The following is a 102,289-nucleotide window of genomic DNA, read 5'->3' as shown; positions in this document are numbered from 1 at the left end:
TGGCCATCTATGCAGGTACTTTAACTTTTCTTCCTGATTCTACCCACTCCCCCCTCCCACTACCTCCCCTCCCCTCATCCCTGGAAACCTGATATTTCAAAGAACTTAATGAGTCTATGGTCAGAAATCTGGCAAAATTGGAAGCTAAAGATTCACACCTTGTTGGAAATTTTTTAAAAGCCTCCTCCCCTAAACAGAAATAAAACCACGTGCCCAGAGGGAAAGAAGCACATTAGGAATGATGTATGTGGGCGGGTAGACCAACCTATGGTGCCACATAAGTTCAAACACAACTCTTTGGGGTATTGAGAGCAACTGTCCCCATCTTACAAATACTTTGGGAAACCGGAAATGCAGCTCTAGAAGCAGGTCAGCGCCCACCTGTCTCTGCCTCTGACTCCTAAGGCTGAAGGAAGAAGAAGGAAATGAGCATTTTTTAAAAGCACAAGCGGATGCTCTGGCTCCGAGACTCCTTGCCAAGGACACACACAAGTCTTAGCTGTCTCAGTCAGAAACGTAATAAGAAAAGGCCTCAGCCATCTGACTCATACACTTAACTTATAAATCAGTGGGGGGTGCCTTCTTTTACTCACTCATGGCTGAAATTTTAAAAACAAAACTATCAGGTGTCTGTTTGCATCTGTCTGTGTCGTGTATGCCGTGTGGCAGTTTCTACCCTAGATAATATTGCTAATTTGGAAAAGTCTGTTTAATTGGCTGAAAGAAATTAAGTACTTACATAAAATTTCTCAAAAATATAATAGAAACTAATCCAAATGCTTCCTCAGAACCAAGGGCTCTGGAGCATATTTTGTAGGAGAGCTGGCTTCAGTTTGGTTTGGTTACATCGGCAGATCCTTAGGGTTGTATGTAACCCTTTCATCTACCTGGGCTTACTAGTCAGCGAGTTCTCGCCAGGCCAGGATAAGTCCCTGCTATCTCTGTTGCAAAATCTGTCAGCAAGAAAAACAACTTGGTATAAAAAATGTTCTTAAGTAACCTAAACATTATTACTGAGAGTAGTAAAATTAAAGTTTTAAGTGAAGTTTTCAGCAATACTTATGCTTTGTGGTATGTTTACTTAAATAGTTTATCAAGATCTTTTGGGCCCGGCTGGTGTAGCTCAGAGGTTCAGCACTGAGCCAGGAACCCAGAGGCTGCGGGTTCAATTCCTGGTCAGGCCCATGCCCAGCTCTTGGGCTCAATCCCCTGGGGGCGGGGAGGGGGGGCATGCAGGAGGCAGCAGATTGATGATGTTTCTCTCTCATCGATGTTTCTATCTCTCTATCCTTCTACCTTCCTCTCCCTCTAAAAATTCAATAAAAAGTATATATTTAAAAAAAATCTTTTAGTAACTTGTATCCAGAGTTTTGCCAAGTTAAGTTAAATGATGAGTTAGGTTAAATTCATTGAATATCTACATCATTTAAAAAAAAAACAAAATACTAAAACGTCAATTGTTAAACAAGTCTAAGTTTATCTACTTTTGACTTCTTATTACAGATAAACTAAAACATAAATTTGGATCTGTTAATGAACATGTTTCATACTTGAAGAAGCATATGTATCTAAAAATTATGAAATATAGGCCTGGCCAGTGTGGCTCAGTTGGTTGGAGCATTGTGGGTACACCAAAAGGTGGTGGTTTGATCCCTGGTCAGGGTGCGTGTGGGAGACAGCCCATCAGTGTTTCTGATATGGGTCTTTCTCTCTCTGTGTCTCCCTCCCTCCCTCTTCCTAAAAATCAATTTTTTTTAAAAACCTAAAAATTATGAAATATATTTGCCAGTAAAAGAAACTATGTTTCTAGAGGTTACGAAATATATTCATAAATTTGCCAATCTAAAGTGTGCTAATTGCTTACTTTTCAGTTGTCATTAGAAATTAAAATTTCTAAGGGTTAAGAATTCAAATTAATATGAGGTCAATGGGGGGTGAAAGGGGATATATATAATACTTTCAACAATAAAGTTTTTTTTTAAAGAAAATAAAAGGATTCTAATGAATATGGAGGGAAATAATATGTGTTTTCAGGAAAAGAAGACATAAGGTATGGAAATGCACTTGGTTCCTTAAACCTCTCCCAAGGATATTTTTCCCATTGATTTTTAAAAGAGAGTGGAAGGGTGGGAGGGGGGAGGGAAGAAGGGAGGGAGGAGAGAAAGAGAGAAACGTTGATCACATCAATTGGTTGCCTCCTGCACACACCCCAACTGCCCAGGATGGAACCTGTAACCCAGGTACGTGCCCTTGACCTGGAATCAAAGAGAGACCCTTGGGTCCGAGGGCCAAAGTTCTAACCAATGAGAAAACCAGCCAGGGCTGGAAATGCATTTTTGAGAAAATTAAAAGAAAATGGCTTGGGAGAACCAAGATGGCAGCGTAAGGTACAGACCTGTGCGTGCTGCCTCCAACAACAACATCGAGACTACCAACTACAAGACAAACAGCTATCATTCAGAACCATGGGAAAGCTGGCCCAGTGGAAGCTCTACAACTGGAAGGAAAGAAAGAAGAGCATTGAGACTGAGTAGGTTGTGCAGAGGCTCCAAGAATGGAGGTACGGAGTTGCGCGCCAGGCTGGCTGCAACCGGATGAGCGGTTTTTTTCAACTGGAAGAGGTTGCAGACTCTCGAGTCCACTGAGCTGGTTTGGGGCAGAATTCTGAGGTCCCAGATCCCTACGGGGAGAGGCGGGATGGCCTTGCAATGGGCCAGAGAGCGAGAGTGGCTGTCTCGCAGAGCTGCTCGCCGGCACTTGGGGACGGGAGATGTGGAGTCTCAGAGAGGCAAGGAGTCGAGGAGGAGACGCCACTGCCCCTTGCTCCACCCTGGTGATTCCCAGGGACCCCACCCTACTCATTTATATCCCCACCCAAGCTGTGCTAGTGGCACAAAGAGAACCACTGGCGCTTTTGCAGCCCAGCCCAGCAGAATGCAGATTTCAACTCCTCGCATACATAGGGGCACACTCAAGAAGCAGAATCAGGTTCGGAGGAAGCTGGAGCCGGAGCCAGACCCGGCGGGCCAGCGACGTGGAACCACTGTACCAGCAAACACACAGGCAGGTCCACCAGATCCAGTCACACATGGGATGCTGGGAGACGGCAGACAGGCAGTCTGTGCACTTGGTAGAAAACGAAATCCAAGCAAGCATACCAGATATTCAGCCACCAGGAATGCCTGGAGATTTTGTCCTGCAAGGAGCCGCCCAACAAAGGACAGAATGCCAAACTTCGTGTTGCTGAGACGGCCCCCGTGAGGCCGAGGCAGCCCCCATGGGGCCGAGGCGGCCCCCGTGGGGCAGAGGCCGCCCCCGAGAGACTGGGACAGCGCCCATGAGGCTGAGACGGCCCCGGTGAGGCTGGGACGGCCCCGGTGGGGGTGGGACAGCCCCAGTGGGGTTGAGACGGCCCCGGTGAGGTTGAAACAGCCCCGGTGAGGCTGAAACGGCCCTGGTGAGGCTGGGACGGCCCCGGTGAGGCTGAGATGCCCCTGGTGAGGTTGAGACGGCCCCAGTGAGATTGAGACGGCCACAGTGGGGTTGCAATGGCCCCAGTGAGGTTGAAACGGCCCCGGTGAGGTCGAGACGGCTCCGGTGAGCTTGCAATGGCCCCTGTGAAGTTGAGGCGGCCCCTGTGAGGCTGAGACGGCCCTTGTGAGGCTGGGATGGCCCCTGTGAGACTGAGACGGTCCCTGGGAAGCTGAGAAAAATACCACATGAACTCACTCATTTATGGATAATAAGAACCATTATAGACTGATGAACAAAAATGGATACAGAGGCAGAGCAGCATTGAGCAGAATGTCAAACTACAGTGGGAACCCTGGGGAGGGGTGGGGGGGGGGGGGTTAGGAGATCAACCGAAGGACTTGTATGCATGCATATGAGAATAACCAATGGACACAAGACACTGGGGGGTGGAGGAAGCTGGGGGAATGTCAAGAGGGGAAAAAAAGGAGACATGTGTAATACTCTTTGTAATACTTTAAGAAATTTAAAAAAAAATAAAAGAAAGAAAAGAAAATGGCTTGTCCTAAAATAAGTTGGTTAGCCCTAGCCAGTTTGGCTCGGTGGATAGAATGTTGGCCTGCAGACTGAGGGTCCCGGTTCAATTCTGATCAAGGGCACATGCCTGGTTGAGGGCTCAATCCACAGTTGGGGGCGTGAAGGAGAGAGCTGATCAATGATGTTTCTATCTCTCTTTCCCTCTCCCTTCCTTTCTAAAATCAGTAAGAATATATTTTTTAAAAAGTTTAAAAAGTAAAACAAGTTAGTTATTTCTGAATGAGTGAGAAGAGACAAATTAAGAGGGACAGGAAAGTTGTGAAAGGTTTGTGAAAAAGGAATCTTGAGAAAAGAATTTTATGTGTGGTCAAGCTAAATAAGATTAAAATTAGGGCCCTAGCTGGTTTGGCTCAGTGGATAGAGCATCGGCCTGCAGATAGAGCATCGGCCTTCCTGAGCACCTTCCCGCCGCCGGAAAGCGGGTGACTCACACGGAAGGGGGGCCGTCGGATGCCCGCCCCGCGGAAGTGTGTCCCAGGAGAAATCGGCTCTCATTCCCCCGGACACTAACAGCGGGGAAGCAGCACCGGTGTGTGAGGAGTGTGGGGAGGCCTTCGATCACCTGTCCCACCTAAAGGTGCACCGGACACTGCACCCCGAAAAGGCGCTACACGTGCAGCGACTGTGGCAAGGCCTTCAGCCGCGAAGACACGCTGGCCCAGCACCAGAGGTTTCACCCCGGGAGCGGCCCTAGGACTGCAGCGAGTGCGGGAGGCCTGCAGCGGGAGCTCCCCCTGCTCCAGCTCCAGCACCAGCGCGCGCACACCCACACCGGAGAGGCCGGACCAGTGCGGCGAGTGCGGGAGGCCTGCAGCGGGAGCTCCCCCTGCTCCAGCTCCAGCACCAGCGCGTGCACACCCACACCGGAGAGGCCCGACCAGTGCGGCGAGTGCGGGGAGGCCTGCAGCGGGAGTTCCCAGGTGGCTCGGCACCAGAAGGTTCACGCTGGAGCGAGGCCTCATGACGCGGCAGTTTCGGGGCCCTTTGGCTGCGCCTGAGACTGGTTTAGCCCCAGGAGGCTCACACTCAGGAAGGGCCTGTGACTCGGGGTATGAGCCTCTCCGTGTTCGTCCTCAGCCTCACACCGGAGGGGGTTCTGTGAGCACGGCCGGCGGGCGAGCCTCGTACAGGCGTGCGCCCGCCCGGGACACTCCCCGTGAATGCATGAGCTGGGAGTCTTCATGAGCGACGCTGCACTTTCCGAGCTGCCTAGAGCTCTTGACGGTTTTGTCAGTGCCAGTGCCTTTGGCAGAAGCCATCGCTGCCTCCAGCTGTGGGTCCCCCTGCGTGTCAATCACTCCAGTAGCTCAGGGAAGGCAGACCCTGCACACGGGCCATTCCCTGGTGGGGATCCCTGCGCTCCGAGCCACGGAAGGTCCTCACTTCCCCTGACGGGTTCTGAGAGGACCTGGTCGACCTCTGGCCACAGGATCTGAGCAGGAGTCTGCTGGGCATTCCCACACAGGCTTCCCTTCAAGCAGCCTGGACTCTAAGTCATTGGTCCTCTTCCAGCCCCCGCCCCCCCCCCCCCACCGCCCCCCACCCCCCACCCCAACTGCTGCCCCGAAGCTCCGGTCCGCTGTGGTGCAGGCCTGCAGGGCGTCATGGCAGCTCCGGGAGGGCCTGCTCCCTGTGGGAGGGACATCGATTGAGAGGAGCCTGGGTTCTGCCAACACGAAGGGAGGAACACCTTCGTTGGCACCAACTTCATGCGCCTGAGAAGGGACAGCAGGAGGGCAGAGGACAGACCTCAGTCCAGTTGGGCCTGGTCTGCATTCCTGTCCGAGGCTTGCGGGGAAACGATTGAGACGTGGTGTGCCTGGTCCTGCGGCCTGGACACCCGGGCTCTCTGGAGGCCAGAGTTCATGCTGAGAAGCCTCCAGCGCTTCTGGAAGCGCAGTGAGCCGGGTCCCTTTTTCGTAGGAGACGTCCCATCCTCCCCAGCACGTGTGGGGGCTTTCTGTCCCCTGGATCTATGGGAGCCAGTCCCTGGTGTCCAGGATCCGTGGGCAGGTGTCAGCGCCTGGAAGGCCTGCAGGGCAAGGTGCGAGTCATGCTTTGTGTAGCAATACTTAGACCACTGCGCGGGGCTGACTGGAAATGAGAGGTTCTGTGTCTGTTACAAAGGGGTCGTCTACAAACGCCCGTGTCGGAGGAGAGGGTACAGAAGTTCTCGGGACCCTCAGACGTCTGCATCTCCTGTGGCCACGGCCGCTGTCGGAGTAGAGGTTCGTGGGTTCCTCCTCCCGGGCTGCTGAAGGCATGGCCATCACTGCACCAGCGCTGACGAGAGAAGCCCCGGGAGAGGGCACAGGATGCCTGTGTGTGACGTGGAAATGAATGGACTTCATTCCTCGCTTCAGGGCTCCCCCTTTAAGTCATGGGGCGAGGGATATGGTAGCACCAGAATAGCTGGCAGATGTGACCTGGCAAGAGGAGGGCGAATACGTGTGTTTTCTATCGATGTGTGATTGACATGAAAAGACTGCACATACCAGGAGTATGACATGTTCGGCACATGTACACGCCTGAGGAGCCATGACCGGAATCAAGACAGGGAACGTGTCCAGCAAAGCACAAGGGGCTTCTTTAGGGCCCTTTCCTCCCAGTCCTTTCAAACCCCTTTCCCACGATTTGCAAACAACAGCTAGCATTTTCTAGATTATTATGCTTCCTGGGGAGTGGGGCCCTGGCTTTTTCATTAATCACAATTGTTTTCAGATTAACCCATCTTGTTACATGTACCAACAGCTTATTCATTTGTATTGTTGGGTGCTGTTCCATTGTACGGAGATACTGCAGTTGCTTTCTGTCCACTCAGCTGTTAGTGGATATTTGGGTTGCTTCAGTTTTGGGCTATTACCAATAAAGCTGCTGTGAATAAAAAATAAAATAAAATAAAAAATAAAAATCAATGGAAAAATATCCTCGGGTGAGGATTAACAACAACAAAAAAAGAGTTTAATTAAGTAAATAAATGTAAGTATCAAAAATTAGAATTTAGTTTTCTCTGTTAAAAGGAAAAAGTTTTCAATTCACAATAGCTAAGATTTGGAAACAGCCTAAGTGCCCATCAGCAGATGAGTGGATTAAAAAACTGTGATACATCTATACAATGGAATACTATGCTGCTGTAAAAAAGGAGTTCTTACCATTTGCAACAGCATGGATGGAACTGGAGAGCATTATGCTAAGTGAAATAAGCCAGTCAGAGAAAGATAAATATCACATGATCTCACTCATTTATGCAATATAATGAACAACATACACTGATGAGCAAAAACAGATCCAGAGACAGAGAAACAACTATCAGACCATCAAACCTCAGAGGGAAGGTAGGAGGGTGGGGGTAAGGGGGAGAGATCAACCAAAGGACTTATATGCATGCATATAGGCCTAACCAATGGACACAGACAACAGGGGGATGAGGGCATGAGTGGGGGTGGGAGGGGGGGGGGTAATGTGAGGATAAGAACATATATGTAATAATTTAATCAAATAAAGAAATTTTAAAAATGAAAAAAAGGATCAAGTTTTTCTATACTATTGGTATACTCTTTCTTAAATTTTCTTTTTATTGATTCAGAGAGGAAGGGTGAGGGAGAGAGACAGAAACATCAATGATGAGAGAGAATCATTGATTGGCTGTCTTCTGCATGCCATGCCCCCCACAACCTGGGTATGTGCCCTGACTGGAACTGAACCGTGACCTCCTGGTTCATGGGCTGATGCTCAACCACTGAGCTACATCAGTCAAGATAATAAATTGTCGTTCTGCTATGCTCACCAGCCAATCAGGAGAGTATGCAAATTAACCCAACAAAGATGGCGGTTAATTTGAATACGTAGGCATAGGCGGAGAGGGAGCTTCGAAGACTGAAGGCTCCGGTGGAGCAAAGGCCTGGGTCCCTGGTGCCGGCAGCCAGGGGAAGGGAAGGCCTATTGCATGAATCTCTTCGTGCAATGGGCCTCTAGTAAATTATAAAGAGAAAGCAAATATCCTGTGTTTTATTAAAATTATTTTATGTTCTCTGTACCATTAGGTCTTTAATTGCTTAAGTAAATAGTCTTCTTAATATTAAAAGAGCTAAGTTTTGTTTACAAATATTTAACTTTCTGCATTTGCCTGTGAAGTCTTTAATCGGCACAATGATTAAACGTAACCACGTATTGCTTGACAGGGACCTATGATCCTATTTGACCATTATGTTTATTATTTATTTATTACTTTTAAAGAATCATTTTAATATTTTTGTAGTTTTACATTAACAACCAAAGCTGTGATAGATGGGCATGTGACGACTAGCTAGTGTTGCTCAGCACAGAGGCAGCTGTGGGCTGGCCAGCCTGCGGCTTTCCTGCGGGAACAGCTCCTTCGGGGCTTTGCACACAATGACAACAGGTCCCGGCCCCCCAGTGAGGGCCACACGGCCGGAGACCTGGGGTGCAAACCAAAGGCCTCTTGGGGAACAAACAGCAGGGACAAGACACGCAGCGCGGACACGGTCGGGCTCATCCCAGGGGTTGCACACCCGGGAGCCCGAGCCCGGGACAGGCGGTGGCCCCGCGGCAGGGGCTTCCCTCCGCCGCTGGGCCAGGAGGGGTGAGGGCGCCGGTTGGGGCTCTCCCTCTCCTGCCACCACCGCCTCCCCTGGGCCGGCGCCATGGCCCAAGCGGAGCGCAGCGCGGGGCCCAGGACACCTCACGGTTTGGGCAAAGGCGCCGCTGCAGTGACCTGAGGGGTCGGCACCGGCCCCGCCAGAGCCGCCCCGGCCGGCCGGCTGTCTGTCTGTCTGTCTGTCTGTCTGTTGGGCGGAGACGTGTCCCTCTGCCTCCAGCCTCGGCCCTCCCGGGGAGCCCCGAGTCCCACGGCGGCCAACACCAGCGGTGAGCGGGACCCCTCAGAAAGCTGACCAGTTACTTTTAAACTTTTGAAATGTTTGACAAACTTCCCAAAATTAAAAAATTGGAGCCCTTTCTTTCCTAACCTAAAGATAACTTTTGAGATTTTTAAGAAGAATCCATGACGCATTTTAAAGGATGCTCCTTCTCTCTCTATAGGAGGAGGAAAACAGCCGGCCGGGTGGCTCAGTGCTGAGTGTCACCCAGGAGCCAGGAGGTCAGGGTGCGGTTCCCAGCAGGGTGCTCGCCCAGGGTGGGGGCTCAATCCCCAGTGGGGGCCTGCAGGAGGCAGCAGGTCAATGATTCTCATCTTTGATGTTTCTCTCTCCCTTCTTCTCTCTGAAGTCAATAAAAATATATTTAAAAACAAAAAAAGGAGGAAAATAAACTAGTTAGGTCTATTTGAGTTGCTAAAATTACATGGGAAGCATTGTCAAATAAGAAACAATAATTGTGTTATACTTGTATGCAATATCATTATTAAAATAAATGTTCTAGAAATTGTATTAAAATTCTAGGAATCTACAATATCCTGATATAATGTTTTCATGTAATTATAATGTATAATGTAATTCTACTTATCTCAAAATGTTGTGTGTTGCAGAGAAAAGCAAATTTCTTTGTCAATTGCATTGTGATCAGATCTTTAACCACATCATTCTCACCGTCATTTACGGAGTCACTCTTATTCTGATTTTTTTTGCAAATGTTTCATCTTCAGAGACACTCATGTTGAGGACTCTGACACTTACTCTAAAATACATATTTCTGTTTAACTGTTAGATTATACCTTAGGACTGGATGAGGATTTGCAGAACTCTAAAGAAAAACTGGAGCTCTAGCCAATTTGGCTCAATGGACAGAGCGTCAGCCTGCAGACTGAAGGGTCCCGGGTTCGATTCCGTCAAGGGCACATACCTGGGATTCAGGCTCGGTCCCCAGTGCGGGGCCTGCAGGAGGCAGCTGATCAATGATTCTCCATCATCATTGATGTTTCTATCTCTCTCTCCCTCTCCCTTCCTCTCTGAAATCAATAAAAATATTTTTTTAAAGAAAAACTGGATTCCTCAAAGTTAACAAAAAGAGCAAAACCAGCAAGAATTAATACCCTAGGACTGAATGAATTGATGAGGATGATTACAATTTTTATGACTTCTTATTTGAAATATTGCTGCTTCTTTACTTTTTTTTTTTTCCTAGACAAATATTTTTTCTTTAGCAACCTGTGAATTAGAGCAATTATACCTTTGTAAGCAGAATTGAAACATTGACTTTTTTCTACCTACTTGATTCCTCCAGGATTCAGAAATCACAGTAAGTATTCTTATTTTCATGGCAACATTGCTATTTGCGTACATGAATAAGAACCTGTTCTCCTTGTCAGAGGACACATTTGGAAAGTGGTTATGGTACCGAGGCTTTCAGTGGAATGTCCTACTTGAGGGAGATGTGCATAGATTCAGATAGGAGCAGACAGCTCCAAGGGATTAGGAGTGGCTTACGGAAGCTAAGGAAACCGTTGGCACCGCCGGCCAGCCCCTGCTTGCAGCGTCTGGGAAGCCTTACCAGATGAGTGAAGAGGCCACTTCCTGCAGGTGCAGGGCCCTCAGTTCCTCGGGGAACCTCGAGAAGAGAGGAACTCACCACGTCTATGGTACTGCAGGCGGTGTCTGATGGTGAGTCCCTGCCGTGGCTGTTCTGGCCGCAGGGGCCTTTAAAGTTCCTTATGAAGATTCCTTATGACAAATTCCAGCAAAGAAGATTGTTTTTTAAAATTTTTTTTATTGATTTTAGAGAGAAAGAGAGAGGGAGAGAGAGATGGAAACATCAATGATTAGAGAGAATCACTGACTGGCTGCCTCCTGCACGGCCCCCATGGGAATCAAGCCCACAACCAGAAATTGAACTGTGACCACTGAGGCACACCAGCCGGGTCAAGCAGATTTTTAAAAGCCTATACGGTTACTTACCATTCTTGCTGTTCCTATGTAAATAACAAGCCAACTTTATTGAAACTAGATTTATTTCACAAACAAATTGGTCTTGGCTATATTTGGTAACAATGAGGGTTATTTTAGAGAGCAAAATTGTTTAACACACCTTTCTGGATATTAGATTCTAGTGCTGTTCATTATTATTATTATTATTATTTTGTCATTACTGTTAATCGTCACCTGTGCCTTTGACCGCTATCGACCCTGGACCCTTCAGTCTTCAGGCCAACGCTGTCACCACTGAGTTAAACCGGTTCTTTGGAGGTTTTGTTCATACAGGTAAACTGGACCAGATCTTGAATTCTTCTAGTTTCTTCTAACATCTGGCTATGCATCTCCAAACTGACACTTCCATTCTTTCTCGAATCCTTTGATTTGTAATCCTTGAGAACTAAAACTGCCCTTTCCCAAGTCACACACGCTAAAGGGACGACTTGACATAAGCGTCAGAGAAATCCCAGCAGCTCACCCACTGACGGGCTTTGTGCCTGCAGAAGCAAGATCCCCAGAGACATTCAAGCTGCAGAGCAGGGCAACCGTCAGCCTGCGCCGCTCCCGCCATCGGAAGGCGACGAGCAGACATCTAGAACCCTTCTGGACTGGCTGCCTCCAGAGCTCAGGGAGGGCTGATGGGCAGCTCCAGTCTTACACACTGTTTTCTTTTGTTTCCATGGAGAGGCGCGTTATTTGCACCAGAGGCCTACCAGTCATTTTGGGAGCCACCGCATCACGGCCTCCTAAAATGAGACAACTGCTTCACTGAACTGACCTAGTCCCTGGAACCGGTACATGTGAGTAATATCTCAACTGGTCCTTTCCTAATGCTTCAACCTAAAACTCGGCACAAATACTGAGCTGACTGTAAACTCATAGGCAAGCGTGTCTCTAGCCCATGTGCCCACTCTGAGGGCCACGCCAGGTCCAAGGAAGGCACTGCCACCTTGACATCCAGGGACTTTAAAATGTTTTGTTTGATCTACGATGTTGTCTAAGAGAAAAAATCCTGATCAAAAGGGGAAATGAGTAGTAGAGTGAAGAAATGAACTACAGGCAACAGCGGGCAGGGGAAACCATGCGGTGTGCCGCAGGGCGGGTGACCCACTGGGGTGACCTAGATAGGGCCTTGGGTCCCCCTCCGCCTCCCCCGCTGGGGCTGAAAGTCAGTCATGGGGTGAGAGGACTGCTGTTACTCACCCCAGGCCCCCCACACTGGCCCACTCCGGGAAGGGGCCTGAAGTGTGATAGAGAGGTGAGAACTTTCCATCCCCGGAAGGTGGCATCATCTTTTCCTCCTCTCCTCCTCACGTTCTCCATGGCGTCCCAGACACCATCCCAGGCCGTCTCTCTCTCTCTCTCACCCGCCCAGCTCTCTCCGGCCTCCTCCCTGCAGCCCAGGAGCGAATGGGCTGGGGCAGTCCTGCCGGGCCTCTCCGGCTGCTCCCCGGCAATGGCTGCTCCTCGGCACCAGCTGCTGCCCAGCACCCACAAGGCTGCTTCCCGGCACCGGCTGCTCCCCGGCAATGGCTGCTCCCCGGCAATGGCTGCTCCCCGGCAGTGGCTGCTCCCCGGCACCGGCTGCTCCCCGGCAGTGGCTGCTCCCCGGCACCGGCTGCTCCCCGGCAGTGGCTGCTTCCCGGCACCGGCTGCTCCCCGGCAATGGCTGCTCCTCGGCACCGGCAGGGCTGCTCCTGCGGCTGGGCCTTTCTGAGCGGCGCTCGCCTTTTCCAGCAATGCCCCCTCACTGCCGGAGGGGGGTGCGGGGGGGTGCTGCGGCTCTGAGAATCAGGTGCTTGGAGATGCTTTGGGGTTTGAGGAGCTCCCCTTCCCTCTACCCTCCAACCGGCCAATGCTGGCGCCAGGCCGTTCAGGCGGAGACGGGGACCGGCCGCGTGGAGTCCTGCCTGGCGGCGAGCGCCCAGGGAAGCGCAGAGGCTGCCTAACCGCCGCCCCGACCAGACACGTGGCTCAGCCTCGCGGGCGCGTTCTTTATTGTCGGCTCACAGCAGCGGCCCCGCGCCCGGGTCCCCCCACCCCCGGCCGCGAAGCCCGTCCCCGCGGGCGGCGTCAGCCCACCATCACGGCCCCGAAGAAGGTCTTCCCGCGGCGGGAGTCCACCAGGGCGGGGTGGCTGATGTTGACGAACACGCGCTCGCCGCGCCGCAGCCGCGCCAGGCCGCCGAAGCCCACGCTCGCGTACCACAGCCTCCCGGGCGCGTCCAGCGCGGGGCGCACGGTCTCCGCGCCCTCCAGCAGCAGCTCGGGGGCCCCGCGGCCGTAGGCGCCGCCCGCCCGGTACAGCCGGCTCTGCAGCGTGAGCCCGCGGGCCAGGGGGTCGCGGTCGGCGGGGGGCGCCCGGCCGCGGTAGCCCACGTGGCAGTAGAGGTAGTAGAGGCCGTCCCGCGGCAGCGCCAGCCCCGCGGCGCCGAAGTGCGCGCCGCTCCGCAGGAACGCCTCCTCCTTGGCCGCCTCCCAGCCCAGCCCGCCGCCCGGCGTCCAGGCGCCTGCGGAGAGAGGGCGGCTCTCGGGTCCCGTCCCCGTCCCAGGGAGCGCCGTCGGGGGCGCGGGCGCGGGGCCGGCGGAAGGGGGCTCCGAGGGGCGAGGGCGCAGAGCCCGTGGGAACTGGCGCACCGCCCGGCGGAGCACAGGGCTCTCCCCGCCGGCGAGCAGCTGCCCGGGCTGGGCAGGTCTCCGAGGTCCTTACCTATGAGGTGGGCAGCTGGGAGCCCGGGGCTGGGATCGCTTTCTGCGTCCTGCTCCGGCAGCTCCTGGGGCCCTGGAAGGGGCGAGAGCCCAGGATTGGGGCAGGGCGGCCACCACGCCCCGACCCCCTGAGAGGGCAGGGCGCCAGGGCCCAGGGATTCCCGGAGGAAGAGCAGAGTATCTGGGGCTGCAGATGGATGGGGCGAGGAGTCCCGGGGGGCTGGAGCGGGAGGGGGACAGCCTGCTCTTACCGAGTCGCGGCTGGGCCCGTGCTTGCGCCCCGGGGTCAGTGGTCTCTGCTACCTGGACGGGGAGGAGGGTCACGGTGCCCAGAGTTCAGCCGTAGCTGATGCCAACCCCACCCCTGCCAATGGAGACCCAACCTCCCAGCCCAACACCCATCTCCCTGGAAGGGAGAGCAAGCCAGGCAGATACACTGGGCAGAGCGACAGGAGCCCGAGCATGTCTTGGGAAGAGGAAGAAGACAGACAGACAACCAGGAAGGGGCTTGGAGATATCAGGAGGCAACAGCATCACAGGAACATGGGAAAGAACCAACCAAGAGGCGACCAGACAGGCCAGCTGAGCAGGTGACACAGGGCCCCCTGGACGTAGCAGAGGTGAGCGAGCATGAGCAGCACCAAGCCCCCTGGGCACCGACTGCAGCCACTCACCAGCCCTTGCTTCTGGGGCGCCACCACCAGCACAGCCAGGACAGTGAGCGGCACAGCCAGCAGCAGGGTCACCAGGGAGGTGGTTCCTGCCACAGCCAGCAGGAGGCAGCCCTTCCCCTGGGGCCTCCTCCCCCAGCCCTCCAGCTCCAGTGCCCCCATGGAGACTGAGCCAGGGCCAGGGCAGGGGGGCTTTCATATCTCAGGGGTGGGGCCACCCCCTCCCCATAGACCCACACACCTGGCTGGGACTTTCCACACACCCCTGCTCCCCTCACCCAGCTTCCTGTTTACCCAGAGCTGGGGTGGGGCAGCTGGATGCCTGGGTTCCTTGAACTGGGGAAGGAGTGGAGGCGAGGAGGCAGGCTTTCAGGGTAGATCTGGAGGGTGTCTTAGCGATCTCCTGGCTCAGTGGGGGGGTGGGGGGGAGATGCGCCCCAGCAGGGCAGGTGGCTTGCAGAAAGCCTGGCAGCAAAGCTGCAATGAGAACACAAAACTCCCGATACCCAGCACAGCCTGCAGCCCTCTGCCCCCCAGATGCGGGTGCTGCACAGAGGGCTGCACCCCAGCCCTGAGGTCCAGAACGGGGGTCTTGAGTGATAGATGTCCCTGAGAAGAGCTATCCCTGCACTGGACTGACCTCCATTCCCATGCTCCCCCCTCTCCCCCCCAGCCCCCAGAACTGGCTGCACAGCGATGGCAGCTGCGGGGGGCCTGCCTCGCTGAGGAGGATGGGGGAGCATCACCTCCCTGGCTCCGGAGTGCACAGAAGAGCCATACGGCACCCCCCCAAAGAGCTTGGCACCCAGAAGAGTCCCAGCCATTGAGTAGCTGCTGACTGAATGTTAAGAAGAAATGACCAACGAATGAGCAAGCCAAACCAAGCAGCACTGACCCGATGAAGGCCGTGGTGGACAGTGCGGTGGGGGCTGAGGGGAAGGCCGGCCCGAGGACGTTAGAGGTGGTTGCACATCATCTCCCCTTCTCAAGGGCATGTGTTTGGATAATAACAATAATATAGCTAATAGGGCCCTAGCTGATTTGGCTCAGTGGATATAGCATCAGCCTGCGGATGGAAGGGTCCCAGGTTCAATTCCGGTCAAGGGCACATGTCTGGGTTGCAGGCTTGATCCAACGTGCAGGAGGCAGCCAATCAATGATTCCCTCTCATCATTGATGTTTCTACCTCTCTCTTCCTCTCTGAAATCAATTAAAAAATATTATATATATATATAGATAGATAGATAGATAGATATAGATATAGATATATAGATATGGCTAATCAGCAAATAGCACTTAGCATATGCCTGCCACAGATCTACACACTTTATAATAATTATTTTAATCCTGACAAAAATCCTGTAAGAGACACAAAGAGGTTAAGGAACTTGTGGAAGGTCACACAGTAATGGTAGAATCAGGATTTGAAACCCAGGCAGTCTGGCTTCAGAGCCTTGACCACGAGACAGTTGAAAAGCTAAGTGCTGGCTTCAGATTTGTGTACGTGGCTGCATGCGAGCGTCGCCTCCCTCGGCCCTCCGAGAAAGAAATGGAGAAGCAGACACTGAACTCGTCAATGATAAACATGGCCAAGAGGTTAGAGATGGAATGGACTGGTGTTTACAACTTTGAAAGGTATGCAATAATGAGATGAACAATAAGTGATAAAACAAATGTAGAAAAACGCTCATTGTAGACTCTAGGTGGTAGGGATATGTGCACTGTTCAATTCTTTCCATTTTTCTCTATTTAAACTTTTTAATAATAAATCTTTTTTAATATATATTTTATTGATTTTTTACAAAGAGGAAGGGAGAGAGATAGAGTTATAAACATCGATGAGAGAGAAACATCGATCAGCCGCCTCCTGCACACCTCCCACTGGGGATGTGCTTGCAACCCATGTACGTGTCCTTGACCGGAATCGAACCTGGGACCCTTCAGTCCGCAGGCTGACGCTCTATCCGCTGAGCCAAACCGGTTACGGCAAATCTTTTTTTTTTTAATGAACTGAATATTGTCCTCCTGTCCTGCAGTAGGGAGCACTGTGGAGGGAGAGAGGGAGGAAGTAGCAGAAAGTTTCTGAATTTGGAGAAGAAAATGCAAATGCACGTGGACTCAGGCACCACATCTCCTGAGCCCTGGCCTACACATGAGCTCCCCAGTCTCCGCCTCCTCAGGAACCGGCTGCAGTCCTCCAGCCTTCCTCCAGCCTCTGCCCAGAGGGCCTCAGACCACTGCCCTTGCTTACCTTTGTGCCTAACCTGAGAATGCTGCCTCCGGCAGGAAGTCCACCTGGACGGCCATCCCTCCTTTCCGAACACTAACCAGTCACCAACCCTAGATCTAAGAGCAGTGCCCATTAGACTTAGTCCGGCTGCCTTTGACTTTGTGGTTTGTAAATCAGCAACCATGCACTGAGAGAGAGAGAGAGAGAGACAGACAGACAGACTCCCAGACACCAGGTGGTGCAGGAGCCAGGTGTGTGTCCACCATACACCGAGTCACGAGCTTCAGCGGAGCAGTGTGGGAAGTCATGGGAAAGTCAGTCAGGGAAGCCCCCTGAGGAGGCGAAGTCACCGGCTCCCTCAGGGTCAGTAGGACTGCTGAAACCCAGAGGGTGCTCCATCCCAGGGGTCTGAAAGGAAGGATGCCCTAACCCTCACCCTCGAAGCCCAACTTCCTCTCTAACGGTGCTGTGCCGGGAGACACCAAGGCTGAGGGAGAGGCTGAAGCCAGAGGGGGTGGAGTGCCTTGGTGAGCACTTGCTTCCCCAGGCAGCTCTGCTGTGCTGTCCTCTAGAGTCGCCCTCCGCCTCCCACCCCCCACCCCGCCTGCAGGCCACAGCTGGGAGAGAGCAGGGATCCTTGGCAGGGAGAGCCAACAGACACCCAGACTGAGATGAGGCTATGAGGGGCGGGAGAGCATGGCTTTGAGGCTCCCTGGGCCCCAGAGGAGACCTGCCCAGCCTCCGTCTCGGATCCCTCCAAAGTGAAAAGCAGCCCACTCCTGCCCTCCTCCCCTAGTGGCCGCCTGGAGCCTCCTGCCACCTGGGCTGCTGCCCCCCTTCCCCCGCACCCCCACACCCCCACACCCCCACACAGCAGTTCCTCTCGGGCCCAGGAGGCTGTTTCCACGCCCTGGTCAGTGCATCCGGCTCTGGGGCAAAGTCCGAGGCCTCCTTCCTGCCCGCAAACAGGAACAAGCGGTTGCTGGGCAGGAAGCCTGAAGGGAAGTTAGGGGCCCCAGAGGCTCCTGCCCTCGCCAGCAGGATCTGCCCGCCCTGCCGAGCTGCCAGGGGGCTGGACACTGCCCACCTGCCTTTCCACCGTCCCCACTCGCACCCACACCCTGCTCCTCCCCCGCCATCGCTCTTCCGGAACAGAACCCAGAGCAGAACCCAGAACTGTTCGGGGCTGGAGAGGCCCAGGCGCCGCTGTCAGCCCAGCGGGCGGAGGGAAGGGGGCGGGTCCCCACGGGGAGATGGCACCACAGCCCCTATGCCCAGCCATGAGCGGGGTGACGGGAAGTGCCAGGGCAGGACAGGGCAGGAGCGAGGCTGCTGGGCCTGGGAAGATTGAGACAGAGGCCGGCTTTACCGATGAGGAACTCGAGGCACGTGACTCGCCCCAGGCCACTTTGGCCGCTGGGCAGGGGCCAGGCTTGCTCTCTGGGACCAGTCTCCCGAGCCCAGCCCAATGACAGCTTGTGGTGCTACCCCATCAGGTGAGGTGGCCTCGCCCGGCCCAGGCACAGCGGGTGCAGAGTTGGGGGGGGGGGGGAGCGGGCCAGGGACTGGGCGGTGGGGGGAGCAGTGGGGTGGCAGGGGGAGCCTCCGAGGGGTGAGAGGGCTCAGGGGTCAGTGATTAAACGATGGTGGGCGGGGCCTCTGCTGGGAGGCCAGGTGACAGGACGGTGAGGGATTCCTGAGGGCTGCTGTTCTGCCTCTGAAACTCCTAGAGAGGCACCGGGAGGGCGGGGTCAGTGGAGAGGGCGAGGGGCCCTCTGACACTCACCGCTTTTCCCCACAGACTGCAAATGGCCTTTCCTCTATGCGAGCTGGGGGCTGGGGGGCCTCCTGGCTGTGGTTGTGGCTGTTCTGTCCGCCTGTCTGTGTCGGCTCCATCGGAGAGGTGAGCCTGCCCTGACCCCCTCATCGCCCGCAGCAATGCCCCACCCGCATCCTTCCTACTGCTCTCCCAGGGCGCCTGCAGCCCGACACACCCTGGGAGGAAGGGGAGAAGCTGGGGAGAGGGAGGGGAGACTGTCCAAGTGGAGAGGCCAGGCTTTGGCTGTGGGAACCACAGGAGAGTCAGCAGCGAGGAGCCACCGCTGGTGGTGGGGGGGCGGGGGGGTCAGGGGGCCGGGCTGGGCCACCAGAGCTGGTCACGCTGAGCTGCTTCCTTTCTTCCAGTGAGGAAGCTGGAGAGGAGCTGGGTGAGTCCGGGGCCAGGGATGGGGGTGAGGGGCAGCAGGAGGGCCTGAGACAGAGATGGGGGCGAGGGAAGAGAGAGCAAGCAGGGGTGTGAGTCGGTGAGAAAATAAGAGGCAAAAGGAGAGAAATAAGAGAATGAGTAGAAAAGAGGAAAGAAATGGTACAGATATAGGAAGAGGAAATAAGACAGAAAAGAGAAAGAGAGAGAGGCCCAAATGAGAGAGACAAAGAGTGAAAGAGAAAGTCAGAGAGAAGGAAGGAGACACTGGGAAAAGGAAACAGACACCAGGACAGAGTAAGAGGGGGAGAGAGTGAGACACACGTGAGGAAGGGCAATGAGGGGAAGGACCCAGACTGAGGAGGGAGGGGAGGGAGAGCAGGGAGGGAAAGGAGGGAGAGGGAGGGGAGGGAGGGAGAGGAGGAGGGAGGGAGAGGGAGAGGGAGAGGAAGGAAGAGGAGCAGGGAGGAGGGGGGAGGGAAGGGGAGGAGGAGGGAGGGGGAGGGAGGGGGAGGGGAGGGGGAGGGGAGGGGGAGGAGGAGGGAGGGTGGGGGAGGGGAGGAAGGGATAGGGAGGGAGGGAGGGAGGGAGGGAGAGGGAGAGGGAGGGAGGGAGAGGGGACTGAGGAAGTAATGAAGAAAGTGGGGTGGGGTGGGGTGGGGTGGGGCGGAAGCTCACAGGGAAGGATGGGAGAGGCCCTGTGACCCCTGCCAGCCTGTGTGCCCGCCCGGCCCAGGCCCAGGCCCAGCTCCCGGAGCAGGAGCAGGAGCAGGAGCAGGAGCTCCACTACGCATCTCTGCAGCGGCTGCCCTGCAGGGAGCCGCCTGGCCATGGCCACCAGGAAAGGGAAGACTCCTTGCAGGACCCCGGCACCGACTACACCTGCGTTGCTGACAAGAAGCCCACCTGAGCACCTGCCCCCAGCCCTAGTGCATCCTGTGGCTCACCCAGTAAACACCTTGGTCTCAAACTTCCTGTGTCTCAGAGTTCTCAATCCATCTCAAGCCCCTCAGCACTACCACCATCAAACCCCTTCCCACCCACTCTGGGGTCAAGTAAGTGATTTCTTGGCTAAAGAAGGGTGTCTAGGGACCCAAGCTCCCCTGAAGGCTCGAAAAGAATACAGTGGTCCCCCCTTACCCACGGTTTCACTTTGAAACAGTGGAAACACTGGTCCAGTTACCCCTAGTCAGAAAATAGTAAACGGAAAATTCCAGAAATAAACAATTCCTAAGTTTTAAATTGCGCACCATTCTGAGCAGTGTGATGAAATCTCTGTCCCGCTCCATCCTGCCCGGGGCCTGGCTTCTCTTTGTCCAGCGAACCCGCCCTGGACATGCTACTGGCCTAGTCACTTAGTAGCCAGCCAGGTTGCAAGGGCGGCCGTCGAGGTGTCACTGCGCTTGTGTTCACGTCACCCTATGGCAGGCCAGTGCCCATGTCATTCACCTCACTTCGTCCATCACACAGGCAGGCACTGTATCCTCTCATGTCACAGGAAGCAGGGTGAGTATAGGAAAATAAGTTATCTTGAGAGAGAGAGAAACAACAGTCACATCATTTATATTATAGTACTAGAGACTTGGTGCATGAAATTCGTGCACAGGTGTGGTCCCTAGGCCTGGCTGGCAATCGAAGCCTGAGTGTCTGGTGTGGAAGGGCAGGTCCCAGCTGACCTCAGGGCCCTGGGCAGCACCTGAGCCCCCAGGGCCCTGAGCACCCCCCTCTGCCTGAGTCATCGGGCCCCTGCCCGACTCTCTCAGCACTTGGGAGCCAGGCAGCGGCCTCACCACCACCACCGCTGGTCGCCATCTACAGGGCGATGGGGCCCCACTCACACCCACCTTGGCCTGGCGCCACCCACTCACCTGCTCCACCATCCTGCTGTGTCCCGCTGTTGTCTGGGCTCATTAGGGCCAGCAGCACCTCCACTGCCGCCCGCTGCCCGCCATGTTCCACGCCGTTCCCTGGTGGTCAGCACATGTCATAGCAAGCAGTAGAACTCCTGGTGCAACGCCCGGTCAAGGGGACAATTTGCATATTAGGCTTTTATTATATAGGATATTGTTATAATGGTCCTATTTTATCATCGTTGTTAATCTCTTACCATGCCTAATTTATAAATTAAACTTCATCATAGGCATGTACAGGAAAAAACCACAGTATATAGAGGGCTCAGTTCCGTCCATGGTCTCAGGCATCCATGAGGAGTCTTGGAAGATACCCTCCATGGGGGGAGACTATTGTCTTTGTCTGTGGGCAGTTGACAATTGGACCAATCAGATTTGATATCCCTCATTCTCCTCCTCCTGGGCTGGGAGAGCTGGGTCACTTCCTGTTGAGCCCCAGGCTGAGGGGAGGGGGTTCCTCCAGGCACAATTGCAGGGAAGCTCCCTCCTTGGACATTCCTAGGCCAGGCATAGCAGAAGGGAGAACCCAGAGAGGGGCACACTGGGGTGTTGGGGGACGGGGAAGGAAACACAGAGGCTCACTGGAAGTTCGTGGTAGGGCCGATTTATTGGGGTCTCCTGAAGAATGCTGGGGTCACTGGGGTCTGGAATCACTCATCAGAGGCATCCAAGAGGCGGCAGTGGCCTGGCAGGGAGGTGGCCGAGTCCCTGGTGCTGCGAGGCTCCTCTCGCCTTGGCCTCTGTCTCCCCCCTCCAGCACGCTCGCTGCTCCACCTTCTCTTAGGCCATTGTCATGGCTCCATGACGCACACTTGCCTTGGTAATAGATGGTGCTGCCCATGGCCACGGAGAGAAAGCTGAAGGCATAGAATCCAGCCCGAAGGAGGAGGGCCGCGAGGGGCCCTGGCCCAGGAGGTCCTGCATGTGGGTGGTGGAGAAGGGCTTGGTCAGGGGGCTGGGAAAGAGGTGTGTGCCGCGGGAGGGACAGCAGCGGGCGCCTCGGGGAAGGACTCTCAACTTCAGGGAGAGTGGAGCCTCCAGCCAAGAGGGGGCCTCACCTTTCTCCACCACCAGCAGAGTCCCGTTCCCTGTCCCGACACCCAGGCCCAGCACCTCCACCTGGCACACGTAGACGCCGGCGTCTGGGCCTCGGGTATCCCAGATGTGCAGCTCCGCCTGGTGGTCACAGAGGAAGCGGGAAGAGGCAAGAGGGGCCAGGCGGCCCCTGAACTCTGGGGTCCCATTCCTCACTTCCTTCCCCGGGGCCACCATGTCCCGATACCATGTGACAGAGCCAATGGCCAGTGTCCCTTGGCTGGCATTGAAGGAGCAGGGCACGAGGGCAGCGGCACCCTCCTGGGCATGAACCTCAGGGGGCTGGGTCACCCAGAGAGCACAGGATCCTAGGGGCAGAGAGAAGACCCAGGTAAACACCTCCCCCGATAACCCACCCGAGGAGAAAAGACAAGAGAGCTCAGCGTGGACTGTCCCAGCTTGTGGGTGCCTCGTTAACCCCTTTCCTCCTTACCAATCTAATAGCTAATACTGCTTATTAAACCCTTTTCTAATTCTTTCCTATACCAACCCTCACCCTGCCTCTCATTGTGTTCCAGCTGCACTCATCAGCAGCGTCTTGCTGAAGCTTACCCTGCAACAGTGACGTGGGAGCTCACTGGCGAATGGGCTGCCAGTTAACTGGTGTCATTGATCACATCTCTCCAGGCACTGTGCCCGCCGGTGGGTCCGCAGCCACCACCTTGCTGCTTTGTGTTTTGTTAAAGAGCATCAAGTACTTAAATCTCCAGGTGAAGACCTGGCTGCCATTGATTGAGATCTCACTTAACTGATCGAAATTGATGAATTAAACCCATTCTTGAAATCCCTGATTAAATTCTCGAGTTAGTGAAATTTACCAGGCATTCTTCTATTTCAGTGGTTCTCAAACTTGGGAACTCATGGATAGCACCTAGCGTCTTTGTTGAACAGGTCCCTGGGCCCCACCCCGGAGACTTTTATTCGGTGAGTCTGGAGGGGGTCTGGCTGATCTGAAGCTACAGGTCTGAGTCCAGGAATATGTCTGACAGGGAAGGTCTCTCAGTGAATTAAAGTCAGTTCCACTAGGAAACTTAGATTTAATTAGGTCTCCCAAACTCCTAATTCTATCTACACCAAGATATAAACTCATCAAATTAAAACTGACCCCTTTAAAGAAAGTGACCACTTCAAGCCAATTTTGCTGGTTCTTTCAACTTTATCTTATTAGGAAGGTGGCTGGGAAGAAAGGCGCTCTGGGTGGAAGCTGGGCGTGACCGTGACCGTGACCGTGCCAGCAGGCAGCACGGAGGGAACCAAGCGGGGAGTTCCGGATGTCATCTCCCGTCAGGGCTCCCATCAGCCCCCACCAAGCCTGCTCTCCAGACATCTCTATCGAACCTCCCCCGGCCCCCCCTCCTGGCCCACACCCCTCAGGGTCCTGGGAGGAAGCCCGTCACCTGGATGGAGTACGATGAAGACGAGCAGCAGCGTCCGGGCCATGTGCGAGGGCATTCCAGCTGACGAGGGGACCTGAGCAGCCAGGCTGGCCCAGGAGGAACGACCCTCGCTGAGCAGGCCTTGGTCCCCAAATGCCGGTGGACTTTCTAGGACACACAGGACTCACACGTCACCTGCTAGGGACCTCCGCCTCCTGGCACCTTGGGCATGGAAGGCATGGCTGAGGACAGAGGCTTCTGCGGACGGTGAGATCTGGGTCACAGGAGGTGGCTTAAGTGTTAGAGGGGGAGTGGAGGCCTAGGTGTCTGCAAAGCCAGGGTAGGTGGGTGAGACCAGGATGTGGTTCCCCCAGCTTCCGATGTTCAAGAAGACCAGCCCTTAACCCGGAATACCTCCGGGAGCCCTCCTGGGCCCAGAGTGAACCTGCTTTCCCACCTGTTGGCTCCCCAGTGCCCAGGCCCACCCATCCATTTCTTTCCCTGGAATCCGACCCTCCCAGGGGCAGCTCTAGAGATTCTATAATTGAGGGGATTAGAAGAAGCGAGCTGATTAGTGGTGGTGACAAGGTTTGCTCGGGGCTTGCTTCCTGTTTAACTTAGACCTGCGAGGTTTGGCGGGGTGAGTGCAGCTGATGGAGAAGTTGGAACCCTTCATATTCAAGTCTCCATGGAAGGAGTCCGGCTCGCTGGGGTCCGCTTTACCCACCACGTTCTGTGTGGCCCGCCCACCACTGGTACATTCACTCCTTTATTGCCGCGCTCGTTATTTAACCAGCATCCGCTGAGAACGCAGAGGCCATTACAGGGAATGTGTTCGTACAGACACAAATGAGAGACACATCGTGTGCATGTAGCTCACGGCTGTAGAGGGGTTAATACGAGAATATGGCACACACGTGCATGGCAGAGCCGCCTGAGGAGCACAGCACGGGCACAAGAGGGTGACCTGTAATGTGCCTGGTGAAACAGGGCCAGCCTCACCAACACTTCTCTCTGGCTCCTTCGATGTTATGTATTTATCTTATTTATTTTATTTTTAAAATCCTCACCTGAGGATATGTTTATTGACTTGAGAGAGAGGAAGGAGGGGGGCGGGGGGGGAGACAGAGAGAGAGAGAAATACCAGTGCACAGGACAATGCTCCAACCAACTGAGCACCCCGCCGGGCTCTCTGTACGCTTTTAGATGAATGCGTTGTTTTCCTTGGTGCCTGTGTTTCTAGCTCTGTTCACAATACAGGGTAGATAGCTAGCGCCACCGCCACCCCCCCCCCCCCCCGCCCCCATCCCGGGGTGATCTGAAGCTTTTCGTTGTTTTGGAGAAGCAGTAATCTCATGGTTAAGCCCGCCGGCGTGGAGTCTGACTGTGTGCAAATGCCAGCTCCCCGCAATCTATAAGCCCCAACAAACGTGGCTTCTCAGAACCGCCTCGACAAGCAGGCGCGCCACAGCCCGGGAGGACGGCCTCCGCCCTTCCCCAGCCGCGGACGCTGCGTCGGGGCCACCCAGCCCGCGGCGGGACGGAGCTGCCAGGCTGTGCGAGGTCTGCCCCCTGCTGGTCCTGGAGCGTGAGGCAGCCGGGGGCCCAGAGAGGTGGCTTTACCCACCTGGCCTCCGCCCTGCCCTGCCCTTGCCTGGTCCTATGGACACCTATCACCACCCAAAGAGTCAGCGTCGAGAAAAAGGTGTCTGCTCCGCAGCTGGGAGAAGCCCCGGGTTTGGAGAGGGCCGGGAGGTCACCTCTCAGTGGCCTGGGGGCGGGTGGATGGGCCGCCTGCTGAGTGCACACAGCACAGCGCGCTGCTCCGCGCCCAGGGCCACGCGGCCTGGAAGGCAGCCTCATGGGAGTCCTGGTTCCACCACTGACGCATCTGCAAAGTGGGAGTCGCATCTGTTACTGCCAGACCCTGCTGTGCTGTGCCCTAGCGCCTCCCAGTCCCGGGCTAGGCTGGCCGATGTCACAGCTGGGCCTGAACTGAATGAAGGGTGTCTTGCTCTCTTCCTCTTTCCTCTACCTATGATTTTCAATATCCAAAACTTGTAGATTCCAAAGACAACACTTAGATGTAATCCGTCTGGAATAACCCTGGGACGTGTGTGGCCTTTTTCAGTAACGCTGAGACGCCTGGGGAACTTCACCCTGCGGGATGGGAACTGCCCTGCAAATTAACTCAGTGGACACAAGGATGGAATCTTCCAAGAGAACAGTTCACCGGGGACCCCGGACTCAATGAACAGAAAAAGCTGTGAAGCTGCCTGGCCAGCGTGGTTAGTGGCTGAGCGTCGACTTATGAACAAGGTTCGATCCTGAGGTCCCAGTTCAATTCCCTGTAGGGCACATGCCTGGGTTGTGGGCTTCATCCCGGGGGGGGGGGGGGGGGGGGGATGCAGGAGGCAGCCAATCAATGATTCTCTCATTCTCATCATTGATGTTTGCATCTTTCTCTCCCTCTCCCTTCCTCTCTGAAATCAAGAAAAATATTTTTTAAAAGAAAAGCTGTAAAGTGATGCACACACCTGTCTAACTCCTGTAACACCCAGCTGTGTGCTGACCAGAGTGCGGTCAGGACCAGTAAATGCCCAACACAGAGCTCAGGGCAGGTGACGAGGTGACACCCCGAAGGGACCCTGGGACCCTGCACAGGTGATCCCACCTCAGCGGGTGTCCCCTCCTCTAAGTGTTGGCAGGGGTGAGATGTGGGCGACTTCTCTGATCAAGTCCTTACAAACGTTTTCAAACTAATTAATGGTTCCAGTTTATACTTTCAACCTCTGACCACGACGTCTCCTTTGAGGTTCATAGCATTGGACCCTGTCACCTTCGTTCTTTCTGTGTCATTGTCCAACTTCCCTCACATTCACCAAGAGCTGGCATCTGCCTCTCCAGTTTCCTTTCTGTTTCAACCTCTGTCATCAAGACCTAATGGCCAGGTAGATGACATTTATATAAATACTAGAGGCCCGATGCACGCAATTCATGCAAGGGGATCAGCCCTCGCAGCCTTGGTGGCTTGCCTCGGCCCTCACAGCCCTGGCTTTGTCTGGCAGGTCGTCCAGAAGGATGTACGGAAGGTAGTTCGGCTGTCTGGTCTAATTAGCATATTATGCTTTTATTTTATATATATATACTAGTGGCCCGGTGCACAAAAATGTGTGCACTCGGGGGGCATCCCTCAGCCCATCCTGCCCCCTCTAACAGTCTGGGAGCCCTCACAGGATGTCCTACTGATGGCCCTGTGGGGAGTGGGCCTTAGCCACAGTCTGGCCTCCCTCTGTGGAAGGCAACTGACCCATCAGGTATATAGATACTTTCTGAAGGCAGCACAGACTCCTTCCTTATTTCTTTCCTCTGTGGTTGGAGAATAGGGGACTAAAAGGTGGAGACAGAACTGTGGCCGGGCCTGGGGCTCTTGTAGGCAGCAGAAAGAAGGAAAGGGCTGGGGAAAGTCTAGACATGGTTTGCTTCAGTTTTCCTCCCTTCCTCCAGGCCCCTCACTCTGTTCTTTCCTTGTCATGGACGCTTGGGACTCGGACTGACAGGAGCCCAGCGATGGTGGAGTTCAGCCCTCTCACTTCTCAGCTGAACATATAAACGCCTCACATTCCAAGTGGAGCTGTTTTCAAGTGGCTAAAGTGCTGGCAATTCATGCCTCCTGGCCTTTCCTCTCTGGGGCTTCCACCATGGGTCAGTTGCAAACTTCACCGAGACACCGAAGCAACTCTGCCCTGGTAGTTCTGCACCGGCCCCTGCACTCTTCCTTGAGGTCTCTGGGTCCACAGTCTGAGCTCAGGGAGGTCACCCAGAGCCCGTTGCCCCGGACAGGTGGGGCAGGGGGGCTAGCTTGAAGAGCTGGAGGAAGATGGCAGAGTAAGAGTGGTATGAACCAGCGCCTGCTTAGCCAGACTTCCTAAGCTCCCCATCGGGCTCAGGCCGGGCCCCTTCCCCACACCAGGAGGATCCCAGTTGAGGTCCCCTCCCTGCACCCAGCGCTCTCCTCCCTGTTCTACCACTGGGGGAAGGGAGCAGCTCAGCTGCTCTGGACCCTGCCAACCTGGCAGGCTGAGGCACAGGAGGTGCAGCCTAGGGTGCTGGTGGCTGCGAGCCTTCTCCCCCACCCTGAAACGTGGTGTGGGGTTGCAGCAGCTCACAGCCATCCCTGGGCACCATGCATGGAGAAACCGCTCTCCACTGGGCCACCATCCACCGATCTGAAGGCAGCCCACGTTGTGCCAGCCCCTTGTGCCGGTCAATCAGGGAGGGATGCTGGATGCAAAATTCCACTTCTCTCTCTCTCTCTCTCTCTCTCTCTCTCTCTCTCTCAGAGTGGGCCCCGTGTCTCCAGTGGGCGGGTGAGGGCTCTGGCGAGGCAATCTGCACCGCTTGCATTCCCCCAGCCCCTGCCCACCCCCTGATCGCATTGGGACATGTCTCCTGCTGCATTCCCAAACCCCTGGGTGCCCCTGCCCAGCACTGCTCTCAGGCCTGGGGTGGGGGTGAGGGACGTGGAGCACCGTCCTGAGGGCAGCCCTTACTGGCTTGGAATCACAGTGGTCAATCAGGGAGGGATGCGGGATGCAGATCGCCTAGTCTGAGCCCTCGCATGCCCGCCAGAGACGTGTCCCAATGCGATCCGGGGGCGGGCGGGGGCTGGGGCAATGCAATTGGTGCCCATTGCCTCGCCGGAGCCCTTGCCCACCCACCGGAGACACGTGCCAATGCGCGTGGGCTGGGGCAAAGGCAAGCGGTGCGGATCGCCACGCCCAAGCCTTCACCTGCCCACCAGAGACATGTCCCAATGCGATCCCGGGGCTGGCGGGGGCTGGGGCAATGCAATTGGTGCAGATGCCTCACTGGAGCCCTCACTTGCCCACTGAAACATCCCAATGCGATCTGGGGGCGGGCGGGGGCTGGGGCAAGGCAAGCTGTGCCCATTGCCTCGCCGGAGCCCTTGCCCGCCCACCGGTGGGCAAGCAAGCGCTCTGGCGAGGCATCTGCACCAATTGCATTGCCCCAGCCCCCGCCCGCCCCCGGATCGCATTGGGACGTGTCTCTAGTGGGCAGGTGAGGGCTTGGGCGTGGCGATCCTCACCGCTTGCTTTTGCCCCTGCCCATGCGCATTGGCACGTGTCTCCGGTGGGCGGGCAAGGGCTCTGGCGAGGCAATGGGCACCGCTTGCCTTGCCCCAGCGCCCGCCCGCCCCCAGATCACATTGGGATGTGTTTCCAGTGGGCAGGCGAGGGTTCCGGGGAGGCATCTGCACAGATTGCATTGCCTCAGCCCCCGCCTGCCCCTCGGATGGCATTGGGACATGTCTGCAGTGGGCAGGCAGGGCTCCGGCAAGGCGATCAGCTTGCCTTTGCCCCAGCCCCCGCCGGCCCCCGTGTTGTGTCTTGTCTCTGGTAGGCGGGCTAAGGGATTGGCACCACTTGCCTTGGCCCCAGCCCCCGCCCGCAAATGGCACACGGGAGTGGGCCCTGTCTCTGGTAGGTGGGCGAAGCAATCAGCACCCGCTTGCCTTGGCCCCAGCCCCCACCTGACCCAGATCGCACACGGGGGAGGGCTCTGGTGCAGTGATCAGCACCACTTGCCTTGGCCCCAACCCCCCCGCAGACCCCATGGCAAACGGGGGGCCTGGATGGTGGCTTTCGCTGTCCTACCCTGCCTTCAATATGCAAATTAGCCACCATCTTTGTTGGCGGTTAACCGCCAACTTGGCTGGCAGTTAATTTGCATATCACCCTGATTAGCCAATGGGAAGGGTAGCGGTTGTATGCTAATTACCATGTTTCTCTTTTATTAGATTAGATAATTATATATAATTATATATATAATTTATTTCAGAGAGGAAGGGAGAGGGAGAGAGAGACAGAAACATCAATGATAAGAGAGAATCATTGATCGACTGCCTCCTGCACGCCCCACTCTGGGGGTTGAGCCCGCAACCTGGGCATATGCCCTTGACCAGAATCAAAACCCAGGAACTTTCAGTCCACAGGCCAATGCTCTGTCCACTGAGCCAAGCCGGCTAGGGCAGGATACATGACATTTTAAATACTTAGATACATTATATACAGTAACATTCACAGATATTAAGCATACAGTTTGATGAACTCTGGCAAATATATGTCAACAATGCTGCCACTGACATGTAGATTATTCCCATCACCCCAGAACTTTCCTCATGTTCATTTTTGGTCAACCCTTCCCCACTCCCAGAAGCAACCACTGATTCTTGCCCCTACAGATTAGTTTAATTTATTTTTGAATCTCATGTAAATGGAATCCTATGCTATGCACTCTTGTACCTGGCTTCTTTCCTTCTACATAATGTCTGTGACGTTGATCTATGTTGTTGCCATATCAGTAGCTTGCCCCTTCATTGCTGAGTAGTATTAGATTATACTAGTTGGTTTACTTGTTCACTTCATTATGTACAATCGGATTGTTTCTTATTTTTGGCTATTATAAACCAATCTCCTATGAACATTCTTGTACACATCTTGCATATGACTTTTCAATACACGATTTCTTTTTAAAAAATATTTTTATTGATTTCAGAGAGGAAGGGAAAGGGAGAGATAGAAACATCAACGATGAGAGAGAATCATTGATCGACCGCCTCCTCCACGCCCCTTACTGGGGATTGATCCCACAACCCAGCATGTGCCCTGACCAGGAATCTAACCACGACCTCCTGGTTCATGGGTGGATGCTCAACCACTGAGCCACAAGGGCCGGGCTCAATACTTGGTTTCCCAGTTGCTTCACCTTGTCCACTCCAACCATAACCTTGATTCTACATGACCCACACCTTGGATCTTATCACCGTGGACGCTGTTCCACTCTAGAGTCTTACCTCCTCTTCACAGAAACGTAAGGGCTTTACTGTCATAGCCACGGTTTTTTTTGTTTTGTTTTTGTAAAATGTATTTTTATTGTTGAAAGTAATACAGATGTCTCCCTTTTCCCCCATTGACATCTCCCTGGCCACTCCCACCCCTCAGCACATGCCCTACAGTCTATGTCATTAGTTATGCTTACATGCATGCATACAAGTCCTTTGGTTAATCTCTTACCTACCCCCACAATCCTCCCCAGCCTTCCCGCTGTAGTTTGACAGTCTGTTCAATGCTGCTCTGCCTCTGTATCTATTTTTGTTCATCAGTTTATAATGGTCTTTATTATCCATAAATGAGTGAGATCATGTGGTATTTTTCTTTCACTGCCTGGCTTATTTCACTTAGCATAATGCTCTCCAGTTCCATCCATGCTGTTGCAAATGGTAGGAGTTCCTTCCTTTTTAAGCAGCATAGTATTCCATCGTGTAGATGTACCACAGTTTTCTAATCCATTCATCTGCTGATGGGCACTTAGGCTGTTTCCAGATCTTAACTATGGTAAATTGTGCTGCTATGAACATAGGGGTGCATATATCCTTTCTGATTGGTGTTTTTGATTTCTTGGGATATATTCCTAGAAGTGGGATTACTGGGTTAAATGGCAGCTCCATTATTAATTTTTTGAGGAAACTCCATACTGTTTTCCATAGTGGCTGCACCAGTCTGCATTCCCACCAGCAGTGCACGAGGGTTCCTTTTTCTCCACATCCTCGCAAGCACTTGTTGTTTGTTAATCTGTTGATGATAGCCATTCTGACAGGTGTGAGAGGGTACCTCACTGTTGTTTTGATTTGCATCTCTCTAATGATTGAGCTTTTTTCATATGTCTCCTGGCTTTCTGTATGTCCACTTTCAAAAAATGTCTATTTAGGTCCTTTGCCCATTTTTTATTGGATTGTTTATCTTCCTTTTGTTAAGTTGTATGAGTTCCCTATAAATTTTGGAGATTAAACCCTTATCGGATGTAACATTGGCAAATATGTTCTCCCATGCAGTGGGCTTTCTTGTTTTGTTGATGGTTTCTATTGCTGTGCAGAAGCCTTTTATTTTGATGTAGTCCCATTTGTTTATTTTCTCCTTAGTTTCCATTGCCCTAGGATAGGGGTGGGCAACCCCTGGCATGCGTGCCAAACATGGCACGCTGGTAACTTGTGCTGGCACGCAAAACCCTCTCTTATAATCTTCCATTTACAATTTTTTTCTTAATATCGACTTTTTTATTTTTCAGATAAATTCAGTGTAGGTGCATCTTAGATAAATAAATAATTTTACATAACAAGTTATCTTAAAGACCATAGACATGGATTGACGAGAGAGAGAAAGAGCAATTTCAATAATGTCGAAAACGAACTATTGAGGACTTGGAATGCCATTCCAGAAATTTTTTTCTGTTTAAAAAGCTTTGCAACAGCGTTACTCTCCATGTTTTCATCCACATACGCTTGTGAATCTTTGTTCTCAGTGATGAATTTTGTTAAGTCTCGTAATAGGAGTAGTCTGACAGATGAAAGTAGTAGCTCGTGCATATCTCTGAAGGTCACAAAATATAAACCTGATGTAAAATCTCCGTTATCAGTGATGCAGCAGCAAAAGTCCCCCTGATAATATCAAACGGAGTCATAAAGTTTTCTGTCGGACTATCAGTGTACATGTATACATTAAAAAAATGTATTTTTCATCATCATATACTGTGTTTTTTGTCACTCAAATGAATTTTATTATTTCTTCAAGGTCGTTCACATACGTACACCTTAAGAGATATCAAGTAGATGTAACATGTTCTCAAAAAATTAGGGTTGGCACGCAGAAGAATTCTGAGTCAGAGATTTTGCAGGTTTTGGCACGCACTCACAAAAAGGTTGCCCACCCCTGCCCTAGGAACTGTATCAGTAAAAATATTGCTACAACATATGTCTGCTATTTGCTGCCTATGGATTCTTCTAAGATTTTTATGGCTTCCCATCTTACGTTTAAGTCTTTTATCCATTTTGAGTTTATTTTTGTGTATGGTGTAAGTTGGTGGTCTAGTTTCATTTTCTTGCATGTATCTGTCCAATTTTCCCAGTACCATTTATTGAAGAGACTGTCATGACTCTATTGTATGCTCTTGCCTCCTTTGTCAAATATCAATTGAGCATAATGGCTTGGGTCAATTTCTGGGTTCTCTGTTCTGTTCCATTGGTCTATATGTCTGTTCTTGTGTCAGTACCAGGCAGTTTTGAGAACAGTGGCTTTGTAATACAGCTTGATATCTGGTACTGTGATCCCTCCAACTTTTCTTCTTTCTCAGGATTGCTGGGGCTATTCGGGGTCTATTTTTTAATATTTTCATTTTTATTTTTTTAAATATATTTTATTGCCCTAACCGGGTTTGGCTCAGTGGATAAAGTGTCGGCCTGCGGACTCAAGGGTCCCAGGTTCCATTCTGCTCAAGGGCATGTACCATGGCTGCGGGCACATCCCCAGTAGGGGGCGTGCAGGAGGCAGCTGATTGATGTTTCTCTCTCATTAATGTTTCTAACTCTCTATCCCTCTCCCTTCCTCTCTGTAAAAAAAAATCAATAAAAAAATATTTTTAAAAAATCGAACGTGGGACCCTTGAATCCGCAGGCCGACGCTCTATCCACTGAGCCAAACCGGTTCGGCTTTATTTCTTTGTTTAATTCTTTATTGTTTAATGATTTCTTTCTTAATCTCATTGGTAACCCATTCATTGTTTAATAACATGCTAGTTAGGCTCCATGTGTTTGAATGTTTTGGGGTGTTTTTACTTAGTTGATTTCTAATTTCATTCCACCAAGCCAGCATTACAAGAAATGCTAAAGGGATTGCTGTAAGGGATTGCTGAGAAGAAGAAACAGAGAGAGAAACCTAGCCATACAGAATTAAAATGGCTATAAATAAATACCTCTCAATAATAACCCTAAATGTCAATGGATTAAATGCTCCAATCAAAAGGTGTAGGGTAGCTGAATGGATTCAAAAAACATGACCCAACTATATGCTGTCTACAAGAGACCCATCTCAAAACAAAAGACACACACAGGATGAGAGTGAAGGGATGGAAAAAAATTTTCCATGCAAATGGAAAAAGAAGAAAAAGCTGGAGTAGCAATACTTATATCTGACAAAATAGACATCAAAATGAAGGCCATCACAAGAGACAACAAAGGTCACTACATAATACTATCCAACAAGAGAATATCTAACCCTGGTAAACATATATGCACCCAATATAGGTGCACCTAAATATTTATTTATTTATCTATCTATCTATTTATTTATTTATTTATTTATTTTTAAGTGAGTTGGACCTGGCCAATAGATCCAGGGTGGGAGTGGTTTTTTTTTTTCTTTCTTTCTTTTTAAAAAAATATATTTTATTGATTTTTTACAGAGAGAAAGGGGTAGGGATAGCGAGTTAGAAACATCGATGAGAGAGAAACATCGATCAGCTGCCTCCTGCACACTCCGTGCTGGGGATGTGCCCGCAACCAAGGTACATGCCCTTGACCAGAATCGAACCTGGGACCTTTCAGTCTGCAGGCTGACGCTCTATCCACTGAGCCAAACCGATTAGGGAACACCTAAATATTAAAAAAAACAAACAACTTCTAGAGGACTTTAATGGAGAGATTGACAACAATACAGTCATAGTAGGAGACTTTAACACCCCTCTGACTTCCCTGGACAGATCTTCCAGACAAAAACTTAACAAGGAAACAGAGACTCTAAAGGACACACAGGATCAGATGGATTTAATAGACATTTATAGACCATTTCACCCCAACGCAGCAGAATATACATTCTCAAGTGCACGTGGACCATTCACAAAAGTATGGAGTTTCCTCAAAAAATTTAAAATGGAACTCCCATTTGACCCAGTGATCCCACTTCTAGAAATATATCCCAAGAAATCAGAAGCATCAATCAGAAAGGACATATGTTCATAGCAGCACAATTCACCATAGCTAAGATCTGGAAACAGCCTAAGTGCCCATCAGTAGATGAGTGGATTAGAAAACAGTGGTACATCTACACATTGGAATACTACGCTGCTATAAAAAAGAAGGAACTCTTACCATTTGCATCAGCATGAATGGACCTGGAGAGCATTATGCTAAGCGAAATAAGCCAGTCGGAGAAAGATAAATATCACATGATTTCACTCATTTGTGGAATATAATGAACAACATAAACTGATAAACAAAAATAGAGCCAGAGGGGGGGGAAATATTCTAGAATATAATAGAAGTAATCCTGTTATTTGCTGATTTTTAATATTTCCTACAACTTTTGTGATACCATACTATGTTAGCACAGTTTTGGTAATATTATTATATTTAAAATCCTTTTATTCTTGAAATATTAAAGTTTATTGCATGTAATATTTTTACATGTAAGATCGTTTTTCTTGAAATTAAAAAAAAAAACCTGAATAAAATAAAAACTAAAACTACAGCCCAGCCTGGCCTGCATGGCTCAGTGGTTGAGCATCGACCTAGGAACCAGGAGGTCACAGTTCCATTCGCGGTCAGGGCACAGGCCCAGGCTGCTGCTGGACCCCAGTGTGGGGCGTGCAGGAAGCAGCTGATCAATGATTCTCTCTTGTCACTGATGTTTCTATATCTCTCTCCTTCTCCCTTCTTCTCTGAAATCAATAAAAATATTTTTTTAAAAATAAAATTGCAGGGGAGAGGGGACAGAGCTGGGGGGACTGCAGCCCAGGGAGGGGCTGGGGCGGACAGAGGGGGAAAGGGGCCCAATGGTGACAGGAGAATGGACTTGGAGTGTGAGCACACAATGTTGTCCTGTAAAGGTGTATACCTGAAACATGTTATTAACCAGTTACCCCAGGAAATTTAATATAAAAGCACACACACTGCAGTCCACCACAGCACTTCCTGTCTCCCTCCTTTACTTTTTCTCCATGGGCACCTACTGCCTTCAATATATTTGTTTATTTTTTTTAAATATATTTTATTGATTTTTTACAGAGAGGAAGGGAGAGGGATAGAGAATTAGAAACATCGATGAGAGAGAAACATTGATCAGCTGCCTCCTGCACACCTCCCACCGGGGATGTGCCCGCAACCAACGTACATGCCCCTGACTGGAATCGAACCCAGGACCCCTCAGTCCACAGGCCGATGCTCCATCCACTGAGCCAAACCGGCTAGGGCTATTTGTTTATTTTTATTGTCTCTCTTACTCAATTAGACTGTCCCTGAAGACTTTACATTTGTTTGGTTCAGTGGGCTAAGAAGCATGCCTGGCATATAGTAAGTATTCAGTAAATATTGTGAATGAATGTATGAATGACGAAATGAATTCTCCCCCCCAGGCAATGAGACCATTGGAAGTGCAGGGTTGCAGCTTTCTTCCAAGGAGAGAGGCAGCTGCAATGAAGGGAAGTCAGGAAGTCAGAGTCCCTCCAGATCTCCCGCCTGCGGGGTCAGGAGCGGATGAGAAGCGAGAACTCCCAGCAGCAGAAGGGGACAGGTGAGGGGAGGAGGGGGAAAGGTGTCTTCGGTGCTGGGGCCCCGGACATGGAGTCTGGGTAGGGAGTCTGGACAAAAGGGTCTCAGTGAGGGGGACAGACTGTCCCCCCCCCCCCCATCCCCTAGCAGTGACCAGCAAAACAGGGCAGCAAGGGAGATGAAGGGTTTGCTGAGAGAGGGCATTTATCAGGGCTACTCATCCTCTGTTGAACCCATGGCAGCGACCAGCACAGACACACACACACACACACACACACACACACACACACACAGACACACACCCCTAATGTCTGCCTCTCACCCTGGCTCGTGTCCACAAATGCTGTCTCTCTCAACACCACTTTCAGTTCCTCCAAAGAATCTACTCAAATTCCTGAGTTCTGTAGATTTTACTAAAACATGCAAAGGGGATAAGATGAGGTTACATCGTACATTCTAAAGCAAACACGTTAAAATGCCTTTGTTAGACATTTCTGTATTTCCAAGGGCCTCTCGAGCTGCTGAGCTGGGAATGAAGTTTTGCTGCCTTTCCAGACCCTGCACCCATGTGGCCACCCTCCCGGCCCTCCCACAGCGCAGACAGATCCAGCCGGCACCCCCCTCCCCCCCCCCCGCTCCCGTGGCTCCCTATGTGAGACCCTGAAACCCACCTGAGGCCGGCCTCAGTCACCTGAACCTCCGACCGGGTTTAAAGACCACCTGTCCCTGACAAAGATGTCCCAGGGGTCTTCCTGCTTCCCCCACACCCCGCGGGCTTTCAAGATACTCCTTTCACGCACACGCAGGGCTCTCCTTACGAGGAATTTGAAAGAATGTCGTGTTCTCATTTCCAATCTACACTCAGCTCCCCTTCCTCCTGGAGAGCCAGTGGAAGGAATTCTAAGGACAAAATAGGCAGGTTTAGGGAATAAAGAGGGTCCATGGGGGAGGAATACGTATGTGAAGGACGAGGTAACTCTGGCCTGAACAGCTTGGAGATGCCAAATTCTTATCTTACTTGTACAAAGGACAGAAAAAGGCCACAGGATAAGGGGAGGAGGAAGACATACATTCACAGAGGATAAAGAAAAGTCACAGGATAATGGAAAGAAGGAAACATTGTCACAGAGAATAGAGGAATGTTGCAAGATAAGGGGAGAGAAAGAAGGGTCACCACCACTGGGCTTTGGCCTTTGAAACTGATACTATGCAACAAAATAACCAAGAGGAAAGCATGGGGGTCCTAAACTAATGAACGGTCCAATTAGAAGGGGTCAGGTTCAAATGAAGAACTGCACCATGCATAAACCGGAGGGAAAGGGGCAGGAGGCGAGATTGTTTTTATTTTTCCCATTAGACAGAGAGCAGGCTTTTCCCATTTGGGGGCCCCTCCTCAGGGGGTCTCTTTTGGGGACACCTCTGCCCAGATGGAGTTTATATATTAGTGGTTCTCAACCATCCTAATGCCGCGGCCCTTTAATACAGTTCCTCACGTTGTGATGACCCTCAACCATAAAATTATTTTCGTTGCTACTTCATAACTGTAATTTTGCTACTGTTATGAATCAATGTAAATATCTGATATGCAGGATGTATTTTCATTGTTACAAATTAAACATAATTAAAGCATAGTGATTAATCACAAACACAATATGTAATTATATATGTGTTTTCCGATGGTCTTAGGCGACCCCTGTGAAAGGGTCGTTCGACCCCCAAAGGGGTCGTGACCAACAGGTTGAGAACTGCTGTTATATATGCTTCCAATAAGCTTCTACATTTTTTAAAATATATTTCTTTATTGATTTCAAAGAGGAAGGGAGAAGGAGAGAGATAGAAACATCAATGATGAGAGAGAATCATTGATTGGCTGCCTCCTGCACACCCCACACTGGGATGGAGCCCGCAACCCAGGCATGTGCCCTTGGCCGGAATCGAACCTGGGACCCTTCAGTCCGAAGGCTGATGCTCTATCCACTGAGCCAAGCCGGCTAGAGCAACTTCTACATTTTTTTTTTCATTTTTTTTTTTTTATATTTTATTGATTTTTTACAGAGAGGAAGGGAGAGAGATAGAGAGTTAGAAATATCGATGAGAGAGAAACATCGATCAGCCGCCTCCTGCACACCTCCCACTGGGGATGTGCCCACAACCCAGGTACATGCCCTTGACCGGAATTGAACCTGGGACCCTTCAGTCCGCAGGCCGACGCTCTATCCACTGAGCCAAACCGGTTTCGGCATCTTCTACATTTTTATTGAAGAAATCTGTTAGGCCACGAATTTATTCTTCATCTTCATCAGACAGGAACCCATGAGAAGAAATCTGTACCCCGAACCCCATGTTTCACTAGTGTCAGCACAAGCTGATGAGGAAGTAAGGCCTGGAACTGGAGGAGGAGGAAATGAGGGAAAGGGGAAGTTTGGGGGGGCAGCCTCCCAGGAGGCCGTGGGAGAGGAGAGCCACCAGAGACACAGCCAGCTTGTCTGTCTCCACCAGCATCTGCTGAGCCATGAACCAAGCCCGGGATTTACAGGGTAGGCAGGTGGGATAGGCAGAAGCCTCAAAAGTGAGCAGGAGCGCCCTGCTGGCCTGGCTCAGTGGCTGAGCGTCGACCTATGAACCAGGAGGTCACGGGTTCGATTCCAGTCAGGGCACATGCCTGGGTTGCGGGCTTGATCCTCATTGAGGGGGGGAGGGGGAAGGGGAGGGGGGAAGGGGGAGGGGGAGGGGGAGGAGGCAGCCAATCAATGATTCTCTCTCATCATTGATGTTTCTATCTCTCCCTCTCCTTAACCCTCTGAAATCAATTTTTTTTAAAAATATTTTTTCACGTGAGCAAGAGTGACAGACGTGGGCCCAGGGGCCAGCAGGGCAGTTACATAACTGCGATGCCTGGGGCTGGTGGGCCGTGGCGGGTACGTTAACTTTTGTGCCCCCTCAGGAGGAAAGGCCTTTGGGCTGCTGAAGGCCCAGCAGGAAGAGAGACTGGATGAAATCAATAAGGTAAAAGGGGGAACTAAGGGGGAAGGGCTGGGGCTGGGGCTGGGGGAGGGGCCGGACAGAGGGCCTACCCCGGCTCTGGCTTTTCCCACAGCAATTCCTGGATGACCCCAAATACAACAGTGATGAGGATCTGCTCTCCAAATTGGAAGCTTTCAAGAGTGAGGGGAAAACTGTAGGGGTGTGTGGGAGGCGAGGGGGCAGGAGTTCCCCAGAAACAGCGCGGGGAGAGCAGACACAGTACTGTGTGGTTGGAAGAAGGAAGACTGCCTCCGTTGCCCCTTCCCTGGTCGCATCCCTTCCCTGGTCAGCCCCTCGCAGCAGCCCCTCTCAGTTCAGGATGCCTTAACAGGGCACTTCAACCCAACCCCTGCTTCCTCTGCCTGCCCCTCCTTCTCCCACGCCTCCCCTACCTAGCACTCGTAGCAACCCGCTTCTCAGTGCTCTGCCCTGCCCCTGTCCCTGCCCTTCCAGCCAGAGCTTACCTCTGCTTTCTCCCCTCACCCAGAGAAATACATGGAGTTTGACCTGAATGGAAACGGAGATATCGGTGAGAAAAGGGGGTTGGGGGTGTGCAGACCCAGGGAGAGGTCTCTCCTACTGTGCTCCATCAGATGGGGATAAGATGGTTTGGGAAAGAGTCCAGCCACCAGGATTAGAGGAAGGGACTGGGAATGTGGCGGCACAGGAGAGAGAGAGAGAAATCCCCTCTTCTCACCCCCATCCTTTATCTCCAGATATCATGTCCCTGAAGCGAATGTTGGAGAAACTTGGGGTACCCAAGACTCACCTGGAGCTAAAGAAATTGATCAGGGAGGTTTCCAAGAGCTCTGGGGAGACTTTCGACTACTCCGACTTCCTCAGGATGATGTTGGGCAAGAGATCTGCCATCCTCAAAATGTGAGGGACTGCCAGAGCCGGGGTGGCCCTCGGTCCAGTTCCAGCCGCCCCTGTCCTGACGGGTTTCCTCCCCACCCTGCTCCAGTCCCTAGGCTCCCCTTACACACACTCAGCACCCACTCCTTCTGCCCTTTGAGGAACCCTTCCAAGGCCTTATCCCCATCCATGGTTCTGGTCCCACAGCCCCCAGCACTCCCACCCCCGTCCTCCTTCCTCCTCCCACCTCGAAACCCTCATCTTCTTCTGGACTTTCATAGCCGCCTCAGATTTATTCTCTTGAGAGGATTGTTCCCTGACCCCTATGTCTCTTCCCATCTCAACCAGGATCCTGATGTACGAAGAGAAAGCAAGAGAGCAGGAGAAGCCAACATGTCCTCCAGCCAAGAAAGCTATCTCTGAGTTGCCCTGATTTGTGGTGGGATTAAAGGGGCTTCTAATGACTCCAACACAAAAAAAGAAGACAAAATTGTGAGCCAGAGTCGAACTAAAATAAATTCTCCTCCTTCTCTAGATGAAGTCATGTGGTCTCTGTTTGGGGATTTTCCCGGGGTTGGAAAGAAGTGAAGTATGGGCAGCAAGGATTTGCTGAAATGAGCAGTGTAACTACTACAGCAGATAGTTTTTTGTTTTGTTTTGTTTGAATCCTCACCAAAGGATATGTTTATTGATTTTTAATTATTTTTTAGAGATAGACAGAAACATCGATGTGAGAAAGAAACAGCAATCAGTTGCCTCTCCTATGCACCCGACTGGGATTGAACCTGAAACTTTTTAGTGCATGGGATGACACTCAACCGGCCAGGGCTACAGCAAATGGTTGTGTATGCAAGGGAGATTCCAGATGTATAAGATAGCCTTGACCTCAAGGAAGTTAGGGGGTATGAAAAGACAGGTACAGACAAGAAAGGAAGGAAGGAAGGAAGGAAGGAAGGAAGGAAGGAAGGAAGGAAGGAAGGAAGGAAGGAAGGGAGAGAGGGAGGGAGGGAGGGACCCAGGCCTATCGTGAAGAGCAAGGATTATCTTGAACCAACATTCTCCATCACTATAAGCTTTATGACCTTAACAAATCACTCAGCCTCTCTGAGTCTTTCACCTGAAAAGAAAGATAAACATGTTCCACCCTGCAGTGCCTGACATATCATTAGCCTTCAATAATCTTTAAAATTGAGTGGTTGGCCCTAGCCAGTTTGGCTCAGTGGATAGAGCATCGGCCTGTGGACCAAAAGGTCCCAGGTTTGTTTCTGGTCAAGGGCACGTACCTTGGTTGCAGGTTTCTCCCTGGTCGGGGTACGTGCAGGATGCAACCAATTGATGTTTCTCTCTGTCTTTCCCTCTCTCTTCCACGCTCCCTAAAAATCAAAGGAAAAATGTCCTCAGGTGAGGATTAACAACCACAACAAACTGAATGGATGGATGGACAGATGGATGGATGAAAGAACTGGTGTAATTGAATGAAGTAAAGGATCCACAGCACTATAAGCCCTGACAATTTAAGTCTTAAACGAGTCTTTGAGGTTCTTTTGGGGACAAGCTATAAAACTGAAGCTATCTAATGAAGGGGGAGGGGGCTTGGCTTCGGAGGACGCTGAGGGCAGATGCTAGGGATTCAGGGTCCCTGGACGGCAGAAAGGGTTAGACAGCCAACCCCCTGGGAAGGTAGAAGCCAAAGAGCTCAGTGAGACTATCCCTGAACCTTTCCTCCAGGGGGTCCAGGTGAGCTGACCAGCAACCCCCAGTCACTAGCCACTATTTCAGCTTTCCTGACTCCCTGCAAAGAGGGAACCCAATTGCCTAGCTTGCTTCCTGTACTGAGGACACACTGGGCCCCTGAGGCCACCCATGCTGGCCCTCGAAATGGGAAGCCAGGCTGGCATCCTGAAGAATGAATGCTGCAGCGACTTCCTAGCACTTCAGATGAGGATGAGATCATGAGCCTCTATTAAGCACCTACCTGTGAGTGTGAAAACAAGAAAAAAAGGCCTCCCTTTCTCTTTGCTGTGGCCTTCCACGACTTATGAGAAGCTCCTCTGATTCAAACAGCCCCTCTGTTCAAACTGCAAGACAAGATAAGCTACTCTCAGGGCTACGTTCTTGCATACATACCCCTCCTCGCTGCTGTTTTTTACAAATCAGGGATAATTAGTAGGAAGTTCCCTTCTCCCCTCTTCTTCAAACAAAGCCTCTTTTGAACTCTTCATAACTTTTACTTTTTTTTCTTTATTGATTAAGGTATTACATATGTGTCCTTATCCCCCCATTGCCCCTCCACCTCCACCCCCCACCCCCACTCATGCCCTCACCCCCCTGGTGTCTGTGTCCATTGGTTATGCTTACATGCATGCAGACAAGTCCTTTGGTTGATCTCTCCCATAACTTTTACTCTTTGCATGTTTTACATACAGGTTTGGGTGAAGATGCTGATAAAGACACCTCCCTAGGACATCTGCCCAGACTAAAAAACAAACAGACTTTCCAAAGACAACCCCCCATGTATGCTCAACTCCAGCCCCCAAGCCCCCCTCCCTTCCTCGTCACCTAGCAACAGCAGCCAAAGCTTTAAAGGGGAGCAGCCTTTTGTTCTTGGCCCTTGTATTGGTTAGCGTGCACCAGGCCCTTTCCCTTTGGGGAGACTAAAAATAATAAAACTTTCTCTCTGCATCTATCTCTTCCTTTAGTTGTGAATGCTTTCACAGCCCGAGTCACAGCCAAAAACCCTAACACCACTATATACTAGATACCATGCTAATGCTTTCTGAAGCCAGCCAATGAGTCTGCTTAGGTGAACGTTCTGCAGAAACTTATACAAAGCTGGCATAGTAAAGCCATATTACAAGACTTAAAGACATTGAAGTCAACAAGATCCCTGAGAATGACTTATAAGAAAAAATTTTTAAACATATTTTTATTGATTTCAGATAGGAAGGGAGAGGGAGAGAGAGATAGAAACATCAATGATGAGATAGAATCATTGATCAGCTGCCTCCTGAACACCTCACACTGGGGGTCGAGCCTGCAAGCAGGCATGTGCCCTGACCTGGAATAGAACCATGACCTCCTGGTTCATAGGTCGATTCTCAACCACTGAGCCACGCCAGCTGGGCCCATATGACCTTTTTCTAGGACTATGGCAAAGGGTCTCAGGCACACGATGTCACCGAGGAGTACTTCCAAACGAGAAATGACCAAATGAAGTTGGCTTTTGTTTCTAAAAAAAAAAAAAAAAAAATGCTTTCTGTGTATTAATTCACTCAATCTTCACAACAACACTGGTGACACCAAAAACAAAGAAAAGAGCCCAGCCGGCATGGCTCAGTGGTTCAGTGTCGACCTATGAACCAGGAGGTCACGGTTTGATTCTCGGTCAGGGCACGTGCCCGGGCTGTGGGCTCAATCCTCTATCCCCAGTAAGGGACATGCAGGAGGCAGCCGATCAATGAGTCTCTCTTATCATTGATGTTTCTATCTCTCTCTCCCACTCCTTTCTTCTCTGAAATCAATAAAAATGTTGGTGTTTGTGTGTTTTTTTTAAAGAAAAAATATCTGGGAATCTTAAATTGTTCATTCAGGATAAGTAAATTGGTTTATATTCACACAATAGATTATTATTATACAACAATAGGAATGAACAAACTATAATTACATGCAACAACATGGGTGAAATTCATTAATATGTTGAGCAGAAGAAGACAGACACAAAGAGCCCTCACTGGTCCTGGCCAGTGTTCTCAGTTGTTAGAGCGTCGCTGGCACACTGAAGGGTCTCACATTCAATTCCCCATCAAGGGCATGTATCTGGGTTGAAAGTTTGATCCTGGCCCTGGTCGGGGCGTGTGCGGGAGGCCACCAATCAATGTGTCTCTCTCACATTGATGTTTCTCTCTCCCTCTCCTTCCCTACCACTCTCTCTAAAAATCAATGGAAAAAATAATCCTCCAGTGAAGATTAACAACAACAAAAAAGAGCCCTTACTGTACAATTCCATTTTTATAAAGAACAAAGACAGGTAAAACTAATATATGTTGTTAGAAGTCAGGATAGTAGTTAGCCTTAGGGAAGGCTCAGAAGAGACCGACTGGGCAGAGGGGAAAGGAGCAGAAGGGCCCAAGGGGAGCCATGCCTGTGTAAGCGAAGAGAGTAATAAAAATCAGCCCTGGCCGGTTTGGCTCAGTGGGTAGAGTGACAGCCTGTGGACTGAAGGGTCCCGGGTTTGATTCGGTCAAGGGCACATGCCTAGGTTGTGGGCTTGATCCCCAGTAGGGGTCATGCAGGAGGTAGCCAATCAATGATTCTCATCATTGATATTTTTCTCTCTCCCGCTCCCTTCCTCTCTGAAATCAATAAAAATATATATTTTTTAAAAAGAGAGAGTAATAAAATCAGAGACATAAAAGAGGCCAACTCATCTAGGGTCTCATAACTCACTGTAAAAACTTTAGCCCTTATTCTGAGAAAAACAGAGACAGCTTTGAGCAAAGGTGTCCTTTGAGGCCTCCTTCAAAAAAAGGCTGCAGTGTAGAAAATACAATAACTGTAGGAGCAGGTGTAGACTCAGACCAGTTAGGAGGCTGTTGCTGTAATGCAGGTGAGAGATGAGGATGGTTCAGATCAAAGTAAAAGAAGTGGAGCCCTGACCAGTTTGGCTCAGTGGCTAGAGCAGCCGTGGGCAAACTACGGCCCACGGGCCGGATCTGGCCGTTTGAAATGAGTAAAACTAAAAAAAAAAAAAGACCGTACCCTTTTATGTAATGATGTTTACACTGAATTTATATTAGTTCACACAAACACTCCATCCATGCTTTTGTTCCGGCCCTCCGGTCCAGTTTAAGAACCCATTGTGGCCCTCGAGTCAAAAAGTTTGCCCACCCCTGGGCTAGAGCGTCTGCCTGTGGACTGAAGAGTCCCAGGTTTGATTCCAGTCAAGGGCATGTACGTTGGTTGTGGGCACATCCCCAGTAGGGGGTGTGCAGGAGGCAGCTGATGGATGTTTCTCTCTCATCGATGTTTCTAACTCTCTATCCCTCTCCCTTCCTCTCTGTAAAAAATCAATAAAAATATTTAAAAAAAAAAATAAGTGGAAGTGAAGAGGTTGGATTCTAGATATTTTCTCAGGATAAGATTTCCTGTCTGATTGAAAGTGGGGAGTGAGATAAAATTGCCATCAGTTGAGATGGTGAAGGCTGTGCATAGAGCAGGTTTTGAGGGGCTAAAGATCAAATGTTCAGTTTTGAACACACTGAATTTGAAATGAACTATTAATACCCAAGAGAGGAGATGTCAAGTACATAGTTGTGTATACAAGTCGGTGAAGATATACATTTGGGAGTCATCAGCACATAAATGCTATTTCAAACCATGAGACTGTTGTCTTTGACACCCAGTTTGGGTAAAGGTTAGGAGTGAATGCTTGACTGGAGTGGGTTTAAGAAAGAATGAGAGGAGCCAGCTGGCCTGGCTCAGTGGCCAGGAGGTCAGGGCATGCGCCTCAGTTGCAGGCTCCACCCCCAGTGTAGGGCTGTGCAGGAGGCAGCCAATCAATGATTCTCTCTCATCATTGATGTTTCTATCTCTCTCTCTCCCTCTCACTTCCTCTCTGGGGAAAAAAAATAAAAGAAGAAGAATGAGAGGAGAGATATTGGAGAGTATGAATGGCTCTTCCAAGAAATTTTACTGTTGTAGCTGACAAGGGAGAGGGGAGAGGAGAATCACTAAGAAAGTTTGAGGACATAAGTCATCTCAGCTATCTTAATGAGCCTCAAGATAGTATTTTTATCCGATTCTTGCTAATTTTTCTGCTCTCATTTTCCATAATGGTAGTCCCTTAATTTAGCCACACCAGCTTAGGCACAGGTCCCCAAACCATGTCTCCACTCATCAGTTCACTGGGCCTGAGATGTGCACCCTGGCCAGTCTTATTTCTCAAACCTGGCTAAATCTTATTTCTTTGTATCTCTTAGTAAGAGTCACGTTTTTCTAGAAGCATTTCAGAACCCTCCCCCCCCCCTCCCGCCCCAGGCAAGGTCTGATTTTATTCCCCTGCTTCTAAAATATTCTGTACATATCTCTGGCGCCTTCAAAACATAGTTTTAGAATGATCTGGTGAAGGGGTAGTAGGTCTGATTGGTACACAGTAATAAATAAGACAGTAAAAGGATACAAAGGAGGGAAAAGCATTGCATTTTGTAGAATGAAATCCATTGTGAAGAGAAAGCAAATTACCAACAATATCAGATATACAAACATCTTGAAAATTAAAGGTTATAAAACTAAATGTCCGTCTTGTCACTGATTGCCAATATTTTGATGAATAGGTCATTCCTAGCCTATCTTTGTTCAAATGATTTGCATATATTATGCAAATAAACAGAACTACCTAAAGATTGCCCGTGAGGCGCCAGGCAGCTGATACACTCCCCAGGACCCTTCGATTGGCCTGTCTACCCATCTCATTTGCATTACATGATTTAATAAATGAAAGGGCCCGCCCCTCTGACTCTTTCACGTCTCGCGAAAGAATGCGTGAGTTGAAACTCTTCCCGGGTTACGTATGCTCCGCCCTCAGCAGCTGATCCCCTCCGCCCGTCCTCCCGCTCCTCTCCTCTGCTGGAAGCACGAGGGGCTTGCATCTTTTCCTTCCACGGTCGGCGTCCCTACGTCTCTCCGCTCCCATCTTTCCACGAACACACGACGCACGGACCGCCTCTTCCTCCCCCCGTGCAAATTCTGAGCCCCAACCGCCGGGGCCACATCCCCGCCCCACGTCTCAACGGCCGACGCAGTCCGCCTCTTCAGCCAATCGGTGTCCAAGCGCCTGTAAGTCCCTCCTTTTTATGCAAATAACTTCGCCTGTTCCTCACGCCCCGCCTTTTTTTTTTTTTAATAAGAGCAGCCCTGGAAGTAATGAGGGATAGAGTAGAACGCGCTCCGCCCCTTATGCAAATTAAGAGGCGTGTCTAGGCGCGGAAGGAGGCGGGAGTGGGGGGGCGCTCCCGGGGGCGGCGGTTGCCCGGATGGGCCGTTAGTCGGAGCCCTGCCGCGGAGGGAGCGAGGGAGACGGGAGGAGCCGTACCCGGCGCCATCCGCCGCCATCCGCCCCCGCCCCACCGCCATCCCACCCCGGGGAGCCCCTGGGCTCCGGTCCCGGATCCCCGCGCACCCGGCCAGGTGAGTCTGGGCGAGCTCAGTGCTGACGCCCTTTTCCAGCGCGGGAGCGGTGGGGGCAGTGGCAGCGGCGGCGGTGGCGGGCCTGGGGGAGGGGGGAGGACAAGCTGCCATTAGCCGCCGCCATTTTGTCCTCCTACAGCCGGGACCTGCCTTGCCCCTCCCCCTCCGATACCACCTCCTTGGGACCGGCACTTCCAGCCCCTCGCTCAGGGCTATAGCCTGCCCCTACCACCCGCCTTCTTGACTTAATGGGGCGACCCCCCCCCTCCTGGACCGGTAACTCCCCACCCTCCGCCGTGCGGCTCTCACCCCTCTCGGTCCCCTTCGCCGCCGCTCCGAGGTGGGCCACGCCCGGCGTCCTGTTGGAGAGTCTCCTTCCCGTGCCATCGCCCAGCGCTGGGGCCGCCGCCGTGACGCCCCTCTTGGCGTCGAGTCGCTCCCGCTCTGCAGCCGGCTCCGCTCCCGTTCCCGTCTCCCCTCCGTTTCCATTCCCGGCCCCATCTGCTCCCCAACACCCCTTCGCCCTGCTCTCGACACGGCCCCCGAAACCTGGCCCTGCACCTTTCCCTGCCGCTGCTGCTTACGTGTTAGTTCCCGCCTGCTTTCATGTGCATGCTTCCATTTCGGTCTTAGTCTCGCCACGATTCTTCTATCCCCTTTTCCTCCATGGCTTCATTCTCAGAGATGGGCCTCCTCAGACACCTACACAGCAGTCCCCATCCTCTCCCCTAACCTGCCCTGACTCCCGTCCAGCTCCCGTGCGCACCGCCCGCCCCACCTCCGTCTCTGCCCTTTCCGCCGTCCCCGGTAAACGGGCTGCTCCCTCCGCACGCCCGGCCTGCGGGGCTCGGCCTGCTGGGAGCGGGGCGCCAGGGAGAGACATGGCTGCTGGCGGCCTGTCGCACTGAGGGAGGAGTGCAGTTAGCTCTGGCCGCGGCCTCGTGGTCACAGGGTGTTGGTGAAGTGGCTCCGTAACGCTGGGTTTTTCTCACGGCCTCTCCTCGCCGGTCAGCCAGGACGCCCGCGGGCACCTGCGGACGGACGGGCCTTCTCGCGGCTGGGCCTGTGCCTTTGTGGTGTGTGGAGCCCCGTCCCTCGGGAATTCTCTGGCGCTGGCCTCCGTCCGGCAGAGCCAGCGCCTGGAGTCCTCAGACTCCTGGCAGACCTTGCTGCTCGCCTCCCCAGGTGGGGGTGAGGTGCTGGGAAGCAGTTGGGGTGCTGACTAAGTCGGGCTCTAAAGCTCTGTCCTTGCATGATGGAGCCGGACGCCTCTGGATTTCTCTGGGGCTTGGACATGCCCTGTTTTATTTCAGGTCTTAGAAATTCTTTTGGTGAAGAGATTATTGCTCGTGGGGGTTGTGAAGAGGCTGCTACCCTTTATAGACTGGCACAGGAGGGAGAGTTTATCCTAGGAGGCTACTAGACTTTTACTTGGATTTTCTTGGCAGGAGGTGAGAGGGAACATGGTGTTTGGGCTCTGTGGTTGCCTTGAAGGGACTGGAGAGTTTGAATAGGCTGAAGGAAGAGGCACCAGAGGGCCACGGACCTGGGCTCCTAGTGAGAAGGAAAGAGCTACTGAAGTCTGTAAAGGGAGCAAAAAATGAAACACTTGGTGTTTGGCCCACAGGCTCCGGCACGTTTTGGGGGAGGTGCCTGTAGGACCCATCGTACTCAATGAGCTTCCAGCGCAATGTCCGATCGCTCGGGGCCGACTGCCAAGGGGAAGGATGGAAAGAAGTATTCCTCGCTCAACCTGTTTGATACGTACAAGGGCAAGTCCTTAGAGATCCAGAAACCCGCTGGTGAGGGTCCTGCAAAAATGCTTCTAATTATTGGAGGCTGGGCATGAATGGGCACGCACTTTAGAGCACTTGGAAGGGAAATGGTTACAATACAATTTGTCAAAAAACTAGAGGAACACTAGAGACTCCCCAACTTCATCTTGGATTCCATAGAGGACATTGGGCTTGGAGTAAACACCAATCACCCTCCTACAAAGGCGTGTCTGTGGTTCCCTGTCTTTGGACACGTAAGAACTGGAGGCAAAGCAATGTGGACTTGGAGAAGTCTGGAGCCAGCTTGCTCCCTGCAGGCTCAAGATCAACTGTCCCACATAGAGCCTTGGATGGAATGCCTCTCGGCCTGCCCATAGGATTTCAGAGATTGCTGAGGGCACAGGAAGGGGTGGTTTCTAAGAGAAGTTTGGTAGTAAGGCATGGAGGATATCTTAGTGGTACACAGAGTAGGACACCGTCAGGTCTCCCATGTGAAGCATTCTTCACCCTCTCTCCTTTTCTCCAGTTGCCCCTCGCCATGGCCTGCAGAGTCTTGGGAAAGTTGCCATTGCCCGGCGTATGCCACCCCCAGCCAACCTTCCAAGCCTGAAAGCTGAGAATAAAGGCAATGACCCCAATGTCTCACTAGTGCCGAAAGACGGAACAGGATGGGCAAGCAAACAGGAGCAGTCCGACCCCAAGAGGTAGAGAGAGGCTTGGGAGACCTAGAGTGATAAGTATTTTTACGTTGAACTTCGGGATGAACTGGGCTTGGTCTAGCCCAGCCACATAGCCAGAGTCAAAGAGGGAAGCCCCTCTCCTGCCTCTTTCCCGGGACTCCTGTTCGATGCCTAAGGAATGGGACTTTAGCTTTCTGTCCGAGGGAAACAACAAGCAGAAACGGTGACAGCCTGTGTGGGTGCCATGGTTCTAGTATTTTGTCCTAATATGTGCAACTAATAGCAGAGGGACCTGCATCCCATTCCTTTCCTCCTCCAGCGGGAGGAGTAAGGAAGGCACCTCAGGCTCTGGGTAACCTTCCCTCCTTCCATCCCCTCAGTTCCGATGCGTCAACCGCTCAGCCGCCGGAATCGCAGCCACTGCCGGCTTCACAGACGCCTGCCTCGAACCAGCCGAAACGACCCCCAGCAGCCCCCGAGGTATCTGAAGCACCGCATGTTATTGAAGGGGTAGGAGCAAGAATGGCTTGTAGCTCCCCACCTACGTCACCGTTTCTTTTCTCTGCTTCTCCAGAACACTCCTTCGGTTCCAAGCGGGGTAAAGTCCTGGGCACAAACCAGCGTCACCCATGGAGCACATGGAGATGGTGAGTGCGGGCAGTTGGGGAGCTGGCTCTGGGCACTGGTAGGCAGGAGCCCTGCCCGCACCTTCAGTGCAGTGTCCTCGCTCCTGTTTGGCTCCATGTGGGGCCCGCCCTCAGTTCCATGGCGCACATGAGCAAGTTGTGTCAGCCTTGTATGAGGGTGAGGAGGGCACCCAAGAACTGACCGTGTTTCTTAGGGAATAGGCACCTAATGCAGAGGGTGGGCTGGAAGGCAGGAAGCTGGTGACCTGGTACCTATCGGAACCTTCCCCTTTAGTGGGGCATCTTCAGTAAATGTACTTCTGTATCCTGTTCTGCTGTCCAACCTCAACAGGTGGAAGGGCATCAAGCCTACTGTCACGATTCTCTCGAGAGGAATTTCCGACCCTGCAGGCGGCTGGCGACCAGGACAAGGCTGCCAAGGAAAGGGAGTCTGCCGAACAGTCGTCTGGGCCCGGACCAAGCCTCCGCCCCCAGAGTGAGTGGCTGCCATTTGGGAGGGGGCTGTGGGTACATGAGGGCTTACCTTTGGGCTGGGATAGCCTTATTCTATCTCGGAGCTAGTGCGTCTCGTCATTTTCAGCCCTGTTTGCTCTCTGCCTTTTCCAAAATCCAGATTCTACAACTTGGAGGGACGGAGGTGGGCGTGGCCCTGATGAGCTGGAGGGCCTGGACTCCAAACTTCATCACGGCCATGATCCCCGGGGGGGACTGCAGCCTTCCGGCCCACCCCAGTTCCCTCCCTACCGAGGAGTGATGCCGCCCTTCGTGAGTTGGGATGTCTTGTTTGGAGTGGTTGCACAGGAAGATAGAAGTTGGGATTTACTCTCTGGAGGGTACAGCTGGAAAGCAGGGGCCTATGATATAGAGTGGGAATGGGGAGAAGGTAGGTTTAGGGAGCTGGTAGGCTCTTTGACCATCCCTCTGAGCAGTTGCTTTTGGGCCCTTTTGCAGATGTATCCCCCGTATCTCCCATTCCCTCCACCCTATGGACCCCAGGGGCCTTACCGATACCCCACCCCTGACGGGCCCAGGTGAGTAATGGCAGATCAGGTCTGGGTTTGTGATTGGGGACGGGGGAGCCTGTTGGTGGAGTGATGATTTTCTAGCCAGGAGGCTGTCTTGTATACACTGGGCTATCTTTTACCTTCTCTTCCATTTGCTTTTTCATACACAGCCGTTTTCCCCGTGTGGTAGGCCCCCGGGGCTCAGGGCCGCCAATGCGCCTTATGGAGCCTATGGGTCGGCCCTCCATTCTTAAAGAGGATAATCTCAAAGAGTTTGACCAACTGGACCAGGAGAACGATGATGGTTGGGCAGGCAAGTTAATTGTGTGTGTGTGTGTGTGTGAATCCTCACCCGAGGATATTTTCTTTTCCATTGCTTTTCAGAGAGAGGAAGGGAGAGAGAGAAGGAGGGGTGGAAAGAGAGACATCTATGTGAGAGAGACATTGACTGGTTGCCTCCCCACTCACCCAACTCGGGGGTGGGGAGTAAACCTGCAACTGGGGTATGTGCCTTTGGGAATCGAAACCAGGATCCTTCAGTGTGCGGGTCAACACTCTGACCATTGAGCACACTGGCCAGGGTCAGGTAAATGAATATTAAGGATCAAGAATTTTGGTCTTAAAAGGCAAAATCTGATAAGGAAAAAATACACTGATGGGTAGGGGAGATAATGTGCAGGAAAGCCAAGTCCTGGAGATGAACTGCAAGGATTGAGAAGGACAAGACTCCAGTGGGTCCAGACTTCAGAGAGAGGGGTGGCATTGGTGGTGCAAGTCATCGTATAGCTCCAGACCACTGCCTCTGTCCCAGAAGCTCCCTGAGATGCGAAAGCAGACTAGTGGTTACTGCTCTTCACATTTCCCCCCAGGGGCTCACGAGGAGGTTGACTACACTGAAAAGCTCAAGTTCAGTGATGAGGAGGACGGACGAGACTCCGATGAGGAGGGAGCTGAGGGCCAGTGAGTTAAAGCCCTCTGGGGAAGGGAGGGGTGGGGTGGGGCTCCGTTTCTCAGGCTAGTACACCCTCAAAGGAGCTGGGTCGCAGCTGATTTTAAATCCACTGTTGGTCTGCTCACAGCAAAGAGTCCCAGGCAACTGCTGGGGAGGAACGGCCCCCGGAAGCAGATGGCAGAAAGGGCAACTCCGCTGGCAGTGAGCCGCCCCCTCCCAAGACGGCCTGGGCAGAGACCACTCGGCCTCCAGAGACAGAGTCGGGGCCTCCTGCCCCGAAGCCTCCCCCACCCCCCCCACCGCACCGGGGCCCCACTGGGAACTGGGGCCCTCCTGGCGATTACCCAGTGAGTGTCTGCAATGAGCGTTTGAGAGGGTCAGTTGTGGCTAATAGTGTCAGCTGCATGATTGAAGGAGCAGTAATTGAGGAAGCTGGAGGGCGGGTCAAAATGGGCTGCAGGAAGTGGAGAGCTTGGGAGAATCTCTGACAAGATTCGGAGCTTCCTTGTGTTGGAATCTGGGTGAATTGGGGGGCTAGAGAGTAAGAATCAGGAGGCCTGGGTGTGTGTATGGACCTCTGAAAGGAGAAAAGAAACAAAAAGATTAGGATGGTGAGTTTGTCCCTACTCAGAGGACATCAACCAAGGCCTGGTCCTGGCACCTACAGCTATAGACAGTGGGTCAGTCTGCAGAAGAGACCATAAGAAACATAATGACTGACACCTCTGGCCCTGCTGGGTCTGTCCATTGACAGGATCGTGGGGGCCCGCCCTGCAAGCCCCCAGCACCTGAGGATGAGGATGAGGCATGGCGGCAGCGGCGAAAGCAGTCTTCATCTGAGATCTCCCTGGCCGTGGAGCGAGCCCGGCGGCGGCGAGAAGAGGAGGAGCGCCGCATGCAGGAGGAACGTCGGGCAGCCTGTGCGGAGAAGCTCAAGCGACTTGATGAGAAGTTTGGGGCACCTGACAAGCGGCTCAAAGCAGAGCCTGCTGCCCCACCTGCCGCCCCTCCTGCCCCAGCGCCACCACCTGCTGTCCCCAAAGAACTCCCCACACCTTCAGCTCCTTCACCAGCACCAGCCCCAACACCAGAAAAAGCACTGGAAGAGCCGGCACAGGCTCCTCCTGCCCAGGCCACCCCCACTCCAGGTGTGGCTCCATCTCCTGTCCTGGTGAGTGGTGGTGGCAGTACCAGTAGCACCAGCAGTGGCAGCTTCGAAGCCAGCCCAGGTATGGAGATGGGGATAGGTGCTACCAGGTGGCAGATCTCTCCTCTGCTTGGGTCAAAGCTGTGTGTAGGGAGGAAGTGAAATAGAAGACAGTTGTTTGGGCTTATTGGATTGTCTGGGTTAGGGGGAGGTTTTGCTACCTGAATTCCTTAACAGTAGAAAGACTCTACCGCCTTAGTTTGTTGGTTTCACGGGATAGTAATCCCACCAGACCATTGGCTCTGGGGAGGTCATGTTATACATGGGAAGGACTTGCCTTGAGAGAGGGAGGGAACTAGAGGTGAGAGCTGAGGTTGTGGGTGTGTTCGTGGAATGTCTGTGATGGGCTAGACCACTCTGATCAGTGTTTTTTCACCAATGCAGTGGAACCCCAACTGCCCTCAAAAGAGGGTCCTGAACCACCAGAAGAGGTTCCTTCTCCTTCCACACCTCCAGCCCCAAAGGTGGAACCCAAGGGTGATGGGGTTGGTCCCACCCGGCAGCCCCCCAGTCAGGGCTTGGGCTACCCCAAATATCAGAAGTCGTTACCTCCTCGTTTCCAGCGACAGCAGCAGGTGAGATCAAGTTACTTCTTCTCTTAAGGGCTGATTTTCTGTCTAGCTCCAATGTGTACACTACCTTTTAGTTCCCTCTGGGTCCCTCTACCAGTTCTGGTCCAGGTATATGTCACATTTGTTTTTATACCACTTCATTTTCTGTCTGGGCGAGAGCCTTGATGCCTCTCTTGTCCTCTCCAGGAGCAGCTCTTAAAGCAGCAACAACAGCAGTGGCAGCAGCATCAACAGGGCTCCACCCCCCCTGCCCCAGTACCCCCATCACCACCACAGCCTGTGGCCATAGGGGCTGTGCCAGCTCCACAGGCTCCACCTCCCAAGGCCCTGTACCCAGGTGCTCTGGGTCGGCCCCCACCCATGCCTCCAATGAACTTTGATCCCCGCTGGATGATGATTCCTCCTTATGTGGACCCCCGGCTCCTCCAGGGCCGACCCCCTCTGGACTTCTACCCTCCTGGTGTGCATCCCTCTGGTAAGAGGCCTTCAGTCCTGGGATGTGGGTACCGCATCTTGCTGTGGGGTAAAGGCCCCCAGTGAAGAGGGCAGACATGGTCTTAGCACTGCTGAGGGAGCCCTTTGGGACAAGGATGGGCTTGGGGAAGTAAGAAACAGTGGTGTTTCCTTGGCCAGGATTTACTGTGACTGATTGATGGATTTACAGGGAAGCTGAGTGGGTGCCCTGCTTCAGGAGAGCAGGCCAGGCCCAGTCTTCCTGGGAGTGGGCAGTCGAGGAGCTGATGTGGACGGGGGAGATGCCTTTTGGGCTGGAGAGCCTGTCACATGAGAAAGGGTTTTCGTTTCCTCAGGCCTCGTTCCCCGGGAGCGCTCAGACAGTGGAGGCTCAAGCTCAGAGCCATTTGAGCGCCATGCAGGCCCCCTCTTACGGGATCGGGGCACCCCACCAGTGGATGCAAAGTTGGCCTGGGTAGGAGATGTCTTCACCACCACACCTGCTGACCCTCGCCCGCTTACCTCACCGCTGCGACAGGCTGCCGATGAGGACGACAAGGGGATGAGGTGAGTGAGCAGTGAGTGTAATGGGTGAGTTCCTGGTGGAAGGACTAGGCTAGGAGGAAAGGTGCTGGGGATAAACATGGCAGGAGTGTCTGGGTTCAGATGAAGTGTTCTGTTTCCCCACCCAGTTCCAGTTGTCTTCATCCTGAGATGTTCTTTTCTGTCTCCCTCTTCAGGAGTGAAACCCCTCCAGTGCCTCCCCCGCCACCCTATCTGGCCAGTTATCCCGGGTTTCCTGAGAATGGAGCCCCTGGGCCCCCCCTCCCTCGATTCCCTCCGGAGGAGCCAACTGCCCCAGGGCCCCGCCCACTCCCCTGGCCCCCAGGCAATGACGAGGCAGCCAAGATACAAGCTTCACCACCCAAGAAGGAGACCCCCAAGGAGGAAACTCCACAGCTAACAGGGCCAGAAGCCAACCGAAAGCCGCCCCGAGGAGTTGGAGGCCAAGGCCCCCCACCAACTCGCAGAGAGAGCCGCACTGAGACCCGCTGGGGCCCGCGCCCAGGCAGCAGTAGGCGTGGAGGCCCTCCAGAGGAGCCAGGGGCCCCTCCCCGCCGCGCTGGGCCGATAAAGAAACCCCCACCACCTACAAAAGTCCAGGAGCTGCCTCCCAAGCCCCCCGAACAGGGGGATGAAACCCTCAAGGTCCCAAAGCCAGACCCACTCAAGATAGCAAAGGGGAAGATGGGGGGCCCCAAGGAGACTCCACCTCCTAGTGGGAACCTTTCCCCAGCGCCGAGGCTCCGAAGGGACTATTCCTATGAAAGAGTGGGTCCTACCTCCTGCCGTGGGCGGGGCCGAGGCGAGTATTTTGCCAGAGGGAGAGGTTTCCGGGGGACATACGGGGGTCGAGGACGGGGTGGCCGGAGCCGAGAGTTCCGCAGTTACCGAGAGTTTCGTGGGGATGACGGGCGTGCAGGTGGGGCAGGGGGACCCAGTCACCCACCTGCTCCCCGAGGCCGCACTGCCAGTGAGACACGAAGTGAGGGCTCCGAGTATGAAGAGATCCCCAAGCGGCGCCGGCAGCGGGGCTCAGAAACAGGCAGCGAGACGCACGAGAGTGATCTGGCCCCGTCGGACAAGGAGGCCCCCCCACCCAAGGAAGGTGTACTCACCCAGGTCCCTCTTGCTCCCCCACCGTCAGGAGCTCCTTCACCAGCCCCAGCCCGTTTTTCTACTGCCCGAGGCGGGCGCGTCTTCACTCCCAGAGGGGTGCCATCACGCCGAGGCCGAGGGGGCGGGCGGCCCCCTCCACCCATTTGCCCAAGCTGGACCCCTCCAGCCAAGTCTCTGGCCCCCAAGAAGCCTCCAGCTGGTCCTTTGCCAAGTAAGGAGCCTTTGAAAGAGAAGCTCATTCCAGGGCCTCTGTCCCCCATGGCCCGAGGAGGCAGCGGTGCAGGCAGCAACCTGAGCATGGCTGTGGAAGATGGGGAGCGGCCCCGAAGGAGGCGGCATGGGAGGGCTCAGCAGCAGGACAAGCCACCTCGCTTTCGGAGGCTGAAACAGGAGCGGGAGAGTGCCGCCAGAGGGGCCGAGGGCAGGCGCTCCTCCCCGGCCCTTCCATCCTCCACACCCGGACCGGAGGAGGCCCTCTCAACAGTGGCGGTTCCCCCGCCACCTCGCCGGGCAGCTGCCAAGTCTCCTGATCTGTCAAACCAGAACTCGGACCAGGCCAATGAGGAGTGGGAGACTGCATCTGAGAGCAGCGACTTTGCCAGTGAGCGCCGAGGGGACAAGGAGGCTCCTCCACCAGCACTGCTGACCCCCAAAATGGTGGGAACTCCTGGGGGCGGGGGCAGCGGAGCCGGACCAGGCATTACCACCATGTCGCGTGGAGACCTGAGCCAGAGAGCCAAGGATCTGAGCAAGCGGAGCTTCTCAAGTCAGCGGCCAGGCATGGAGAGGCAGAACCGGCGCCCAGGCCCCAGCAGCAAGGCAGGCAGCGGCGGAGGAGGAGCTGGAGGGGGTCCTGGAGGCAGGACCGGCCCAGGGCGAGGGGACAAGAGGAGTTGGCCCTCTCCCAAGAACCGAAGGTGGGTAGGGACAGGCTAAATGTGTTCTTAAGCTTAAGAAATGGAGGGAGGGGAGGAGACCTGAGGGAAGTAAGGGTGGATGTGGTGGAGTTTGGAGACTTGGGGCTGTCAGAAAGGCACCAGGATGTCCTCTGCCTGAAGGAGCTGGGGCGCAGTGGGTAGGGTCAGGAACACCCCCCCAGCCCCATTCTCGTCCACCCTGTACATCTGTACACAGAATTCCTTAGAAATGCCTGAAAACGCCTGCATTTGCACAGGGAAGAGAGGCTGGAAGAGGGTACTGGAGGGAAAGGGTAACTGTTTGGAGAATGCTGGAGCTGGTCTGTTTTCTTCAGCCGCCCTCCGGAGGAGCGCCCTGCAGGGCTTCCTCTGCCTCCCCCACCCCCGAGCAGTTCTGCTGTCTTCCGCCTGGACCGGGTGATCCACAGCAACCCTGCTGGCATCCAACAGGCCCTGGCCCAGCTCAGCAGCCGCCAGGGGAGTGCAGCTGCACCAGGGGGGCACCCAAGGCCCAAGCCTGGGCCTCCCCTAACTCCTCAAGGCCCCTCCCCTCGGCCCCCAACCCTCTATGACCCTCAGAGGGACAACGACAATGGCATTGGCATCGGTTCGGGTAAGCTGGAGGTGCTACGGGTGGGACTGTCTACTTCCCCAGAGGCAGGCGTCGAAGGGGGAAGGGTCTGGCTTGGGGACCTGATGCTGGTGTGTGCACTGAGGCGTGGGAGGATTGGGATGGAGGAAAGTAGGGGCAGTGACAGTGAGGCTGGTGCTGACAGATCTCCCCTTTTCCCCAGACCTCCACTTCGAGGAGCCGGGGCCGATGGTGAGGGGGCTGGGCGGGACTCCCCAGGATGCTGCCGGGGTTAATCCTTTCCCCCCCAAACGGCGGGAGCGGCCTCCCAGAAAACCGGAGCTGCTGCAGGAGGTAAGGGATGGGGCTTGAGATTGTGCTTCACTGTTCGCTCCAAGGGCTCTCTGGCGTTTTCTTCATTCTTTCCTGTTCTCGCCCCCAAATTCTCAGCTTCGGTCACTGCATGCCTCCTGTCCCTGTCCCTCTCACCAACACCTCACTGTCCCAGTCCTTTGCATTCCCCAGTTCCCAGCTCATTCTTGTTTTGCCTCTGGCCTTTCTCACCTTTAGGAATCTTTGCCACCTCATAGCTCTGGATTCTTGGGCCCCAAACCCGAGGGCCCAGGCCCTCACAGAGAGTCTAGAGATGCAGGGACAGAGGCCCTGAGCCCTCACATCTGGAATCGTTTACATACTGGTGAGTAAACGGTAACACTGAGCGGCAGGAAGGGCCGTGAGAGCCAGACGGGCCACAGCAGTGTCCTCACCGCCTCTCCTGTTGGTGCTCTTCCCAGCCACTAGTCGGAAGAGTTACCAGCCTGGCCCCATGGAGCCCTGGATGGAGCCCCTGAGTCCTTTTGAAGACGTGGCTGCCACGGAGGTGAGTGGGGCCAGGAGGGAGTGTCTGAGTGGGTTTCTCCAGCGCTGGCCGTGCGTCCCCGCCTGCTCTGGGTTGGGTCTGGGGTTGTTCCCTCACATCGTTTCTCCTTTCCTCAGTGTGTGTGTGTGTGGCACCAGTCAGGGATGGGGATGCTTCCTGCCCTACTTAACTAACTCCTTCTCCACTCCTCTCAGATGAGTCAGTCTGACAGTGGGGTGGACCTGAGTGGGGATTCTCAGGTATCGTCAGGTCCCTGCAGCCAGCGAAGTTCCCCTGATGGAGGACTCAAGGGGGCAGCAGAGGGGCCCCCCAAGCGGCCTGGAGGCCCCTCACCCCTGAATGCTGTTCCTGGTGAGGGTCCACCTGGCTCTGAACCCTCTGAACCTCCTAGGAGACGGCCACTTGCCCCCCCTGATGGGGACAGAAAGGTAAAAGGCCAAAAATGGGTAAGAGGAGTGTTTCTGGGACTCCGGCTGTAGCTACCTTTGTCTCCCCCTTCTGTGTGTCCTGGGGATTCCCGTATTTGGGCTTCTGTTTCCTTCCCCCAACCCCACTTTACTGTGTTCCCCAACCCAGGAGCTGCCCCGGGAGCAGCCTCTGCCCCCTGGTCCCATTGGCACAGAACGACTGCAGCGTGCAGACCGAGGCCCGGAGCCTGGCTCCCTGCGGCCATCCCGTCGACCCGGTCCCCCGGGCCAGTTTGGCGCCAGTGACAAGGTCTGCATGGGCCAGATCTGGGGCTCTTGGGCTGGGTGGAGAGAAGGGAAGGACTGGCGTTGGGGCATGGAGGACACCTGAATCGTGGGACAACCTTCCCTGCCTCATGATCACAGGACTCAGACTTGTGCCTAGTGGTGGGAGACAGTTTAAAAGCAGAGAAAGAGCTAACGGCATCAGTCACTGAGGTACGCGGGGAGAGTGGGTGGAAAGGTCTTACATTTCTGGAGAAGACGGCCCAGAGAGCCCTCTCGACAAGTCTGCTCCTCCCCAGGCCGTTCCTGTATCCCGAGACTGGGAGCTGCTCCCTAGTGCTTCTGCCTCCACTGAGCCACAACCACAACCCAGGAGCCTGGGTCCTGGGCACTGTGGCCCAGAGCCCAGCTCCGCAGGCCAGCGCTTGTACCCTGAGATCTTCTATGGCAGCCCTGGGCCTCCCAGCTCACAGGTAGGCCTGCCTGCCTGTCCTGCGACCCGTTACAGTAAAGCCTTTCCAGTGTGCACAGTTGTAAACTTGTTTTGCTGTTTCGTTTTTCTCCTTGCTTTTACTGTAGGTGGTGGGGTGGGTGAGCTTTTCTTGACCAGAGAAAATGGAGCTAGTCCAGCTTTGCTCTTCTGTAGGTCTCAGGGGGAGCCATAGACTCTCAGTTACATCCCAACAGTGGAGGCTTCCGCTCTGGGACAGCAGTGCACCCTTACAGGTAAGACTAGATGCCTGTGGGTGTCAGAAGGAAATGGAGCCATATTTCAGGGGAGAGGGAAGTGGGGAGACATTTCTAGGTACCAAAGGCTAGTGGACTTCAGGAGGTGTTCAGACTAAAGGAGTAAATGTTTCTGGCTCCCTGACACCTTTCTTCCCTGTCGTCCCAATGTCTTTGCAGGTCACAGCCCCTGTACCTCCCCCCGGGCCCAGCACCCCCCTCGGCACTGCTCTCAGGGGTGGCTGTCAAGGGCCAGTTTCTGGATTTCTCAGCACTGCAAGCAGCGGAGCTGGGGAAGTTGCCGGCTGGAGTTCTCTACCCTCCACCTTCCTTCCTCTACTCTCCAGCCTTCTGCCCCAGCCCTCTTCCTGACCCACCCTTGCTTCAGGTAAGAGGTGGGCAGGTGCTGGGCTTAGGGAGCTAGGGGTGGAGGAAAGTGCTTTGGGGGAGTTGACATACTTCTTCCCATTGCCCAACAGGTGCGCCAGGATCTACCATCCCCCTCAGATTTCTACTCTACTCCTCTGCAGCCTGGTGGCCAGAGTGGCTTCCTCCCCTCGGGGGCTGCCCAGCAGGTACTTTTTTATCTGTCCTCTTCCCCTTCGGTCTCTTTCTGTCTAGCCTCTGGCTTTTTTAAATGGTTTTGACTCTAGCTCAGGTTTTCTGACATTTCTTTCTGCCCCCAACACAGACCCATATTTCTTGTTACAGATGCTTCTACCCATGATGGACTCCCAGCTGCCTGTGGTGAACTTTGGTTCCCTGCCACCAGTGCCGCCTCCTGCCCCACCCCCCCTTTCTCTGTTACCTGTGGGCCCTGCTCTGCAGCCCCCCAGTTTGGCTGTGCGGCCCCCACCTGCTCCTCGGGTGCTGCCTTCACCTGCCAGGCCCTTCCCCCCTAGCTTGGGGCGAGCAGAGGTAAGGTACAGGAACTGTAGTGCTAGGCAACTCCAAGAGTTAGGGGTAGGGGTTCATTATCTGAAGATGAATGGGTTGAGAAACAGGAGGCTCATGAGTTTTTTTCCTTCAGCTTCACCCAGTAGAACTGAAGCCGTTCCAAGATTATCGAAAACTGAGCAGCAACCTTGGGGGACCTGGGTCATCATGCACTCTCCCAGCTGGAAGGCAAGAGAAGGGACTGGGAATACAGACTGCCCAGCCCCAAGGCCTTCGGCTCTCTCTAAACACTGTTCCTCCTTTAGGTCTTTCTCTGGCCTCAGTTCCCGTCTCAAAGCCACACCCTCCACCTATAGCGGTGTCTTCCGCACCCAGCACATTGACCTTCACCAGCAGGTGAGGGAGAAGCCCCCATATCCCCGAGTCTGAATTCTCGTGTTACCACCCAAAGCTGCCCTTCCATTCCTGACCTCCCAGTACGAATGGAGCCCTACTTCCTCTTCCACATGTGCCTGCCCCCCAGGCCTCCCCGCCTGACGCCCTACGCTGGATGCCGAAGCCTTGGGAGCGGACAGGGCCACCTTCCCGAGAAGGGTCTTCCCGACGGGCAGAAGAGCCTGGGTCCCGAGGGGACAAGGAGCCTAGGTTGCCTCCACCCCGCTGAGGGAGTTCCCCTTGCCCCTACCCCCCCCAGGCCTTGTATATAGATTATAAATATATAAGGGGAAAGGGGTGGGTGGGAGGGGTTGTGGGGCTGGGGCCTCGCTTCCCCTCCTCCCTGCTCTCCTGGTCCCCTATCCCTGGGGCCATTTGTTAAAAAAATAATAATAATAAAAGAATTTAAAAAATATTTCCAAAATGATTGGGGGGGGCGGGGGAACAGGTTGGTTGCTTGTGATCTTGTGTCCTATGCAGCATAGTGCCTGCCAAGTAATCTGTAGAGTGGATTCAGTCAGGGAACTATCTGTTTGTTACTCCCTCCCATCGTCATCATTTTATTGTATCTTCAGGTTTTGGAGCTGGGCTCAGCCAGGCAAATCTTGTGCCAACCAGGGGAGTCGGCTGCTTACCAGTCTGCAGCTCATAGCTGGGCTGGTCCCATAGAGCTTCCCTCATGCATCTGGGGCCTTGGTGGGGCATTTGGACTTGTCACGTGACTCCTCCAGCTAGATGTTCTAGGAGTCATCGGATTTCTTAGGCCCTTGAGCCAGTGTTTCAGACCCTGGTGGGATATGCAAAGCTTATGGCCTGGTCTCTGCCATTGAGTGTCTCTGCCATTTCCTACTGGCCTAGCACTAAGCTAAAGTAGGGGAGGGGACAGCAACTACATCTCAAAGGCAGAAACAAAGAATTTGTAGCCGTGTCTATCACTTTGATCCCACCTACAAACAGTGCCTCTATAGCTGTCATGGGCTATGTCAACCACATGAGCAGTGGGCTCCTTGAACTGGGTAGACAAATTCTAGCACTGGTCAGTCTTGGTTGAGCTGACTGGCTGCTGCTGCTTGAGAAATGGGTTTTTACTGGACAGTTTAAAAGTCCTATGCTAGCATGCACCTAGAATATGTTTCTTCCATCTCATAACTCAGGTATTTACATGCAAAAGTATTTTGCATGAAAAATTGAAAGCAGGCTGTCCAAGACAGGCCTGTACATTTAAGTGTGCTACGTGAACAGTAAAACGTGTACATCTGCTCACGGCAACATGTTCAAAGCTATCTGGAATAGCGGGTTCCTAGGGATTATTCCATTTTAAAAAGTCAACTTCAGAGATTTAAGGGGCCCAGACTACGTAATGAACACAATTTACAGACAAAAGGGCCAGGAAAATCTGACTTTTATTTCTTAAATACTGTGAAGGAAGAGGGGGGGAAATGGTCCCCTGGTGAGGGAGGGGCAAAGAGCTAGGGATCCTCAGCAAAGGCCCGGTGGGCACTAGGGAAGCGCTGGGGGCTATAGTTGGGGTCTTCCTGCAGTCGCTTCTGTATATCAGCCCGGAGCTAGAAAGAGAACAAGCAGGTTGGAGGGCTTGGCCAAGGCCCTAGGATCCCAACAAACACGCAAGGCCATCCCTCAAGAGCTAACACTTCCCCACCAGCTAACACTGTCAGTAGCCCAATAAGGATCACTGAGCCTTCCCAGATGCCACTAGGGGAAAAGATCTTAAAAACATCAAGTAGTAGCCACAGACCAGTTCATCTCTGAAGGGATGTGGGGAAGAGGGACCCTAGCCCAACCCCTCCCACTAGACCATCCCTATTCTGCTTCAAGGTGGGGGCACCTGCTGCCTGTAGCTCTCCTGAACCTCTGGTGCCTCCAGGTCCCGGCTCAGGCTCTCAGGGCTCGTCAGGGGCCGAGCTCCGGCTGCCTTAGCTGCCCGGCTCACGGCCTCTGAGAGAAGCAGCTGGGGGCCCTCACCCTGCATCGTCTGGGGGACGGGGTTGGGAGGGAAAAGAGGATCAACGTCAGATCCAGTACCACCACCCAGCTCACCCTTTCCATGAGTCAACCAGTATCCACGCCAGGAGAAAGAAGGGAAATAGTCCCATGTGTTTAACAGCAGAAGTGCTGCCTTAATATTGTTTGGCTCTGGCCAAAACAGCATTTGAATGGGTTGGACTCACTCTTCAAAGCTATCTGGTCCATCAGAGGAAACCCACGGTAAGGAAACTGGGCCTTAGTCAGGGATTAGGGAGTTTCGGGTGACAGGGCTGCTGGCAAAAAGACTAATGGGGCAGCCACGAGCAAGTCTGAGTCTACAAAGGTTTCCTCATCAATTAAATGAGGGGGCTAAACTACAACTCCCTCCTTCCAGCTCAGTTTGTTTGATTCTAAGCATGACGGGAATTTGGATAAAGAGGGATCCTCAGGGAAGAGGCAAACCCACCTTGCGTCTCTTGGCGGGCATACCACTGAGGTAGGCATCGCTCAGGGGAGGCTGGGGTTTCACCTTCCGCTGGCTCTGAATGTCCTGCTGGATAATAGGGACCCACTCCTGGGGAAGAAAAAGATTAGGAAGTCATTGCCACAACTTTCAGCTGCCTCGGCCCACCGATCACCTGACACTTACTGGGGGGACTGCAGCTGCCCAAGGTTCTGTCTCAGCTGAAGCTCCATCCTGTTCCTCTTGAGAGCTCCCTTCAGGGGCAGGAGGTGGGCCTCGGGACATTGCCTCTTCCGCTGTTGTTCCCGGGGCTGGGGAAGCATTCTCCCTCTGCGGGTCAGACAGCAGGAAGAGTCAGAGTTCTCAACCCCCACACCCCACCCCCATCCTTCCATTCAGACATCTGGTCCCTCAACCTCTCTCTGGTACCTGAGGCTCAGGGGATGTTCTCTCTGATCCCTGAACTTCCATTGGCTCCTCAGAAAGTGGCTGTGAAATTGGACAGAGGAGAAGACAAAAGGCCCTCTTAAGTCTCTCCAGCTCCCTGCAGTCCCCGGATCCCACAGCCCACATCAGGGCCTTTACCTGTGGGGGATCACCAATCCTGCGGACATATCTGAGGATGGCATCTGGGCCCACAGGCATATGCTCCAGCACTACCTGAAGCCTCAGTCCCATCATAGTGGTCAGCCAGCTCACCAAGGACGGGTTCACCCCACGAGACATGCGACGCTGAGGGGCAGAAAGCAGACTCAAACACAAAACCCTCAACCAGCTTTTGAAAGGTATTAAAGGGTAAAGGATGGCAGTTTGGAGAAGAAAAATGAAACTGCAGGATACCAAAGAGAATGGAAACCTGAGGAAACAAAAGGCTGGGGGATCTGGGCGGGGTGCTCACAATTCGGCCATTGATGACAGCAGCTAACTCCATCTGCTGTCCCCCCAAGCAGTGCAGGTTCAGAGCCAGGCACTCAAACAGGCCCTGGTTACACAACTCCAGCAAACGGGCCCCAAATCCACTGTCTGTGGGCAAGACAAGGAGGGCGTGCTGGCTCTGCAGCCCTGCACACCACCACACCCTACTCCCCCGACCCAGCTGGCCTGACCTGTGCAGTGCAGAACGTGAGCAGCAATGCTATTGAACTGCTCCTGCAGAAATTCCAGATTCGTCCGGATGATGTCCACACCTGGCTGAACCTGCACCAAAGACTGAGAGACAAAACAGAGAACCAAAAATCAGGAACCCCAAGACACTAGGAGGCAGGAGGAACAGAAGCTATCCTACCAGACTCAGGAGAGGATGGGATGGGGACGGGTTACTCACAAAACTCTCCCGGACATATTCTTCTAGCCCAGTGATCAATGTGTGAGTTGCCATCTATGGGGGGGAGGGGGACACACACAGCACAGATTTAGATTCAAGTCCCAGTCCTCAAGACACTTCCTCCTCCACCCCCAAGACCAGGACTGCTTGGGCTGGGATAGTCACAGTTTAGGTGACAGATACACTGAGTCAGGAATTAGGTACTGAAGGTGAGGAGGAGGCGGCGGAGGAGGAGAGCTCTGGGACCCAGGCCTTCATTTACCCGGATGTTACCAGGTGTGGGCTCCTGGCCACCCAGGTAGTGCTGGTGAAAGAAGGATCGCAGCTGGGGCTGGAGCCGCTGCAGTGGCTGGAAATGCCCATGGAGAAGCATCACCACATCCACCATGGAGAAGTTCTGGCACAAGAGAGAGAGCAGGGCCCCAAAGAACCCTGTGGACAGTGGCAGAAGTTAGCAATGTCTTTATCACCAACCTACCCACCCACCCCAGTCCATCACCCTCATTCCACCTTAGCAATACCCCTAAAGACAGGTCATCTACCTTCCCCTGGCTGCCCTTTCCCGGAGAAGGCCAAGGCACGCCCCCCCCCCCCCCCCCCCCCGCCCACGCTCACCAAGAGCCCCATCAGCCCCAGGCTCAAAGATGTTGCTGGAACCACTGAGGCGCTGTATGAACGCGGCGATACTTTCACTGCTGCCGGCCCGAGCCCCTAGGGAGCCCAGCAGGGAGCTCAGCACTCCCTGCACCACCGAGGTAAAAAACTCTGGGGACAGGCTTTCAGGACCCAGGCCTCCAGGACTCCCTGCACCACCAGAAGGGGACCCTGGTGGGGGCATGGTCTGCTGCTCCGGGGCCAGAGGTGGAGGTGGGGGCGGTGGAGGGGGTGGAGGGGCCGTCTGTGTTGCCTGACAACAGAGAAGACATAAAGAACAGAAGATGAGGTGAGAATGGGTACAAGGACATAAAATGGCATCAGGAGGGTACAAACCAGAGAGGTTTGGAAAATGGGGAGCTCTACTCTGGTCTCGACCCCTTACAGCAGAACATGCATGGGCAGTACTGAGCAGCAGCAGGAGGCCAAGCAGCGCCTCTCCCCCTCTGAATGAGTTAGGTCAGAAAGCAGTGACACGAACGCTCCAAGCCCATTTTCCTCATCTCCAAAATGGGGGACTCAGCGTTAGTGGATCGCCAGGGTTCCCTCCCAGTGGTGACATAATGGCAACAAGACACCAGTGCCTGGCTGGGCAAAGAGAGGAAGAGCAAAGAGCAAGCCAGCCACTCACCTGCAAGAAGTCAGTCATGCCCTGGAGAAAGGCAGGGACACCAGGCATCGCCACGGTGATGGTGGGAGAAGCCATGCCAGGCCCTCCAGCACCTGGCCCTGCAGGCCCCAGCAGGTTCCCCAGGAGCTGAGAAAACTGCACATCTGTGGTGGAGGGCTGAGTGGGTGGGGGCTGGGTGGGGCCCCCTGGGGCAGGGCCAGCTGTGGTGGCCGTGTTCGTGGTGCCAGCACTGGCTGACGCAGTGGCAGGGGCTGGAGGTGGAGCCATTCCTGGGGTCCCCTGAGCTGTAGGGACCAAAAGCAGCAAGGTGAGATCTAAACAGAAACAAGGCCCACAGCACCTCCACTCCAGTCCTCTAGCAGGAAGGTAGGAATAAGCAACCCCGGCAAGAACTGGGAAACACCAGTGAGGAGGTCAGGGAGGGAGGGTCGCCACGGAAATCTCTGAAGTTTGAGGGAAGAACGAGGACTCACCCACAAGGACAGGCTGCATAAGAAGCTGCCCTACAAGGCCGCTCACCATCTGGGCCAAAGAGGCGTTGGTACCCAGACCAGCACCCTGCTGAGAGAGAGGGGCTTTTGGCCCTGCCCTTTCCATGCCCCACCACAGGACTTCACCCCCAGGCACCCCTAACGAAACTCTCCCACCCTTACTCACCAGAGTCCCCGAAACGGGGGGCCCCCCAGGATGGGAAGGCCGAGCCTGTGGAGGTGTGGGCCGGGCAATCACCACCCGGGTCGGGGCTGCCGGGAAACCTGGCCCCTGCTGTCCTGTGCGTGGCACAGGGGAGAGACCAAAGAGGGCTGAGGGCCGGGCCCATGCTCGCCAGCCAACAACACCCGCCACCATGGACCATGGCCCTCCTCCCAGGCCTCCCTTTCCAGGTCATTACCTGTGGCCGCGGAGGCAACAGCTGCCACCATGGCCTGATGAGTGATCTGGTGGGCGACGGCGTGCATGAACTCAGGGGGCAGGGAGGGCAGCTGGATGAGGGTGGAGCCTGGGGGGCGGGTCTGATGTAACCTTGAACCTGGACCCCTTCAACCCACCCAATTGGCCCTACCCCTTCTCTACCCAGAGCTCAGCCTGCTCTGATGCCCTCACTCTTACCCAAGGTCTGTCCATGACCAGGGGGTCCCAGGGGTCCAGTGGGAGCACTCGGAACTCCACCAGGTTGTGTGCCAGAATCTGGGAAGGGAGACAGAGAGAGTGGTCCTGAGACAAGTGGGGCCAAGGCCTGACTGTACCCTCCTGAGATGGGAGTCCTTCAGGCCCCCATTCCCTGCCTAGAATACCTGCCTGCCTTTCCCACCATCTAGACGGGGAGGAGGTGCTCTCTCTCCATGTAAACAAATTTCCAAGGACAAGCAGTCCCTGCTCCTCCCTACCCTCACCACACACACACACCTGCTCTGACCCCTCTGCTACCACCAGCAGCCCTGGCCTCCCCCTTCCTCACCCTCACACCCTCGCACCAACCCTAATTCACCTTGAATGTTCATGTGCATCATGACCACGGGTTCCACGCTCTGGTGGGAAATCCGGATGACCCTCGGGTGGCTGGCGGTTGGGGGAGGAGCCGGCCCTGGGGGAGGCGCCCCCTCAGTTGACTCGACAGTGGCAGAAGAGGGAGCCAGGGGTGAGGCCTGCCCTGGACCAGGGGGAGATGCCTCCGTACTGGGAGTCGGAGGGGGCCGAGTCCCATTCCCCGTCATGGTCACAGTGGTCCCCACGTTGATCTGGAGCAGACAGACAAGTGGGACAGAAGTGAGAAAAATACAAGAGGTTAACCCAGAGCACTACCCCATGACGTATTTCTAAAATCTCCCTTATCCTTCCTCATCTGTTTCCAAAGCCTCCTCTCCTCCTAACCTCCTTCAAGTCCAATAGCTATCCCGGGTCATTCCACCAATAGCCCTCCATTCTCCCTCGGGCCAGGCTGGCCCAACTCACCTGGATGGGGATGGCTGCCTGCTGGAGCACCATGGGGGTGGTGTAGTGAGACATAGGCCGGACCACATGCAGGTGTCGAGGGGGTGCACAGGCCAGATTGCAGCGCAGGTCAGACAGTGCCACAAAGGTGTTGCCCAGCAGCCGCAGGCTCTCCCCTACCAGGTTGATTAAGCGCTGGTCTTCCTCCCGGCCCTCTTGCTGTAGCCCCGGCCAAAGGCAAGAGGGAAAAGAAAAACACAAAAGGCAGAAAACATCAGGCTGGAATCCACCTTACTAACCAAAGCAACACCTGAGAATATCACACCCTCTAAACCAGCGGCTCTCAACCTGTGGGTTGCGACCCCTTTGGTGGTCAAACAACCCTTTCACAGGGGTCGCCTAAGACCATCCTGCATATCAGATATCTACATTATGATTCATAACAATAGCAACATTACAGTTATGAAGCAGCAACAAAAATAATTTTATGGGCCGAACCGGTTTGGCTCAGTGGATAGAGCGTCGGCCTGCAGACTCAAGGGTCCCGGGTTCGATTCCGGTCAAGGGCATGTACCCTGGTTGCGGGCACATCCCCAGTGGGGGGCCTGCAGGAGGCAGCTGATCGATCTCTCTCATCGATGTTTCTAACTCTCTATCTCTCTCCCTTCCTCTCTGTAAAAAATCAATAAAATATATTTAAAAAAACAAACAAACAAAAAAAAACTATGAACAAATTCCTATGCACAATGCACATATCTTATTTAAAAAAAAAAAAAGAAAAAGAAAATAATTTTATGGTTGGGTCACAACATGAGGAACTGTATTTAAAGGGCCAGAAGGTTGAGAACCACTGCTAAACCTTTAGGTGTAGCCTTGGAAGCTTCTGCAGTTACCAAATCTTTGAAGAATTCTATTGTATACACATAGTTTCCTATTAAAACAGACTTTACAGTGAATCAATGTCATCATCTACTAATCTCCCTTATTTTATAAACTTCCTAGCCCTAGCCAGTTTGGCTCAGTGGATAGAGCATCAGCCTGTGGACTGAAGGGTCCCGGGTTCAATTCTGGTCAAGGGCACATACTTTGCTTGCAGGCTCCTCCCCAGCCTGGGTCCTGGTCGGGGCTTGTGCAGGAGGCAACCAATTGATGTGTTTCTCTCACATCAATGTTTCTCAGTCTTTCCCTCTCTCTTCCACTCTCTCTAAAAATCAATGGAAATATAGCCTCGGGCCCTGGCCAGTTTGGCTCAGTGGATGGAGCATCGGCCTTCGGACAGAAGCATCCCGGGTTTGATTCTGGTCAAGGGCACATGCCTGGGTTTCAGGCTCGATCCCCAGTGGGGTGTGTGCGGGAGGAAGCTCAACGGTGGTTCTCTCTCATCACTGATGTTTCTATCTCTCTCTCCCTTTCCCTTCCTCTCTGAAATCAATAAAAATATATTTAAAAAAAGAAAAAGAAAAATATCCTCAGGTGAGCATTAAAAACAAATAAATAATAAAACAACTCAGGGGACAGAGAGAGTGGGTCCTGCAAAGATGATCACCTATCCTGAAAGGGAGGGGAAGGTCACTTACAAATCTAGGGAGAAATCATCATCTTGCAGATAATGTCCTTGTGGGGAGAGGGAGCTGTGTGTCAGCAGGCTCCACCTGGGGAGAGCTGGGGTGAGGGGGAGGGGGCGGGCGGGCTCACATTGTTGTTGTAGTCCGTGCTGGCAGCAGCACCCAGAACCTCATAGTAGCGCTGCAGGAAGGGATGAAGGCGGCTCTCAAGTCGCTGGAGCTCCTGGAGCACCTCGATGTACTCCGCAGGGGAAGGATGGCTGTGGGCAACCCCAAGAGGCAGTGAGCCAAGGCTTTCCTCCGTTCCCCCGTCACGGCTGACAGGGACCACATGTGCTGTCTCTCCTGGCCTCCCAGAACCCTGGCCCAACCCCTCCCTGGCCTAGCAGAGCCTGTTCTTTATCCCCGCCCATGGGAAGATGGGGAGGAAGATAAACTGTCTCCACCCTCCCCACTGCACAGCCTGCACCCACAATGGCAAGATGCTGACTCTAATAAAAGATGGGGCCCCTGTGAACACAGGGGAGAGAACCGTGATCAGGAAGCAGCACTTGGCTTTCCTTGCCCCAAGGAGAACAGTGCAGGTCAGCTGCCCAGTCCTACTCTACTCCAGAGCCCTCCTCAACCACAACCACCTCCACTTAGACCTCCAAGAAATCCTTCCTTCCCCATCACACCTCTCCTGTTCCTCATCCTCCACTCAGGACCCCAACCCCCTCCCAAAGTGCCCTCCATCTCTCACTTGGGTGCACTGGTCTCTGGGACAGGTGTTGGGCCCGCTGGGGCTGGGCCAGGAGTCAGCTCGGGGCTCTGGGCTGGGGCACGCTCCTCCACTTCTGCCTCCATGGGCTCCCGAGAAGGCGCTTCGCTTTCACTCGGATCTGATGGCTGAGAGCTCAAGGCTCCTGGTTCCGGGGCCACAGTCGGTGTCTGTGCAGGCGGCTGACTGGGCTGTGCTTGGGGCCCCCCTCGACACTGAAGGTGGGGGAGAGTCAGGGTACCAAAGGCAGGATGAGCCTGCTGCAGGGGACTGCTAGGTCAAAGGAGCCTGAGTGGACAAAGTGCTCTGGAGGCAAGGCTTTGCATGTGTATATCGGATTCCCTAGCAATCACTCTAAGACTTAGACAAGTCAGAGGCCTAATACCTGAAATTCTTGCAAATGAATTACTAACAAAAAGTAGAGATTATGGTTTGCTAACCTCCACAAGAAGAGAAGAAAAAGCCACAGGTTGCAGACACAGCAAAAACTAATGAAATTTGGACATTTCAGTATCAAATATCATAATTAAGAAATTAAAGGTCCTCCCTTGGCCAGTGTAGCTCAGTTGGTTGAGCATCGACCCACACCCAGAGGTCCCTGGTTGATTCCCGGGTTGCGGGCTCAATCCCCAGTAGGGGGCATGCAGGAGGCAGCCGACTGATGGTTCCCTCTCATTTTCTCCCTCCGTCTCTCTAAAGTCAACAAAAACATGGTTTAAAAAAGTAAGTAATTAAAGGCCCTGGCCGGATATTTCAGTTGGTTAGAGAAACCTCCCAATACATCAAGGCTATGGGTTCGATCCCCAGTCAGGGTACATACATATAAGAATCAACCAACCGCCGAAACCGGTTTGGCTCAGTGGATAGAGCGTCGGCCTGCGGACTGAAAGGTCCCAGGTTCGATTCCGGTCAAGGGCATGTACCTGGGTTGCGGGCACATCCCCAGTGGGAGATGTGCAGGAGGCAGCTGATTGATGTTTCTTTCTCATCGATGTTTCTAACTCTCTATCTCTCTCCCTTCCTCTCTGTAAAAAAATCAATAAATTATATTTTTTTAAAAAAACCGTGGTAAAATATACATAATGAAATTTACCATTTTAAAAAAAAAAAGAATCAACCAACAAATGTATAACTAAGTGGACCAACAAAATGATGTTTTTCTCTCTCTCTCCCCTTTCCTCTCTCTAAAATCAATAAATAAAAGTTTTAAAAAATTATAAAATATGAAATCCTTTTTTAATTGAAAAAAAAAATGCCAGGAGAGTTATCTGACAAGTGTAAAACAAACTTCCCAGACACCAGTCACCAACAGGATTGGCAGGAACAAGATAGCCTCACATAGATACTTTTTTCTGCCCAAAGAAAGAAGACTGCAGAGAAGAGACCAGATTAGAAAGGAAACGGCCAAAAAAAAGAAAAGGAAAAAAACAAAAAAATGAAAGGAACCAGGCAGTCATGCTTTCACTCCCAGGCTGAGACAAGGGGTAGGGAGGATGGGGAGAGAGTGACAGACCACTTACCTCCATCCGGGATAGTAAGGTCTGTATATCCCTGATCATGTGCTGAGCCATCACCAGTCGTACCCGGGGTTCACTCTATGGCGAGAGAGGGAGAGTCAGGGCAAGTCTGAAATACAGCCACGAGCTCCAGAGCCCACTGAACCAGGTCCCAGCATCTCCTCAGCCAAGTCCAATCCCACCTCATGGCCTCCTTCTCCCAGATCCCCTTCCCTGACCCTCCCAGGCCCCGTAATACCTGCACTGGGGCCTGCTCCATGTTGATGTGAACATCCACAGCAGAGCCGTCACTCTGGGGAAAGGGTAAGGGAAGTTGCTCTGGGAGAAGCCAAATACTAAGACTCCCACATTTCCAATTCATTCTCCGGAAACACATCCCTTTTCTCACGTCTGAGGCCATTCGGAGACCACAGGGCCCTCCAAACCCAATCTAAATACTGAGCTCTTGGCTGCTACCACAACCAAAACGATCCTTCGCCACAAAAACCACCCCAGGTGGAACACAAGCTTACAGGAAGATTGAAGGTTCCAACCATGACATAGCTGTTGGCATTCCGGTCATGAACAGAGGCCCCAGGCCCCCGAGTACCAAGTGGGGGTGCCCCACCATGGGTGGCTGAGGCAGACCCTGTCCCAGAAGATGCCCCAGAAGGGAGCTGAGTCTGAGGAGGTGCACGTTCTACCAGGTGGATAACCTTGCCCCCAACATCTGCAAAAGAGAAAGGAAAAAAAAAAAATATATATATATATATATATCTCAGGTAAACCCATGGCTTCAGCTCACCCCTCTTCACAGCTGCCTCAAACTCCGAACTGCTTCCCCCACCCCCTTACTGTATTCCTGGAGCTTCTTATCATCCTGCAGAACGCGTCCCTGATAGATGAGCCGCTGTTTCTCAGAGGGGATGCTGACAGAGGCAGCAATGTGCTCCTTAAATTCCTTTACATTCATCTGCACAGAAGGGACAAACAGGTGTCAGGGAATGGAGGGAGAGGAAGGACAGAGGAGGGACAACTGACTCGTAGGGGTGAGGGGTAAAAACACCTCATTATAAAATCACTACCCATTTCTCTTAATTGTGAGATAATGATGTGCAAAACCCCAAACTAAGACAACTCCCTGTCAAAATACTGACAATAAACTGCATCTTCTAGGCCTAGGAGAAAATTACATGGCTGAGAAACAGAAAAGCCAAGTGATAATCTGTTCACTCCTCTGCCTGGCTCACAAGGGAATGTGTGTCTAAAGATACGGCTCCCCAAACACAAAATGATACAACTCTAGGCTCAAAGATAAAAGCGATGACGAAGAAGATGGGGTGGACAATCAGGTTAAGGAAGGAAGACTCAACCAAGAAGGAGAGAAGGGAGCAAAAAGAAGGCTATTTTTCCTAACCAGACAACTTCCTCTTGGGAAGATTCAAGTGTTTACACACATCTAATCACAAAAGCCTATATGGTTTTCTGAAATACATGTATTGTCATGTTTTAAAAACCATGGGCCAACCCCTCACAATTTTGTCTCCCAGTATTACAGGCGCAATGACATTGATAGTTGTGCCAATGCTGTTAAACCCAAATGATTAAAATTATACCACACATATTAGTAACTCCACTCAACACTCTATTAGGCCTCTACCTGCATTCTCACCTTTAAAAACAAAGTATAGACCTAACCAATTTCTGTTTTCAAGACACACTTGCGTTTGGAGTCTGTGTGTTCTATTTTCCTTCCCAAAGGCCGGAGCCATGTCTATCCCTCTGAGCTGCAGTTCACTCCTGATGATGGCATACAGACTCCTCCTTCCTCCACATTTCCCTCTGCACTGAGTTTTATTGAGGTGGAGGAAGGCAGCAAAACCTAGCTTGTTCAATAGAAACCATAGCTTCTTACTCAACAAGACACATCAAAAAATGTTCTGTCTAGAATATGAACAAAGAAAGCAATGGAAGAGAAGTTGAGGACCGGAAAATCAGGCTGTTCTCTCAGGTTAAAGGGCCTACAAGAGGAAAAGTTAATGGATGTCTTCCAGAAGTACCGGGGTCTCACCTGGGCCCCCACAATGAAGGTCCGGGTCTGAGAGTCCAGGGTCTTCACCAGCACCTCCAGGCTGTCAGGCTCCTCCATGGTGGTACTGGTACTGTTATTGGGCTCCATGGCCTACAGCTCTCTACGGAAGAACAGAGGAGAGGCCCGCTGTCGCCCAGAGCGGATTTTATATACCCAGAAGCCTCCCCGGCCCGAGTCTCCGCCCCAGTGCCTACATTTCTCCCACACTAGCACACACTCACACCCACCCCATCCCCCTTCTGATTCCGGGGCAGAGGGAAAGAAATGCAAAGGGTAGGAGACGACGCCAAAGGAAGCTGGAGGACGGGAGGTGGGAGGGGCCCCACGATGCCAATCCCAAGAGTGGGCCACTCGGGCTAGGGAGCAGGGAAGCAAGGAAGCAGGATTCCAGTGTCATCACCGGTTGCGAAGGGCCCAGAAACGCTGGGACAACGCGAGAAAGAGGGGGGGAGGGTCGCATTACACTCTGCGAAGAAAGTGGTTTCGCGCAGGCGCGCCACGCCCACGGAGCCCGCCTAACTCACGACAGACCCAAAATGACGGACACTCACGGGGGGCCAGACCGGTTAGCTGACTGCCCCCCTCTTCCGCCTTCTTTCGGAGTTCCAGCAGAGCGTCGCAACCAACACACATCAAATACACACACCACCTCGCGGACCCACCCCCGACTTCCCCACGGTGCCGTCACTTCCGGTCACCTCCAACCTGCCACCGACGGCCACTTCCGTTTCCCCGATAATATTTGGAGATCGCGAGGCGGAACTTCCGGCTCCCCTCAGGTCCCCAGGCTTCACTTTCGTGGGGCACGACAAGAAAGTCCACGGCCCCAAACAGTGAGTTCCTGAGGGCGAGACGGGCCGGGGCCGGCCTAGATGGGAGGGAGCCGAGCACCCCGAGGAGCCGCCGCCGTCGCCCGGGGGACCGTACTACGTCTGCGTGCGTCGCATTACGCATGCGTACACACAGGCACCGCCCCACCCTCGCTGGCGCCGTTCCTTTCTTCCGTGCGCGCGCTGGAGCTATAGGAGATTGAGGTGGCCACTGTAAATGCCTGGAAAAGAATTTCCAGATGAGACTCTATGACTGCCTCGAGAAGCTCTGGACGGAGATATAGGTGTTGGGGTTTGGGGACTAGAGATTGTGCCTCATTAATCTGTGTTAAGGTCTTGGCCGGCAGAGACTTTGAGGCGGCACTGTCCTGGCCACCTAAAATCCCGTCCCCGTCTTCGCCCGCGCCGCGCCACTCCTGCAGCGGCTCCGGAAGTCACCCTGTGCTGGGCGGTTGGGGCTGGCTCGCGAGCTGTCTTCCGTCCGGTCGTGTCGTTGGGCCTAATTTCGGTTCCGTCCGGTGGGCGTTTTGCGGAGTGCGGGTGCCGTGTTTCTTACCGGCGGTGCGCGGCCGAGGGAACACGTTTTTCAGAAGCTAAGCGTTTCCTACCTCTCAGGACTTCTGTCCCCCAAAAACGGCATCTCCGAGGTTGGGAGTTGAGAGCAAACGAAGTCCGACCGGACCGAAACACCAGATTCCGGCCGTGGGGACTTGAAGGGGCCGCCACAGGGTTTCTGCAGGCCGAGGTCCGGGGTTACTGCTCCGCCGCCTTCGCCCCCCGCCCGGCCCTTCCGGGGTTCTTGGTTTATACCCGGGTCCCACTACTGTCAGTCCAGGGTTTCACGTACTGTCACGTTTATAAGTCATTCAACAGGAGATGGTTATTACATCCCCTTATACAGTGAGTACAGCTAGGGAACTGACAGATGCAGGCCTACCGGACTCCCTGGGTCAAGCACCGCGTTACTGCCCCAGTACATTTTTTAGTTTTTTTAAATAAAAAATGTCAAACATTACCCCAAAAGAAAATAGCATACTGAGCCTTCAGATACCCCAAATCTTAAGCCTCACCTCTCAGGACAAACCTTTTTTTTTTTTTTTTTTTTGGCAGTCTATAAGTTATAATTAAGTAAGTCCCACATTTCATTCCATTAACTGCTCAACCCTCTTGGTACTATTATTTGGGACTGTATTACCCACCAGAAACTAATAATCACTTTACAAGCATCATTTCAGCGAATATTTACTTTGGACTTGCCAGGTATAGGCTTTTGCAAAGGGCTTTATATGCATTATCTCTTAATCCACTGAGATTGATGATTTGCTCATTTTAAAGATGAAAAAGCAGGCATAGAGATTAATAAATAGAGTTGGGGCTTGAACCCACTCTGCCCAGCACCAGTGTCTATCTGTCCCCCTTAACCACTAGATTATGTAGTTTCTTATAGTAATAAACATGGAATGAACTGTGTCAGTGAGCTTTTCTGGATGGTGTACATATTATTTCCCCAATTATAAACCAGAGAAAAAGCCACCCATCAGGCATGCCTCAGAACCTGGTTCATATCTGTCCGAAAGCACTTATCAGGTTGTGTTACAATGATTTGTTTACACAGCTAGTTCTCCTTAGACTGACTTCTTCAGGGCCAGAGACTATGGCTTATTCATTTTTATGTCCCCAGGGCTTAGCCAATTCCTGGCAAACAGCTGAGACTTAATAAAAAGTTTGCTAAGTGAATGAATGAATCCACCTCTCCAATGCTGCACAACACAACAGATACCCAGCTCAGATAAAGACCACCATCTCTGCCTGCAGGGCTCAGCTCTTCTGATAATTCCCAAAAGACCCTGGACATGCCAGGGTGTGTTGTAGAGTGGCTGCATCTAGAAGAGGGGGAGGAAGGGCCAAACACTGTAAGTAATCAATGTTTGGAAAACAAGGTTGAAGTTACTCATTAGCAGGAAAAGGGTCAAGGGTCAAGGCAAAGGGGCTGGAAGCAGAGTGGACTGACCAAACAGTGGGGAAGAGAATAGTTAAGGCACCAGCCACTCCACGAGGAACATACCAGCTCCCTGTTGCCTGAAGATGTTCCACCAAATTTGGGCAGCTCTGCTTTACCTCTATGGCATTCTCCTTAATTCCATCTACCAGTGCCCTGAGCTGAGTCAACTGACAACTCAGGAAGTGGATGGGAAAGAGGTATGGACTGAAAATGGGGGGGGGCGAAACTTACAGTGGGGGCTCTGAGGGACTTGAGTGGGTGGCCTAGAGTGACGAGAAGCTACATTGTGAAAGGAAGGGAGGAAGAAGGTGTGAATATTGTGAGGATAAAAACAAGGAGAAGTAAAAATATATTAGTACTTCGGCCATCAATGTGGAGACATGGTAGCATTTGGGGTTGGAGGGGTACTCGGGTTGTTGAGGGCAGGAAAAGAGGAAAAGTCATTTAATGACTCCCTGTCGTGGATCCAAGTCTAGTTGGAAAAAGGCAGCCGGTACCTCCACACGAAGTCTTGCTGTCCTGACAGGTTGGATGGATCCTGCAGTGGGACACACCCTCTCTTGCTCCCCTTGTTGTCTCCCCAGTTTCCAGAGCCCCACCTGGGCCAGTGGCATTTTATTGCAGGGGCAGCTCCCACCAAGGAGGAGTTGGCAACTTTTGACCCTGTGGACAACATTGTCTTCAACATGGCTGCGGGCTCTGCCCCCACGCAGCTCCAGCTTCGTGCTACCATTCGCACGTAAGTGGTGAGGAGGCAGAGGTACCAATAGGTACAGTCTCTGCCCAAAGTGTGAGCACCTACCCACAAAGAGTTGGGCTCATTGGCATATCCACTGTTCTTGGCCCACTGAGTTCGACGGTTCTGTTAGTTTTCATCTGGAGAGATGGGCCTAACCCTTGGTAGCTTGAAACCCAAGGTGACTCAGGCTTCAAGAAGGAATAAAAGGGAATAAATAAAGGTTGGTACTGTGTGGTTGGGGTGTCATTCAATCTTTCTTTCTCGCCACCACCACCTCTGCAGGAAAACTGGGTCCTGTGTGCCCCGGGAATGGATCTACCACCTGACTGAAGGGAGCACAGATCTCAGAACTGAAGGTTGGTTCTCTCCAGCCCTCCCTCTCTCCAAGTCCCCTGGCTGGCTTGTTTTGCATCTCTGTCCTAACACTTCCCCCCAACCCATCCTGACAGGCCGCCCCGACATGAAGACCGAGCTCTTCTCCAGCTCATGCCCAGGTGGAATCATGCTGAAGGAGACGGGCCAGGGCTACCAGCGCTTCCTGCTCTACAGTGAGTGAGGTGGCGAGGCAGCATGGGCTGGAAGGAAACCGGGAGGGGCAGGAGAGCCCCTCACTCTGGACCCTGTGATGTCATCCCAGGAAGGGCTGGGTGCTTCCAGGTCCTCCCCAGGGGTCTTGCTAAGTAGAGGTGCTGATTGGCCTGGCCCTGCTGTGCCCTTTCAGACCGCTCGCCATACCCTCCTGAGAAGTGCGTGGAGGAATTCCAGTCCCTGACCTCCTGCCTGGACTCCAAGGCCTTCTTACTGACTCCCAGGAAACAAGGTAAGGGGACAAAGTCCCACAGAAGAGAACTAGGACTCACCAAGTCTGCTGCAGGTGCTGGAGGAAAGGGACTCAAGTGATGTCACCAGAGGGCAGGACCAAAGGCTGATACTATCAGGGTGGCTGTGTTCATATCCTCCATTTGTGTTACAGGTTGTGATGGCACCAGAGGAAGCCTGGATAGGCTGTGGGCTACTCAAGAGAGGTTTCTGAGTTTGCAGTAGATGCAGGGGGGAGAGTCAGACACAGAGGGAAATAGGCCGCAGAGGCCTCTTCTTTGACAGGGGAGGAATGAGGGAATGCGTTCTCCCCCACCCGTTACCAGCAAGCTTGCATCTCTTCCTGGGTTTCCTTCCTTCCCATCCTCTTCTTTCTCCCTCCTCCCACCAGAGGCCTGCAAGCAGTCCAGTGACTGACCTGTGGCTTCATCTGTGCCCCCAGATGTATTTGTGGGACTAAGATTGTGGTGAAGAGAAGCCGGAGGTGCCCTTCTAAGAGTAATAAAGACGATTTTTCAATCCTCATCACATGTTGGGGTTTTTCTCCAGACATCAATCCCACTCCCATTTCAAAACTCCCCCTGAACTTCCTACCACCTGAACCCCTAGCTGGGCGGCATCAGGAAGGACACTGCATGGCAGTTAACTCATTTTAGTGGTATATTTAGGATTCGGTGTGACAGTGATTTATTGCTGAGTGAGCAACCCTTAATCCCTGCACGGGCCGCCCGCCCCTGACCCACCCCTCCGGCCAGTACCACCTACACCATCCCCACTCCCTCTGACTCCCAGAAACACCCACTTCATCCCTGCAGGCTCCCTGTTGCCTGTGCGCCCCATCCAGTCCCCAAATCCACCCACCTAGCAGCCCCATTCTACCCTAGATGTCCCAAGATCCAAGGGACCCCTTGGGTCTCCCAACCACCCTCTTACCCCAGCCAGAGTTCTGTCTGTCCCTGGGGAGTCTTGAAAGGTAGAGAGGACCATTTAGTCTTTATTCTCCACCTCCACATTAAAAAAAAATATTTGTTGGCTTTTAAAACGTGAAGATGAGGAAAAAACTTGAAGGTAGGAGAAATATAAAATCAAAAAGTAACAACAGCTGGTGAATTCAAGGGCTATGCCCCCACTGTCCATAAACCCAGATGCCCTGAACAGCTGTTCTCTCCCTAGGTGGGTGGGTACCCTCATACTCTGGGGTTTCTTCCCCATCCCTGAGGTCCCTGTGCTTACAATCTGGGTCATCCCCCCTACTCTCCTAAAGGCCACACTGTCTTCACCCTTGCTCCCACCCCACTGAGGCGGGGGGGGGGGGGGGGGGGGGGGGGCCTGGTCACACCCACTCAGGTCATAGCCCCTTTCCTGGGTCTCCCCTCTGCTCCTCCCCCTCCCTCCCCAACTTATTACCCTCCAAGTCAGTGGCCTCCTCATCCCCACTTGGCTCCCGGAGGCTGACAGCCAGCACCAGAGCCTGTAGGAGACCAAAGAGGCAGGCGAAGTGCAGGGGGTGAGCAGTAAGTAGGCTCAGCACGGCATGGAGCCCGTGCAGGGCAGCCAGGAAGGACAGCAGCCCGTGCAGCCAGAGGCCCAGAGGCCCGCTCAGGCCCAGCATGTCCAGGGCTGCCCGCAGGGGCCGTGAACACAGTCCCAGCAGGGCCGAGGCCAGCAGCTCCAGCAAGTGCAGGGTCAGGTTGGTGGAGATCTGCAGACACTCCTCTGGGCCCCCCAAGTACTGCGAGGGAGCCCCTGCTCCCCCACCTGGTTCCCCCCGCAGCCAGCCCAGCAGCTTCTGACGGCGGCCAGGCTTCTCGGCTGGCGCTTCAGGCCCAGGGGGGCTCAGTCCCCCTTCAGGAGACACTTCAGATCTCCTGGTGCCACCTGAGTCCACAGGGTCCCATCCCACATGGGGAATGGCCTCTGCTGCCTCCAGTCTCCCAGACTCTTGAATGCCAGCACCAGTCTTGTCCCCCTTGAGGGAATCCATCCTTTTGCTCCCCGGTTGCTCAACTTGGGGCTCCCTGCTTGGTTGGGGAGCAGTCCCACAACTACTCCGGGCCCCTGAGTCCTTCCTCTGGGAAGGCCCCGCATCGCCCACGGTTTCTGGGGCGCTGTCCCAGTCGCTCCCTGAGTTTTCAGAGGAGCTATCCAGCCGTCTGGGTTCTGGGGTGGGCGGGTCAGGCCTGGGTTTCCGGCGGCTCCAAGGGCCAGGTAGCCAGCCACCAAGCCGTCGCAGGAACATGGTTGGAATGTGCAATGAACCCCAAATCCTGAGGCCGCGTCCTGGCACTGTTGAGGCTCAGCAGCACAGGTATCTGCTTGGTGAGTGCGTTCACCGCCCCACACACAAGATTCCAAGTCTCAGGATCCGACCAGGCCTCCGTCACCTGACTGCGTCCTCCCTGTTTCCGGGTTTCTTCCCAGCAAACAGCACACCCAGTTTCACTCACCAAGGCCACCCAAGGTGCCCCCAAAACTGGAGAGGCGGCGCTCCATCCAAGAGGGAAGGAAGGCGCTCCGGCGTAGGGTCCTAACTGCCGACTTGGGGAGCTCAGCGCTGGGAAGTCCCCTGTGGGAGGGCGGGGCAGGTGTCGGCGAACCTCGCCAGCAGGTTCATCCCTTGGATTCCAGGGCTGTGAGTCCCACCGGGCGGCGGGCGGGCCCCAAGCGCGCAGCTGAGACGCGGCCTCGGGAAGGTCAGGCCAAGACGTCCTCGGAGACCGCAGTCGCGAGCCCACGAGCGGGCCTGTCGGGGACCCAGGCGTCCGGGTGCTGTGGGCGGCGGCCCCTCCCGGGCACAGCGTTCGGGCCGCGGCCTCCCGGAGGCGCCCGGAGCCGCCGAGCCGGAAGCAGCTGCAAGGGCGCCGGAGGGCCGGGCGGGGCGGAGCCGCCACTCGCGGGGAGGACCCTGCGGATGGCCCGCCCCCGCGACGTCGGTGCGCAGCCCGCGGGCGTCACCGCCGTCAGGGCCCGTGAACTAGCCCCGGCCCCCGTTTTCGTCGCCCGGAGGCCCCGGCGCCCGTGCTCCCCAGAACGCGCCTGCCCTCTAGCCCCTGCCTTGGGTTCTCCCCCCACAACCCGTTTTTGTGTCCGTGACTTCAAAGCCATGAGGAGTCCTGGGACTGAAGTTGTTCCCTGTCCCTCCCAGCAGATTCCACCGCCGGGCACCTGGTATAAGCAGCACAAGGCAAAGGGGAGGATGGGGAAGACAAGTGTAGACGAACAGCATACGCTTCCGCCTTCCTATTAGGACGTTCCAGGTAGAGAAACACCGTGGCCTCAAGTTGAGATTTGAGAGGCCAGAGTACTGGTGCCAGTCAGCTAACAGAGTACAGGCTGCACCATCTGAGGGCTGCCCACCACACTGGCCTCTTCCTACAAGCCCCTACCCACTCTCATCACCCTAATGGGGTGCTCTAGGGCTGGCAGGGAGGTGACCCTATCATGCCACCTGGAGGGGCTGCCCTTTCTGGCTCAGGTGGGACTTGCATGTGGCCCCCAGACTCTGTGGCTTCTCCATAACAGCTTCCAGAAAAGTGAATAAAACACACCAGTGGTGCTCATGGTTGAGCATCCCCCATACACCAGATCACTGGTTTGATTCCCAGTCAGGGCACATGCTCTGATTGCTGGCTCGATCCCCCGTAGGGGGCATCAGGAAATCAATGTTTCTCTCATCACTGTTTTTCTATCTCTCCCCCTCTACCTTCCTCTTTGAAATCAATAAATACATATTTTTAAAATAAAACACAAAACAAGTGAGATGATTGATTTATTTCTCAACTCTCAGCCCCTCTCTCAAAAGTAGGGCCTGTGGACCAAAATCTGAGTGTCTGGGACTTGAGCAGACACCAGGAGTGTAACAAAGTGCCCAGGTCAGATGCACAAGCTCAGACTTCAACAGAGTCCAGTGTCAGACTCGGCAAGGTCAGAACTCAAGGTTCATGTATGTCCTCAGATCCCGCTCCCAGGCTCTGTCCTTGTCTCTCTGCCTTCTCTCCTCCCTTCTGCTCAGTGTGGCTGCCTGAGGGGCTCTCTCCCTCCCAGCCACTGCCCGGGTATCCTGAGCCAGGAAGTGTGTGACTCGGGGTTGGGATGCTGATCCGTATCCTAACCCTTCCTGATCTCTCTTGAGGACAGTAGGGATGGGGTTGACATGGCCCTTGCCCCAGGGTCCCAGACCCTTTCCAGGCTCCCAGCCTGCCCTCAGCAGCAGCTTGAAGCCTGGGCTGGAAGTAGGCATCCCAAAGTGCAGACTGGGGTTCCGGAGGTCGCGGGACAGTGACAGCAGGTGAGCAGTAGATGTGCAGTGGTTGGAGTCTTGGAAGTAGGCATCACACGTCTCACAGTACTGGGTGGACGGGGATTGGGAACTGCAGAAGAAGAGAAAGGACTGAGGGCAGAGAAAGGGTGGAGGTGGGGAAGGGGGGGGATGACAAGGTCCTTCCAGTCTTTCTAAGGAACAAATTGCCTTCCTCCCCACTTAGCAATGAAAGACCAGAGGGGGAAAGCTGGGTAAAGAGATGGTAACCAGAACTCGCAAGGGATACAATAGCTATAGTTAATATTTACACAGTGCTTACTATGTGGAAAGCTCTGTGCTAACACTTGACATATACTAACCCATTTAATCCTAACAAACCTATGAGAAAGGTGCTCTTATTACCACCATTTCTCAGACAAGGAAACTGAGGCACCTAGACATTAGGTTGCTTGCCCAAGTTAAGCAGAGTTAGCATTTAAACCCAGAGCTCGTGCTCATGATGGTCCTAGTACACTGCCTTATCTACCTACACTGGGAGGTGGGGAAGAGAACCCGTCCGCTCTTTGCTGGTGTGGAGTGGCTAGGAGGGCAGAACACACGGAAGATGGGCATGGGCGAAGGCTTCCCCTTACCGGTTCCCTGGACTCCTCGTCTCTCCATGGCTCTCTCTGACCATGCGGGCCACCTCAGGGAAGCCTGCTTCTTCAGCCAGCTGAGCAGCATCCCTGCCACCCAGCTCGCAAACTCCAACCCAGGCAGCTCCCCGGCCCAGGAGATAGCGCACAGCAGCCCCCTGGCCTGCTCGGGCAGCACACATCAGGGGGGTCCACCAGAAGGCATCCCGAGCATTGATATCCCCCCCAGCTCCCCCTGCCTCCTGGGGATCCAACAGCCTTCTTAGTTCTGCCAAGTCCCCCTCCTGGGCTGCCCTCAGTATCCGATGAGTCATCTTGTCCTCAGCCTCAAGGGATCTCCTTTGACCATGTCCTCCTGATGCTTCTGTTGCAGCCTCTCTCATCATTCTTCTCTTCTTCCTCTTTCTCTCACCGGCAGGTTCAGGTTGTGATCTCTGAGGTTCAGGGGTGCTGCTCTCATCTCCAATCAAGGCCTCATAGAAAGCCCGGGCCGCAGCCCCATCCAAGGTAGGCTCCAGCTCTTCAGCCTGTGACTGCTGCTGCCCATCTTTCCAGAAGTCACTGGGGTCAGTGGCTGGGGTGAAGGTGATGAGGGAGGGTCTGGACATGGCTTGGGAGAGCTTCAAAAATGAGACTAGGCAAGGGGAAGATGAGACCAGCAAGCCACTCCAGAGACCTGCTGGGATGAAGGAAAGCAGCCTTAGAGTAAAAAAACCTTTCCCGCCCCAAAAGTGATGCCACAACCTAGATCCCTACTGGGCCTGAGGCAATAGATCACGTGGGAGAACAGGGAACCCTGTAGTAACAGGCCATGCCCAAGAGTAAAGGTGAGCAAAGACTCCATGAGGCAGTTGCTCAGAGGCCCTGCTTTCCACCCCCACTCCCAGCTTCATCAACAATAAGTAGTGATTGCCTCTCTCTGGAACTACTTCATCATCTCTAAGACAAACGAATAAGAAAAGCAATCAGCCTGGCTCTTCAATCTTCCTCCATCCTATTTTGAGTGTCTATTTCGAGTGCTGTCTTCTCAGACAAAAACACCTGACACTTCTCCAAAAGCAGGAAGCAGATTTGGGGAGAGGCTGCAGTCTGCATCCCTACTGCAAAATGGCGCTATTCTAAGCAAAGGAGTTCACGTAATCAAATAGCCAGACTATTCGAAGACGCAAGCGGCTGGGAAAAAACCCACCAAGATTACTTGAGGACGCAGGCGTGCAGAAAGCGCCTGGTTTCCCGCCCTGGAGCCTTTCCAACAGAACTCACGCAGAGCGCCACGTGCCTAGGGAGCGCGAGGACAGGGGAGGATCTGTCAGTTGGGGTCTTGCTTTTACCTAACGCCCCACAATGCCCTTCGCCTCCCTCAACGTGGCCCCCTGCTCTGAGCTCATTTTCTGGAGCTGGGAAACCACTCTCTGGGTTAAGAAAGGCCCTGGGAAGGCGGAGGGAAACCTATGGAATGCCCCGGACTCGGAAATAAAATAACGTCACGCTGCCCCTCACCATTACTGCAACCAGGGTTCGAAGGTCGCACTTAGCGCCCGCAGCAGAAGGCCCCATTCAAGCCCTAAGAAGTACAAAGAGACGAACAACAGAATGGCTGGCACCGCCTCAGGTTAGCGCACTAGGCCGCCCGGTTCTCTCACCGCCCAGCGCAGCCCAGCGCATCCCACCCAAGTCCCTCAGCAAAATATGGGCCCCGTCGGGGGTCCCCAGAGCGCGCCCGGCGCGGGCAAAGGGTGGGCCAGGCAACTGGACGCGGCGGGTTGGCTGGGATGAGCGCAGTCCCCTGCGCAGGGCGCGTGGAGGCCGGAGGCCAGCCTCGTCCCTTTCCCCACCGCCTGCCGCCCCCGGATCCCGGGATCACACAACTATATTTCCCATACTTCCCGGCCCAGGAGGTTACCGGGCTTCCGCTTCCGGTGGCGCCTCGCTGCGTCCCGCCCCCAGCGTCTTCCTCAGGGGCCTCGCGACACCAAGGTCGTGCGCGAGTCACCTTGGAAGTCGTAGTTCGCTTTGCCCTGGTTTCGCCAGTTTCTCCCTCTCGGGAACTCTATCTCCCGGCGTCCACCGCGGCGCCTGACCCTTGGCGCTTGCGCGTTGCCCTCTTCCCCGCACTCCCGTTTACACCCCTCCACTCCGCCTGCCGCGATCGGGTCCGCGGCCTGCGCTGTAGCCGTCGCCGCCGTTCCTTGGAAGTAGCGACTCCCCTCCCCCACCCTGGTCCCGGCCCCCGTCCTGACGGTGAGTCTTATAAGGCTGTCGCCGCGCCGAGTACCCTGACCCTGGCGCGGCACATGGGGGTCTCCGCGCCTCGCTATGCGGGTGGGGAAGGAAGTGAAGAGGGCCGGCACCGAGAGAGGAAGGAAAGGGTGGCTTGAGGGGCAGAGGCGGGATGTGAGGAGACCCGCGAAAGGGAACTTGGGGCCACCCCCAGGCCTTGAGAAAAGGAGGGGCCCAGCTCTCGCTTGGAAAGGATAAACTTGAAACCTTTGGGAAAGGCGCTGGGACCTACAGAGACCTGCGGGGGTAGGAGCCGAGCCGGGGCCGGCCTCCGGGGGCGTCGGGATGTGGATGGGTCGGGTAGGTCAAGGCCTGGCGGTTTCCGGTGGGACCCCAAAGAGTCCTGATCTCAGAGAAAGGGGCTGAGGTGTCGATAAGAGGAGGTGAAGAGAGGTGCTCCAGAACCTGGACCCTTAAGGAACGGCGGCCCCGCGCTCTTTCTTCCCTGGTGGAGGCAGCGGGAGGAGGGAGGTGGCGGAGCAGCGGAGCTTGGGTCCCACTGACTCTCTCTGCAGCTGACGTGAAGATGAGCAGCTCAGAGGAGGTGTCCTGGATCTCCTGGTTCTGTGGGCTCCGTGGCAATGAGTTCTTCTGTGAAGTGAGTTCTCCTGCCCTTCCTCCTGGGTCCGACACAGCCTGCCCAGATACTCCCCAGCCCGCTCACATGCCTCCATGGAAACTTGTTCCTGTGGAGGAGGAGTCCCCTCAGTGGCCCAGGCCGCTCCCGGCCCTGCCCCTCCAGCAGTGTAAGGTGGGACAAGTGAAGCTGTGTCTTTTTGGTTAGTGGAAAAAGCCAAGACGGTAGTGCCTCTCCAGCGACAGCGGTGTGCCTCAGTTGGTTGAGTGCAGTCCCGTGCACGGGAAGGTCACCGGTGCCATCCCTGGTCAGGGCCCACGCCGGGTGCTGGCTCCATCCCTGGTCAGGGTGTGTGCAGGAGGCCACCATCCGTGTTTCCTTCTCCCTCCCTTCCCTCTCCCTCTCCCTAAAATCAATAAAAACCTATTTAGGCCCTGGCCAGGTAGCTGGTTAGAGCATCGTCCTGATATGCCAAGGTTGAGGGTTCGATCCCCAGTCAGGGCACATACAAGAAGCAAGCAGTAAGTGCATAAATAGGTGGAACAAGAAATTGGTGTTTTACTCTCCCTTTCTCTTTCTCTCCCTCTCAAATCAACAAATAAAAACTTTTTAAAAGTTAAAAAAAACATTAAGTAAATAAATACATCTCGTCTTGGGGTTTTTTAAGCCAAGGCTTTTATGGGAGGGGGTGTGTGAACTGAGGATAGAGATTCAAGTACCTGTGCTGAGTTGGGAGGGGAATAGAGCAATTGTCCTGAGGATAAGCGACTTGTCAGGTCAAAGCCAAGAATTCTGTTATGAGTTCCCTCTTCACCTCCCCATCCTGACAGGTGGATGAAGACTACATCCAGGACAAATTCAATCTCACTGGGCTCAACGAGCAGGTGCCTCACTATCGACAAGCTCTAGACATGATCTTGGACCTGGAGCCTGGTGAGGCCCCCTCAGGGCTGTTTTGTGTGTGATGCTTTTTTTTTTTTAATCTTCAAATCCCTGTTCATCTGCTTCTTGTTTTTCTAATTTTCCTTTTGGTTTCTGACTCCCTTAACCCCAGATCCCATACTTCATTTTGATCTCTCACCTGACTTTTGCCTAGTTTAGTGACTTATACCACTTGTACTCATACTCTGATTCTATAATTCAGCTCTATTCCATAATGCCAGTTTCCTCAGGGGTCTCCTTTTTGCTTCTTTCTCCTGCCTTGCACCTTCCGGGCTAGAGTTCCATCTTCCCTACTGATGTTTTTGCATTTATGTCTTGAGGGAGTTGGGAGGAGGAGAAGAAGGCAGAGGCTGGAGAGGTATGGAGAGAAGGTAGAGCTGCCTTGGGTTGGTGGAAGGGTCAGAGGCCCAGGTTTCTGGGTCAGAGGCCCACATGATGGGTGGGGTGAGGCTCAGAGGTGGGTGTTGAGTAGCCAGCAGCTCCTGGGGATGGGCAGGGCACCTAAGAAAGCGGTAAGACAAGTGGTTGCCGTGTTTCAGATGAAGAGCTGGAAGACAACCCCAACCAGAGTGACCTGATTGAGCAGGCAGCTGAGATGCTGTATGGATTGATCCACGCCCGCTATATCCTCACCAACCGTGGCATCGCCCAGATGGTGAGGCCTCTCTGCTTGCACTTGACTCCTCTGAGGCAGTAAGGGAAACAGGTTCCTGCAGCAGGGAGTCCAGCTGAGGAGCGCCTCAGAACCCGGGCCTGGGAACTCGGTCCTGATTGGGAATTGTGCTGAAGGGGGTGTTTTCAGGAAGGGAGGTGTGACCTTGGGCTGGAAGTGGTTAGAGACTCTCCCTCAGAATGAACAGTGAATGGCTCTGATGGTCTGAGGGCCTGCCAGGCCAGCGAAAGGCAGGAGGGATGGGGGACAGAGTGATATGGGTTGGGCAGAGGAAGGGATTCCCCCTTCTCTTCACACCCCCCCGCCACCCCAACGCTTGCCATTTTATTCACCTCAGTTGGAAAAATACCAGCAGGGAGACTTTGGCTACTGTCCACGTGTGTACTGTGAGAACCAGCCAATGCTTCCCATCGGTGAGTGTTGGAAAGGAAGGAGGACAACATATGGCAGGTCCTCTGGGAAGGAGTTGGGGCTCAGCAAGTTGGACCCTGTGTTTGGGAGTGAGTTTGGGCACGGTCAGGGGAGCCCGCACGCTGAGCCTGACTGTCTCCCAGGCCTTTCGGACATCCCAGGGGAGGCCATGGTGAAGCTCTACTGTCCCAAGTGCATGGACGTGTACACACCCAAGTCCTCGAGGCACCACCACACGGACGGCGCGTACTTCGGCACTGGTTTCCCTCACATGCTCTTCATGGTGCACCCCGAGTACCGGCCCAAGCGGCCTGCCAACCAGTTTGTGCCCAGGTAGGGAGCAGGGACAGTCACCAAGGGTCAAAGGAAAGGCCCGGGACCCCTAGAGAGAAGGGAGGACTGGGCATGGTCCTTTTTTGAGGTCTGCTTCTCCCAAAGCTAGGGCTCTCCTTGCTGAGGGTGAGGGACCTTAGAAGTGTTCTTTGATTGCCTGTGTCTCAGTTCCCTTGTCCATAGTGGGATGCTGATGGTACCTGCCTGGCAGGGTATTCTTAAATATGTGAAGCGTTTAGAATAGTGTTTGGCACTTAGAGCACCATTTAAACAACAGCTGTTCTTGCCATCACCTGGGATGTTCTGCCTTTGCGAGGAGATCCTCAGACCACAGTTCAAGTGTCGTTTATCTTCCTAAGCATCATCTTTACTGGGGGGGGGGGAGGCTCAGTTTTACGGTGAAGCAAGTAGTGATACAGACATAGCCTAGAATTTGAGTTTTAATGGGTATTTAAGATACAGACCCAAATACTCGTGTAGGGAGGAGGTTGGGAACCGCTGCCCTTAAGCACTGAGCAGGCCCGTGGAGGAGCTGGGTGGGGAGATCGGAATGTAGGCTGCTGGCAGGGCTGCATGTGGCTCACCTGCTGTCTCTGACCTGTTCCCTGGCCCAGGCTCTATGGTTTCAAGATCCATCCGATGGCCTACCAGCTGCAGCTCCAAGCCGCTAGCAACTTCAAGAGCCCAGTCAAGACGATCCGCTGATTCCTCACCCCCGTCCCCATTCCTTTGCTGCCACCCTGTCAGCAACCCTCTATGGTTTTTAGTTTAAATTAAAGGAGTCATTATTGTGGTGGGAATATGAAATAAAGTGGAAGAAAAGGCCATGAGCTGGTCTGCTGGTGCTTGGGGTTAGGGAAGGGAGGGTAGTGTGCTGGATGCCAGGGGCCCTCATGGCCCGGCTCACCCTCCCCCCGTTGAAAGCTGGCACGGATATGTGCCCGGTGGATTGGTGGTTTTTAGTAGCAGAGCAGAATCCTAGGACTGGATGTGGGGGTGTGCAAAGTCCCAAGGAAAAGACCCAGAGAAAGGTCAGACTTCAAAGACTAGAGAAATGTTTGCTTTGGTCGGGAGGACACCTCTGGCTGTTTACACTGTAAGGGTCATAACACTCTCAGTTTTGGTTTTACAGGGAAAGTGGTTTGAAAATAAGGGGTGGAGAGAAGAGGGAAAAGGCCCAGAATTGCTGCCGGTGTGGTCCTGTGTGCCCCCCGCTGGGGAAGCGGGGACATGCTCATCTCAAAAGGAAGGGGAGGCCGAGTCCCTGGCCAGAGTTTCAGCACAATGGGGACTGGCTCTGATGTGAGGGAGGGCGGCATGTGGAGCTGGACACAAGCTAATTCATGGACCCTGAGGGGCAGGAATAGGTGTTTGGGAAGCACACTGGATACAGGCCCAGGTCCTGCCCGTCTCGGCCACTGCGCCCACATTCAGAGAGCAGGCCTCGTGGGTGAGGACACACTGTTCGTCCTGCCAGGTTAATCACTTCCTCACCCAGCCCAGGTCCTGCCCCAGGCAGGAATATAGCTCTGCCCACGGCAGCTCCTGCCCAGACTCAAAACCCCCCTGCAGCTCAGGACCCAGGAGCATGGTCCTGGGAAGGTGGAGTTGCAGGGCGCCCCTCAGGCACTGTCCCTCTCCCCAGAACGCCGTAATGAAGGCACATATGCTTGTCGGTGTGCTGGTCGCGGGAGGCTTCGCAGTGGGAAAAGGTGAGTGGGGCCCAGGGGCAGGAAGGAAGGAGGTGGGGCAGGGACCTTGGAGGGAGCTCTGCTCCCATCCCTCTGTCTTCCTCAGTTCTTGTTCCTGAACTCCGGACCTGCCACCTCTGCCTCTTAGAAGACCCCTCTGCAGGATGCATTTCTGGCTCAGAGAAATGCACCATCAGTAGTTCATCCCCATGCATGGTGATCACCATCTATTACAGTGAGTTCAAGACTCAGGAAGGGGCTGCTGGTGAGACGGCCCATTGCTTGGTCTGGTAGATGAGGGCTGCTTGGGGCACAAGAAGGAGAGAGGAGGATCCCGGAAGGTGGGGTCAGGAGTTGCGGTGGGGGGGGGGCGTCGGGTAACGAAACTAAATTTCTGAAGCTGTCTGGGGTGGAAGTTGGGTCTGGTGAGGGATGGGGAGAGTTCTTGGTAGGGGTGCCAAGTTTGGAGACTACGGGAGGCAACGGCTTATGAGCTGTTCTCTTCCTCCAGATACCAGGGTTCGCTTCCTCATCCGAGGCTGTGGACAGCACAATTCTTACCGCTGCCAAGAAAAACGCAACACCTACTTCTCAGAGTACTGGTACCAGGCCCAGTGCTGCCAATATGATTACTGCAACTCGTGGTCCAGCCCTCAGCTCCAGAGCTCCCAGCCTGAGCCCCCTGGTGGGGCCCTGGGCCTGCCTCTGTCCAAGTCCCAGATCCAATGGTTCTACCAGGCCCTGAACCTCTCACTGCCCCTCCCCAGCTCCCATGATGGGAAGGAGCCTAAAGGCCTGGACCCCCTGGCTGCCCTGCCCTTGAACCTGGGCTTGTCTGTTGCCGACCTGCGCCGCATATACTTGTTCCTCAACAACTCGGGGCTTTTGGCTCTTCCCTGGGCAGGGCCCTGACCCCTTACACTTCTTGAATTGCAGCCTGTTCAGCATCTCTCCCGACACCCAGCCCCCTACTCTGGCCTCTCAGAACTCACCTTCTCTGCTCTGCTCTTTCAGACCTTCCCTTTGTCCTCCAAGTCTTTATGGCTTTGGTTCCATTCCCTCCTCAGAAACCCATCATGCCCAGTGCTCTCCTTCCTCCTGGAGAATAATCTCAAGTGCAGATTCTGCTAGGCTGGCCTGGGGAAGGCAGCAGCTCCCTTGTCCTTTTCCCACCTGAGTGTGCCGTCACCCCATCTTCCTCGTCCCCTCTGGTCTGGTCACCTGCCACCTCCATTTAGTTCTGGCTGTCTCCCATCCTGTGCCTGTCTCAGACGCAGGCCAGGCTGGATTTGTAGCAAGGAGGATGCAGATTCCTGACTGGGCATCCTGGTGTCCCTCCCTCACTGTCTACCACCCCACTCCCACCCGGGTCTCCTGCTGCCTTTCTCAGCTCTTGTTCTGGTCTCTGTCCTCCTCAGCCTCACTGCATGTCACTGAGTCCTGATACCCACTTCCATAGGTGCCCAAGGGAGGGGAGAGGGTCTGTCCTGCTCTTCTCCGTGTCCCCCGATTTCCCTCCACAATAAACAGACAGGGTTAAGTCTGAGTCACATTGTTTATGGGGTTAGGCTCAGGTGTGGGCAGGTGTAGACAGGTGAAAAAGTTAATTGGGTGTGGGGTTCAAATGGTTGCAGAGCCCTGCCCACTCCACCTGGTTTTGTGGCTTCTGGCCTGCCCCAAAGGCCACGTCCATCCCACCCTCTGCTCAGCGAGAGATCAAAGCCTTAAACGTACCCTACAAAACCTAGGAAGTTCAGTCCAGGTGATGTCAGATTTTTCCACCTGAAAGAGGAGGAAAAACTTCAGGAAAACTCAGGAGCAAACCTAAGGGCCCAAGTCTGCGCCTCTCACCTCGTGCGAGGGACCTGTTTCCTGCCTGTCTTCTTTTAATTTTGTATGTGTGTTTTTCCAGTTGATTTCTTTAGAGAAACACTGATGGTTTTAACTGCCTCCTGCATGCCCTCTACTGGGGATTGAGCCAGAAACCGGAGTGTGCCCTGTCCTGGAACCCTAGGGTGACCTGGTGCACGGGGCGACACCTGGCCAACTGCACCACACCGGCCGCATCTGCCTGCCCATTCTTTTTAGGTTCCTGGTATCCAGGACCCCTTAGCTGGGGGCCTTTTATTTTATTTTTGAAAATGGCAAATATCCTGAAAGCAATAATGAATAGTCGTAACTCCTTTTCCTTACATTCAACAAACTACACGCGCCCGCTCTGTGCAGGGCCCAGTGTTGAGCACCAGGACTCAGAAGGGACAGCCAGGTCTGCCCTCCAAATCTCAACCCACTGCTGGGGTGGTCAACCCAATTCTGAGAAGTAGTGCAGCCTTGAGGCCAGGAGCCTGATCTCAGCTCCTCCACATGGGTAAGCTGGTCTCTCCTCGGGGCCATGGCGAGTGCATGTGCGCGTACACATGCACACACGGCTTCGCGCACACACACATGCCTTCGGGACAAACGGACTTAGGCCTGTCTGTTTTTAAACCTCTGGCAAAACATGTATAAGATGGGCTGTTGAAAACCACCCACCTGTGTTAGCAGTTTTAAGCGGGCATAAAGGCCTCTGGTACCCCAAGCTGCTTCTAGGCACTGCCCCCAACTCGGTGTCACCTCTACCCTAAGCTGGAGCAGCTCGGCTGGGTTTTGTCTGCTGGGTTGAAATGGCATACAGCATATACTCATGTACACGGCATTGACACTGGCCACGTGTTAACGCCATGGCCTGTGCTCTGGTGGGAAACACCAACGTTAATGTTTAGGTCAGAAGGCAGTTGGAGGGACAAAGAGGTGTAAACCTGTGTGTCCCCCTCTTGCTGGGCCCACTATTCCCCGTACTTGATTTCGGTCTAGGACAGAAAGGCCCGAACTGGAGGACAGCCTCAGAGGCTGAGGACCCCAAGGCCCGAAACGCGTAGAGCCATGGTCCTGAGGGAGCTGAGCCTGGGACAAAGCCCCGGGCTCCACGAGGCCCAGCTGCTCTCACCCTTCTCCTTGGACCTGCCTTGCACAGCCCACGCCCACCGACGCCTCCCTGCAGTTCCCACACGGCTCTGGGCTGACAGCACTAACGGGTGCCCAGTGCCCTTTTGGCTGGCACTGTATCTCCTTCCAATTCCTCTTCACCTGTTTGTGCTTAGAGCTGAATTGGACACTAAGACAGGCGAGAGCAGAGCTCAGAAGAGCTGGGAGCCCCTTACCTGTCCCCCAATGGGGCCGCCAGGCAGGACCCCCCCTCAGCCTCCACCTCCACCAGAAGAGAGAGAAACCATACAGATTGTACACCAATTTATTCTGCAGGAACACCTGGCGAGAGAGGCCTTGGTGGGAGGAAGGGAGAAGGCCAGAGCAGAGCAAAGGCTGCCTAGAGGTGGGAGAAGAGGCGAGGGAAGCTGTCAGACTGTGAGGACTTACAGGGAAAACTCCAGAGATGCTTGGGGAGGAGCAGAGTGTGAATGGGGGTGCTGAGGGGCGGCAAGAGGCAACGGGGGCTGGGTCAGGTAACCTGGGGAGGTGGGGCGACTGCTGGGCGCTAGAAGTCCTGGCTGCGCCCAGGTGGGAACCAGGAGGCTGGCTGACACCGGCAACATTTTACTGCAAAGGTCTCTGCAGACGTCCTGTGGGACTAGAGCGCTCGGTTCCGTGGGCTATTGCAGAAATCCTGGAAACAGCATCGAGAGAACATCCAGAAGCCAAACACGGGGGAAGTGCGGGTGTGTGAGCAGCTGCTCATCCGCTCCTTGCGGCAACAGTCACTCACCATGAAGTCAGACCCACTACCTGCAACAGCAATACGGTCCGGCAGAGCCCAGACCCTCCCCTCCCTCCCTCCACTTGGACTTGCACTGCCCCACACCCTTCCCTGCACCCCCAAACGCAGAGACTCCTGGAACTGGGCAGGGCAGGGAGTGCCAAGGAGAAGGAGTCTTAGTAACTCCGTTTTACCCCCCTCCGCCCCGATATTAGAGGGTGAAAAATCCCTGCCTGAGAGAGTTGAAGAGCGGAAGTCACCACGGTCCTCCAAGTCCTACAGCGGATGACAGCTGGGCCTGACGCCCAGGTGAGGAGCGCTGTGCGTGGGTTGGTGGGGCACGGATGCTGTTTACAAACCGCTAGGGAAACGTTACGTTCCCATAACTGTTAAGTTTAAAAAGCAAGTGCAGAACAGTGTCTACAGGGCTATGTACTGTTTGCGGGAGAAGGAGTAAAGGTAGAGTACATGTATATAGGGTGGGATGCCCAAAAAGATCACAGAAAGGGGAATCCAGACATAAAAAGAGTGGTTTTTGTTTTCGTGCGTGGGAGCTGGGGACTGGGCCAGGAGTGGGCAGGAGACTTCTCTGAGCCCTGGGGTGCTGCAGTGTTGAACCACGTGTGCGCAGCTATCTGGGAAGGGTGCGAGGCGATGTGAATACAGGCAGCTCCCTGCAGTGGTGGTTGAGTGCCATCTCTGGAGCCACCACAGGTTGTGGCTCAGCCCTTGGAGGCTCGGCAGCTGTGGGCCTTTCCCGGCCTCTCTCCTCAGCTGGGAACACCTCAGAGGCCTGTAAGTGCCCAGCACAGTGCTTGGCCCAGAGGCTGTGTTAGGGTTTGTTAACTAAGAAGGTGAGCGGCCAGGTAGAAGAACAAAGGGATGGACAATCTGGGGCAAGTGGAAAGTTGAGGGGAGGTGTCCAGAGGGCAATTTGATGGGCAGTGTGGCCACCGCTCAGACTCTGTGATGTGGCTGTGCGGACGCCAGGGAAGCAGATAAGTTCCTCTGGGAGAGTGAAGCGGGAAGATAGCCAAAGAACATGAACCCTTAAGGGTGAAGGAGAACGAGGCAAGACTCTGTGAAGGAGACGGGAAGAGGTAGCTGGCCATCTCAAGGCTGGCGCCTGCGGAGGGTGGGACACTCAGCTGTGGGCTGAGAAGGGCAGGCGGTGGCGGTGGAGACAGGGACTGGCTCTGAAGGAGAGAGTCGGTGCTGGGCAGTGTTGGAGAGTTGGGGCTAGGAAATGTAGGGACTCAGTTCTGGGCCCCAGACACACAGAAGGCAGCTTACTGTTCTTGATGAAGAGAGTCATACAGCTGCTGCCAGGAGAGGCCAGGCAGATGTCAGATCCCAGCAGGCACCCCAGCTCCTTGGTCTCCAAGAGGCACCGATAACAGCGCAGGTATTTGGGGAACTCAGCTGGATAAGGGGGCTCTTGATTGACAGGATCAGTTTTACCTAGAACACGGACAAGCTCTGACCCCATGCCTCTGCCTGCCTATTTTCCAGGTCAACGCCACTGTTTCCCTCCCCCATCTCAGAAAACCATAAAATCACCAATTCTTTAAAACCATCCGGCCCAGCCAGTGTGGGTCAATGGTTGAGATTCGACCCATGAACCAGGAGGTTTGATTCCAGTCAAGAGCACATGCCTGGGTTGCAGGCTCGATCCCCAGTGCGGGGTGTGCAGGAAGCAGCCGATCAATGATTCTCTTTTATCATTGATGTTTCAACCTCTCTGTCCCTCTTTCTTCCTCTTTGAAATCAATTAAAAACAAACAAACCCAGAAGTAAAAACAAGAATACATCATCACAGGATATGAAGAATCTCTGCTTTGTGCAGACAAGAGATTTCAAGCAGCCCAGGCCCACATTCTTTGTTTGGTGGTCCTATCACAGGACAGACTCATTTCTCATTTTTTTTTAATATTAAGAACACACTTTTTTTAATTTTTATTGATTTCAGAGAGGGAGAGCGAGAGAGAGAGATAGAAACATCAATGATGAGAAAGAATCATTAACCGGCTGCCTCCTGCACGCCCCCAACTGGGGACCGAGCCCACAACCTGGACATGTGCCCCTGACCCTAACTGAACCTGGGACCCTTCCTTCCACAGTCCAATGCTCTATCCACTGATCTAAACCAGCTGGGGCAGGACAGACTCATATTAAACTTTGTCCACCAAAGCCCTCCCAACCACATGCATATATAGTTGTCCCTTGGTATCCACAGGGGATTGGTTCCAAAGTGATACAAAAATCTGCTCAAGTCCCTTATATAAAAATAGAGGCCTCATGCAACCGCGGCAGCTGCCTCAGCCCTCACAGCCCTGGCTTGGTCCGGAAGGTCATCTGGAAGGATGTCCGGAAGGTTGTTTGGCTGTCTAGTCTAATTAGCATATTACGCTTTTATTATTATAGATGATATAGTGTTTGCATATAACCTATACACATCCTCACAAATACGTTAAATCATGTATAGATTACTTGTAATACCTAATACAATGTAAATGCTATATACTAGTATATAGATGTTATACTATATTCTTTAAGGAATAAAGACAGAAAACTGTCTGTACATGTTCAGTACAGACACAACCATCATAGGCCTAACTACGTAGTACACATCAACAACAATATCATTTTAAAAATATTTTTCATCCTCGGTTGAATCCAGGGATGCGGAACCCGCACATATGGAGGACTGACTGTACATCTATCTCCCTCTTCCTCTGGTCCCTGGCCAAGACCACAGGTTAATGAGTCCCCAGTCCCAGCAGAGCACTTGGTGTAGACAGATGCTGACAAATTTTTGAATCCTGTTTCTATGGCGATGGTGCTTTACAGCCAAGTGAGGAGGCTATCAGGCTGCTTCCAGCCTCTTTCTACCCTGAGGATCCTGGTGCTGTCATCTAGCTTGCTCCCTAAACCCTCCCTATTCTGTGTTGTCCTGAGATTTTAATGGGTTCCCTTCAGTAACTCCATTCAGGTCATTGCTGTTGAGTGAGACAACCCTGGGGTGTCACAAGACATCTCCCTCGGAGTGACCATCAGTGCATTAGCAGTGCCCAGGCATTATCCCAGCAAGCCCACTCATCCCATCTTTCCTCCTGCCTGGGCAGATGTCCCCAACAACTGGTATCTGTGGGTTCCTCTGCCCAGCAGGCCTTCGGATCCCTTCGAGCCACTTACCAAACACCAAGCTCATCACGACCAGCACTGTTAAGAGGACCATGTACAGAGCGTGGGGGGTGCTGTGGAGGCCCAGGGGCCCCAGACTCCGGCTGTGCGTAGGGCCTGCCATAAAATGCATGACTACCCACCAGTCTCCAGCATGCGCTTATATTGGTCAAAGAGAAGTTGGCCAAGAAAAAGGAGAGGGGCAACACCCATTTGGGGTGGAAATTAGAGCCAAAACATCCAGAAGGACAGAGTGTTCTCGCCCACGGCCACTCTGGAACCTAACATCCTGGCTTGGGAACAGGAGCCGCAACAGGGGAATGAGACGGGAACATTCTTTAAATATATATATATATATATATATATATATATATATATATATATATGGGGGGGGGATGGGGGTTAATGGGGGAGAATGAGGACACATTTGTAATTCCTTAACTAATAAAGAATTTAAAGATTAAAAAATATATATCTATATATGATATAGATATAGATTTAGATATAGATAGATAGATAGATAGATAGATAGATAGATAGATTTCAGAGAGGAAGGGAGAGGGAGAGCAAGATAAAAACATCAATGAGAGAGAATCATGGATCAGCTGTCTCAGCCCGGCATGTGCCCTGACTGGGATCCAACTGTGAGCCCACCAGCTGGGCGCACCACGTTTTAATTTTCAGTCTAGTAGTCATAGTAGTTGCCTCCTGGTTATCTTTGCAAACATTCCTTTGGGAAACCAGGCTGCTTCGGCGCAGTGCAAAGGTTATTTTGCCCGGTTTTAACACCCGAAGGTTGAGGCATGAGACTGCACACAGGCAGTTCCCCTGGGACGGCAGCTCGGGCTCGGCTGTAAAGTGGCTCCGTGGTTACTCACACGGCCTTCTTAACGGGGAGACAAAGCAGTAAGCACTGACGGGGCTGGAAACCACCGGCAAAGGGGTTCAGCAGAGTCACAGGACGGCTTCGGTTTATGAGATTCTGAGGCGGGAACCAGTCAGGCGGCTGTTCCCGAGCCCAGTCACTAGATGGGGGCCTGGGCCTGCAGAAGAGAAGCGGGGAAGCCAGAAAGTGAGTGAAGCTGAGCGCGCTCATTTAAATGTTTATTTTAGTTACAGTTCACTTCAGAAAACATCGTTATTGTTGAAAGTATTACTTATGTCCCCCTTCTCCCCATCAGCCCCCTCCGCCCACCCCGGCCCAGGCCTCACCATCTAATGGCCCGTGTCCGTGGGCCACGCATAGACGCACACAAGGTCTTTGGGTGATTACCTCCCTCCCACCCGCTCCCGCCTTCCCTCCGAGATTCCCACGCGGCTCGGTGCTTCCACGTCTCTGATCCACTCCGTTGGTGAATCGAGCGGCGAGTTCAGAAGGAAGCCGACAGTTAGTCAGGCCGAGTGGGCGCGGAGGGGAGCGGGTAGACCGCACCGCGGTGACCGGTGGTGCCGTTTTCCAAGATGAGAAGGCGCAGGGCCCCCGGGTCCAGGAAGCCCACCCTTCCCCACGCCCGCTCCTGCCCGCCCCGCCGCGCTGGGCTGCGGGCCAGCGGCCTCATCTCCGGTGCCCACGGGCTCCGTGCGCTCCTCTCCGCGCCTGGCTGCCCCGCCGCGCCCCGGGAAGAACCTGGGGAGGCGCCCGCCGGCGGTGGCGGGGCCACGCGGGCCCTAGACTAGCGGTGGGTCGCGCAGGGTCGGTGGGCGACGGAAGTCCTCGGCGCCAGGTTCCGGCGGGAGGTCTGGGCGGGCACTGATCAACCCAGAGCCCCGGGTTGGGCGCTGATGGAGGGTGAGGAGGCGCACGGGGGCGCGCAGGCGGCGGACGAGAGAGGAACGGAGGGGCACGCCGCCGCCGCGCGCCCCCAGAGCCGGGATGAACGAAATGACGGCTGCGTTAACATTGCACCCTTCATTCGCCCCGGGGTGCCAGCCGAGGGCCTGGCACCCACATAAACGCCTGCTGGATGGGTGAGAGGGACAGACGAGAGAATCAGCATCGGGGCCCCCTCGAAGCGGACAGGGCGAAGGGGAGGCGGGAGGGACCGTCACGGCGTCTCCGACCCTCCGCGAGGAGCCCGCACCCGCACCCGCACCCGCAGGCTCAGGCCCGGGCTCCGGCGGCCCCGCACTGCGGTCCGGGAAGCCTGGCGCGGAGCTCCGCGGCCGTGGGCCCTGCGGTCACAGGCGGGAGGGCGCGGGCGGGGTGTGGGGCGGGCCGGGCCTTCTCCGGACCGGCGTGACCTCCCGCCCTCACTCCCGCTCTCGTCCCTGTCACCCCCCTGTCCGCGAGGCGGGGCGGGGACAGTCCGCCCGCAGGGCCGCGGAGCGCCCCTCCCAGCACCGGGGATGCTGAGGGAGACGGGAGCGGTCGGGCCTGAGGACAAAGTTTCGGGGATGGGCCAGGGCCACCGCTGCTCCTCGGCCCCCGCGGGGTGAGGATATGGAGAGGGACCTTTAACCCGAATGTAAACAATGCCTGGGTTCCCGAGGGAGCGGGGACGGCTTATTGATGGGGGGATGGACGGACCGGTGGGTGGGTGGATGGATGAATGGATGGATGGATGGATGGATGGATGGATGGATGGATGGATAAGGGAGTGGGCTGTCCCCCACGCCTGGGCCCCCCACCCTCTCACTGTACAGCTGTGAGGGACTGAGGCCCATGGGGGCCCATGCTCCCCTCCGGGGCCTGGAGTGAACCTCAACCCAAACCCGCCGTCAGCGGAGTCCAGCACCGTCCACTCGGAGCCGCGGGGGGTGGAGCCTGGGCCAATGGACGGGGCAGGATAAGGGCTGGCCCACCTCTTCTTCCCCGGTTTCCCACTCAGAAGCTACCTCTCCTTTCTCCCAGCCTCCAGCCTCTCTCCCAGTTTGCCCAACTACTCGGACACCTAGGTGTCAGGCCTGGCCTGGTGCCCAGCATAGCAGCGTCTAGAGCCCCAGCAGGTACCGGCTTGCATCTCAGCTGGTCTTGCCTGAGACTCCTGGAAACCTGCTACATAGGGTGAGGGAGCTGGCTGCACCGGGGGTGGGGTGAGTGGGGATGGCACTGAAAACAAACGGCTGCTGGAGCCTTATTAGGTGGGGAGTAATTGGCAGTAATTAGAGGAGGAAGACTGAGGCCCATGGGTGGGGTGGCCCAGTTTCAAATGTTGAGCGTCCCCTCTACCCCCAACCCCCTCTTGAGGTGCCCAGGGCTCCTCCTGGCATTCAGGGTTCTCTGTAGTGCAGGGGAAGGGGAGGGGAGGGGGCGGTAGGGCAGGTCAGTGGAGCTCTTAGTGGCCAAGGCCAGGAAGGGGAGTCCTTTTTCTTCAGGGTGTGGGAGGTGCGGCTGGGTGCCTATTTGCATTTAAAGAGGTTCCTTTAGCTGAACAAAAACTTGGATTCCAGGGGATTAACTTCTGGTGGATCTGGGAGGGCCAGGTTCAGAACCAGGCACTGGTCCCAGGTCCCACGGCTTCCTGCTCGCACTCCCCACCCTGTTTGCCCCTGGGACAGACGGAGGAAAGGGTGCCACTCTCAGCTCTCCCATATTTGCTAAAGGTGGAACATTTTGGAGCTGTGGCCACCTCCCCTCTTTTAACCCCAAATATCAGGCGCAGTCACCTAAGTCTCAGATGACGCCTCTAGGAGGCGCAGAGTGCCCTCCCGGCCACGCTGCTGAGCTGGCGGGAGCAGACCCCTCTGCCCGGGCTTCATGCACAGGGCTGGAGGAGACACTGCAGTTAGCAAGAGGCTGTAGAGGACATGAGAACACTGTCACCCACGTATCTTGTTCAAACAGTGCGCCCAGGGTGGTCTAGGGGTGTCTCATCTGGGAAAGAGGGCTGATGGGTGAGAGGGACTCGTTCTGTTCCATGAGGACCAAAGACTGGGAGTAGGAGAGAAGCTATAGGGAACGGATTTCCTCAGGTTCGACCTAAGAATGTTCTTTTTTTTTTTTTTGCATTTAAGATTTGCTAGCAACCCATTTTTATTTATTTTTTTAAATCTTTATTGTTCAGATTACATTTGTTCCTCTTTTTTCCCCCCCATAACTCCCCTCCTCCCAGTTCCCGCCCCACCCTCCGCCCTCACTTCCCACCCACTGTCCTCATCCATAGGTGCACGATTTTTGTCCAGTCTCTTCCCGCATCTCTCATTCCCCTTTCCCCCCCAAGAATAGTCTGTCCATTCCCTTTCTATGTCCCTGATTCATTATAATCACCAGTTCATTCTGTACATCAGATTATTCACTTTATTCTTAGATTCACTTGTTGATAGATGCATGTTTGTTGTTCACTATTAGTATCTTTACCTTTTTCTTCTTCCTCTTCTTAAAGGATACCTTTCAGCATTTCGTATAATACTGGTTTGGTGGTGATGAACTCCTTTAGCTTTTCCTTATCTGTGAAGCTCTTTATCTGACCTTCAATTCTGAATGATAGCTTTGCTGGATAAAGTAATCTTGGTTGTAGGTTCTTGGTATTCAGCACTTTGAATATTTCTTGCCACTCCCTTCTGGCCTGCAAAGTTTCTGTTGAGAAATCAGCTGACAGTCGTATGGGTATTCCCTTGTAGGTAACTGAGTTTCTTTCTCTTGCTGCTTTTAAGATTCTCTCTTTGTCTTTTGCTCTTGGCATTTTAATGATGATGTGTCTTGGTGTGGTCCTCTTTGGATTCCTTTTGTTTGGGGTTCTCTGCGCTTCCTGGACCTGTAAGTCTATTTCTTTCACCAGGTGGGGGAAGTTTTCTGTCATTATTTCTTCAAATAGGTTTTCAATATCTTGCTCTCTCTCATCTTCTGGCACCCCTATAATTCGGATGTTGGTACGTTTGAAGCTGTCCCAGAGGCTCCTTACACTATCTTCGTATTTTTGGGTTCTTTTTTCATTTTGCTTTTCTGCTTGGGTGTTTCTCGCTTCTTCGCATTTCAAATCTTTGACTTGATTCTTCCCCTCCTCTGGTCTGCTGTTGGGAGTCTGTATAATATTCTTTATTTCAGTCAGTGTATGCTTACTTTCTAGATGGTCCTTTATTACAGCATCGAGGGTCTCATTAGATTTCCTGTACATCTCATCAAGTTTATCGACAGACTCTAGAAGCCTCTTGAGAGACCTCAAAAGTGTGGTTCTGAACTCAACATCCTCCCTTGATAGTTTTGTCCTGTTTCTTTGTCTCCGCATTTTTTACGCTTTCTTGGTACACCCCCTAGTAGTCTTTGTGCGCAGTCTTGTAGTAGTTAAGCCCTGATTGTTGTAGTTAATACTAGAGGGATTTGACCACCAGGCTGACTGGCTGTGAGGATCAGCTGTGTGGAAAACTTCTGTCCTCTGGGGAGGTGCTAATCTAGCCTTTGCCTGAGGCGATCCAGCAAATGGCTCTGTGCAGGGCTTGGGTGGGGCGGGATCAACAGGGCGGGCGGAGGGAGCAGTTATGGCTGCTCTCAGTCCCTTCCCAGCGGCTCTGCTTCTCAGAACCCCAGCCGCCACTGCAAACCTCGGAGAGAAGGCTGCCCTCAGATTCCAACTGATGCCGGACAATCCCGCTTCTCCCGTCTGAGTCTGAGTCCCTAGAGA

At 53.7% G+C, this 102,289-nt stretch overlaps 12 protein-coding genes and 2 non-coding genes across 46 annotated transcripts; 8 read left to right on the top strand and 6 right to left on the bottom strand.

The window, feature by feature from the left end:
* Positions 1-10,783: 10,783 nt before the first annotated feature.
* On the bottom strand, positions 10,784-16,728 carry LTB (lymphotoxin beta). The gene is made up of 5 exons (XM_070418940.1): positions 16,587-16,728; positions 14,339-14,812; positions 13,916-13,967; positions 13,666-13,737; positions 10,784-13,465 (listed from the first exon to the last, which is right to left on the bottom strand). Exons 2-5 carry the CDS (start codon positions 14,495-14,497, stop codon positions 13,029-13,031), a joined length of 720 nt encoding a protein of 239 aa, XP_070275041.1. The 5' UTR covers positions 14,498-14,812; positions 16,587-16,728; the 3' UTR covers positions 10,784-13,028.
* A 756-nt stretch (positions 16,729-17,484) lies between these two features.
* LST1 (leukocyte specific transcript 1) lies at positions 17,485-19,738 on the top strand. Its single transcript, XM_070418941.1, has 4 exons — positions 17,485-18,061; positions 18,367-18,468; positions 18,750-18,772; positions 19,505-19,738. The coding sequence occupies exons 1-4, from the start codon at positions 18,034-18,036 to the stop codon at positions 19,676-19,678; spliced, it is 327 nt and encodes a 108-aa protein (XP_070275042.1). The 5' UTR covers positions 17,485-18,033; the 3' UTR covers positions 19,679-19,738.
* A 1,546-nt stretch (positions 19,739-21,284) lies between these two features.
* On the bottom strand, positions 21,285-47,504 carry NCR3 (natural cytotoxicity triggering receptor 3). 2 transcript variants are annotated; one of them, XM_070418953.1, is made up of 4 exons: positions 46,923-47,504; positions 23,171-23,317; positions 21,737-22,081; positions 21,285-21,596 (listed from the first exon to the last, which is right to left on the bottom strand). In XM_070418953.1, the coding sequence occupies exons 2-4, from the start codon at positions 23,223-23,225 to the stop codon at positions 21,313-21,315; spliced, it is 684 nt and encodes a 227-aa protein (XP_070275054.1). In that variant the 5' UTR covers positions 23,226-23,317; positions 46,923-47,504; the 3' UTR covers positions 21,285-21,312. The 2 variants fall into 2 exon arrangements, with proteins under 2 accessions (XP_070275054.1, XP_070275055.1); XM_070418954.1 differs by lacking the exon at positions 46,923-47,504 and adding an exon at positions 24,294-24,373 and having other exon boundaries at positions 23,171-23,371.
* Positions 37,989-39,962, top strand: AIF1 (allograft inflammatory factor 1). The gene is made up of 6 exons (XM_070419468.1): positions 37,989-38,086; positions 38,494-38,555; positions 38,647-38,713; positions 39,061-39,102; positions 39,290-39,452; positions 39,777-39,962. Exons 1-6 carry the CDS (start codon positions 38,062-38,064, stop codon positions 39,859-39,861), a joined length of 444 nt encoding a protein of 147 aa, XP_070275569.1. The 5' UTR covers positions 37,989-38,061; the 3' UTR covers positions 39,862-39,962.
* On the top strand, positions 42,208-42,334 carry LOC139013382 (small nucleolar RNA SNORA33). The gene has a single exon (XR_011472031.1). It is a non-coding gene; the product is annotated as a small nucleolar RNA SNORA33 (small nucleolar RNA).
* PRRC2A (proline rich coiled-coil 2A) lies at positions 46,460-61,116 on the top strand. 3 transcript variants are annotated; one of them, XM_070418943.1, is made up of 32 exons: positions 46,460-46,613; positions 46,753-46,889; positions 48,241-48,415; positions 48,915-49,092; positions 49,449-49,548; positions 49,643-49,715; positions 50,047-50,190; positions 50,329-50,480; positions 50,667-50,746; positions 50,890-51,032; positions 51,589-51,679; positions 51,799-52,018; positions 52,426-52,900; positions 53,263-53,453; positions 53,637-53,925; positions 54,260-54,470; positions 54,644-56,500; positions 56,836-57,113; positions 57,295-57,425; positions 57,642-57,768; positions 57,866-57,951; positions 58,146-58,379; positions 58,528-58,668; positions 58,785-58,856; positions 58,943-59,116; positions 59,290-59,369; positions 59,550-59,757; positions 59,849-59,944; positions 60,081-60,287; positions 60,400-60,494; positions 60,572-60,662; positions 60,790-61,116. In XM_070418943.1, exons 3-32 carry the CDS (start codon positions 48,304-48,306, stop codon positions 60,928-60,930), a joined length of 6,477 nt encoding a protein of 2,158 aa, XP_070275044.1. In that variant the 5' UTR covers positions 46,460-46,613; positions 46,753-46,889; positions 48,241-48,303; the 3' UTR covers positions 60,931-61,116. The 3 variants fall into 3 exon arrangements, with proteins under 3 accessions (XP_070275044.1, XP_070275043.1, XP_070275045.1); XM_070418942.1 differs by lacking the exon at positions 46,753-46,889; XM_070418944.1 differs by lacking the exons at positions 46,753-46,889; positions 58,785-58,856.
* Positions 48,600-48,730, top strand: LOC139013371 (small nucleolar RNA SNORA38). Its single transcript, XR_011472020.1, has one exon. It is a non-coding gene; the product is annotated as a small nucleolar RNA SNORA38 (small nucleolar RNA).
* Positions 61,117-62,086: 970 nt separating the features above from the next.
* BAG6 (BAG cochaperone 6) lies at positions 62,087-74,538 on the bottom strand. Of its 21 annotated transcripts, none has more exons than XM_070418914.1 (26): positions 74,267-74,538; positions 73,584-73,704; positions 72,368-72,485; positions 72,046-72,242; positions 71,772-71,825; positions 71,537-71,611; positions 69,999-70,231; positions 69,387-69,516; positions 67,713-67,910; positions 67,249-67,498; positions 66,870-66,947; positions 66,652-66,759; positions 66,417-66,529; positions 66,233-66,320; positions 65,760-66,043; positions 65,090-65,381; positions 64,737-64,906; positions 64,475-64,528; positions 64,257-64,359; positions 64,049-64,173; positions 63,736-63,882; positions 63,580-63,639; positions 63,337-63,480; positions 63,154-63,261; positions 62,548-62,694; positions 62,087-62,266 (listed from the first exon to the last, which is right to left on the bottom strand). In XM_070418914.1, the coding sequence occupies exons 2-26, from the start codon at positions 73,689-73,691 to the stop codon at positions 62,171-62,173; spliced, it is 3,480 nt and encodes a 1,159-aa protein (XP_070275015.1). In that variant the 5' UTR covers positions 73,692-73,704; positions 74,267-74,538; the 3' UTR covers positions 62,087-62,170. The 21 variants fall into 21 exon arrangements, with proteins under 21 accessions (XP_070275015.1, XP_070275014.1, XP_070275016.1 ...); XM_070418913.1 differs by having other exon boundaries at positions 74,303-74,538; XM_070418915.1 differs by having other exon boundaries at positions 74,310-74,538.
* Positions 74,318-78,519, top strand: APOM (apolipoprotein M). Of its 4 annotated transcripts, none has more exons than XM_070418935.1 (6): positions 74,318-74,437; positions 77,021-77,175; positions 77,458-77,531; positions 77,625-77,723; positions 77,897-77,995; positions 78,386-78,519. In XM_070418935.1, the coding sequence occupies exons 2-6, from the start codon at positions 77,123-77,125 to the stop codon at positions 78,409-78,411; spliced, it is 351 nt and encodes a 116-aa protein (XP_070275036.1). In that variant the 5' UTR covers positions 74,318-74,437; positions 77,021-77,122; the 3' UTR covers positions 78,412-78,519. The 4 variants fall into 4 exon arrangements, with proteins under 4 accessions (XP_070275036.1, XP_070275040.1, XP_070275038.1 ...); XM_070418939.1 differs by having other exon boundaries at positions 74,371-74,437; positions 77,061-77,175; XM_070418937.1 differs by lacking the exon at positions 74,318-74,437 and adding an exon at positions 75,303-75,334.
* A 125-nt stretch (positions 78,520-78,644) lies between these two features.
* On the bottom strand, positions 78,645-80,842 carry CUNH6orf47 (chromosome unknown C6orf47 homolog). Its single transcript, XM_070418934.1, has one exon. The coding sequence runs from the start codon at positions 80,231-80,233 to the stop codon at positions 79,343-79,345; it is 891 nt and encodes a 296-aa protein (XP_070275035.1). The 5' UTR covers positions 80,234-80,842; the 3' UTR covers positions 78,645-79,342.
* Positions 80,843-81,758: 916 nt separating this feature from the next.
* On the bottom strand, positions 81,759-84,782 carry GPANK1 (G-patch domain and ankyrin repeats 1). 6 transcript variants are annotated; one of them, XM_070418908.1, is made up of 5 exons: positions 84,760-84,777; positions 84,391-84,454; positions 84,080-84,169; positions 82,888-83,566; positions 81,759-82,364 (listed from the first exon to the last, which is right to left on the bottom strand). In XM_070418908.1, exons 4-5 carry the CDS (start codon positions 83,496-83,498, stop codon positions 81,920-81,922), a joined length of 1,056 nt encoding a protein of 351 aa, XP_070275009.1. In that variant the 5' UTR covers positions 83,499-83,566; positions 84,080-84,169; positions 84,391-84,454; positions 84,760-84,777; the 3' UTR covers positions 81,759-81,919. The 6 variants fall into 6 exon arrangements, with proteins under 6 accessions (XP_070275009.1, XP_070275006.1, XP_070275005.1 ...); XM_070418905.1 differs by having other exon boundaries at positions 82,888-83,569; positions 84,391-84,782; XM_070418904.1 differs by having other exon boundaries at positions 84,391-84,782.
* Positions 84,783-84,991: 209 nt separating this feature from the next.
* CSNK2B (casein kinase 2 beta) lies at positions 84,992-88,933 on the top strand. Its single transcript, XM_070418911.1, has 7 exons — positions 84,992-85,131; positions 85,686-85,768; positions 86,578-86,680; positions 87,229-87,344; positions 87,700-87,775; positions 87,917-88,106; positions 88,721-88,933. Exons 2-7 carry the CDS (start codon positions 85,697-85,699, stop codon positions 88,809-88,811), a joined length of 648 nt encoding a protein of 215 aa, XP_070275012.1. The 5' UTR covers positions 84,992-85,131; positions 85,686-85,696; the 3' UTR covers positions 88,812-88,933.
* An 85-nt stretch (positions 88,934-89,018) lies between these two features.
* Positions 89,019-91,326, top strand: LY6G5B (lymphocyte antigen 6 family member G5B). The gene is made up of 3 exons (XM_070418910.1): positions 89,019-89,818; positions 89,904-90,032; positions 90,309-91,326. The coding sequence occupies exons 1-3, from the start codon at positions 89,695-89,697 to the stop codon at positions 90,707-90,709; spliced, it is 654 nt and encodes a 217-aa protein (XP_070275011.1). The 5' UTR covers positions 89,019-89,694; the 3' UTR covers positions 90,710-91,326.
* A 1,797-nt stretch (positions 91,327-93,123) lies between these two features.
* Positions 93,124-98,009, bottom strand: LY6G5C (lymphocyte antigen 6 family member G5C). 2 transcript variants are annotated; one of them, XM_070419467.1, is made up of 3 exons: positions 96,744-96,864; positions 94,842-95,009; positions 93,124-93,577 (listed from the first exon to the last, which is right to left on the bottom strand). In XM_070419467.1, exons 1-3 carry the CDS (start codon positions 96,862-96,864, stop codon positions 93,423-93,425), a joined length of 444 nt encoding a protein of 147 aa, XP_070275568.1. In that variant the 3' UTR covers positions 93,124-93,422. The 2 variants fall into 2 exon arrangements, 1 of the variants encoding a protein (XP_070275568.1); XR_011471966.1 differs by lacking the exons at positions 93,124-93,577; positions 96,744-96,864 and adding exons at positions 97,610-97,774; positions 97,944-98,009 and having other exon boundaries at positions 94,920-95,009.
* Between the last annotated feature and the right edge of the window lie 4,280 nt (positions 98,010-102,289).

This window comes from Myotis yumanensis, unplaced genomic scaffold, assembly GCF_028538775.1.
Source record: "Myotis yumanensis isolate MYYU_CA2020_CCGP unplaced genomic scaffold, mMyoYum1.0.hap1 SCAF_6, whole genome shotgun sequence".
In the NCBI taxonomy this organism is placed as follows: domain Eukaryota; kingdom Metazoa; phylum Chordata; class Mammalia; order Chiroptera; family Vespertilionidae; genus Myotis; species Myotis yumanensis.
Note: the sequence above shows the minus strand (reverse complement) of the source record. Positions and strands in the feature narration are given on the sequence as shown.

Bases quoted from the DNA above. Each gene is read 5' to 3' on its own strand.
- APOM (XM_070418936.1), top strand. From the start codon at position 76,520: ATGTTCCACCAAATTTGGGCAGCTCTGCTTTACCTCTATGGCATTCTC. The intron at 77,176-77,457 runs GTAAGTGGTGAG...CCACCTCTGCAG, and splicing joins CTTCGTGCTACCATTCGCAC to GAAAACTGGGTCCTGTGTGC. The intron at 77,724-77,896 runs GTGAGTGAGGTG...GTGCCCTTTCAG, and splicing joins CCAGCGCTTCCTGCTCTACA to ACCGCTCGCCATACCCTCCT.
- LTB (XM_070418940.1), bottom strand. From the start codon at position 14,497: ATGGGGGCACTGGAGCTGGAGGGCTGGGGGAGGAGGCCCCAGGGGAAG. The intron at 13,968-14,338 runs GTGAGTGGCTGC...CTCCCCGTCCAG, and splicing joins CGCCCCAGAAGCAAGGGCTG to GTAGCAGAGACCACTGACCC. The intron at 13,738-13,915 runs GTAAGAGCAGGC...CGCCCCTTCCAG, and splicing joins ACGGGCCCAGCCGCGACTCG to GGCCCCAGGAGCTGCCGGAG.
- BAG6 (XM_070418914.1), bottom strand. From the start codon at position 73,691: ATGGAGCCCAATAACAGTACCAGTACCACCATGGAGGAGCCTGACAGC. The intron at 66,760-66,869 runs GTAAGAGTGAGG...CCCGCCCCCCAG, and splicing joins TGGTCATGGACAGACCTTGG to GCTCCACCCTCATCCAGCTG. The intron at 66,321-66,416 runs GTGAGTAAGGGT...CCTCTCTCTCAG, and splicing joins CCCCCGTTTCGGGGACTCTG to CAGGGTGCTGGTCTGGGTAC.
- GPANK1 (XM_070418905.1), bottom strand. From the start codon at position 83,498: ATGTCCAGACCCTCCCTCATCACCTTCACCCCAGCCACTGACCCCAGT. The intron at 82,365-82,887 runs GTAAGGGGAAGC...CTTCTTCTGCAG, and splicing joins ACGAGGAGTCCAGGGAACCG to TTCCCAATCCCCGTCCACCC.
- CUNH6orf47 (XM_070418934.1), bottom strand. From the start codon at position 80,233: ATGTTCCTGCGACGGCTTGGTGGCTGGCTACCTGGCCCTTGGAGCCGC.
- AIF1 (XM_070419468.1), top strand. From the start codon at position 38,062: ATGAACCAAGCCCGGGATTTACAGG. The intron at 38,714-39,060 runs GTGAGGGGAAAA...CCCCTCACCCAG, and splicing joins CAAATTGGAAGCTTTCAAGA to AGAAATACATGGAGTTTGAC. The intron at 39,103-39,289 runs GTGAGAAAAGGG...CTTTATCTCCAG, and splicing joins GAATGGAAACGGAGATATCG to ATATCATGTCCCTGAAGCGA.
- NCR3 (XM_070418953.1), bottom strand. From the start codon at position 23,225: ATGCCCTCGCACATGGCCCGGACGCTGCTGCTCGTCTTCATCGTACTC. The intron at 22,082-23,170 runs GTGACGGGCTTC...CTCTGCCCCTAG, and splicing joins CTTCATCGTACTCCATCCAG to GATCCTGTGCTCTCTGGGTG. The intron at 21,597-21,736 runs GTGAGGCCCCCT...ACCCACATGCAG, and splicing joins TCTGCTGGTGGTGGAGAAAG to GACCTCCTGGGCCAGGGCCC.
- CSNK2B (XM_070418911.1), top strand. From the start codon at position 85,697: ATGAGCAGCTCAGAGGAGGTGTCCTGGATCTCCTGGTTCTGTGGGCTC. The intron at 87,345-87,699 runs GTGAGGCCTCTC...TATTCACCTCAG, and splicing joins ACCGTGGCATCGCCCAGATG to TTGGAAAAATACCAGCAGGG. The intron at 87,776-87,916 runs GTGAGTGTTGGA...ACTGTCTCCCAG, and splicing joins CCAGCCAATGCTTCCCATCG to GCCTTTCGGACATCCCAGGG.
- PRRC2A (XM_070418942.1), top strand. From the start codon at position 48,304: ATGTCCGATCGCTCGGGGCCGACTGCCAAGGGGAAGGATGGAAAGAAG. The intron at 57,952-58,145 runs GTGAGTGGGGCC...CACTCCTCTCAG, and splicing joins AAGACGTGGCTGCCACGGAG to ATGAGTCAGTCTGACAGTGG. The intron at 59,370-59,549 runs GTAAGACTAGAT...ATGTCTTTGCAG, and splicing joins ACAGCAGTGCACCCTTACAG to GTCACAGCCCCTGTACCTCC.
- LST1 (XM_070418941.1), top strand. From the start codon at position 18,034: ATGACAGCTTGTGGTGCTACCCCATCAG. The intron at 18,062-18,366 runs GTGAGGTGGCCT...TTTTCCCCACAG, and splicing joins TTGTGGTGCTACCCCATCAG to ACTGCAAATGGCCTTTCCTC. The intron at 18,469-18,749 runs GTGAGCCTGCCC...CCTTTCTTCCAG, and splicing joins GTGTCGGCTCCATCGGAGAG to TGAGGAAGCTGGAGAGGAGC.
- LY6G5B (XM_070418910.1), top strand. From the start codon at position 89,695: ATGGTCCTGGGAAGGTGGAGTTGCAGGGCGCCCCTCAGGCACTGTCCC. The intron at 89,819-89,903 runs GTGAGTGGGGCC...TGTCTTCCTCAG, and splicing joins AGGCTTCGCAGTGGGAAAAG to TTCTTGTTCCTGAACTCCGG. The intron at 90,033-90,308 runs GTGAGTTCAAGA...CTCTTCCTCCAG, and splicing joins GGTGATCACCATCTATTACA to ATACCAGGGTTCGCTTCCTC.
- LY6G5C (XM_070419467.1), bottom strand. From the start codon at position 96,864: ATGCATTTTATGGCAGGCCCTACGCACAGCCGGAGTCTGGGGCCCCTG. The intron at 95,010-96,743 runs GTAAGTGGCTCG...TCCGTGTTCTAG, and splicing joins CGTGATGAGCTTGGTGTTTG to GTAAAACTGATCCTGTCAAT. The intron at 93,578-94,841 runs GTAAGCTGCCTT...TTGCTGTTGCAG, and splicing joins GACTCTCTTCATCAAGAACA to GTAGTGGGTCTGACTTCATG.